The sequence below is a fragment of the Mirounga leonina genome, unplaced genomic scaffold (assembly GCF_011800145.1).
Source record: "Mirounga leonina isolate KUSES-001 unplaced genomic scaffold, KU_Mleo_1.0 Mir_176, whole genome shotgun sequence".
Lineage (NCBI taxonomy): Eukaryota > Metazoa > Chordata > Mammalia > Carnivora > Phocidae > Mirounga > Mirounga leonina.
Window position 1 is genome coordinate 40,201,955 of NW_023270454.1, and position 144,179 is coordinate 40,346,133.

General features: G+C 37.6%; 1 protein-coding gene and 1 long non-coding RNA gene across 4 annotated transcripts; one reads left to right on the top strand and one right to left on the bottom strand.

Moving 5' to 3' along the window:
• Nucleotides 1-3,655: 3,655 nt before the first annotated feature.
• Nucleotides 3,656-99,190, bottom strand: HHIP (hedgehog interacting protein). 2 transcript variants are annotated; one of them, XM_035022997.1, is made up of 14 exons: nucleotides 98,383-99,190; nucleotides 92,478-92,670; nucleotides 86,198-86,354; nucleotides 85,310-85,511; nucleotides 41,736-41,887; nucleotides 41,183-41,356; nucleotides 40,316-40,459; nucleotides 36,766-36,887; nucleotides 34,313-34,436; nucleotides 33,209-33,339; nucleotides 29,257-29,338; nucleotides 13,701-13,849; nucleotides 10,358-10,482; nucleotides 3,656-9,526 (listed from the first exon to the last, which is right to left on the bottom strand). In XM_035022997.1, exons 1-14 carry the CDS (start codon nucleotides 98,659-98,661, stop codon nucleotides 9,512-9,514), a joined length of 2,049 nt encoding a protein of 682 aa, XP_034878888.1. In that variant the 5' UTR covers nucleotides 98,662-99,190; the 3' UTR covers nucleotides 3,656-9,511. The 2 variants fall into 2 exon arrangements, with proteins under 2 accessions (XP_034878888.1, XP_034878887.1); XM_035022996.1 differs by lacking the exon at nucleotides 3,656-9,526 and having other exon boundaries at nucleotides 10,209-10,482.
• A 192-nt stretch (nucleotides 99,191-99,382) lies between these two features.
• Nucleotides 99,383-102,387, top strand: LOC118022284. 2 transcript variants are annotated; one of them, XR_004682449.1, is made up of 3 exons: nucleotides 99,383-99,635; nucleotides 101,208-101,304; nucleotides 101,595-102,387. It is a non-coding gene; the product is annotated as an uncharacterized LOC118022284 (long non-coding RNA). The 2 variants fall into 2 exon arrangements; XR_004682450.1 differs by lacking the exon at nucleotides 99,383-99,635 and adding an exon at nucleotides 99,697-99,846.
• The last annotated feature ends 41,792 nt before the right edge of the window (nucleotides 102,388-144,179 follow it).

The window sequence follows — 144,179 nt, forward strand, 5'->3', positions numbered from 1 at the left end:
GCTAATGGATCTTTCAATGACCAGACCTTAGCTGGATCCTCTGTGCTCCACCTGGCTTCATTTTTGTCTGTGGTGGATGGCATTTTCATGGGCATATGAATGTTTAGATAGCCGGTGAATTGGAGGTCAATGTTTATTAGGACATTTAACTGTCCCTGTTAATATCCATAACAACTCAGAACCCTCCCATTGGCCCTCCCATTGGTCCACCCCATTAAGCCTCCATGGCCGTCTTAAACAGGAACTTCCAGGAGTCACACATGACCCTGGGTTTGCCTCAGTTGGGACAGCCTTTCTTCCTTGGGTCAGAGTAAGTGCCAGTGAACATATATGATTAGAAATCTCTCGCCAACATTAAGAGAGCCAGTCGATTTCACGACCAAAGCAGTAGCAGTCCAACAACGATCGCTTTACTCACTGGCTAAGGTGGTTTTGGACAATCTCATAGCCCCTGGTTACCTACTTGCTAAAGAACGAGGCATTTGTGCAATAGCTAATGCCACCTATTGTATCTGAATAAATGCCAGTAGAGGTAGAAACTCAATTATACAAGATCAGGGAACAAGGGCACTGATCACAACAGATTTCACCCAGCTCTCCAGGATTCTTTGGTTTATTCAGCTGGCTACTTTCACGTCTTACAGTCATGGTTTAGAACTCTCACATAACTTTCGTTCAAAACAATCCCTCCCTACGCCCTTCTCCTATAAAAGCAAGCCCTTCTCCTCTGTTCTTTGGACTTGTCTATGGTTCACCATATTTTGCCTGTCCCAAATTGTAATTCCTCTGCTATTCTCAAATAAACTCATTTTTGCTGGTTAAGTAACTGGCTATTTTATTTTTAAGGCTGACCTTTCTGTATCATGAATTGTCCGCTTTTTAGATGATGTCTATTAGGCATCTACGCCCTGCATCTGCTTAGAATATGGTATCTATCTGGTAGGTAGGGAGCCTACAGCAGTCTTTTTGAGAATCCAGTTCACAGAAGAGAGAATAATATCTCTGACAGATTCTGACAGCAAAACTAGACATTAAGGACCCCAGAGGGAATGGTAGCCTCCCTATAACAGTGTATTTCTTGAGCACAAAGCAAATGATGGCCAGAGATTAGATAGTGTGTTTAGAAATTTAGAGTGAAAGCTGTAGGAAACATGAAAGGACTCAAAAATGAACCAAGAACATTGATTCCAAGAACACATCAGAGAAAACAACAAAGAACCACAGAAGGTAGGAGGAGAAGAGGCTGGGAGACTAGAGAAAAATGACTAGGAGCGTCTTTTCTAATTATTTAGCCACCACAAATTAATGAAATGGGGTAGTTAACAGACTTCTAAGATTTACCAATTTCAGATCTGCCATCCACATGAATCCTGGGATTAGTAGTATCTAGTAGCAATACCTGTTAAAGCCGGATGGAACTTAAGTCTCTCATTTTATATATAAAGAAACTGAGTCCCAGTGCAGCAAGAAACTTATGTGTCACCTGGCTAATTAGAGACACAAGCCCAGATCCACATCTCACAGCCCTAGCTCAGGGTTGCTGCCAATCCACCTGGCATGCATGGATTTTAGTAGCTGTAGATCATAGAACACAGCGTCTATGATAATATAAATTGCTTTACATCAAGCACATGGATTTTGCATCAAGTAGTTTTAATTATAACGCTATAAATATGTCAAAAGGATCTGACAACATCTTATTAAATTACAAGAGTGAGCTTGAGTAGTTTCTGACGTGGGCATGTTCCCAAGAAGAATGAGTTTCATAGTCAGCAGCTACCCAGGCTTCTAACTTCCCTCTTCCTGCCCCCTTTTCTCCTCTTTTAAATTCTGTTTGTTTTAAGCATCGAAAATATTGTATAGAAATCAAACATAAATCAAATGATGGAAATGCAGAAGAAATATTTTATCCAAGTTGTTTTTCTTCTTTTTATCTTCTCATTTCTTTGAATGATGGTAGGATTTAATCTCCAGAGGGACCTGTTTGGGACTCCAAATATGAAAAACTGAATTTTTTTCTAATGAGATACTTAAGTGTAGCTGCTATTTTAAGTTGCACTTCCTTTGGAACTAGTACATTAGTCTAAAAAAAAATCTGAAAAAAAAAAAAGTGCAAAGAAGCAAGTTCAAAGAACTATCTCTTACATTAGCTATCAGACTCCTAGACAAAACTCAAAGCTGATTAGTTTTTTGTTTTGTTTTGTCTTGCCTATTTTTTTTTTTTAAGAAGCTCATAGTACATATGGGAGGTATGAAAATTCTTAATGACAACTGTGAGAGTAATGGCATTTTCCATCTGTAGCTGCCTAAATAATTTAAGGGTTTGTATCAGGTTTGGAGGTAGGATGTCTCTGATTACATCTTCCTGTGATCACGTTGGGATTCAAGGCAATGATTTCCGAGTGTGTTCTCCTACAGGAGATCTCATCATGTCCCTGTGTAATTCCACTGTTATCTCTCCTCATCTGTGTCTGAAGCACTCTTGTGAATACATGTATCAGGTTCTAAAAAAGGAAAACAGAAACCATTTCAAGTGTCCACAACAAAGGGCATTTAATGCAGGGGAATTGATTACACTGATGATGGCAGAGTTCAGAAGCCAATCAAGGGAGAGGGAGGGAACCCAGAGAGATTGCAAGAAACACTCGAGTCTCTAGGCTGTTACCTACGTATGATTATTTTCCTTATGGCAATTATGCAGGAGCTGCTCTAGGGTTGTCAGGGATTATGAAAGTAGAAGATATCCTCAGGAGATTTATAATCTGGTGGGGAAGACCAGCCATGCACAGGAAACCCAGGGTGATTAGGAGCTAAGCTGTGGGGACACATCCTTCATAAAGCAGAAGGGCAGTGCCTGAGGAAGCCAGAACTCTGGGTTCTCCCAGGCCACTGTGGAATGAACTAAAGGATACTTTTCATGGGGTGATTTTTGCCTAACTTAAAACTTTGAGAAACTAATCTGATCTCAGGGACTGTTTATGAATAAGCACCTTATAACACTTTTTATTCTCTTAGAAATAATCATGTCTTAGGGAGAAGCAGCTTTTCCTCTCAGAGAGTCAAAGAGATGTATTTATTCAGGAAGAAAGGAGACCCAGATGAAATCATTTTGCTCTTCTAAAGAATATTGGCAGATTTAAAATTTATGTTCAAAATAGCATATTTGACCATATCTAAATCTTGCTGAGGTCCACTGAAAGCAACATGGCCAGGTCAACAAAGTTCTGGGGGTATCTGCAATCACCTTTTCTCATGTCTCGCCCCTTCTATGTGCTTCTTCGCTTCAATGTGGGCACTCAACACTCTCAACAGCTCTTGTACATGTTCCCTTAGTGATTCTAACTGGCTTAAAAGGATCAGATTTAAGTCATTTACAAAGTAGAATACATTTAAATCAGCATAACATTCTATGGCTATTCATATATATATATATATATATATATATATGCAATAACTGATCCTTAACATTGACATATACTTTGGGGAATAAAGTTTTAAAATTAGAACATGAAAAATGGCAAAAGGCAAGAATATTTTGAAGAAGTAGTTTGGGTATAGAATATTTAAAGATAAGCGCTTATATCATCAGTATGAATATTTAGGAAAAACTTTTAAATACTAAAATAAAAAAGAATTTTAGAATAGCACATGTATATCAGGTCATAAGATAAAGTTTAATACATTTGATCATGTTAAAGGACACAAAACACAGCCAATCTAACCAAATTTCAGGCATGCATTTACATAAATATATTAAATTAAGAAAAGAAATTGTACACTTAAACATCCTTTTCACCTAAAAATCATTAAATCCACAGATCAACAATAAAAACCAATTCTCTGCATTTACCACTTCAAGATACAATCGTTCTATTTTAAAGATAACACAAATACACTTGTTAGAATTTATATGCATTATACATATATTATATATTACATAGATAGTGTGTATACATATGTAGTGTTTGTACAGATAGATAAATATATATACATGGGTGTGTGCATACATACAGATACACACAGATGTACTTTAGGCCATCTGTACTATTATTGCTGGGTTCTAAAGTTGAGCTGAATTGGAGCTGGTTGGGTGTGATTATTGTCTTTTGCTTCAAACATGTTCATCATACCCACTGGGCTCACAGTCCCCCATAGTAAACGTCCTTGCCTTTTCTATAGCACATAATCATGCTAGGCACTTCAATAAATATTTGTGGAATTAATGGATGGAAGGATAGCTGAATAATAGAGGCTTGATCAAAGAGAACCGCATGTTATAACAACTGGGTTAAATAAATCAGATTAAGTCAAATTTAGAGGGATTATCTGAGCCAATGGCTTTGCATATTACTCTTCAGAAGCACGTTTATAGGAATCCCAACTAGTACCTGTATTAACTCTGCTCCCTCCAACATGTACCTGCTTTCGCTACTTGCTCCCACAGCTTTCCACCTCTTGACAGAAGTTCAAGCAAGGATTTGTTCTGGTATCTTTTGTGAATAAGGTTATGGACAAATTGTCCCATTTGTCCACAACTTAGAGGAAAATGAACAGCTAGGAAAACTAACACATGTTGAAAGAATGATAAAGTTAACTATTGTTTAAAAGTGGACAAAGTTAATCATAGATAAAATCAGGAAAGACACAGGGGTTTCTTTTCAGATATCTTTTATGCTTATCGATGATGATGATTTGATAATTCTTTCATTTGAATTAGATGGGTTTCTTTCAAATTAATAGTCTTCTTTAACATGGCCTAGGGAATCAAGCCCACCCCCCAAATTCCATAGTACCTTTGTGTCATTTACCTTGCTACTACGTGGTTCTTGGTCTAAAAATGTCCTGCGAATATGAGAGATGGAAAATACTTGACTTTCCATAAGGTTGTCAATTCAATTTCTCAATAGTATAATGAAAAGAATATATTGATGTATTAATAATATTAGATTCTACTATGCATGAAATCTTCATTTATTCTAGGAAAAGCATGTCTCAGATTTTAAGAATGAGGTAAATAAATATCCAACATATATTTTGGGCAGAGGCTACGCCAAACCTGACAACAAATTATTCATGTGAATGGAAAGTACTGGCTAGCTGTTTTTTAGTGCAAAAGGAAATGTACAGGAATTAGCTTCTGTGAAGACAAAGCTTATTTTAAATTTATCCTTTATGAATTTCCCATCACTGTTAATGTTCTGTTTTTTCTATCCTATGTGCTAAAATGTGTTTTTTAACTTAAAATGTTATAGTCAATTGAGATAACTCCCCAAACATTTGTTAATTTGCATGCATATTTGTACATGTATTTTGATTTTAAGTAATATATAATCAATGCAAAAAAATGTCCCGACTGAAACTTGATGTCTGACTTTGAGATATACAATGAGATATAACTTTAGAATTCATGTTGAATTGATACCTTTTTTTTTTTTGGTAAGTCAATATGTAGTCTGGCAAGAAAAAAAAAAGCGATAACAAGTTTTAGGCTTAAGGCTTTATGTTGATATGAGGAATCCATTATTTATTTTTTATTTTTTCAACCCACTTATATACGACCTTTACAAAAGAATGCAAGGTAAGTGATGGGTGTCTCTTGGGCTCATATGTAATTGGAGATTTTAAGAAAAGTGCTGATGCGATAGAGGAATGCACCTCTTCCTAGCAGCTAGGGAAAGTGCCGCTCTGATTGAGAAGAACATGGCAAGGCAACACTCAGGCTCTCTTGAATACAGCTTGCTCTCCTAAACAGCTTTCAAACAATTTCCAAAACTTAGGAGAAGACATTTAAGAGAAAGAAGTGTTGAAGTTCGCTAGGATTAGTGTTTGGCAGGTCTTATGGTCGTGTTTTTAGTGTTTTGAATATCGAAATGCTTCTGTTCTTAGGTTTCCACCTTCTTTGACATCATTAATTACTGGAGGCATGACTAATTTGGCTTAGTGTGATGAAGAGAAAGAATGTAAGATAGTAAACATGTTTCTTTAGGATATTCTAGAGGAACTTCCTAAAAGTTTTGCCAGCATTCACAATAATGGGCCCACTAACTTCCTATGGGAGACACAGAAATATGTACATTTTCTGGGCATGAAACTTTGGTCTAATTTCTCTGCAAGTTCAAGTCTCATCCCAGAGGTGGGCAAAGAAGAGATTTGGAATAATCCTCTGCAAAATAGACTCCATAGAGATGGTCATGCCTGAATAGGAAATGGCTACTAACTTTTCCTGCTGTTAGCTCAGGCCCTTGCCTGGGATATTCTTTATGTTTTCTTGTTTATGAATGATGGCACACAAGCCGAACTGGAGAATCCAGGCTCGTGGTCATTTATGCTTTTGGTTATTTCTTTCAGTAACTGTAATAGATCAATCTAGTATATTCATATTTGTCTACTGTTCTTCATGATATAGCGTCTGAGCAAATGTGACATTGGGAGAGGGTATCTTTTAGGAAAATAAAGAAAAGGTCGTAACGAGCAAAATCAATCACAACCTACCACAGGACATCTTCATGATGGGTGTACTGAGGACATATCTGTTTATTCAAAACCAACAGAAATGGAAGAGAAGGAAGAGGTTAAATGGAAGAAGGGTACATTGGGGGTAGGTGGGAGAAGAGAGAGAGATAGCGACGGGGGGGGTAGAGATAAATACTATAGGTAACATTCTATAGAGACATAAGAAACTTTAATTTATTGATCAGCCGACTACATCTGCCTATGGTATACCTTATTTTTCCACTTAAAAATTTGGGTTTGGTTTCTGTTTTCTGTTTCAAAGTTAAGAATGTTAGACTAATAATTAAGTTTAAGTTAATGTGTACTTTGAAAGACCCTAGATGCAGCATCTAACCACGTGTCTTACGCCTGGTAGGCTTGTTATACAGTTTATGATTCAGAGATAAAAGCAATATCAAAAGAAACATATTAAAGTTGTTAATAAATTGGTATGTAATCGTTTTCAAAGAAATCAGTAGAGAAGAGGTGCCTGCTCTGAAGTATATAAATGAAAAAGGGAATGGTTTTCTATTTAGGTTGTGTGTGTATTTGGTATGTGTAGGTTTCTCTGTTCCTTATGATACAGTCCATTAATCTGAGAAGACTTCTGAGTATTCTTTGTGATAAAATATTTTACAATAGTCACACTGAAAAAAAATTCCAAGAAGGAAAGGTATGGATGGAACTTCTTATCATCACACAGTTTTTTTTTTTTTAACTCTTTCCTTCTTTTCAGTTTAATGATGTGCCAATTCAGTTTTCTTCTCGCTACCTTAACTAGCTGGCAAGAAAAACAGGTTCTATTAACCAGGACAAGAGTTTGGCAAAAGCGGCGGTAGAAAGTTTTTCTCCAACCCTTTATAACTACCTTAACAGCCCTTCACATTAAATTGACACCCAAAGCTTAAGCTCCAGAATGGACAAAGGGATAACCGTACATATTTCTATCTCTTTATTTTATCTTTATCTCACAAATCTACATTCATGCCAAGGACATTTTTCTCTATTGGGATTGTGTGCGTTAAGAACCAAGTAGATGTTGCCATTCGCATGACAAAACAATCACTTCTTCCTGGCTCATACTTGAAACCAATTCCTACCCGCCTTTCATGGAGCATTTAAGATAATTCTCCAGTCACATAGTTTAAAAATCTGATTGAAAACAAAAAGGTCAAAAAATTGTTTTTGAAATGATCACAGAGTTTAAAATTTGTAACCATCAATTAGCCACTGCTCTTTACGTCTCTCCCAAGAAGAGAAAGAAATGACTCCAAAGACTTGACTTTCTTTGCTCGGATTTAATATCCATGGATCTTGCTATCTTCTCTTTCAGAAGGTTTTGCTCTTTTATTCTAATGACTCACAATAGAAAAGGCAGTGACACCTGGGGTACATATGTTTTTCTAAGACATTTGAAACTCTTTCACTTGGGAAAGGACTGTGTAAAAAGTCTGGGCCTGGTCAATTTAATATAGATATTTTTAAATAGGAGGACTAATGGCAATATAACACCTTTTCTTTTGGAGAGATTCTTTTGGAAGAGATGGAAAGATTGTGTAAGAAGAAACCTCGGATTTTTTCAGATTTTGCTGAATCTATAGCAGTGTCCTTATTGTTTTCAGTGAAACTATGAACAGGAGAATGTGTAATAAAACTGCACAATTTGACAGATTTAGACAGCTGGCTCCCTCACCAGAAGTTCACATTTTGTTAATGTCACCCACGTTGAATAAGGGACGATTAGATGGTAAGGTCCATTTACAAAAATGGTTGTCAGGACATTTTTTTTTTTTTAATTGTAAAACTTTCTGTGATGGAATTCAGTAAAAGGGCTATGAAGAGAAAGCAACGGAGACAAAAGACTGCTATTAACCTCCAGATGCAGGCTACTGCAGGTTCATGGCAAGATTTGTCACACTCTCGGGCCAATGAAGTGTTAGTGTGACTAGAAGGGACCACCCCTTTTCTGGGGTAAGAGGGCAATTTGGTCTCCATGCTCATTTAATCCTGAGACTTCTTTGAATAGACTGTCAATTGAATCTAAATTGTGCAAAATTATGCATGCACTTTTTAATGCAGGCTATTGTTCACTAAGCACTGAACCAAGGTTTCTCAACCCATTTCCATTTGGCATGAGGTCACTTGAAACTTAAGTAATCATATATGGAAGACAAGAGCAGTGTACTTAAACAACCTTTCTACATAAACGCTCACTGTGCTTGAATTGAAAATCTCTCGCCTTAAAACAATAGAGAAATACTAGTTACACGATTTTATTCTTTTTAATTGAGGTTCATATTCCTATAGGTAAGGAGCAGGTTTGGAAAGTCAGCCTATGTTGCATAATCTACACTAGTCCCCAGTTTAGATTCTGGAAGAACAGATGTTTATAGGACAACCTAGAGTGGGTGTGCACATCACGATAGATGTTTTCTCCGTAGTGCAAAGAGGCCTTATAATTTTGTTATGATCCAAATGTGGAGAGCTGGCCTCAAAAACCATTAAGAAAAATGTCCATCAGACTTTTTGCTGCTTTAAATTAAAACATGGCATTTCTTTAAAAACCTGAACAGAACATTTACAGAAATTTATTCATACATGAACCAAAGAGGATTTTCATTGAGTTCTAAAGGAACATATACATTAAAACCCATATTTGGCAAGGATTATTATTTAAAAAATTTGTACAAGTGACAGCTTACATAGCCAAGATTTGTTCAAAACGAGTGAGCGCTTCTCCAGTGAGGTTCGTTCAGTGTGAAATCTGCAACATTCTAATCACATATACACTGACAGTCTTGCTATGCACTTTACATATGTTTAATGCTGGAATTTTATAAGGATTGGCTGTTTTCTTGCTTTTTCATCCGTCGTTAATGATTACATGTTGGCACAAGGATACATTGCTAGATTAGATCCACAGCACATTAAAGACTGTTTGCTTTCTCACTCCCCTTCTTTCCAATTAAGTTGGTGAAAAATGTAACTTTAGTATTTTACAGGACAGGGCAAAGGTGTTTCATCTAGGTGATGTCTATATTATAAAAATAAAATAAAAAATATAAATAGGTAACACAAACCCAGTGCCTATTGTTAGATACAATATATAATAAAAGCAGACCTTTTAGGAAGATTGATTTTAGAATATGCTGTTATGATTTAATTATAAAACACTTGAAAACAATCTTGAGATTAAACTAGAGTAACCAGATTTCTCTGCCAATAAAAAGTAAGTGGGTAACATTCTGTAATTGGATACATTGATACAAATGAAGATTACAATTTTATATCAAGTTGCCCATTTAGAAATTCATCAGGGAGTTCTGAAACATTCTCACATTATAATCCTTTAATATAAAAATATTGCCTTTTTTTTTATTAGATCCATCAGATTGCACAGTAATGTTTCAAAACTCCATTAAAGTTGACTTTGGTTATTACAGACAGAAAATTCCTGGGAAGCCAAATAATCTCTTCTGGTGACATAAACATTCCGTTATCAATTTACAATGGAATTTCTGTGTAAATTACTCCACACAAGGAAATATATATTTTTAAAACCCATCTGTTATGCAACCACGCGTATAGGGGTTGTTAGTGTGTGTGTGTACGTGCCTTTGTGAACAAACGTGCCAACATACACACACAGAATCTGCACATTTCTGTAAATTATTTTTAAATTAATAAAAGAAAATGAAATCACAGGAAGTGTGTAGTAGGATAACAGTCTTTCTTTTTAATGACAGGATAAAAAATAAATGCCCATTGGAAAGGAATATTCAAACAGTCCCAGAAACTATACAATGTAACTTGTTAGATCCAGCAAATAAGATGTCATGTCAATGATCTGATCAAGAATACCTGCCCTGGTCACTCGGCGGATGTTTCTGTCCACTTGTTCACACTGAGGACCGAGATATCCTTTTTTACAGAGGCACTTGTTCGGTCTAACACAGACACCTCCATGACGACATGCCGGCTCACATTTTGCTGGGAGGGGAAAAAAAAAAAGCAATAAAACCACACTCTAATTCTGTGTGTCAGAAACAGTGCCGAGTACGAGGCCAACAAATATTTGATGAGTAAGGGAAGGGAGGGGGAGGAGGTAGCCAGTCACAAAATGATCCAAAAGATGATAAATACGAGAAGGAAAGAAGATTTCCAGAGCCACGGTTATGTGCGGGCTAGAGCTCAGTAGAGAATGGGAGACATTTCCAGGAAGCAGAGATCATGGGAGACAAGTTCAATCCCTTCCGGAACTGACTCGATTTCCATTGAGGATTCCAGCTCTTTCAAACCCATGTGCCACTAGGCTGTTTCCAACAGAGGGCCTTCCAAGTAACTCTAGGTTCCCATTCTTCCAGGGTAGGACCTTAAAATGTGGGAAGGGCCTGGCCTGAGAGGGAGGCCTAGCGGCTTCAGCCTCTCCAGTGCCGTATAAAGGCACGGTCAGTTCTCAAGTTAGGTTCGATGGGATATCTCCCATGGGGACTCCCTTGGATTCCTCTTTTCCTTTGCTCCTGGGGAGTGCATTATATTGCTTCATCTCTGATTACACTTTGTAGCCCTTCTTGGGGCAGTGCAGTTGGCCAGGGAAGGATATTCTTAGCAATCCTTTTCAGGGTTACTCTACACACAGGATCTCTTCATATAAGGATTTTTGCCACCACAATATAGGTGGGAAATGTAAAGATTTACTGCTGGGGCACCTGAGTGACTCAGTCAGTTAAGTGACTGGCTCTTGGTTTTGGCTCGGGTCATGATCTCAGGGTCATGGCTCCACGCTGGGTGTGGAGTCTGCTGGAGATTCTCCCTCTGCCCCTACCCCACTGCTGGCACACTCTCTCTAAAAAATTAATTAATTAATTAATTCTCTAAAAAAAAAAGATCTACTGCCAAAATGAGATACAGAGACAAAATTGGTTTGTATAAGTTAATTGCATTTTACTGATGGGATAAATCTGTAGACAGAATCAAATTCTGTCACTGTAGACAGAATCAAATTCCTTGAACACGTTTCTTTACACTTTTGGGGGACAGGGTTATTTTAACCTTTTCAAATGCATTAATCAAAACCCAGGGGTCTGTGGCTGACAAATGGAAAAGAAAAAACTAGAGAATAATTAGACGATTTTTTAAAATTTGTAGGCAATGAACTATGTTAGTATATGAATAAAGTTCTTGCTTGGGTCAAAAACATCATGAATAGATTACCTTTATAAAAGGGTTCTGGTTTATCTTATATATTCAAACTATTTAAACTGACTAGTAGAAAGATTAAAGTACTTTATTGAAATAAAACTTCATGTTATCTCAAAGAATGTCTATTTTCATTTACATCACTTATTATTATTATTATTATTATTAATATCTATAATGTAATGTATAATGCCACCTATATTCAAAATAATTTGGTTATGGGGTGCCTGGGTGGCTCAGTGGTTTAAGCGTCTGCCTTCGGCTCAGGTCATGATCCCAGGGTTCTGGGATCGAGTCCCATATCGGGCTCCCTGCTCAGTGGGGAGCCTGCTTCTCCCTCTCCCTCTGCCTCTCTCCTTGCTCATGCTCTCTCTCTCTCTGTATCTCTGTGTCTCGAATGAATAAATAAAAAAAAAATTAAAAAAAGCAAAACAAAATAATTTGGTTACCCTCAGTTCTAACATACTATTACCAGAAGGTACTCAGTAAATTTTTGTATTCTGATAACCTGAGGTGACTTAAGAGGTTAGGCAAAATACAAAGTAAGAAGTACAACAGAATGGACACTATTATAAAAGAAGCAGAGAGAATAGGTATTGTCAGTCATTAAAGGGAGCAGAAGAAAGATATATTATCAAGAATTAGAATATTTGTGCATTTGAAGACTGATTCTCATTTTTTTGTCAACTATGGAAAAAGAAGACAGAATGGGTCAATAAAAGGTAAGCATTTGTTTTAACTGATGTAATTACCTAATTTTGGTAGAGCTTTAATTATGATAGCTCTCTCCTAGATATATAACCCTAGTAATAATCAACCAGGTAGTGTTATCCCTGCTGAAGCAATTTAAGCTTAAAATGTATACTGTGTATGTGACTTTAAGTGTTGGCTACATTTTGTTAGACGATATATAGACAAGTTATGGTTATCATTTTTGGAACAAATAATATATGTTTAGAATAAAGGAAAGATAACATTTAGGCATTAAAGATAATATTAAATATGAATTTGGAACACATTCTCATTGGCAAGAGATACTTTAATATCTGAGATAGCAGAGCTCAAGTTCTTTTGTAAGAATATGCATACGCTGGTTGTTGAAAATGCATTAAAAATGCATTTATCCTTATGGAGATCTTTCCCAGTTTTACTGAGAAATAAATGGCATGCATCGCTGTGTAAGTTTCAGGTATAAGCATGGAAGTTCGGTTTGCGTATATTCTGAAATGATTCCCACAACAGATTTAGCAAACACCCATCACCTCATATATAAAAGAAAAGAAAATTTCTCCTGAAAATGCATTTTTCAACACATACTTTCTTAAACTTTATCCAATTTGAATTTATCCAATTTTCTTCACATCAAGCAGAATGTAAACATCGTTGCATGTAATTGAGGAAATCCCTGGTTAAAGGATAGAGTAACCCTGGAATAAATCTCTTCTGCTGTCTCTGAGTAGCTGCACACCTAGCTGATGGGTCACAAAGGAGTGGCAAAAAGAATTAAAAACCTCATACTGTGCCTCCAGATAATTGCGCTTTCCCCTTTTATTTAATAACACCCACTGAAAAACCCTGCTTTTCAGGCACTGCCGCAAGAAAGCAAGCAGTAAAGTTAGGGAGGGCATTTATGGGGTGTCTGGAAAATGCTGGCACTTGGAGAGGGGCTTTGCAAACACGAGGTCATTGGCTGGTGTGAAATCTCAAACCTGGGACTGAGAGGCTGTACAGATGATCGCGTTGTGCTGTGTTCATTCTGTACTTTTTGAAAGGCCTCGGTTATTTAAAAGTCTCTTATGTTTATGATTAACCTTTAGAAGTGCACTGTTTACAACAGGAACATGGGAAAGATTTCATTTACAAGTTTAGAAACAGATGGAGCGTTAATATGATAAATGGCTAAATTTTGAACCGTAGATCATTCTAGAAGAAAGAGCTGACATTAAGTTCTTGAGTTCCCAAGGACTGTCCCATGCCCAGTCTTTCCTGGGGACAACAGAAACACTCACCAATTCTGCAGAAGTCCCCTTCCCATCCCGGGGTGCAGCAGCACTTGCCCGTGGGGGTACAGTAGCCGTTCCGACAGAGCCGGGAACACTCCGAAGTCAACGTCTGAGCAGGTTGTACCGTGGCTCTGCATTCCTCAGGCATTAGAGGTCTGCATCAGAAGACAACGGTTCCAAGTATATGTTGGTTGAAAATCAGGATTAGGATGAAACCCAGTGATTTTTGTCGCTTGCAAAGCATTTCCTTTGCTTTCTAAGGACACCTTTTTTTTTTTTTTTTAAGATTTTTATTTATTTATTTGACAGAGAGAGACACAGCAAGAGAGGGAACACAAGCAGGGAGAGTGGGAGAGGGGGAAGCAGGCTTCCCGCCTAGCGGGGAGCCCAATGCAGGGCTCGATCCCAGGACCCTGGGATCATGACCTGAGCCGAAGGCAGACGCTTAACGACTGAGCCACCCAGGCACCCCAGGACACCTTTCTTTTAAGCGGCTCGGAAAGATTGACAACTTTCTGAGAGTGGAAAATCCACACCAGGGAGGCAAAAATCTAACTAACCAATTTTGAACCAGAGAACATACTAAACATTATAAGAAACTTTATCACAATCAAAATTCATTGATTAAAACTGTAATTATGTTGATATTTTCCATTCAGTAGCTAAACATTTCTAGCAATTACATTTCTTAAAATAAAGACGTACCAATATTTTAAAATGTTTTTTTCCCAGACCTACAAAAATTTTTAGGAATAGTATCTGAGATAGTTTTTGCTTGTTTTTGGCATATTTGGTAATATCACAGAGCTGAAGGCATTCATCTAAATAAACACTTGCAGCCTAAAAATGCTTGGGAATCAATTTTTGTTTCATTTCATATTTTTCTTGAAATACCTGTCTCAGACTGATTTTTCTTGAAGGGAGATCTCTGTACTGTGTGTGTGTGTGTGTGTGTGTGTATGTGTTTACTATTGACTCAAAATTTCAACCCTTTATGCAAAAAATAATCCATATATATACATTTTCAGATTTTTTATTTTGTAATGCTATGAAGAAAAAGAATGCTATTAGCAAACAGAAACAAACATCGTATCTGCTAAGTAAAAAGTCATAGACCTTAATTGCTCTACCACTGCCATCATTTAGAGATACCTTCAGAAGATTTTTATGGTTCTTACTGTTTTTGACATAAGAGGTTGTCTTTCAGGCTGGGTGAGGCTGGAAGCATGGTCACAACTGCTCATTAACTAATCTCGGAGAAACAACGCGCAGTGGTACTCCTCCATCAGTCACTTTTGCCTGTGCTACAGTGTGGTGAGAAGGTTCTTTTCAGTTCAGGAATGTAAACAAACGGTCATCACCACCATTAAGATGGCCAAGGCAGTAGGACTCCTTAAGCACCGTAACAAAGAAGGTGATAATTATAGGTCAAAGCCACTAAAAGAAGTAAATGATATAGCTTTCCGAGATAAGCAAATAATTTGGCCCTGTAGACTCCAGTTTTCTTGAGATAGGTTATCTTGTTATGTCCTTCTGGCAATAGGAAGTGGTAATACCCTGGGGCCTGACTTCAGGCTATTTCTACAATGACTCAAAACTGTATTCAAAATATATAGTGACTTCTTAAGCTCCTCTCTCCAATAAAAGTCTCACTTTGTGTTGAAAGTACTGTGTTTTGCAACTAACGTGACAATTCAGAAAACTCCCTTAAATCCATTCTACCTCTTTTTTAAAATCTAGAAGCGGTCAATTTATGTGAAAGGCCCTCAAGGCATTCTATGGACTGAGCATATTTTCACTCAGATAACATTAGTGAATAATTTCCATGTGTTCCCCAAGGGAGTCTTTCTGGGGGTATAAGCAGGGGGGTGGTTGAGGTGGAGAAAAAGTGAAATAGGTATGCCAAGGAAAGTGGGCGTATTAACTTCACCTTCCTGTTTTGTTGTTGAATAACCCAAGTTGGCTCTAGTTCTTCCTCAATAAAATTCTTACTTTGTGAAACCATGGTGGCATTTTTGATCACTAGAAGAGCTGTTTTTCAATAGCCATGAAGTTCCTCTGAGTCATAGGCCATGGCATTCAGTAAACAGGTATTTTACTGGTAACTGAAATTCTGTTTATCCAATTTCTACTGATTACTCCCTCATTCACTCTCTTTCTGACTCATTCAAGAAGAGATTCTAAAGTAGAGTGTGTCAAAAATATATTACATGTATATGACACATTGGGGCGCCTGGATGGCTCAGTTGGTTAAACCAACTCTTGGTTTCGGCTCAGGTCATGATCTTGGGGTCATGGGATCGAGCCCCGCATCGAGCCCCGCGTCAAGCCCCACGTCAGGGCTCCACGATCACTAGGGAATCTGCTGGAGATTCCCTCTCCCTCTACACACACCCACACGCTTGCTCTCTCCCTGTCTAAAATAAATAAGTGTTTAAAATATATATGTTTTATATATATATAAATACACATTTATATATGACATACGATATATATCATGCTATATATGATGCAAAATATGCAGGCACGTAGCTCATACACTCCTTGACAATATGGTTTATGCCTGAGCAGATGAATTTGAAGAGGTGAGAACACCATTTAGATGAAGAATGTAAATTACTGGTTAAACAACCACCACCAGAAGATGTCGCCCGCCTGGAGCAGAGTGTAGGGACACTGATTCATGAGCACTGGGAAAAGGAATGAGGATGTGACAAATAAGGACCTGATAGTGAAGTACAGTTCTTCAGGGGAGGCATCTGCCTCTTGTTTCCCTGCTGACCCTCCAGTTTGATGCTTTGACTCTTTTTCCCCAAACATTCAATTATGTGGAAACTCAGATGGGGGGGGATTCTAAGTTGTTTTTTGCCTAAGATTTAGTAAATGCTTATCTATCTGTGGATGTAACTATTTCATACTTGGGCTTGTTTACTTTAGTTTATAAACCTATGTGATTATCATATATGAACATGATTCCCTTAAGTTTTTATTTAAATACCCAGAAAAGAATCCTTTTTCTCTTTAGTGCAGTGGCCAACTAACATTCCTCACTTAGCATCTTAAATAAATCCTCTCCCTCTCTTTAAACTGTTATTCTATTGGGGATCCATTAATTGGAAATTTTCATGGAGGACAGCCCATTTTTTTTTTTTTAAGTAGGTTTTTATTTTTAACGTGGGGCTTGAACTCATGACCCTGAGATCAAGAGGCCCATGCTTTACCGACTGAGCCAGACAGGCGCCCCAGGGATAACCCATCTCTTATAGAACTTTACTTCTCTTAATGAATGGATTCCCCTATCTCCTTTCCCATCCCCTTTGAAATGAAAGCTTTCTGAAGGCAAAAGTGACATATTCAATCCTCCTCAAGACCAGTCAGTCACTCACTCAGGGAAATACTGTGCTCTTCAAGGGGTAAGACATAAATAAAATAGGGTTCCAATCCTCATGGAGTCACCATGGGGCAGACAGACATTTGAACACAAAATTATAACACAGTGTAACCTTTGTTATGATATAGGTGCATATGAAGTAACACAAGAATACTGACAAGGAAGCAATTAGTTTAGGATTGAAGGATGTTTTAGAAGATGACATTTAAACCACCAAAATATTTTATCTCTTTCAACTCCTTATATTCAGAGGAGCTAGGAAAACACTACAGAAGCATTCAATAAATGTTTATTGAACGCATATAGTAGAAACTTTCTCAAATGCTTTTTCTGGACTATGTTTCCCTTTCTTCTCTTGTGTCCCTCCAGGACCTAGGAAAATGTGCAACATATGGAAGATATTTAAAAGTCTGTTGAATGAATGAATAAATAAGAATATGGAATTTTAAGAGAGTGTTTTTTTTTTTCTGTGCTACTAAGTAAAGATATTAGGAATATACAGACTATTTAAGAGAGGGATATCATTAAAATCTAGTTGTTATACTTTTATATCCTAAGCTTAAAACTAAAAACACTTGTTATATTTCTGTTGCCTAAATTAACTCGAGGCTTACAAAATTCTTCTAAGGCATGGTTAAATTCATTTTCAATGAAACATTTTTACATTAATCATAGTGATAGTAAATAAACAACAGACTAAGAAGTAAGCATGACACAAAGATAGGATTGTTTTCTCCTCCAGCTGGGAATTAAGCCAATGTATTAAAATTCATTCTTCTGGTTAAATATTTGGTAAAAGTCTAACAAAGAGTTTTGGTTATCCCAACCATCCTCCTCCACTCACTCTCTGTTCTAGTGACATTTCTTCCTGCCATTGAAAAAAAACAGGGTTTCTTTACATGCAATGAGGAGAAGAGAAAAGGGGATAAAACAAGTAAACGTGAACTTTTATAGTGTCACCTTGAAATAGTCCATCATATGCGTACATAATTATTACATATACACAACTACATGGCATCAAAACAAAAATCTAGATTATGTGTGTATATTATATATTTATAGTGATAGGTTACCTCATTTTTCATTCTTATTTTTATTTTACTGGAAAATTGGGTGTTTTAATGTGGGTGTACTAAGAATTGCTTAAATAGTTTTGTTCTTCTTTTAAACAATTATTTTCTTAACTTTTGGGTTCTTATCTCTACTGAATGAAGTCCAAGATAGGTTTCAAAGTAGAAAACTTCCCCAAAGGATTTTAGGTTTGTAATAAGAAATATATCAAACCCATTTGTCGATAGTTATCCCTATAGTCCTCAAACTTAATTTAAATCAGAAAAACACTTTATAATCTTTACACTTGACAATGAAAAAATAAGGACTAGTACCAAAAAATTGTCCAACATTCTTTAATGCATAAAGCATTATTTCTGGAAATGTAAGATGTTTTCTTAGAAACCCACTTTTTCTGGTTTTGAGTAGTAGCATAAGGGTTGAGATATTTTCTTAAATAAAGAAAGAAGTTGAGAAGCATAAGTGATTTATAACATATCCTACATGATGACTTTTTGTGACTAGCTAAAGCCTACAGTGAATGTCTTCAGGTAGTGAGATTATAGATGGCTTTAATTTTAGGATATTTAATTTAATAAATGATTAAATAAATCAATAAATGAGAAGTCCTCTGTGTATCTGGATGGAAGCACAGGGATAAAGCCTGTCTGAGTAAGCCTGCTCTTCAGATTGAGTGTGTTAGAAATCTGTCTATTGTGTTTTTTACAAAAAGTAAAGGGACTCATTTTGAAATTTTTGTTAGGGGCTCAGATTTTAAATTCACGTTACTGTCAAACAAGGTACATAAACCATAAGTAATACTCATTTATAAATTCTTGACTTATAAGAGGTTTCAGAAGAAGTAATAATTCTATAGCTTCTCTTAGTCAACCATCTGTTTAAGGGGGAAAGGTGATGTAAGAACTATCTTATTCTTGGGACGCCTGGGTGGCTCAGTCAGTTAAGCATCTTCCTTCGGCTCAGGTCATGATCTCGGGGTCCTGGGATCGAGCCCCGTGTTAGGCACCCTGCTCAACCGGGAGTCTGCTTCTCCCTCTCCCTCTGAACCTCCCCCCCGGCTCGTGCTCTCTCTCTTTTTCTCCCTCCCAAATGAAAAAGTAAAAAATCTAGAAAGTGTTCCTTTGTTACTACAACCTTTGCAAAACTAGTTTTCTTCCATGCTTTTTCCTATTCTCATGAGAAAGGAAAAAGTGAGAAGTCTAAATCCTTACTACCCATAGCATGGTACCAGACCAGAAGAACCAGCATCACATAGGAGCTTGTTAGACATATAGAAACTCAGGCCCCTCTGCAGACTTAACTGAATTTACACTCTCGCCAGTTTGTCAGGTGATTCACATGCATATTAAAGGTTGAGAGGCACTGTTCTAAGTGAAGGCCACTTCCCAGCCAGTAGCAATTAATGTGGCCATGAATTGGTGTGGCCAGGGGCTTCCAGGTAGAGAATGCTTTGAAATTGTATGCTTGGATGAAGACTTCACCTCTGCGCAGGAAGGCAGGCTTTGGAAACCACCACAGATTCTCTGGTTTAATGGGTTTCCTCACTGTGAGCATTTTGATATGCAACGATAATCCGTAACCACTCGTCATTTCTAAAACCAGTCCTCAGCACTTTTACCTAGAAAAGGGTAAGGGATAGATTTTCCTGTTTCCCTGATGGGATAGATGTTCCTGTTTCCCACCTGTCTAGCTCGGGGCGTAGGCATAGCCCTACTTTAGTAGAACTTCATGGTCATCTCTCCCACACTCTTTTCAATGCCTTTCTCCAAGGTTAATACATAAATTGATTTTTTCTTCAGTCTGAACGTTCACTAGATTCTTCTTGTTCACATTGACATTTCTCTTTTCAGGGTTAGTTTACCCACCAGGAGTAGAAGTTGGGATTCCATTGGATTTCCAGCCTGTTTTGGGACCACACATAACCATTTTGTGGCAGCTAGTGAAATAATACATGATACAAATTCCATTTGGCTGGAAGGAATCTTACACACTCATACTACAATCATATTCCAGGTAAAAGAACAGAGAAAATGGCGTCTCTTTGTGCATAACCAAGCAATATTGCTCTCATTGGGACTTTGCAGCAGTATTGAGGGCAATACTCATTTCCTAACAGTATTTTTCAAGGACCATTTGAGGTATTTTTTTTTTTAATTATTTATTTATTTAAGTAATCTCTACACCCAGCGGGGGGCTTGAACTCACAAACCCGAGATCAAGAGTTGCATACTCTTCTGACTGTGCCAGCCAGGCACCCCCTATTTGAAGTATTCTTAAGGAATACTGTCCTTGACATTATATCACATGTAGGTTGCAGAAATATCTTTTTAAAAAAATATTTATTTATTTACTTGAGAGAGAGAGAGCACGCGAGCAAGTGGGGGGATGGGCAGAGGAAGAGAATTTTCAAGCAGACTCCCTGCTGTGCATGGAGCCCCATGAGGGGCTTGATCTCAAAATCCATGAGATCATGACCTGAGCTGAAACCAAGAGTCAGGTGCCCCAGAAATATCTTTTTATATATGTCCCAAGCAACCTTGATATTGGAGTAAAGGGAAACATAATTTAAATTCAAGAATAGCTCTGAACTTATATACATTATATATCATATTAAAATTTTTAATTTGTACTGTATATTTCTAGAATTCCAATTTAGGATGGATAAAGCCCATGTTTGGTCTTATTTCCAGACATCACTTTGAACTACTACATTTCTCTATTCTACAAAGTGCTGAGAAAAAGGGGCCTGGCCCCCAGCCATTTTTGACACCAATGTTCTCTTCATTCTGAGGTCTGCAATTTAAATGCTGAGCATATACTCATTTAGAAACAGTGTTGATTGGCTCTAATACCTGAGCAGTTTGGGATTGAGTGAGTACTAAACTCAAAGGGGGCAGGGGCACTGATGATTTGATGAAGGGAGCCACAGGTTTGGCTGCTTAGTGCTGATAAGATTATCAGAACTTTGGGACGCCTGGGTGGCTCAGTCGGTTAAGCGGCTGCCTTCGGCCCAGGTCATGATCCCAGGGTCCTGGGATCGAGTCCCACATCAGGCTCCTTGCTCAGCAGGGAACCTGCTTCTCCCTCTCTCTCCCTCTGCTTGTGCTCTCTCTGTCAAATAAATAAAATCTTAAAAAAAAAAAAAAGATTATCAGAACTTTCACAAATATCGCTAAATTTTGTTCTATGTCTAAAGATGAAACCATAATAAAAGCAAATAATGAAGCCACATATACTTTTTAATAATTTCATATTCAACTTATCCTCATGAGGCAGGGCTAGTCCTGTTATCCCCAAATTTAAAGGAGAAGAACATGTATGAAGAGATTAAATGGCTTTCACACAGCTAGTTACACATAGTCTGGAACTATCTCCTAGCCCAGTGTTCTTTGCACTCAACTGGCCCTCTTACTTTAGGAAAAAGGGAGCAAGGCACCCATATTTCAGGCCCTGCTAATCTCACTATCTAAACACCACCACCACAATACACAAGTATCTAAAAGGGTGTGTGGATCTCCATTCAACTTTTCAGGTTAACTCAATGTATATATATCTCCATGGGAAAATTAGGAAATGAAAAGTTATGTATTTCCTTAAAGGGCAAACCTAGGAGAAATAATTAATGAGACTAGATGATAACATCATCTGCTTTTACAAACCAAAAAAAGTCCAATTTTACTAAATTGCCTTCAGTGCCTGTTGCATTATGTTTTCAATGTCCTAAATTCAGAAACTGGTCTATCCCAATATTAGTGGTGAATATAGAAAAACAGGCCTTTCCGCTTTAATTCAATGTACACATCCCTGAAAAATCTTGTATGGTACAAAACTGTGTACTAAAAATAATAGGGGTTATGGGAAAAATAGGTTTGGAGCAGACCTCTGAAGATTGGTGCAACTTTGTAAAGTAAAGCAACGCAAAGTACTAAAACAGCAAAACTTGGTACCTAGGGGGAGAGTTTGGGCAACCCTGTGCATGTGGACAGGAGCTGGAGGCTGCCTCAGCCAAGTTCAGGAATACCCAAAACCAAAATGGCGGTGGAGGTGGGCCATGAACTCCTGGGGGACGTGCCACCTGCAAAGAGCCCAGGCTGAAGGAAAGCCTCATCAGGGAGGAGAACCCAGTACAGACACTCGTTTTTCATTTTACCTCTCAGCTGAGAAACCTCCTCTGCCTTTGCAACAGCCTGGCTGAGGGTTTGTTCTTTTTCTTATAATTCTGGCCATACTTGCTTGGAAAGTTATATGATTCCCATGTTATGTAGTCATCATTCTCTTTTATATGTGAGCTAATTAGTGTTAAAGAAAAGCACAGTGGAGCAGTATGGACTGGGCCAGGGAGCCAAATCATGGTGAATTTTACCTGTCTCAGTATCCATAGCTTTCTGGGCCATTAATTCGGCGATTTATAGGGTATAATGTTCTTGCATAATTTTTTTTGTCCCAAAGTGTTATTTATCTCAAATAATATTTACATTTTTGATAATGTGTGTGATCTCCCAATTTAAAGTAAAAATAAGTTCCTTAGAGAATGGGACTAAGTTCTCACTTATATTCTCCCTCTGTAGCACATAATACATGATCTTCAACACAGGGACAGGTACAAGATACTTGCAGACTAATTAAATCTCCTGTTTTAATCTTGGAGTATAACTACTTACTCTCATATGATAAAAATAAAAACTGAAAAATTAGGGCACAATAAAAAGTCAATGCCACTGCTTCCTAATATAAAGAAGGAAATATATTCTGTTCAGAATTTTATGTCCAAAAGCAAGTTTGAACTTAAAAACTTAATTCATAAACCATAATTGATAAAAAATGTTAGACACGAAATAAGAAATAAGTTTGTAATTGGGAAAATAAGCATTTAAAAAAACACATTGATTACATTATAATTCAAAAGACTTAAAAGCCCGGCACCTGGGTGGCACAGTTGGTTAAGTGACTGCCTTCAGCTCAGGTCATGATCCTGGAGTCCTGGGATCGAGTCTCGCATCAAGTCCTGCATCAAGTCCCCCATCGGGCTCTCCGCTCGGCAGGGAGTCTGCTTCTCTCTCTGACCCTCCCCCCTCTCATGCTCTCTCTGTCTCATTCTTTCTCTCTCAAATAAATAAATAAAATCTTTAAAAAAAAAAGGACTTAAAAGCCTAGAGTACTTTTTTTAGAAATCACCAAATAATAATGATAATGATAATAATAATAATATTAAATCTTTTCTCACTTAAAGCTGTAGAAGTACCAGTGTTTTAATTTTATATCAGAGGAAGGTAGAAATTTTAAATATCACTAAATGCTTTAAATGGGAAGTAAAAACTGGACACAAGTTTCTGTCCTTTAAAGGAACACAAGAATGTCGGTTTAAGTTCTCTTTCAAGACTATTAGGGTGACAAATGCCCAAATTTTGATGTTACACTTTTTGACTCATTTGGCAATGTTGACAAAAACAAGTCATGTTAGCTTTTAACTCGACTACAATGAATTAGTTAAAAAAAAAAAAAAAAGATGCTAAGAAGCAGTTTTTCTTTTAAAAAAATACACCTTGCTCAGGGTACCTTGTGACCCTTGATCTCAGGGTTGTTGGGTGTAGAGATTACTTAAAAATAAAATCTTAAAAAATAATAAAAAAAATAAAAAGTACACCTTCCTCTAGAAAACATCTTATTACAAATTTATGTGGCTGTTTTATTCAAGGTTAAATCTGCCTTTATCTCAAGTACTGCAATATCTGATGATATGTTGCCTTATAATGAAAGTACACAAAATTCAGATCTACTAAGATCTGACTTTCACCATTGTCCCAGGCAGGGGAGAAACATGGCAATTAAAAAGAAATGCTTTTACGAATTTTCGACTCTTAACACATGAGTTTCATTTTGAAGAATATATTCTTCATTATTTGTATTTTTCATTTTATATCTTTTTAACAAATGCCGCTTGAAAGTGGCAATTCATCCAAGTCTTCATTGCAATCTGCACAATTACTCTAGGAATTGATATTCCAACATTCAAAATTGATAGTTTAAGAGCGACTGTAATTAGCATAAAGCAGAACATTCCTTTGAGTGTTGTGGTCATATATCACATCTCCAGGAAATAGGAGATATATATATATATATATAGTTTTACACGAACATCTTAAATGACATGGTCACTTAGATAAAATTTTTTTCATAAATTGCTATATGATATTTTCTAATTATTTTGAAATGGGTGATGGCTCTCCGCAGCAGGGTGTGCCCGACCTGAGTATGTTTAAATGTGTGTGCATATACATACATATGCAAATCCTGGTAAAGTAGGACTAAAATTCCAGTTATACTTAGGTCATTACCATACATTATGTATGCATGCTCATTCATTCATTAGAAGTTTCTACTTTGATCTTATCCCATTCTTTGGTAATATATCTTCAAAATTTCGAATGCTATAGGGCAGCTTAGGAAGGATTTGTTAGCCACCAATGTATCATGCCTCACTACGTACAATACAGTGCATTAAGAGTAAAATATAAGCTGGCAGATAAGAATATCTCCATTTTCAGTTATCGGATATGCAAAAAAATAATAATAGCAAAAACGTAGAACATGCTTCCTTGTCTTTTAGACCTCAAATCCACCATGCTGAATGGATTTTTATAGGGCATATACTTGTTCATGACCTCTAGTGTTAAGAAATTCTGTCATGTTTGAAAACTAGTCCCTGGTGGAGTCTGTGTCTCTGTTAATAGCTGAAAGGTCAATGGAGTTGCTAAACAGTTTGTATTTCTGTCAGGGTGGCTGTGCAGCAAGAGGACTTGGCAGCTGGGTCAACAGGCACTGTGGGGATTTCTCAACCTAGGGGGCCCACTTGCATAAAACTTTGACTGATGAATTGGGACTAGACTGGCTTATTGGGCTAAAGCCTCTCTATTATGTGTGACTTTCTTTAGGATGGCAGAGCTGCCTGCTGGCTCCCTGAGACATATGTGAAGGATAAACAGAACCGATTTCCTCTTATGAAGTGAGGTTTTTTGGGGGGATAAAAAAACAACCCAAAAAACAAACGACTCTTTAGCATCTAGTATAATTAGGAGTAGGATGAAGATATTAAGAAAAAAATAAACAAAAGGGCCGTCGAGGGGAGACGTGGGGAGGAGGCGGGTGGGGAGGGGGGAGGAGCAGTTTTTGATACTGGTCACACAGGAGTTTGGGGATACAACATTTCTGTAAAATGACCTCCCAAGCCTGGAATTTGTTTTGTTAATTTATAGACCTCTTAAGGGAAGGGTCTGTGTGACTTGGCTGGATAACAGATCAGCAATATGTTAAAATATAGTAAGACTGGGTACATAGTAATTAAATCAAAATGATTAAGAATAATTTTGTTTTACAAATTCTTGGAGAATTTGGAAACATTTCAAAATAATAAAAAAATAATATTAAAAATAAAAATAAAAATAAAAAATAATAAAAAAGTCATTTGGTCTCATCTGACGCAAAAATTAAAGAATCTTTGGCAGAGGTGTGAAAAAAATTGTGTTCTACAAAAATAAAGCTTAGAAGGTACGTAACTGTTAGAATTCTTTAATTTCCACCCCACAGGCACATTTGTTTGATTCTGAAAAGACTGAATTAAGAGCAAGCATCCAGGGCATGATTTGGACATTTGGAAACTATGTATCAAGAGCTCTTGAAAGCTCCACAGACATCTTTACCCCAATGTTGGAAAGACAACCTTAAAAGTTGAGCGATCACCTGAAAATAATTCTTGAATGCACAGAATGAATACCAACAGTATTAAAGAATCTACTCTATTTTAAATGTATGATTTAATCATCTTCAAAAGCACTCCGCAGAAATGAGGAAGGGACAGAGTCATCATGTGCACTCCATTGATGGGCAAAGGGGCAGAGTAGGGTGAAGTAACTTGATGCAGGCTCCCTCAGTAAGGAAGATTCAGAGACAAGACCAGTTGCCTCCCTGTCCTGCCAGGATGGACTTGTTCCTAGTCTTGATTAGTCTTAGGTGGCACGACTAAGTGAAACTAAAATTATTGCCCCCCTCTCTTGTGCTCAGTGTATTCAGTCTGTTTTCTGGAACTACTGGCCAAAGGAGCTCCCCTGACCAGGGCCAGCAGGACCCTGTACTAGAGACTTTGGGGGACCCAGTGAGATGACTCAGCAAGCTGGGTGATTGGTATTGACTTGATCCTAACTCCACTCTCTGATGAGATGCAACTGTTTCACCTCTGAAAACATTCCTGAAGTGTGTTCAATGTTCTCACATGGAGGAAAATTCACTTCTTCTCTACTTTTTGTTTAAATGACTCCTGAGTTCTACTTAAGGAAAACCGGGTTGTAGTCTTATTGAATTTTCATTTTTTTTAAGTTATAAATAATGATATTTGATTTTTGTAACAGGTTATCTTGCCATCCTTTTTGAGATGGATGCCCACTGTAAAATGATTTTAAACTTATGTAAATGATTATGTAACATATAGCCTTAGACCAAACTGTCCTTACAGACTGAGGTGGTAATGCTGTAACCTCATCTGCTTTTGCCAAAATGACTTCAGAATATTGCAGATGGTTTTTAAACTCCCTTGTCTTCTTTATATGTGAGTGTGTGTGTGCGTGTGTGTAGGGAAAAACAGAAAACATAAATCCTATGGTGAGTAAGAATGTAACCTCTATGACAGGTAATAGAGAACATAATTTTTTTTTTTATTAAAAAATGCCCAACATGGAGCCCAACGCGGGGCTTGAACTCACAACTCTGAGATCAAGACCTGAGCTGAGACCAAGAGTTTGATACTTAACCAACTAAGCCACCCAGGCACCCCAAACATAAAAAATTTGTAATTCATTGTTACTCTCTTCCAGGACCGTGAGTCAAGTGCTGTTTGAAAGTAGTGATTCTGAAAACATTATTCTAACAAGTCTGGGGACTCCTCCACAAGAATACAATTAACCTAAGATTTTAATTTGAGTTAGATTTTTGATATAACAAGAAATGTCTGTAACAAGAAATGTTTTTTTCAGTTGATGAGGCCCTTTCTTCAAATTCTCCCTCCAAAATTTTGGAGAAACAATTTGGCTCTGAAGCAGACATTCTGAACACTGTTACACTAGTAATTAGCTTGTGTTTCTAAAATAATCCTGTTCACATACACTAAAGTGTCTGCTTATATAGAACTTCAACTCATCTAGGGAGAAATACTATAATAATAAACGTTGGCATCCAAATTGAAACAGCATGAGGCTCCCAACAAATGTTTATGAAAACATTTGTTTTCTTACAGTCAGCTTCATTTTGAAATTTATGTCTATGCCTGTATACAAGGACAGTGTGTTTGGGACTCGGTAACTGCCCCCACCTTCTGAAAACCAAACACACATCTTAACCCCGGCCCCACACGTGACAGGACTCACCAGAAACAGGCACCGTAATGAGAAGTCAGGCCTTTCAGGTATGTCACTCTGAGACCACCCTACTAGAGGAGGCCCCAAGATCACAAAGCCAAGGTCCCTTATGGAAACCCTGGTAATTAGACACTAATAATGGATGGAAAGTGTAAAATTCACCTCAACTCACCACCAGCAGACTAAACAATCCAGATGAAGAGAGAAAGATTTTGTGAGAAGGAGGAAGAATTCATGATAAGACTAACCGGAAGCTTGTGAAAGCATATCAACTTTGACAAGCATGATGGAATAATGACTATTAGGAAATGAAGGGCGTTAGATCTGAGTGAAATCCCTAGACATCATTAGGAATCAGGAGAATGCTGCTACTTTGCGTTTTGTTCTTAATATTGCCAACTTCAACCATCACCAGAGAGTCTGATATTTTTTCGTTCATTATTTTACTTTTCACAAAGAGGGCATTCGTTTCACACCCAAGGAGGGAAAAAATCTCCTACAATGCATAATGGGTGCTTCTCTTATTGTGGAAGAAAATGTATATTGTTACATAGAGGAGGAACACGACCAGGGCGTGACAGATGAATATATGTGATATGCCGACAGACCATTTAGAATTGATTACTCCTCTTTTTGTTCTCTAGTACCAACGTCAACGTACACTTTTCTCAAGAAAGACAGTGTTTTGTGGTATGGGAAAAGGATGAAAATCTCTATTTTGTTAGTCTGTGATTTTTCGGAAAAAACCTACATCATAACTTACAAATAATATGTTTGAAGTGTAACTAAATTCATGCCTTTAGCAAACTTTTTAGGTTATTAGAATGTATTCTTCTAAAAGAGACTTGAAATATGGGAATTTAAATATGCAAATGAGCTCATGAAGATAAGTTAGTACAGAGAGAATTTGAAATTCATAGCATGGTGTAGCGAGAGTCTGACAACCATGTGTTCAACAGGAGTGGTATCTGAGGACACCCTAGGTTCTGTTAACAGTTATTTCTAAGCTGATGACTAATACCTTTTTGATAATATATAATTTTAGCAGCTGCTGAGAGTTCTGACTTTATCCATGAAATTAACAACTGACTAACTATGATTCAAGATAATGCTGTTTTGATGGGTGGGTGGAAAGGAGCAGGGGGATAAATATATTTTTTAAAAGATTCAATTTTCAAGTGTTCCTCTTGCTGGGGTAAATGACATTTCTTCAGTTTCCATTTGTTTCGTCACAGAGGCCTGCATGAGAGCTGTGAGCTGCCAGATAGTTTTGAAATGAGGCTCAGATGTTGAACGGCCAAATAGCTTGTCTTGATTACCTGATGAAAAAAATCATACTGAACAGCTGTAATGTCTGCCAGTATGGTTCAGGTTTTCTAGAAAGAACCCGAGGGTTTATTGCTTCCAACATGAAAGCTAAAGCCACAGCCCTACATAGGGTCCTTCTCCAGCATGTAACTGAGGACGCTGATTCCACAAATAGAATGCTGCTCTCTGATGGCAGCAAGAATGACATGAATATGTGGACACAGTAAGGCTTTAAGGTCCAGCAGAGTCAAATCTAGACCTCATATGCACATGGCCAAAGTGTTCATCTTTGTTGACTGCTAATTGCAATTCGTCACCACCAATTTGAACACAATAAAACAACTTGGACAAACATTACTTGACTTAAAGGAATATGAAGAGATCTCACCTTTTGGGATCTACAATTTTGTAGAGTTTTCCATTGTGAGTCTGGGTCATACTTTTACTACTCGACAGAATATAAACTTCACCTGTGAAGAGAGAATTACAGTAAGTTAATTTACAGTATCACAAGGCCTTACTGCCTATTGCCTAGGCAGATATTTTATATAAATCGATAGGTGGATATTTTAGATTTATTTTTTATATCTATTTGTAGATCTATGTATATATGTATGTGTGGGTATATGAGTGTGTGTGTGTGTGTGTGTGTGTATTTATATCTATCTGTATTATCTCCGTATATCCTCAAGGAAGATCACTTGCCTAAAGATGATGAGTTTCACAAGTGTACTTTCACAGTGCATCCAGAATCCAATCACTTCTCTCTATATCCTACTACTATTCCAGAGCAAGCAGATACCAGTTTCTCCTGGATTAGGGCAGTAGCCTTCTAACTGATCTCCCTGCTTCTACTCTTGTTCTTCTATGTTTAATTTCAACATACCAACCCCAGAAATTCTTTTAAAGCAAGTCAGATCATTTAATTGGATCACGCTCCTTTGCTTCAATACCTCCAATAGCTTCTAATCTCTCTTACAGCAAAATTAAGTCCTGGCAGTGGCCTGTGATGTCCCCCTTTACTGCTCTGTCTGACTTTATCTGCAATATATCACCCTCTTGTTCCCTCCTCCCTAGTCTCGCTAGCCTCTTGACTTTGTACACAGGAGCACCTGTCGCAGGCTCCTATCTAAGGTCCCCGCTGTTTCAGGTTCTTCCTGTCCCAGGCTCCTGACTCAGTTCCTATCTCAGCTGCTGTTCCAGGCTCTACCTGTCCCAAGTTGTCCCAGGCTTCTGTCCTTCTCTAGATCTCCCTTAGGTTGACTTTTCCCCCTCCTTCAAGGCTGTACTTAATATCATAATATCATCTTTCCTGACTGCACTATCTAAAATTGCACTTCTCCCAACCCTAGAGGTAGCAATCTCTATCCCTCTTCACAATGGGATTTTTCTCCAAAGCACTTATTACTAATTGACACTATATGTATATATCTATCTCCATTTATTTATTATTGTCCTTCTCCTTTAAAATATAAAATTTATGTCTCTTTATCTGCTGCTGTATCCCTAAAAGCTTTGCACAGAATAGGTGCTCAATAAATATTTGTAGCATGAGTGTTGAGTGGCAAGTTTTATCTTCATTTATTCTGCCTAAGATCAAAAGGTTTGGTTACTATGTTGTTATTATTAATTGATAATTGGAGGCTAGATGGAATCCTTTTAAGTTTTTTAAAACAAATATATTAAAGTAAATATTTGGGAAAAGAGAGACCTGATGTTCATCCCAACTCTACCTCTTTAATTCTTGGTGTTGGGCTGTGTTATCAATGATGAAACACAACAGAGGAGAGAACCACTCTTGTTTAGTACAACTACTTCCATATAATGGATCACATGAATAGGGAATTATAAGCTGTATTTATGATGATATGCTTATAGGGCTTTAAAATTCATATTTGGTTCTCATTCATGAAATAGTCCTTGATTAATCTCTATTTCTCTATTCCACTCTATTGTGTTTTTTTTTTTTTTTTTTAGCACATTCTACTACTTTCTTACTTCTGGAAAGGATGTTATGGGTTTATACTAAAAATGCAGACACAACAGAAAAAATAAAAATGAAGTTAGGAAGCAAAGGAATGTAAACAAAGAACAATTAATATTTATTTTGTCAAGTACTTTATACTATTTATTTCACTTAATTCTTACAACTAACCTCCTGGTTTATAGCTAAAAAAACAAAAAAAAAAACAACAACAAAAAAACACACACATAGAAAAAACAGACTCTCAATACTTTTTGTTTCAAAAAATGCAAAAACCTACTCATTTTCTTATGGCTCTTTAGTTTTTTTAATCTTCTTTAAAAAATTTTAAGTTTTATCTATTTAAGCAATCTCTACACCCAACATGGGGCTTGAACCCACAACCCCAAGATCAAGAGTAGCACACTCCCCCCACTGAGCCAGCCAGGCACCCGCTTTTTTTAAAAAGTAATCCCTATACCCCACATAGGGCTCAAACTCACAACCCCGAGATCAAAAGTTGGATGCTCTACCAACCAAGCTAGCCAGGCACCCCCATGTGGCTCCTAATTAAAGCCAAAGAGTTTCACATTAAAGCATAATTCAGTGAAGGCATGTTTAATTTTTTTTTTAAGATTTTATTTTTTTATTTGACAGACACAGCGAGAGAGGGAACACAAGCAGGGGGAGTGGGAGAGGGAGAAGCAGGCTTCCTGCGGAGCAGGGACCCGGATGCGGGGCTCGATCCCAGGACCCTGGGATCATGACCTGAGCCTAAGGCAGAGGCCTAATGACTGAGCCACCCAGGTGCCCCAAGGCATGTTTAATCTTAATTATAAATATACACGATGTTATAGCTTTTGGACACTAAGGATTGTATATGCTTCATTTGTTAGTTCTGCTCCCAACATAGTATTAAGTGCAGATAGATGTTTGAGTATTTTAACCAGCGGTGGTGACACTAACAGGATGATTGATGGTGAGTCATTTGCAGTAAGGTCTGGGGAAATCAGAATGATTCAGTCACAACATCGAAATATTCATCTCTAACTCTGCCACAAACAATTTAATCCTCATTTATATTTTAAAACCAGAGTTTGCCAATGAAATTTAAATTACATAACAGAGGATTTCAGTGAGAAAGAGTTATCTCTTTGGTTCTTTTGAGTGAGCTAGGAGATATCGAGGGTAAATTAATTGTAAATGTTTTCAATTCTGTAATAAGAAAAGAAGGGATTGGAGGTCTCTTCTTTAAATCATTATATTCCTGTAGTTCTGAAATGCATGTCAAGTCCCTGTTAACCTAAGTGAATGGCATGGAACTATTCCTGGTGAGTTCTGCATCTGATGTAATAAAACCAAAGCTGGACTTCTAGGGAAAATATTTTGATTCAGGGACACCTAGGTGGCTCAGTCGGTTAAGTGTCTGCCTTCAGCTCAAGTCATGATCCCAGGGTCCTGGGATGGAGCCCTGTGTTGGCAGGGAGCTTGCTTCTCCTCTGCCGGCCGCTCCCCCTGCTTGTGCTCTCTCTGACAAATAAATAAATAAAATTAAAAAAAGAAAGAAAATATTCTGATTTAGATGGGTAACACAACTCTTCTTTCTTAAGACCTAAAATTTATTTCGGAGGCTAAAGAAGCATAACAGCCATGGTTTGTTTGGATGCTGTTCTTTAAATAGAGTCATTATGAACGCTACATTTATCTCTATAATTTAAAATTTGGAGCATTTTCACTCTTTCATGGCATTCTAATTTCAACTTCTTTTTGCTTGTAAGCTGTGCACATTTTGATAACATACCAACAAATATATTTTATGTTATCCCTTAGATCATCATCCAGAAGATAATTTTTATTCTGTTCGAAAGCAGATCTACAAATTCAGCTTATCATGTACAAACTGCATGCCCCAATGCACAAAATAAAATAAAATTAAAAATTCAGAAATAGAGGATAAGGTGAGACTGAGATTACAACAGATTTTTTCTTTATTTAAGGAGACACAGATAAGTGGAAAGGCTTTCAGATAGAGAATAGAAACAAATGACTCAGATTTATCTAAAGTATCAGTAGACATTTACGATTTTCTTCTCTTTAGGACTCAAAAATTCTCTTCTGTTCTTGCCTTCCATTTTCCTGCTTTGTTACTTTTATATTTTTGGAGTGGAAATAAGATGTGAAGACCCCCCAGAGGAAGGTCATTGGGAGAGAATACATAGCTGGGCCATCTCTAATCTCCACGGTAGGTCACCCTTGCTGCGGGTTACATTGCCAGCAAATGGAGGGCAAGACTGTTACACTTATTCTTCAGAGCAAAACAAAGCCTCTTGGGCTAGGGAGTGAGAATGGAACTTCATAGAAATAGTTTGTACAGTACCTAATTCATCTTCTCCAAATCCCAGTATGTGACCTGAAAAGTAACCTCTACAGGAACCACTGTTGCCGAGACAGAGTGGTTTTTCTTGCCATTGCTTGCTCACAGGACTTTGCTGGAGGGTTAAGAAATTCCTACAACAAAAATATACCGTAAACTTACAATGAAAATATGCTTTTGTTTAAAAAAAAAAAAAAACAACCACAATAAAATGCTTAGAATTAAGGTCACAATGAATAGTTGTGCCATAAACCTGGCTTCTAAAAGGAAAAATAATATAGCCCATAATGTGTGCGAATACTGTGAAATTCTCATGTGGGGAGAAAGTACTTAAAGATAGTATTTTGTTTGGAGGGGGGCACTAAAAGTACCTGAGTATGAGAAAAGCCCTCCCCTTCATCCAGAGACTGATACTTCCTCTCCAGGACTAGACTCCATGCTGTGCTATTAATCAGAGAGAGGGACAGGGGGAAGATCATGGGGTCAGTAAACTTTTCTAGTTCCTTTTAGCGACCAAGCATAGCAGTTCTGCCATATGCCTGAATGCCAGTGACTTGGGAAACAAGATTCATAATGTGGGTTTCATCACTAAGAGTTCCTGAGAATTATCCACACAGTGACCTCTAAAAAGGAGGCTAAAATTTAATTGTGTAGTATTCTTACTGATAGAGACTAATTAAATTCTGTTGCTAAAAGTTCTGAAAGTCTGGCAAAAACAAAAATCCTTAGCCTTCTAATTTCCAAATAATTTGGAAAATATTTACACAAGTCATGTATAACAATAGTTTTCAAATTACTCATTGTCATGATAAATTTATGTTAGGATGAAGGGAAAAGCCTACATAATATGAAAAGTCCATCTGAAGACTTCTCTGCTCTTAAAAATTACTTTATGAACTTAATCAAATTTGTTTAAAAAGCATCTCTTAGGAAGTTCTTTAATTAAACCACCATACATAATGAAACAAAAAGGAAATAATGATGTTTATGTGTGTCCCAGACCTAACCCCCAAAGAGAAACAATCATTTGAATATTTTATGACAGTTTGCCCACTAATCAATGGATATGTCATTTGATACATCAAATTGTGGTATCAGGAAACCTACCCATTGCGGTCTCCAAACACATAGCTTCCATACAGTCTTTCAGACTGGCAGCCTCGGTAAACAAATCCACCAACCAAAGGACCATTACTGAATGGCTTGAATTCTAAAAGTGATGGCTCACTTTCTGGAAAGAAATAAACATAACATTAGATCAAATGAAACATTTTTATGAAATAAAAGTAATGGAGATCAAGTAATATAATTATGGTAATTTAGGCTAAATTTGAAATGTGTCCCATGATACACAAGATGAATCCTGTTCTAGATATTTAGTAAAAATAATTAAGTTCCTTTGCTTAAATAGTATAAAATATAAAGAGCTTCCATGTGCAGCTTACTGAAATGGGAATGCTCTACAAATGTTTGCTGCTAGAATAGCCACCCATACCAAATTTTCGATGAAATTAGAATCTGGATATTTTGGAAATCATGGTTATTTACTTAAGAACCAAAAGACTTTAAAAAATAACAATTGTTTTAAAATTGAATTTTTTTTGTAGAAATGCTTCTGCATATACTCAGTAAATTAAGCCAGACCTCTGTCAAGTTATATAAAATGTTTGAAAATTCATATTTTAATGAAAATAAAAGTATAGTACATAAAAGATCTTTAAAACCACATTTGTATATTTAAAGACATTGTCACTCAAGTGATATCTTCATTTAAACTATTTTAATAGTTTTGTTTATAGAGTTGTATGGTTAACAATGTCTATTGCCGCCGTTCTTTTTAAGTACATGTGTATAGTTACATATCTCAGTCTTTGCATGCATGTCATTATATACTTGACTATGCATACGCTAATTGCAATGGAAAAGATCTAAAGCCAGTTGTAAATTAATCTGAAAATTACTTATTATGTGCTTAATGTCAAATAAGTCATTATCAACAGGCAATATTTTAGGCAAAAGCTTTTGTGGGAAGATGGTAATTTTAAAGTAATTCTCCCTTCCCATGTGGTTATGGTGACTATATTATAAAAAGTAGAAAAGATTAAGTTTTAACTAGTTCACTGAAAGGCAGCATAACTGAATGATTAAGGTCATGAACTCTGGAATCAGTCGACCTGGGTTCAAGTCCAGGCCTTGCCACTCTATGTTGTAGGTTAATTAACCTTTCTGTGTCTCAGTTTCCTTCCTCATTGGTACAATGTGGCCAATAATAGTGCCTATCACACAGAGTTCTTCCTCTAATGAAAGGAGTCAAGTTTATAAAGTTACTTCAGGGGTGGGCATGTAGTAAGTACTGTGGATGTGGTTATTTGGTTTTTATTTTTGTTTTCTTCTTTATTGAAGTAAAAATGACAAATAAAGTTGTAAAATATTTAAGGTGTACATCGTGGTGATTTGATATACGTATATGCTGTTAGAGGACTCTGTGGATGGGTTTTGAAAACATAAATGCAAGGCTACGGATATTGTAGCCAGTTTCAGCAGAACCCCAATTAATGTGATTGGAGAATTTAGTTTAATCTGCATAAATATAGCCAAATTCCATCAAACCAGTGTCTCATAAGATTTTTTTTTTCAAAACATATCATTCTTTGGTTTGGTTTTTATAAGATATGCGCGCGCACACGCACACACACACACACAACACAGGAATACCTGAAAAAAAAAATAAAGTAAAATAACTGAATACCACATGAACTAACACAGCTGCTTCATTCCTGGTGCTAAATAAATATCTGTATTGAATGAGTAAATAGAAGGAGCAATCAATTTAATAATCTTAATCTACTGTGTTCCCTGAATCGTAATAATTTTGATATATTGCTTCCTCCAAAAGGAGTAAATACTCAAACACTAAAAAATACTGAGTTTTTTGGCCTTCATTATTACCCAACTTTATTTTGTATATGCATCTCTAAAACACTCTTGTAATCATGTTATTAAAAATAATGTCTAAACATCCCGTTTTCATGACTTGGGTAAATAACATGTTTTTACAAGTCTATTACGTTGTTTTCTCTAAAATAGACACTTAAAAAAATTACATTCTTATTTGAAACACATTATTTTTCTAATTGCTGAGACTAGCATATTGGGTGTGCTAGTTTCAGCAATTTCTTACCTTTAACTTGTTTTTTCTGCTGTATATAAGATGTTAAGACAAGTTCTCCCTTATATATTAAATAAATAGAAGTTATTCATTTTGACTCTCAGATGAGCAAAATCTAAAGAGCTAATTTTTGAAGGTCCGTTAAATTTTGGGACCTACAGAGCACACTTCAATCCATGGAAAGGTAATTACCCAAATGGAATTCCTAGGGCTTGTGAGTGTCACTGGACCTTTAAAAACTCGTGCAAGTTACTCCCTTACCACTGTTAGGTCAATGTTTTTATGCTTTCCCAAATGCTCATTTTGTAGAAATCCTTTTCTCTTCAATTAATATATTAAAATAAAACAAGGCCCAAACTAAAGCCAAATCAACAAATTATGCTCTACTTACCATAATCTTTCCCCTTTATTATCTGTAGGATTCTGGCTGATGATCTGTTCTTTCCATTGGAGTCCGAACAAAGTATTGTTAAATTGATGTTTATATCGGTGGGATGTCGGTCCACAGCACATCTGCATAACAAAAGGAGGACATCCATGAATTCTTACCGTGTCTTTTCTAAACTCAGACTGGAGATTCCTGACATGGGAACCCTTTGTGGGCTGGCAAGGACCCTGTGGGCTATTTCGTTTGGATCCTCAACAAAAACATTCAGATTTGTTTGTTCACTCCGCTGAAGCTAAATGACCTCTGGAGAATATTCCTAATTTCTCTTGGTATCTCTCTCTAGTATGAATGTGCACAGTGACTTAAAACATTTGTTAGTGTGTTATTAAGGACTGCCACATATATAATACACTGATAAGGTATGAGAGCCAGCGCTCATCAACTCACATCTGCAACACACAAAATAGAATTAGTTTTGGTATTACTTTTGTGTTTTTTACATGGGATCGCTATATTCTAAAGCTCAAGCTGCTCTAACAAAGGAAAGAAAGTGTACGCTACAATATAGGGAATCAAATAAAGCTGGTCCCACAACACTGAAGTCTTTTATATTAACTGTGTCTTCGTGTCACCCTCAGTCTGGAACTAGAATATTTCCATGACTTAAGCCATTGACTGTAAATTCTATGAGCACAGGGACCACTTCCAGCGTCTTTATCACTGTATTCCTGTTACCTAATTCAAACCCAGGGATATAAAAGGGGCTCAATATTTGTTGAATGTTTAAGTCCATGAGGGATTGGGCATGTGGAGTTTGGGTTGGGGTAAGAATGAAGCTGTATAATATAATTTTTGAAGTTCTCACAAATGTGGAAAACAGTGTTGCATTGTTTTCAGGTTTCTCAGCTTTGGTAGTATTGACATTTTGAGCCAGATAATTCTTTGAGCAGGGGACTGGAAGATGGGGGAGAGGGAAGGTTCTGTACTGAGCATGTAGGATGTTTAGCAGCATCTCTGGCCTCCAGCCACTAGATGTCAGTAGCAGGAACCCCTCCAAAAATGTTCCTAGACATTGCCAAATGTTTGCTGGAGGCAAAATCATCCCACTGGCAATCACTGTTTTAGGTCAACAAAATACATTAATGACTTGACAACCGAACCAAACCATTGGGACTATTAAATAAACTAGAAAACAAAACAACCTGAGAGTAAGTTCTGGGTCTTAAGAGACGTTAAGAGTCATATGTAGCAATCATCTCAACAGTAACAGCAACTACAAAACAAAAATTGTTGCATCCAAATGATCCCATTCATAATAGGGAAACTTTAAGCCTGACCTGTCAAAGATGAGTTAGTTGTTCTGTGGCAACAGTCCCTTTACTGTCCTCTTTAATTCAATGATTCACAGAGTACAATGCCTGGCAGGGAACAGGACACAGACATGATGTGACTTAAAGTGGAACTAAATCCATACAGGAGGAGACATTTTTCCTGTATTGTCTTCCTTTTAAAGATGGAGAAACTATGACAAAAGAAGGTTTGATCTCTTTCTATTAAGAAAAGAACAAATCTGGAAGGAAAGCCCAGGTCTCCCAAAGGTGGAGATGGCCATCAGGCCTAGGTCTGGCTGAATACCGTGGCCACTGAGAACCACTTGACCCCTCTAACCTTTAGTTTCTTAGAAAAAAAGAGGTCGGACAGTGAAACTTCTCTGTATGATACCCTATGGTGGGTCCATGTTATTATATATCTGTCCAAATCCACAGAATGTACAACCCCCAGTGAACCCTAATGGAAACTCTGGACTTTGGCTGATAATGATGTGTCAGTGTTGGTTCATCCATTGTAACAATGTCCCACTCTGGTGGGGGATGTTGCTAATGGGGAGGCTATGCCTGTATGGGGGTCAGGGGGTTTATGGGAAATATCTATGCCTTCTGCTCAATGCCAGCTACCACTGAGTACTGCTGAGAGGCATAAATAAGATAATGTGCGTTAGATACTTAGCTCAGTACTCTGCACCAAGGTGCTTAATACAATCCAGCTTTACTTCTAGCCAATAATTGTTTTAGTTTCCTTTCTGCTTTATTAAATCTTTCTCTGCTTGAAATGTTCTTGGAGGGAGGCACGACTTCCCTTTAGCCCGCTGCTGCCAGAGGAGGTAAGACACCACGGCACAGACATCCTGCCATATGCAAGGTCTGAAAAGCGCCTCACCCTGTGTTTTTGCACTGAGGGTCCAGGACCCCTGGAAAGGTTGCACGAAAGCTCCAGTGAGACTGTGGTGACTCAGGCTGCTCGACTTCAAAGTGCTCTTTGCGGTGGTATCTGCGAATTCTGAGCTATAGGAATGGAATGTGACAGTTTCCTCCACATCCTGAACCCACCTTAAGTATTCCCTGTCGCACAGATTTTAAGATCTGCTGAGATGCCAAAAAGGAAATGAACTGTAGACTTGGACTTTGATGGAGCGGAGATGAAGGGCATGAGGGATTATAAAAATAAAAAGTTCGAGAAATACTCACCTTACACATAGTGAACACTCAATAAACATTAAATAGCAATAATAACTTAGCTAGTAAATGAATGAATGTGGCCAAATATCCCGTAGTATGAACAAGAGACCACAGATTGGATGAAGCTTTCATCATAGAATTGTTATATTATACTTCATAGCATTTTTTAAGTGTACCCCAAATTTCTCACTGTATGTACATCTTAGTACTACTTTCTTTATAGTTATTATAGTAAACCATCAGTATGAATTCCTTTAGTATTTATAATTTTTTTTCAAGTGAAAAAACGTTAACATTGAGCTCAACTCCTTACGAACTGATACTGCATCATCATATGTTAAGTAAAGTTATGATAAGAACTATAATTTATTTAAAACCCACCATGTATGTCAGGCACTCTACTTTGTACTTTAATCTAGATTTGTAGTAAATCATTATAGCCTCCTTGCAAGGTAGTTATTACCACCCCCATTTAATGTGTATGGAAATGGGGCACCTCTTGGTTCCGACTCAGGTCATGATCTCAGTGCGGTGGTCTCAGGGTCGTGAGATAGAGCCCTTTGTGGGGCTGGGTGCTCAGTGCAAAATCTGCTGAAGACTCTCCCTCACCCTCAGCCCCTCCTCTCCTCTCTCTCTCAAATAAATAAATCTTAAAAAAAATAAAAATAAAAAAATAAATGTGTATGGAAAATTTCATTTGGGGGGGGTTTAAGGAGAAAATCTAAAAGGTTAATTATCTCTCTAAATTTGAACTGAAGTCTTAATCATTACACCTGTCCAAAGGCGATTATCTAATAACATTCCAGAATCTTAAGGCAATTTTTCTCCATGAATTTGTCCTTTTCCATATGTCGAATCTGCCTTCTCAATCTGCTTCACACATTAATAGAAGAAAGAGTGCTCAGATAATGAGCTGGTGTGATTCTGGAGGCGCGACCTTGGAGCGACCTCTGTGCCTCGACCCCTCTTTCTTTTCCCAGTTCCCGAATCCCGGCCTGGCTTTACAGCAGAGGCAAGAGGACAGATCGTGTTCTCACCTGCCTGGATCATGCAGGCCGTGTGCAAACACTTCCGGGGGCTGGTTGGTGCTGTTGAAGTGCGGGTTGCTCCGTGGTATGGAATAAGGCACGTTGCACATATCCGTGTCCACATCCAGCCGGAGCACCGAACCTGTGAAATCACTGAGAAAGTTGAGGACAAGGTTCAGTGTTTCTGCTTTTGTTAAGTATTTCGCCTAAACCAAATGTAGGGCGCTTGCCCTACAGTCCAAAGAATCATCCCCTCATTTGAGACAAAATTATTTAAAGTTACAAATTCCGAATCGTGGGAAATGCAGCCAGGGGCAGGTTGGCTTCAGACAAGCGGCAGCACCGCGACGCAGCTCAAGGGTGGCCGAGGACGGCAGCATCAAGGGCGTGCCACATTTTGCAAGTGCTGTGTATGTTTTGCCAGTCCGGGCGCTTTATGCGCCCGCAGAAGCGCCGCGGACTCTGAGTCTAGCCTGAGTGTGCCGCGCTCGGACGCACGCACTCGAGCTGCCGCCCAGAGCCTGCGGAGGGAGCTGTGCCTCTCCCAGCCTGTGTATCCCGCGACCCACGCGGCACGAATGCACTTTAGAACATCTGGGTACTGCGACTTCCAAAAATACCATCAGCGTATGGCTGAATTCCTCTTCATCTTATAAAAGTTAAATATTTAACCAAGGCGACATAAGTCAAAGACAGTTCTTTTTTTTTCTCCCCAAAGACAATTCTTAACTCACTGGCTCTGACATCTCCCCCCCCCCTCCCCCCCCCCCCCCCCCGGGGCTGGCTGTCACTTAAAACATTTTAACATCAAGGGGAGCTTTTTTTCCCCTTTCTTTCTCTCTCTCTCTCTCTCTCTCTCTCTTTTTTTTTTTTTACCTTAAACCATCCATTTCTTCCATATCATCCAGTGTGATCATCCCGTCACCAAGAATGACGTATAAAAAGCCCTCGGGACCAAAGAGTAGTTGCCCTCCTAGATGCTTTCGGTGGAGTTCTGCGACTTCAAGAAATACTCTGGCTGTTCTCAAATCAACTTGATGGGGATTTTTTCTACATCGTGGGGAGGAAGCAATATCATAATTGTTAAAGATGTAAGGTGAACCCACCAGAAAGTAAACTGTACACAAACAGGGGAGAGACACTTAGTGTGTAAATAAGGAAACATATGCTTAAAATGGATCTAATAAAAATTCCCGATAGGTGACATTATTTTCTATGTTTCAGAAGAGGCATATAAGCTGAAAGAGAATTGAGGAAAAGTGCCAAAGCTACCATTTCTCTCAGTTCTCCTTAAGGACACATACGTGGTTTTTAGCAAGATGGAGATTGTGGTTTAATTGCTGTCACCTTAACCTCTAAAATAACTAGGAAGAGATAATGAGAAAATAAGACTGAAAAATATTTATGCCTCAGGGCATTTTAGTGATACCTGGATACTGTGTATTCCACAACTCGAAGAATGTGGTCATGAGGCCCGATAGCCCACCGTTCTTGGTTGGTGGTATAAGACACATAGAGCTTTCCATTTTTCTTGTAATTGGGATGGAATGCAAGGCTTAGCAGACCTCTTTCATCTCCTCCCTGCAGTCAAATGAAAAACACAAAGAATTGTGAAGTTAATTATGTTCTTTATTGTGTTTCAACTGGAACCCCAAAAGAGTCTCTCTCTTTCTTCTGGATAATCTTTGCCCAAACTCTTTTCTTTTCTTCCTTGCCTACTGCACAAAAAAGGATTATAAAACATTTCACTTTGCAGAACTCTTTAAGGGTTAGAACAAGACAATTGTCTTGTGTGGTTATCTATGCACAAGACCCTTACACCACTTTTGTCAAGTGATTTGTGTATGCAATCTCGGGAAGCTAGGAAGACAAGTTTAAGTGCTACAAAGAATTCTTTGCCGGGTTACTAGGTTGCTTGTAGTTCATAGAAGACAAATAAAAAGGTTCATAATCAGCAGTCACTTCTAATCCAAGTCTCCCAAACCTAAAACACAGTGTGGGCTGCCAACTCCCACTGTCTTGGCAATATGTTTAGAAAACAGTTAAATTGCTTGTGTAATATGTAAACCTTTGTTTTACCCTGGAGGCATCTACATCAGTTGTCACAACGATGGTGGTCTGTTCATCATAACTAGGTAATAAGCAGCCTTGGCCTATCTGCATAGGAATGAGGTATTTTTACATGTATCTTTCACAGCATAGAGCTTTTCTTTATAGACGGATGGAGAAATGGGAGGAGAGCTAAAAACCAGGGCTGGCATGGGGGTGGGAGAAATACTAGAGAGGAAAGGGAATACTAGGAAATAAAAGAAAGATCCTAAACAACTTTCTTTGTTATTATACGAATGTCAAGAACTGTATATGTTAGGCATGCCAAATGCTGTAACAATTAAAACATCATCATGTTCTTAAATAGAAAGGCATTTTATCTTTATTTTCTGCTAATTCAGCTTGATGAAACTCAATATGGTCTGAACATTTGTTTTATCCCACAAGTAGTCTAGGGATTTCTATAATGAAATTAAAGTATCTGAAATTATCTAGATCAGAGTTTTAAAGTTCAAAGTCTAGTAAGCTAGTGAGCGCTTTCTCTGTAGTCTGAGGAGTTATTCAAACTGGTGAAAAATGTGACATGGAAACTGTATGAAGCAACTCCTGCGAGTACATCACCTTTACCCACGTGACTGCATCACACACCACGTCTCCTGTGGCGAACAGCTGGAAGTGACCCCTTAGGAGTCTTACAGGAGGGAAACGATCTCCAACACTGCGACTTCTTCACGAGGTCATGCTCAGTAATGGAAGCACCCTCATGCTCTTCTCCCACAGAAGAGCTTGTGTTACTACCAAAGCAAAGAGCTGTGTGTGGTTTGGATTCTACATGGATTGAAGAGTTTAACGTTTTAGGCATAAAAGCTCACTTAAAGTCAACTTTGCTTGATTTAGCTCCTGGACTAGAGAAAAACTGCTTCAGATATATGCCATCCAAAGTGGAGACATCCAAACTTTAAGAGCGTGTAAATACTAAAGTGGATGCAAATATCCCAGCACTACCAAAACATTATTCAAGTGTCAAAAAAGTCAACCTCTTCATCTGCATGTCACACTATGCTTAGTACGAATTTCAATGAAAATGATCTCATTGAAGGGTATGGATCTAGGATCTAATGACTATGATTAATGAAAATGAGCCTCTATTTTTCAGCTTATCTTATAATGATTTTAATATTGATTGGATATTGCTGTTTTTTAGTGTTTTCATTAAACAAATATCTCTTCTCAGGAGACATTGAAAGCTGGGATGCATAACTAAGGACTGATTGTAGAAAAGCACATTTAAACCGCTTTGACAGATGGATAAAAAAAGCCGAGGGGTGGGATTTAGTTTGTGATTAATTCCTCTTCCGAGTGTATTTCACTTTAAAGCTGTGAGTGCAGGGTAAGCACTTTATGCCCACTTCACAAATATTTGTGTTCCACTATAAGAAGCTTTTGCTGAAAGTAGTTCTTTTGTAGTTTTTAATCAAATCATCTGAAATACAATTTGAGTTGGAGAGCAGCATGGCTTAAAACTGTGCTAACTGCTTTTCAGGAATTAGAAATGTAGAATTCATGCACCGTAGAAAGATGGGGAAAGAGATTTAAACAAATCCAAAAGTGACAGAAGACAATTGTTCACTTTAGAGATTCACCTATCGCATGAATGAATTTGGGGGCATCACTGCATTTGTTGAAGTGCCAGATATGGAAACAGGATGAGACATCTGAATGACAAGAAAATAAATCTAAAATGCAGTTTTAAAAAGTCCATAATTCTGAGTTTTTCAGGTTGTAGATTTCCATTTGTTTGATTATTACATATGATTTCGTATTTTTAAAGTCAACTTCTTGGTGCAAAGTAGTGATTTGGTTGGCTTAGAAACATGACTCATGACTCCTAAGTTATTTCAGAGAAATACTTTCATAACTACATTGATGAAAAATTTCATGTATTCTGTAAATATGCTAGAGTGTCTCTCAAAATTAGCTTTGTAAACTCTGTAGTGAACCATGACTCCTAAATGTTCAGAGATTGTGAAGGGGGGTTATTCCACCACTGTCAGGAGATTAGAGCATCTGTATAGGCTCACATTTAGCTTGAATTGGCCTTCAGAGTTACATGTCTATTTAAGGTATGTGACTGACAAGTCATGATTTACCTCTCAAATGCAAACCTATGTTTGAGGTATGGTCCATTCTTCAGGATCTATATGGAGAAATAGGTTGGTTTGGCATTAAAGGTTTAAATTTTGGAGCGGGGTCTGCTAGAGGCGACTACGCCAGAAACGCCATCAGACATTTGAGGCCTCCAGGGTTCTCTGGTTGCTCCAACCACAGTCTGCACCAGAAAACTGCCCAGCCTGAGACCCTGACATTGGTGCCAGGAGGCGGGGCAGGCGAGCAGATCAGCTCTCACGGCTCAGGGGAAAGTCCTTGTGCTAATGTTACTGGCTCTTCTTCTTCCTCCCCATCCTTTCACCTCAATTATGTGTAGCTTTTATGGAATGAAAATCACGCACTCCTTCCAGAAATGTCAAATTATCAAATTGTTTCTAGTGAGCATCTGGGGCGAATGAAGCTCTAGTGATCAGTTCAGTCAAGCTGGCTGAAAAGGGAGAAAGACGATAGAATGGCGAATGGAAGAGTCATGGTCCAGGGAGCCAGTCCTTTCAAAAAGACATTGACTTCTAACATTATACTTTTGGAAACATTAACCAATGTCCAAAATGCTTATCCTGACTCATGTGAAAAGCAGCGATTTATCAAAACATTCCCATGATACTCTGCACTTCATTATTTTTTTTAAACACTTGTTTTTTTATTATGTTATGTTAGTCACCATACATTACATCATTAGTTTTTGACGTAGTGTTCCATGATTGTTACTTCATTATTATTGATATATTGATATAATTGTATAATTATAATTGATTATATATTGATGTAATTGTACTTATTAATACTGAATGCTTGATGTGCACATTGTGCTTCTGGGAATGTACATCAATGCTAGAAATGGGCAAGTAATTTACAAATAATGCTTTGGGTTCTCTCAGTTTGGGGGTAGTGCTTTTTTTTTTTAAGTTCACTGACTGAAACCTCACCCAAGCATCATAGGCTACCTACCATAGGACCCTTCCTTCCCCTTTGCTCAGCTTTCTCAAACTGCATCAACTTCTGGGCAGTGCCACACCAAGCACAACTGATTTTTCAAAATCAGGCAGTTGAATGATTTGAAAATAATGTCCCTGTATACTTTAAATTGACCCATGTTTCAGAGTAAATCATAAAACCCTCCTAGAGACTTTAAATAAGTAATTAACTGCCATTCTAGTTATCATTCAGCTTTCAGGAGCAATTTCACAGGGTCAACAGAAAAGAGATAAATACCCCAAACAGAGAGTATTGATGACTTTAATGTGAGTACAAGATCAGATCTAGTCCTATAGTTTTGGGACAAACTCTTCCCTAATGAACATATCAAAGTTCTAACCAATTGACCAAGAATATTCCTCTTCTTTGAAGAAAATGGAAGTATCTATTAGAAAAAAGAGAAGTAGGGACACCTGGGTGGCTCAGTCGGTTGAGCATCTGCCTTCGGCCCGGGTCATGATCCCAGGGTCCTGGGATCGAGTCCCACATTGGGGTCCTTGCTCAGAGGGAAACCTGCTTCTCCCTCTGCCTGTTGTGTTCTCTCTCTCTCTCTGACAAATAAATAAATTAAAAAATCTTAAAAAAAAAAAAAGAAAAAGAGAGGTAATGATAAAATGATTATATAATATGTAATATATAAAATAAATATATATATAATGATTTTTTAAAGAGAAATTGTGGGCATGGTCTTTCATTATGATTTTTAAGGAAATCATTCCCTTCATACTTTCAATGTGGTTAAAGTCAATTTTTTCTGATTTCTATCTTTAAAATTTGCCTTACTCTTTTTCAGGGAATGCTGACTTATATATTTTAGGAAACAAGACTGGGCAGCACTGAACTAGAAGCACCATTTCTCATTTCTGCATAGTTTTTCTTAGTGACCCTTTGGCAAGTGACTAGCTTAAAATTTGGTACTCTACAGAATGGCCTTATGGTATCGAGAAAGCAATGAAATGTAAATTAAACTAAATAATGCAGTGCTAAGTTCAATATATACCTTGTTATATATAGTCTTTGTATAAAAAGTTTGCATTTGACATTCATTCAACAAATATTTATCAAATACCTACTATGTGTTAGGCATTGTACTTGGCACCAGGGATAAGACAAGACAATTAATAAGAACCAGTCTCTGTCCTTCAGAAGCTAATAGTATACATACAAAGTCAGATAACAAAGTAAGTTTTTAGTTGTTCCATTCTCACCATACTTCGTGATGCTGATTTTTGGGTGCGGGGGGAGAGGGAGAGTTAAACATTGCTACACTATTAGAAATGTGCATGGCCCAAAAAACAAGTATTAAAGGGAGTAAATACATATTCTGGGTAACTTTGGACACACAGGCCAATTAGTATATTAGCACCCAAGGTTTCTCCGCGCTAAAACTTGGTAAGGAAAAGAAAAAGCTTAGTTTTGTGAAATCTAAATTACGTGAAGAATATTAGGTAGAGTTTCTACAAACAATAAGACCATCTTCCAATTTATTTTATGCATATGACACAGGTATGAATGAAGACCTCTAGTAGAATTGGTGTTCTCTTAACAATTAAGGAGTTTCTGAGAATTAACATAAGAACAGAGTGGTGGTATTTTTAAAATTCTCTATAAAATAGATACTTTTATTAAGAGGCAGGTCTTCCTTATTAACTGTTACTCACATACCTACATTTTCTGTTCCTACACACCAGGAAAGGAACAGGAGAACTTGGAAGCCAACGTGGGCTCCTCCTCATGCAAAAACTTTTGTTTCTCTTAGACTGCAAACTTTTGCCATTCCAAAATGAGAAATAGGTTTGTTTGAGAATTGTTAGTTCAAATACAATACCAGATGTATTCATTTTCCATTGCTGCTGTAAAAAAAATTACCACTTAGTGGCTTGAAACAACACAAATCTATTATCTTAAAATCTGTAGGTTAGCATCCAACATGGGTCTCCCTGGGCTAACATAAATGTGCTGGTAGGGCTGTGTTTCTTTCTGGAGGCTCTAGGGGATAATCCATTTCCTATTCCTTTCCAGCTTCTAGAAGCCAGCTGGCATTTCTTGGTTTTGTCCTCTTCCCTCCATCTTCAAAGCCCGAAACAGGGATGAATCCTCCTCCTATGGCATCACTCAGGCCTCCTCTGCTCCCTCTTCCACTTTTAAGAATTTGTGATGCCACTGAGCCCACCCAGATAAACCAGAATAATCTCTCTATGTGCAATCTAGCAATTAAATTCCATTGCAATTTTAGTTCCCTTTGCCATGTAAAGTAACATATTCCACGGATTAGGATGAAGACATCTTTTGGAGAGGGGCATTATTCTGCCTACTACATGGATGTTTTAATCTGTTTTTTAAAAGGATCCAGAGTACTTATGACCTGAGCCATCTTGGCCATGCCCTACTGGGAGCATCCTGAAAGAGACAAGTTAAGTTCATCTATAAATTCACAGAGATACATAACGGAAGCTTTGTCACAGCAAGCACCCTCTCTTAGCTGTCAGTAATGAAAGAACAGCCACCACCCTCTAAAATGAAGTAAGAACACCTTTCAGAATTGAGGAGGAGAAGGAGAAGGAGAAGACCATCAGGTAGCATGTGGACACATATGAACTCAATCACAAGCAAAACTGCTGTGTTTATCACAGGATGCAAAGAACGTTAAAATTAAATGTAGACAAACCATTTCTACAAACTAGAGGATTTCAAGCTCAATAAAACTGTATGATTTTGTTTTGTTCATAAGTTTTGAAACATGCTGTAGAGTCTTAATTTCTTCGTAACTCCTGGAAAAGATGAGAAACGATGCTTTTCGGTAGTTCCAAAAGTGTAACTTGGACTCAGAAGGAGTCAGTTCCCTGAGGATCCTGAGTTAGCTTATAGGAGGGGCTGCATGATTTGGTTCTATGGGATAATGAAAAATATATTTGGTCTTGGTCCTGGGTTCCTGGCCCAGAGCTCCTAAAACCGTTGGAATTTCCTGAGTGACAGGGGTGTTTTTGTTATTCACAATAAACCCCTGTCAACCTTACCTGAGTCTATGCTAATGAAGTGACTCTTGGTGAGCCCCTGGATAGCTTCAGTATGAGGGTTGGTAGCCAGAGGAACCAAAAATGTGATTAGCAGATTGGAACTTTCAGTCCCCACCCCCGACAACCTCCAGGGAGGGAAGAGAGACTGAAAGTTGAGTTCAATCACCAGCACACATGATTTAACCAATCACATCTAATAATTTAATCAGTCATACATAATAAAGCCTCCATAAAAGCCCTAAGCAACAGGGTTTAGATAGCCTCCGGGTTGGTTAACATAATGAGGTGCTGGGAGGGTGGCAGCCCGATGCATCAATTCCATTGGGCTGTTCCTGAGTTGTAGACTTTATAAGAAACCAGTAACAGTAAGTAAAGCAATTTCCTGAGTTCTGTGAGTTAGTAAGCCTGAGGGGAGGCTTATGGAAACCCCTGAATTTATAGTCAGCTGGGCAGAAATGTGGACAGCCTAGGCACCCTATTTGCAACTGGTCCCAGAATTGAAGGCAGTCTTGTGGGACTGAGCCCTTAATCGGTGGTGTCTGGGCTAACTCTGGATAGTTAGCATCAGAACTGAAATTGTTGCACACCCAGTTGGATGAATAATTTATTGGTGTGGGGAAAAAAGCTCTCATTTGGTGTCAGAAAACACTCCAGAGAAAATCTGAGAGGTTCATTAGCCCATCCTCCTTGCCGGAGAGAAGGAGACCATAAACAACTCTGTTGAAGAAGTTGAAGTTAAAGAGTACTTGGGAGGGGTGCCTGAGTGGCTCAGTTGGTTAAGAGACTGCCTTTGGCTCAGGTCATGATCCCGGAGTCCCTGGATCGAGTCCCGCATTGGGCTCCCTACTCAGCGGGGAGCCTGCTTCTCCCTCTGACCCTCCCCCCTCTCATGCTCTCTCTATCTCATTCTCTCTCTCAAATAAATAAATAAAATCTTTAAAAAAAAAAGAGTACTTGGGAAAAATTTGGTAGTCTTCCTGTCATATAAATCCTACTTGAAGATTAACATTTTTATAAAATATCTTGTGTCATTTTATTATTCATTCTTTGGCTTTTTTTACCTTTATTCTCTGAGAATGAAACCAGCCACAATATACTCAGGACCTATTATAATAGCAATAGTTTTCTTCTTTTCTTTAAAATGTCTCCTACTGGGGAGCCTGGGTGGCTCAGTCCTTAAGCGTCTGCCTTCGGCTCAGGTCATGATCCCAGGGTCCTGGGATCGAGCCCCACATCGGGCTCCCTGCTCAGCAGGAAGCCTGCTTCTCCCTCTCCCACTCCCCCTGCTTGTGTTCCCTCTCTCGCTGTGTCTCTCTCTGTCAAATAAATAAATAAAATCTTAAAAAAAAAAGTCCCCTATTTTTCCAGATTTGGCTTTTCTTTTAGATATGTTTTTAACTTACTCCAATTATTGTCTTGGTTTCCTGATACCTGAATGCTCTTCAAGGTACTGTCTTGTCTCTTCAAGGCCCCAATCTGGCTTCATTGTATTCACCCACTGTTCTAGTTCTCCAAGAAGTAAATACAATTTTCAAATGCTTGCAGGACCCAAGCTCACCTCTGTCACACTCCCCTGACAAAGAAATCTGACCTGCTTCAAGTGAGGTTGGAGAGCTGCTGGAGGCCACCCAGCAATTCAGTTTTTAGGCAGTTTCTCATGAAGTATACGATTTTTGCTATGTAGCGATTGGTCCATGTCAAATCTGTGTTTAGGACTCTACATTTTATCTTCTGAAGTGAATGCGAAAACAGACTTAAAAAGTACAAACGGGAGCTATTCTGGATAAAAACTGCTAGACCACTAGTTTGTCTCAACAATTCTCTTCCCCACTCTTTTCAAACATAAACTAAATAAATCAGTCATGCTGCGTTTAAGTTACGACCTATATAGGAGAAAGATACTAGAAGTGGTTCTTTTCTAGAAATCCAGCTTCCCAGTTGCTTCTTATGCCAAATACTAATGTTCTTTTGATATCTCACACCTATGGGGGGGAAAACGTATAAACATACTCAATTATGTACTTAAAAAGTATTATGGCCAGAATATTTTATGTGTGTATCATATGATTTATTTTATATAAACTTTATATTTATTGGGTGGAATGAAATTTCATCTTTTTATTTTCCCCTAAGCTTTTTACCCATTTGAACTGTGATATTCAACACAGTATGGCATATTAGATAGTGGATTGACTTGGACCTTTTATCTTGTCCAAGCAGAGCTGCCATAGAACCTGTAACAGATGCTGCCCAAGGAATCCAGTATGATACCAGGGAATGGCTTGAACACTAGGGACTATTTGTCTCAATATGTGTCAAAGGATAATAATATCTGTGGTATTCCAAAGTTCAGTTCTCCAAAACATCTTCTCTAAAAGAAAAAAAAGCCTCAATAGAATTAAACTGTGTGAGACATCTATTTGAAATAACAAAATAATAAAACTACAAAAATATCAATTCTCAAAAGCAAAATCCTGGCCCTAAATACCTTTTTGAAGAAGGAAAATTTATAGAGATGTTGGAAGCATTTAGAGAAAGCAAAGCTTTGATGCTGCGTGTTTAGGCTACATGAAAATAAATTAACAAGAGTTTGACAGAAACTACAAGAATATTCATGGGAATTAAAAATGAATAAAAATGATAAGCAAAAAAGTTTTGTAGCTACACTAAACTTTGCTATTACAACCTAGCGGTTTAATACTTATTGGACCTTAGATTTGAAAAAGTACACATTTCTAGACTGAACTGTAAATGGATAAAATATTGGGCAGCTACCTTGTTAGACACAGCAAAATGTCAGATATGTAAAATAGGAACTAGACCAATTCTCCACTAGACTGCAAGCTTCTTGAAGGCAGGGATCTCTGGTCTTTTGGTGTCTTAGGAAAGACCTTAACCACATTGGAAGCCTTGTCATAAAAGGTAACATAATGAATTCTTCCTATGTGCCAGAGACCATGCTAAGTAATTTACAAGCATTATCTTGCTTAAATTTTATAACAACTCTAGAGTTTAATACTATTCTGTCATTGTCTTTATGTTCTGGATAAGGACACAGAGGCATAGAGGATTTGAGTAACTTGCCCAAAATGCACAACCAGAAGTGGCAAAACAGAGATTGTCTGTGATTGGAGGACAAATAATATAAACAATTATGTGACACTGTCTGTGATTAGAGGACAAGTAATGTAAACAATTATGTGACACTGCCCCACCAACTAGTTCCTAAATGAAGAAATGAACAAACAATGGATAGATTGTATTTCCTCATCAGTATCCATTGTTGATAGCTTGAGACATTACTGAAACAGTCTTACTTAAATTTCCAAAACTTTATGAGGGAATAAAATGAAGGTTATAACTCAAAGGTTATATTAGTTTAACACAAAGCTTAAATTAGTTTTAGGGCAATATGCTGATACACTATCTGGAAAAAAAAATCCTGAATTGTGTATATTTCCATGGTGTAAGTACTCTCACTGTAGCCAATTTCAAACCGGCAAGTTGATGTCACTGACTGGTATCTGAAGAGACAACACAATTAGCTCTTGCAAGCCCATGACCACCACTGTAGAATACTTCTATTCTCCTTCAAACCTCTTTTATTCTTTCCCTCCCTTATTATTGTGCTCCTTCCTTTCTTCTTCTGCTTTAAAATTTTGGTTTACCTGTCCCTTTCAATGTGAAACACCCAAATATTTTTGTGAGTTGAGCAGGGGTTTAAAATCATTAAATAAATCATTATTTAAACATGAGGGAGGATGTATTTCTTATAGGATTTGTATTTACTTTATTTATTATTATTTTTTTTTTCTTACTGGATTTTTAAGTGAAACATACATAAAAACTAATATGCCACCCAAGAATAGAGCAGAACACTCAAGAATCCTTTTGAGGGGTTTACTTGGTTATTTAATGGGGCAAGTGAAAACTTCTCAGTATCTTTCCTCCCTCTCATAAGCTTGTTTAGATAATCAAAGAATGTAAAATCCCTTTGTAAATTGCAACATGCTATTTGAATAAAAGATAACTCTTATAATGGATAGGTAAGAGCCATCCTCAAATTCAACTGGCCTGTCAAATAGTAAGATTTTGGAAGGGAATGTTATTCTGAAATACAGAATGTGTAGTCCTACATTTTAATCAGATGAGGAATACATTTAAATGATGTACAGGAAGTATTATCTCGCTGCCTATCATTCAAAGAACTTTTAGACTTCACAAAATTACAGGCATGGAAAGGCATATTTATACTTATATTTAGCACGAGGCTCACCACATAGCTTTGATAAAGATTATTCCACATCTCTTCAGAAGATTTAGATGGTATCTATTACCAATGGCTTACTAATAAATGATTTGAAAGACTGGAGGTAATGAGATTTTATCTTTGAATCAAAACATACATTCTTCGCCACTGCAGGAATATTATTTTTTTCTTAGTTATTTTTTCTTAGTATACTGTTCATATACTCTAAGGTTAAACATAAAATATTTTTTTTAGAAATCAACCCCAACGTTTGAGTGTTCTCTAATGATACTGATGCAGATCACAATGATCTTTCCCCCCCTACCAAAAACAAACTCTATTGGAAAAAACACACTTCCAAGATTTATGATAAAAACATATGCATTATTGATATTGACAAACAGCTGTGACAATGACCTCAGAGCAACATCGCATAGTACAACACATTTATACGAATAAAAGATACTGAATTTAGATTCAAATTTGGATATCCAATTATAAACTAAGGAAGAATTTAAGATTATTCAAAAAGTGTATGAGACAATGCACATCCATTAAAAAATATACATATACCCAAAGAATAAAGAAAATATTTATGTTTGGGGAGTTCCATTTTTTCCATCTTATACTCTCTCAAGGATTTCCTTCATAGGATCATTCTTAAAGTATATTGTTTTTAAAAAATTGTTAAAATGATGAATGTTGGGCAAAACTTGTTAGTAATTTCTACAAAGCCCCTCAATTAATTTTACTTAATGAGTAGGAAAAAGAAGATATCCTTCTATTGTCTTGCAGCTTGGAAATATGTCTCTTAGAATGACTTGGTCTATAATAAAGAAAAATATTTTTTCATAGTTTATTAATAAAGGTCTTAAGAAAGTTAATGGTTCTTATGTTTATAAGAATTATTTTTATTCTTATGGAATAAGTAAATTTTTATGGAATTATTAGGAATATTAAATCTTTAATTGGAAAACAAATGAAATAAAATGGACTAATATAATTTCATTTACCATCTTTAAAGCTAACACCTTTGAGGCACAAAGTCTGACCATTTTGTTTTAAACATTAAACCTAGGGGCGCCTGTGTGGCTCAGTCATTAAGCATCTGCCTTCAGCTCAGGTCGTGATCCCAGGGTCCAGGGATTGAGCCCTGGGTCGGGCTCCCTGCTCTGTGGGAAGTCTGCTTCTCCCTCTCCCACTCCCCCTTGCTGTGTTCTCTCTCTTGCTGTGTCTCTCTCTGTCAAATAAATAAATAAAATTAAAAAAAAATAAATAATAAATAAACATTAAACCTAGAACTATAAAGCATGTTCCCTTGATAGTTTCATCTGGTCTATACCTCTATGGCTTGAGAAGTCTTTTTTGTCCTCAGAAAATGGAAGATTCAGGGTCCTTTTAATGAAGGAAAATCACAATATTAAAAATAAATGCTTAACTACAGCAAAGGGTACAAAATTGTTTTTAATGAATTTGACCTCGTCCTTTTATCAAATTTGTTGTTTATGATGTGTGGCTAATATGGTTGTCATGCAGCTAAAAGCATTATCTTCACATCATTATATCGAAATATAACACTAGGATACTTGAGTTTCTTAGCCATGTTTCATTGCTTTTGCCATTAAATATTTCCTATTGTTACTCTAAGAACTCAAATTGGCTTATATGAGAACAAACATTAAACAATTAAGATTATTGCTTTGAAAAGAAACCTTGAAAAAACCCCCCAAAAATTTGGACCACCAAGGAGCACTAATAAATTTAAGAAAATATGAGGTTTCCTCTATGTGACTTCTCTTAAAAAGTTATGCAATAGATTACTGCAACTTCAAGGTCATATAAAAATTATGGTACTTTAAAAATTATTTTCTGAGTAAGGTTTGTAATTACGTGGTTTACATGTCATTTAAACTTGCAATTTATCAAAATAGTAAAATCAAATTTTTGAATCTTTGATACTTTCATTAATCACTATCTTGCAAAATGATAAAACGCAGGATTTTGGCAACACTACAAGACTAAAAAATGATCAATTAAAACATTTTTACATTGAAAAACCACTCCTATTCCAAAATATCAATAGCTACAAATCAACATTGAGAAAACAAACTTTTGCTATGTGTCAGATATCCAAATTCAGCAACTCTTTTTGGTATTTGACATATCACATATTTATACTAATTCTGAATAAAAACAATTGATACATATTTCTGAAAAATGTATCCTTGATGTTAAATTAGGTAACATTTTAAAACATACATTTTTGCAGTTTTGTGTAATCAGGAAAGTATGATACTATTCCATAGTACCTATTCCAGAATAAGTGTGGGAACCATATATTATATGGTTTTTCAGGTATCTGAAAAATCTGAAGTCCACATTAAAGACAGGAAACTAATTATAAAATCACGAAGGAAGACTAAAGGGAAGGCTTGGATTTCTTAAGTTCAAAAAAGAAAAAAAATCTGAGAACACATACCTTGCCTCAAATACATGAGGATTAATTTTAAAGAGGACAATGTCTGGCTGTTCACCTTTTCCATGGAAGTGTCACAGTAGGACAATTTTCAATGCGCAGGAAGCCCTATTCCCTACAATTCTTAGTGACACATTTTCTTTAAATATCTAGGGATAATATAATTTGGGGCCAAAAGCCAGAATTTGGGGAAACTTCTGATACTCAAATTCATGAGACTGTGTTCTTAGTTGACTGAGGGAAGAGCCGAAGAGAAAGACAGACTAGAGTTTTCTAAGGTCTATAATTCAACATATGCAGCCATTTGGACAAAACTGATGACATGTGAATGCTTCCCATTTTAATGCACAGAATCACCATGCAGAGAAGAGTTCCTGGTTCTAAATCAAATGAAGTGTTTATAAAGGTTCCACTTTCCTGACGGGCAGCACCCACTCTCTGTAACACTTGTAATGTCATTAGCATTTATCCTCGCTGACGCTGACGGCCCAGCCCTTGCTCTCAGATTCCCAGCACTCTGCTCAGTCATCAGGGGTAAAGAGGGTAAGTCACTTGCTTCTGTGGCATGGTTGCACCGAACTCCTATTCATTCGTGTTGAAGAGCATGGGCTCAGGGGTTCAGATTGCCTGGGTTTGGAACTTGGCTCCTTCACTTGTTAGCTTCTTGACTTAGCCCCTCTGTGTCTCAGTTTAATCACCTTCATAACAGGCACATTTCCTGTCTCCTGGGTTGTCCGGAGGTCATTAAGGGAGAGAGGATAGATTGGGCCCCCCACGCTGTTGGTACTCAGTAAAAGTGAACCACTGTTACTATATGCCATGGACATGGCTATTGTATTCTAGTTGGCGAAAGAGACTTTCAACAAGTAAGCCCTCAAATAAACACATAATTAAATTTTGAAAAGGACTCTAAAAGAATAGGGTGTCAGGGGAGAGTGTATCGGGGGAAGCTAATTTAGATGAGGGGGTCAGGGAAGGCCTCTGAGAAGATGTACATTCAAGCCTAGACTTCAGGGGGACAGAGGAGGAGACGAGAGAAAAGTCCGAGGAGAGAAAAATAGCATCTCCCAGAGAGAAACTTTATTGAGTATAATTCTTTGGGAAAAGAGAAATGTGAGGGAAGAGCACAAGAGTGGAGAGACTCTCCCATATTTGCTCCTGATGGCGAGAGTGTTAGGTATCTGAGGGCACACATGAATGGAGCGGGACAAATGTGGGTTCCTCACTATGAGAGCTGGGCTTGAGTCCTTGCCTTGTCACTTACAGGCTGTTTGACTCTGGGAAAGTAATAGAACACCCTTGAGCTTCAGGGATTTTTCTACTGTAAATGAATTATAGCTTCTCCTCCACAAGACTTCTTTTTTAATGACAAATACACAAAATAAAAGTTCACCGTTACTAGAACTCAGCTGGTGCGTATTAGATGCGCACTAATAGCTCCTTTCTTCCTTGCGCTAGATGGCAGAGAGGTGGGCTTGTAGTTCATGTACCTGACAGAAGGCAACAGGAATACTATCCTTAAATGGAAGGGAGGATTGAGAGTTTGAGATTATTACCAGGGACGAATCATCATTCATTCATTCATTGATTATTCTGCCAGAGCTACAAACCCAAACTAAGATGCCACTCTTGAAAAGTAAAAGGTCAGCTTCAAAAGAAAGGACAGGGCGCTTGGATGGCTCAGTCAGTTAAGCATCCGACTCTTGGTTTCAGCCCAGGTCAGGATCTCAGGGTCCTGGAATCGAGCCCCACGTCAGGCTGGGTGCTCAGCGTGGAGTCTGCTTGTCCCTCTCCCTCTGCTCCTCCCACTGCTCTCTCTCTCTCTCATACATAAATAAAACCTTTAAAAACTAAAAAGGATAATTCAATTATTCCTCCTAAGCACTTACAATTTTTTTTCATTTCAATAGGGAAAACTGGGCGCCTGGGTGGCTCAGATGGTTAAGCATCTGCCTTCGGCTCAGGTCATGATCCCAGGGTCCTGGGATCGAGCCCCGCATCGGGCTCCCTGCTCAGCGGGAAGCCTGCTTCTCCCTCTCCCTCTGCCTCTCCCCCTGCTCATGCGCTCTCTCTCTCTCTCTCTGTATCTCCCTGTCTCAAATGAATAAATAAAAAATCTTTAAAAAAAATAGGGAAAACTATTTTTTTCCATTTCGATGGAAAGCTGCAGTGAGATAAAATGTTTAACTTTTTTTCCCTCATTGGATGGTGTGTGTGACAAGTGACTTTAGGGGTGAGGGCCTCTAAAGGGCACTGATGATAACACTTGGTTTTTCTCATGTGTGGCATTTGCAGTAAAGCTGCTTGTTTTACTGTATATTTGTAATCATTTGAAATCAAATAAGGGAACCAATTTATAAAGGCCTTCTTGTATACAAAATCTAAACTTACACAGGCTCATTCAGTTATGTCAATAAAGATACTTATGTTTGTATTAATACATGATGTTTGAATATTTAAAAAGAAAATATAAACATAAACACATTAACAAAAACTATATAGATACTTCAAGAATCATCATACAGTTAAAAAAAGTAAAATTCTAGAAACAGCAGTCCATCAGCCAAATTATGGACACAAATAGCGGCAATATTAACAAACTATTTTGTTCTTCTCTTTTTAAAATATTTCCAGACACAAAATATATTGCCTTTATGCTCCACCTATAAGCCTGGATTGTAGGAATCAGCGACTTGAAATGTGAAATTACTTATCAAAATTAATATGCATGATATAAAACTTTTTAAGGATTTTTTTCTTATAACCAAAACGTAAGGCCATGTTGATGTGAATATTAGAAATCCAGGTATCTGGAAGCCCACATTTTTATCACTATAATGATAAGGTAAGTTGTTTCTTTTATTGGAAAACTGGCAATCTTTCCATCGTGTGATAAACAGCAGACTGTTTATCTCTAGACAATGTGAGATTGTCTAGAGAACTCTCAAATGTCAGTGAATATTATTTTTTATAACACCACACGTCATTCCAGAACAGTCTAGAAGCAGGAAATGGTCCGAGACAGAACTGCCCTTATCAATGCTGGAGTAGCTTTGGCATCTGTCCATTGCACTGGTTAAAGCACAAATAAAGCTAAGTTTCCTTTGAACCAAGTTATTTTCTGATAAAAATCAAAATGGAGTTAAGAAAAGCATGGACAGGTAAAGGACGACTCATTTTTCGTCTTTGGCTATGTAAGTTTTTTGTTTCTATTGTCTGTGTCAGATGATTAGAACAACCTTTCCCCACTTCTTCCACACAGGTTTGTGAAAAATAAATCCAATCATTTCACTTTGCCTCCTTAAAACAATAACAAAGCTTTCTGACTCTTACCACCTAAAGAATTAGTCCAAAGTATTTAACAGGGAACACAAGACCCATAACAAGACAGCACTAATCTTCTTTTCTAGAAAAAGTAGGACTTCCACTTGGTACCAGTAGAACAAAGGAGCATATTGCTAACATATACAATAGTTGTGAAAAACCTTTCTCTGATAGCAACAAGTAATAGGCTATAAAATACTGGTCTAAAATTGTTTTTCGAGTTGTAGACGAAGTGAAGCAGTGGTTCAGACAAAAATAAAAGTAATTATTTCCCATTACAAGTTTTAACAAATTTGTGCTTTACTACCATGTTGTTCTTTGGGATAAATGGGTAAAAGACAACTAATGATAATATAGCAGTCCTAGAATCACTTCCTAGGATTACTGTCACTAGAAAACATAAGGCAAAGAAAGTATTAGGGAGTCACACTAGACAATTTGTTTTTCCTTATAACTACTTGTCTAGAGCTTCAGAGCACAAACACTAATAAAAGTCAGTCATCATTATGATGTCATTCTCATAATTTCCTTAGAAATAAACTAGCAAGTACAAAAAATATTTATAATGTACGACATCATCTATGTGCCTTTCCATTGCTTAAACTTCGGGTTATATTTAGGGAGGTTTCCTGTTCGTTATAAAGAACACCTTCTGGGTGAAATAAAATACATTAATAAGAGTGTTCTGAAGTCAAACTATCTTTTCAAATTGCATATGTGCTGGTGTAGCTTAAACACTACGGCCCAAGACAACTGTGTGACCTAATCTGGCATATTAGGACAAGATTTTTTCATTTTTGCAACCTAAACTCTTTGGAAGGTGTTTATCTGTCACTGAAATGATTTCAGTATCTAAAACCAGCTCCTAAATGTTATCCGCCCACTGGTATGGCATGGGCCCTAGATGACATTAATAACACACCAAACTGTTTGGAGAAACGAGTGCTCCAATGACATTTTCAGTTAGAGTTTTCGATGCTCCCCCACTTTAAACCCATAAAACGTCTATGCCCTTTACCCACATTCAATTTCCGAGTAATTACATCTTGCACAGAATGGGAGACACAGGAGAGTTGAGAAGTTTTGTTTGTCTGAGAATGAATTCTCAACCCTTCCATTCTTGCATATAACTTCTTGGATGATGCATTTCCCCACTTCCCGTTCTACAGGTGTTTCATCAGGCAGAGTTAATGAGTTTCTACCACTTTACATAGTCTCTTTGACATTTAACACCCTCCCCGTGACATGTGCCTTTTGGAGTATAAAATGGACTAGAAAAACAAAAGAACAAAAGAATCTCAAGTTTTTTCAAATACATTAGAAGGGCATAGCCCTTCCCTGTAAGTTCTAATATTTAGACTCTCAATTTATTTTGGCAGAAAAATCAAACTTCCCACTCACCCAGGATAGGGGAAGGCTTATCTCGCCACAGGTGAAACTTTTCCCTAAGACCTGCATGAACGTTTTCACCTGTTGGCTGCTTACGACTTCAAAAAAAGAATCTATCATTAATTCTACAGAAGGGCCCTCTGTCAACCAGCATCAAACTGGGGCTCTTCTAGCAAGCCACACTTAGCTTCCTTGACCATTTATATTGCTCAAGGCCAAATCAAACGTAGCTACCTTTTCTGCTTCAACAAGTTAGTCCAAGATTGACTCCTACTTAAAAACAGGCTGCCTGGACCAGGAACTTGATGAGTGTAACTTTCTACTAGTTTATTATGTAACCCTCATAGAAGACAGCCCCACTGGCCTTCAGTGCTGATTCTGGAAACAAAATTTTTTTCAAATGTTCACAGACTGGATCTTAGATAGTTATTGGATAAATTTTGCACAAGTACTTGAGTCAGACAGCATGAATTTGAATCCTAGTTCTGCCAGTTACCAGATATATATCTTTCAGAAGATTACTTAACTTTTCTAAAAATGAGTTTTCTTATCTAGAAAATAGGATAATAATGCCCAGATCATAGGACTATTGCAAGGATTAAATGGAAGCATATTTTGCAACATCTCTGAAACGTAGTGGACTTCACAAAGGTGCATCCCCTTCTCTAAACCAAAGGCATGTAGAGGACTGGCTGTATAAAAGATGAATTTGCCAGAGACTATCTTTAGCCCCTTTCTGTTTGGCCAGCGTCATCTGAAGGGTCATCCTTTACACTGAGTAGCTGTCCTTCTTCTCTACCCCAAAGCACTCTACCTTTATGAAAGCAATGTTTATTGCAATGTCACAAGGCAGGACACATGAAGAGGATATTAGGATACTGAAGGAGACATAAGTAGAATGACCTGCTATAGTATTCGGTTGTAACCAATGAATGATAAGAGGACTGGCTAAGTATCACAATCACACAGAATGACAAAGCCGCAGTATATTACCGAAGAATAAATCACCCTTGCCCTGAAGAGTTGATCGTTTAAGCCAAGCTGTCATGAAGTCTGAGAAATAAAGAGTAATGCCTTGAAAGACAATGATTTGGAAAGAAATCCAGGCTAAGCATCTTTCTTTTCAGTGTTTATGCTTTCATACATATTGTGAGAAAGTTTTTGTCCCTGTGACTGTTGAGACCAGAATAAAGTCTATCGGGAGCTGCTTTGCCGAGAACGCTGTGGCCCTATGACAAGCCAGTAAACAGCTCTACAGTCTCACTCCTTTATCCCCTTCTTTCCACTCAGAGTCGTTTACATCTTTAATAACTTTTTAATAGTCTATATGAAGTCTATAACTTACTGGTCTAAGTTGTTATCAGAAATTTTATTTTATTATATTTTAAGAGTTTTATTTATTTGTCAGAGACAGCACAAGCGGGGGGGGGGGGCAGCAGGCAGAGGGAGAAGCAGACTCCCCGCTGAGCAAGGAGCCCGATGTGGGACTCGATCCCAGGACCCCAGGATCATGACCTGAGCTGAAGGCAGACGCTTAACCGACTGAGCCACCCAGGTGTCCCCAGAAATTTTATTTTTAAGTACAATTTAATTTGGATATGCAGAGAGCAAATGTCTTCCCAATAATTTAAGAACATTTCCTATTTTTACTTTGTTTTCAATATTTGAGAACATCTTTAATCCCCCATTTCCACCCCCCCCCCCAATCTAACTCTAGTAGCATCTTTAATCCCAAGACATCCTACTCTGGAAAAAATACACTTAATGCACTCAGAATCATAGATAACAAAATATTGCATTTTAACCAGTTTTTTTCCTTGAACAACTTTTATGCCGTTTTCTACTGATTTTTTTTAAACCTTGCAACATTCCCCCAAAGACTGCTTCTCACTAATTTCCTGGCTCTTAAAAAAATTCCTTTTCTTTAAGTTTGGTGTCATAATAATACTTCTCAGAGCCTCCAGGGAGGATACTGAACTTAATTATATTATGGCTACTGTAATTTGGTGGGTCAGCCACACTTACTTCCTTAACCAATTCATATGCTACTCAAGGCTAAACCAAGAGTAACCTCTCTTTATGCTTCAGCAACAAGCTGTTCCAAGAAAGCCGTTGTTTATAGTATTGAGAAACTGTTCCTCCAAGCCACATCCCAGTGTAATGTTCAGTTGGCAAAAAGAAGGTTGTATGTTGTTCAACACTGAAATCTGCCTCATTCGACCACCCAAGAGGGCAGCAAAAATAAGTCACCTAGTAAAGGTGGTCTTTTATACAAAGGTCAAACAGAACTTTACTGGAAACTTTGGGTGGACTGGGAAGTCCTGGCTGAATATAGTGAACTGCATAATTTAACATGTGCTCAGCTTTTACTGTATAAGTGAAGCTTATTGCAAGACTGATGCATGCTTGTTGATGTTTTTTCTTTAAGAAACAGTGATTAAAAAAAAAAAAAATGAAGCAAGATGGCTTGTGCAAGATATTCCTTCCTAATCCTGACACAAGTCTAGATCAGCCCCTTTCTCACTCTGCTTTTTTTTTTTCTTTTCTTTTTTTAATTGGCAATTGTCTGTAGTGACAGCCACCTGCTTTTCCTGCTTTTCTTGATGACTGAAAGGAGGAGAAGATACTAGGGAAGTAGGAGAGCAAAAGCAGGAGGCTCGGTCATTGTGTTGCTTCTATCAGGCACAAAATATACTAAGTTAAAGTTAACTGACATTCTCTCAATTTTTAAAACATTTTTGTTTTTAGTCATTTTGTTGCCATCATCAAGGTCATTTTTATGCCTATTTTATGATAAAGAGTTAGTGATCAGTTGTGGTATAGTTAAGGACATTTTGTAACTTTAAAATTATAAAATTGTAGGGTGGCCATTTGTCCTAGTTTGCTTGGATAAGTTCTGGTCTATGTTCTAATGAAATCAGGAGACCCTCTGTTCATTCTCAAAAATATACCAGTTTGGATGACAAATTAAATTGTCACCCTTATTGTAATACATATTTCACCTGCTAAGCATGGGCAAAGGAGGAAAATTCTAAAAGTACGCTTTTAGACAAAAATGTCAGTTTTGTTTAGTAAATGATTCTAAAGGTTGGTATATAGGAAGATGACATCAGTATGGTCCCTGTCTTCTCAGAGTTTAGGTTTACATGGAGAGATAACGGCAGTGTAAGGTGGTTCGTCTTACAATAAAGGACGTAATTCATAAAGAGTGTTCTTAGGCTATTTTGTAAAGAGCAGAAGGGTGGAGTTATATATAGACAGTGTTGCACTGTTAATGGTAGAAAGCAGCAGTATACCCAGGGGGTCAAAACAATGCAGTTGGGATTTGAGATATGGATAAAAGCCCCAGGTGTGCCAATGACTGATGTAAATCCAATATAATTTAGAGTAGGAAGTTGCAGAACGCAATCAAAAGCACCTATATTTTCTTGTTACTAGTCCCATACATAGAAGTCTCAGAAACAGTTCTTGGTAATGTTGTCCTAAAAAATGCAAAACTCTAAGAATAAAAACCATAAAAAAAATTAGGTTTTTAAATAGGACTAAACTGTGCATTTAGACAAATACATTAACTTTTTAAAGATACCCCTAATTTTGTTAAAATATTGTACAAATGACATTCTAGTGGTCTTCAAAGACTTAAAGCAACATAATTTCTCAGAGAGGAGTGTACTGAGAATAACTAATTGATCATCTAAATTTGGGGTCAGCCAACTTTTTCTTAGGGCCAAATAGCAAATATTTAAGGTTCTGTGGGTCATATAGGCGCTCTCTGACCACTACTCAATTCCACTGTTGTAGCACAAAAGGAGCCACAGATAATATGTAATCAAATGGTATGGCTGTGTTCCAATAAAACTTTATTTATAAAAACAGGCAGCAGGCCAGATTTGGTCTGTAGTTTGCCAACCCCTAATCTAAGTGATTACCACATAATGTGTCTTAAGTATACTTTACTCTGGCCTACAAGCCAAATAATGTCCACATATGTTGAAGTAGTTGGTATAATTTATTATATGCTTTAAATTCAATTATTTAACTATAATCTTAAATTTATTTTCCAAGAACCAACCATTGTAACCACAGTGATCTTTTGTTAATATTTTAACATTACTAAAACAAAAAGAAATGATGTAATTAGCTCCAGTTTTTTAATAATTGGTCACCTTTTATATTCAGAAACTCATAAATATATCATACTTATTCTTTATTTCTTCTATAAAAATGAAGAATAAAGAAAAAGTATTTGCTTTGGACATTTATCCTAAGTAAGGATCGAGATCGAAAAATATTTTGTTTCTGTTCAATCTGATCCAAGGTTCTTTATTTTAAAAAGAAATTGAGGAACATCATATTGCATATGAATAGTCTAAGCAAATTAATAAGATTTCAAAATTCTTGGACAAGAATGTAAAATCTCCCACCCCCCCACCAAAAGGGTCTATCTAAAGACACATTCAGGGGATGTCTGGGTGGCTCAGTCAGTTAAGCGGCTGCCTTCAGCTCAGATCATGAACTCAGAATCCTGGGATCAAGCCCCATGTGGGGCTCCCTGCTCAGTGGGGAGTCTGCTTCTCCCTCTCCTTCTGCCACTCCCCCCCGCCCCCATGCTCTCTCTCTTTCTCTCAAATAAATAAATGAAAATGAAATCTAAAAAAAAAAAAGAAAGAAAAGAACAACAACAAAACAAGAACATAAAATCCTGAGATCTGAACAATGGAGCTTAATTCTGGAAGTTACTACTTTAATGTGGGCTAGATTACAAAACTAGAGATTTATTTCCAGTGCCCAAACCTTCTCAGGCTTCACATTTCTATTTCTTCCTCTTTGAACCTAAAGATTCTTGAGCTTTCTTACCATCAAAATCTGCATTTGAGAAAAGAGCTGAAATCTCACTAAACTAAAAAGACTGGTAAGGTTAAGAGTCAGTTTTCTTGGGGACATTTGCATTCTAAGACATCAGACTAATAAAAATTTTTCCATTGAACTTTAAAAAATATATTTCATACATCCTTGCTTTTGTAAATACAATTTTAATGTCTTAGTGGCATCCTTTAAAAGAACAATCTCATCTGTATTTTTTTCACACATGGAGATTGTTTTCTTGAAAATAACTCTAATCATCAATAGCATTAATAGTGCTGTTTCATGTCTCTATTCCCTTAAGAAATTCCATTTAATTGAAATATCGTTGAAAAGTGAATGCAATTCTCTTTTTCTATTTTGGCATTTGAGGGTGTTTTTTTTCTTTTTTTAGAGATTTTTATTTATTTATTTGTCAGAGAGAGAGAGTACAAGCAGGGGGAGTGGCAGAGTGAGTGGGAGAAGCAGGCTCCCCGCTGAGCAGGGAGCCCAATGCAGGACTCGATCCCAGGACCCTGAGATCATGACCTGAGCTGAAGGCAGACACTTAACGGATTGAGCCACCCAGGCGTCCCAACATTTGAGGATGTTTTGAAAGAAAGAAATCTAACCCACGGTGAATAGGTTGGCAAGTAGTGCCATGTAGCCCTTCACTTTGTGTTCATGGAGAAACACCATTTTCATTTATGAAGAGCACCTGAACAACCAACAGGTATTGTCATCCTGACATGAATCTGTCAGTCGTGCTGTCTTGACTTCAGGGTATGTTATGGTATGTTCTTTCTACTCTGCAAATCTGCTGTTTCCTACCCTGCTATGTTTCCACTTCTTGGGAAGTCAACCCCTTGAGTGCCGTGTACGTTCTCCATTATTTCACTGTCATTCAGAAACATGAACATCCTGGGAAAACTAACAGCAAAACATCAGACTGTTAAATAATGAAGATTAATTTTACATATAATTCAATGTCAGTATGACTCTGTGTGGCTAACCAACCTCAAACAAATTACTTCGTTTCTCCAGGCTCCGGTTTCCTCAACTGCAGGATGAAAGAGCTAGGTTAAATGATTCCAAAGGTCCCTTTGACTTCTAAAAGTTTTATGATTTTATGACTAAAGCACATGCTGCTTAGTGACAGCTATTTTTCTTTGAAGTTCAGAAGCCATTTTTGCTTTCCCGGCTCTGTCCCTAAAAGTCGATATTGAACTGACTGCCAGACAAATGAGATGCTACAGTACAGTACCATGATCTGAGAGGTCCACAATCTCTTCTAGGCATTTTGGCAATCCAAAAAGTTTGAAAAGCAAGAGCTTTCTTATAAGTTTAGTGTAAATTTATTTTCCAGCAAAACTAGACCTGAACTGCTGTGAAGCATTTTATAGTCTTTATTGATTCCACTCAGTATGCATATTCAGATGTTTTTCTGTACATTTATGACAAGGTGCTACCCTGGACCCCACCACGGTTGTCAGGTAATATGTAATAAGTGAACCATATTGATTTCGTAGAAATCGGAACATCCTACAATTCTGAAAACTTATCTTGTCTCAAGGGTGTCACGTAAAGGATGGTGAGGGACGGCAAACCCGGTATGTTTCTAAGGATGACCTTAATACTACAATGTTTCGGGTGCCTGGGTGGCTCAGTTGGTTAAGCGACTGCCTTCGGCTCAGGTCATGATCCTGGAGTCCCGGGATCGAGTCCCGCATCAGGCCCCCTGCTCAGCAGGGAGTCTGCTTCTCCCTCTGACCTTCCCCCCTCTCATGTGCTCTTTCTCTCTCTCATTCAGTCTCTCAAATAAATAAATAAAATCTTTAAAAAAAAAAAATTTTTTAAATACTACAATGTTTCATTCTTGCAACTAAGAATAAATGATGCTTGGTATAATTTTCATGTTTTTCATGACACTTTCATGTATATCCTTCGATAATTCTCACCATGCATCTTTTAAATTATTAGCTAATCAAAATAATCAGCTAATAAGAAGTCCCCATTCCTTGTTATGGGTAAATGGAAATGTTACGCATTTTAATATTTTGCAGGTCAATGTTGGGAACAATCAGACAGCCTCATACTAAATAAATGAACAAATAAATGGGGAGATATTTGAACCTGCTTAGAAAGTAACCCGGGCACACAAATCCAAAAGCCTTCATTCCCTCCATCTTTCTCTCTTTCTAATACTACCAATCTCTATCTGAATGTTTACAATTAATTCATCATAATCCCTCAACATACAAAAAGAGCACTTCTGGACTTTTCCCAGTTCCTCTGGCTCAATCCAAAGAGGTGCAATAAACATTAGCTTGATGAATGAATCCATCAATGAATGAATGACACACCTAAAGCCATCTCCCCCATGTGGAGCTGAGCCATATTACTTTTGCAGATCTACAAAGCACAGGGGAGACATTCAGTAAGTTCCTACACAGAAACCCTTCGGAAAACAGGTTATTCCTCTGAGCTGAATTCCACAGCCCCGCTTTTCGAACAAACCAAAAGTAGCTTTATTACCATCTATCTTCTGGTTAATAATCCTCTGGCTGGATCTCATCTGGACCTTCTAAGAGTGAAAGGCCAGTTCCAGAGAAAAATGTTTTCCCATCATATGACATAACCAAGTGGCAGAATGAAGAGTCTGACAAGGGGTCAGGGTAGTGAAATAAAGCAGAAGGGGCAAGTCATTTCAATGTTCTACATGAGCGAATTAAAGACGCTTTTAGAAGGAACAAATATGACTGAGAATGGTAAAAATACGTGTTACGGAAAACAAGTAAACTTTTTAAGTGAAGGCTAGTGAGTCCTTAGGCATGATTTTAGGCAGAAAGAACAGAAGGGAAAGTCTGTCATACACTTACGTAATACTACTCCTATTTAAAACTCAGACATATAAGATAGAAACTAGTTTTTTTCCATTAAAAAGAAATTAACTTTTTATTTTTGTATGCTTATTGCATGTAGTTAGCATTAATGTGAAGAACATGCTTAAATGTGACAAAGGCTTTCAATGAGAAAACAAAAGACTAAAGATTTTCCTGTTAGTGATAAAAGTATACACATCCTTGGGTAGAGTCAGGATCTGCACTTTTCGAACTTTCTCTTGCTTTCATTTAAGTGAATAAACAAGAACAGATTTTAATATGTATATTAAATACCTAGCAAAGGCACCCTAACAGACTCATGTAAATATTCAAAGTATAAAAAAGGTGACAATATTACTCTTTAAGTAGTCTACAGCACATTAATCATACTATTATGACTAAAGACAAATTAAAACATGTCATACTTGTTTACCAAAGTTAATTAAATTGCACACAATGGAGCTCAACGTCAGTGGAAAGAAAATGTGAATTTTACAGCCACAGGGTGCAAAATATTCCAAAACTATATGTTATAAAAATGCAAAACCTTATCATTAAATATTTCATATTCTCTGAGCATGTTGGAGGCAGTTCCCTACATACATCTGGTATCCTTGTAGATTTGGATGCAAACTCTATAGTGACTCACTAATAAATATGATTAATGGAGGAAATTGAAATAGAAATTTTACAGAAGCCTTTCAAAACAAGGAGAGGACTGTGGGTTGTGTAGCTGTGTTTCCTACAGGGCCTCAGTGACCCTTTTGTGGAGTAGAGTCATATTTTGCAGCTTAGAAGTTATTAAGTCAGTCTCTTGGATGTCATTATTTCTGGTGATTCAGCAATGTTTCCTGATGCATATTTTACTGGTCCATCAAATCTAGGGTATCTTGGTCTATATGTCTTAAAAATGGAAGTGGACATAAGAAACTAGTATTGAGTGAACATTGACAAAGCACCACCTAATTAGGTATATTGTACCTACAGAAAGCTTTAGTTGGGTTGCTTTGCAACTCATGAATGTCGCTACTATCGATGTGACACAGATGAAAGCTCAGTAATAAACAGCATGGGAAGGAGGGCAGACAGAATTAAATATTAAGAGCCTGGACTCTGATTCAGAGCAGGCTTAGTTGCCCCATGAGCAGTGAATATCTGCTGTCTGCATGGATAGCCCAGCATCCACGCCCTCTTCGTCTAGGAAGAACACTTCAACTTTCCTCCGGGGCACTACCCCTTCCATGCTTGGGGTTCAGTGCTTTGGACTAAGCTGATCTCTGCCCCTAGCTCCAGAGAAGGGCATGTGACCCATGCCTGGCCAATCATAGCACCACATGTTCTGAAATTCATGTGTGGCCTCAGTTACAAGACTTATGTTGGAACTCTTAGGAAAAAGCAGCTCCTACTCCTCCGGATTTGCTAAGCTGGTGAGCCTGGGGCTGCTACGGTCTGTGCCACAGAAGAAAGTCTACCCAAGAATGAAGCTAGTACACGGGAAAGCCCCAAGTCAAAACAGGGGAAAGCAAAGCCAACAGTTGTTTTGTTTTGTTTTGGGATTAAGCCCATTTGAACGGAGTTTCTGTTTTTCCTGGGATCTTCTCCCCTTGCATGCATTTTTCAATTATTTCTAGATTCAATTCTTGAATTGCCTTGCCCTCTGGACGAGGAGAAGCTCCCAAATCCCCTACAAGGGGAAATAGAGCAGTCACAGCACCTGAAGAAGCCAACTGGTTCCAGAGAAGCCTACCACATCGCTGGGGGCTGGCCATAATTGTCCTTGTCGCCTACCATAGAAAGAAACTCCGAATCTTTCGATGAGTACATAAGACCCTTTATGAGTACTGTCCCTTGCCCCAGTTTACATGTCTAGCTTCATCTCAATCCCCATGATCTTTCCTGCATAAAAGGCTCTTGCCTCTTTTCTGCCAATACCCTTTAAGAGTTGTTCCCTGTATACCAGGTAATTTATTGTTTCCTCTCCCTCATTAGATTTTTCTCATATCCCTATTGCTTTTCCTGCCCACCATCCATTCCCTGTGGTCAGAGCACTCTGATTTTCCTGTGGGGAACTACCTTCCACACTCCAGGTCCCGTGTTTTGGGTTGGGTTCCAGAGATGGATCCTGTTCAGTACCTAACACATATTATGAATTGTCTCCCGGTCCATGTTTAATGGTAACTGAATAGTAAGTTCCCAGACAGTGACAGAGTGGAGCAGGCTGTACTGGTGAAAATCATCAAGATCCTTCAACATAAAATTTCTGATGAAGCAAAACAAAAACAAACACACAAACAAATAAAGACCACCTAGCCATATCTCAGCAGGTGCAGACATGATGACAAACAAATGCTTTTGGTAGGATTAACGTAAGCAAACAACCTAAGACAGTCTGAATATTAGTGTCTTCACACATATCTATTTTGTTCTAACTCTTGTTTCCAAATGTGGTTCAAAATTGTGAGTTTGCCATTTTCTCAAGTTAAAATCTTAGTGTTATCAGCAAGTTACATCGACATTCTAATTTACTATTAGTATGTTTCCCAGATCCAAAGATAAACAATTGGGGGTGGGGTGCAGGGAAGAGGACATTCTGTGCTGAAATTTTTGGAAGGACATGCTCGTGTAGTCCTAACATTATAGTCACCAATTTAATATTGTCTCCATCATTTAAAGATTCCTTTCCGTCTGTTGACAACTCTTTTACCATTGAGTTTCTCTCCTGGGTGGCATTTAAGCTATATTTAAAACTTACATCTTGTTTATATATGCTCCTGAGCCAGAACCTTTGATTTACAGGAAGGAATTTGCTGATCTCTTTCCTTCCCCACAAAAAAATTACTGACGTTACAGTAACTGCATCTGCGACTGTTATTGTTGATCTCCTCAAAGGGTTGATAACAAATGCAAAGCTTAGGTATCTTGGCTTTGCTTGTGCTATAGTCCGAAATAAAAGTCAAGAAGATTATAGAAATATTATACATTTAGCCTATGCATTTACAGTTGCATGCCTAAATACTATCTGATTAAAAATTAGGTGTGTCATTTGGGGGAAAAGCTTATCTTTAGCAATATTTCATTCAGCCACACAGGGTTCTGTTATACATATGCATACATATAAGTATGTATATATAAAATATGTAAGTATTACATATTTTTAAACCATGTAGTACACTTACAGACAATAAAACTGAGCAGTGAAATACTTTTCTTGAGGGAAGAATTAAAAATGCCAGCCCATTATATGTCATCCAAAACTAATGGGAAACGAAGAGAAATTAGACATTCATGCAACTAAAGCATGAACATCTGGGTCAACCAAGTTATGCCCTGATCATTAATGAGAAATTAATGATCGCTTTGTATTTTGTATCTTGTAAAAAGGCATTATTTCCCAATGTCCTCAGTCTAATATAGCCAAATAAGGGTATATTTCTTCATCCAAAACTGAGTCTAAATTCCTCTGTTTGATAATGTCAATGTTATCCCAAAAAGCACAATAAAAACTTTCTCATGATGGAGACAAAAAAATTGACAAGACTTGTTTTCAATTACTAAATATTTTGTGAAAAATTAAATATATTCTGATGCAATATCATCATTCATCTTTAATAACATAAATTTTCAAGTACCACAATAAATTCAAATTAACAAAATTATGGGATTAAATTTTCTACAGTGTTTTCCAAATGTCACCCAAGGCAGTCATAATTTAACTATGAATCTGTTTTGAACTCATTTATATTTCAACCCATTAAATGTTTGGTATTAAAATTAACTTGTAATGAATTACAGAAAGGGAAAAAATTAAATTGTAGAAATAAAAAGCTTACTGGCATGCTTCATCTGGAAGTTTAACAACAAATGTGTGGCTAAGACTAACTCTCGGGTACAGGAAAGGTCTCACTTTTCATATGATATCCAACAATGTGACTAAATGCCTCCCAGAAATTTAGAATTAGAAATGCAAAGGTTAGATAAAGTTAAAGGTCATCCCCCTACAGGCAAGAGGGGGCCAGCTCCCTACCAAGTTTCTAGCAGACCTGCTTCCCTAGGGCACATCATAAAAGTAATTTACTGACAACTCACCTTACCAGGGGTCATTGGGGGCCTCAAGTCTTCTGGAATTCACTTTTAAGAAGCATGATTAAGTGGGGACAACTATTGGCCCTAAAGTATTTATGCTGAGAACAAATGTCTGTCAGAATTAAATTCTTTGTGTGTGGTGGTTTCAGACTTAAAAAAAGATGTGTGGCCTGATGAAAAGCACATATATTCTATTCACCAAATTAAATCTTAGAATGAATACTGGTTAATTGCTTTATTAGGTTTTAAAAAAATACTCCAGAAATCCAAATAGACAACATAGCCTAATAAAGTGGAAAATGGATTTACCAAGTTAGTTAAATCCTTTTCAGTCTTTTCTAGTCCAGTTTTGTCTTATGCTGGAGGAAAAAAAGCATTCACATTATTTCAAAGAAAAATGAAAATGTCATTTAAACCGAGCCAAGAAAAGTTGACTTACTTTAAAATTTTTGCAAGAAAATAGATTTCCTGATTAAAACAAATCTCCAGCCTCTTGTGTTTTTGATAGTGTTGACATGAAATATTTGGTTTAATATTAGGTTGAGATGGCTTTTCCACATTCAAAAAAATTACTGAAGGTTAGCACTGGACAAAATTAAAGCAGATTATCCAACACTGTGTGTGGGATACAGCTCTAATCTCTACAGTGCGTGGAAGCGAAGCTGGTCCTTTCAACTGCACAGCACACATCTCAGTAATAACAGGGGATGAGGCATACAATTTCAAGGAACACCCACAATGAAAATTATTCTTTCCAAACAAAGAATTGTTTTGGAATAAGTTAGGTTAATTGGCACCATGGGATTTCTCTCAAAGAAACACAGAGCACTGAAATCCTTACAAGTGCAAGTAAAATGATCAAGCATTACTCTCTTTCCCTTTTCAATTGTTCACATCTAGTTTATTCTATCCACAACGAAATTAACTTTTGTAGTTTCATGGGCAGGTAGAATAGGAGATCGTTTTTTGCCCGCTGAATTTATAGCTTGAAGGACTGGTTAGTTAAATGAAGTTCAGTTGCCAACAACAAAGAAGAAACTCACTGAGTCTATCTGGGAATACTCTACTTTTGAGAGTAAATTATGGGTACTTTGTAAGCAAGGTCATTATTTTTTAATTTAAATAGTTAAAAATTCCCTGCAACAACATTTGCATATCCTTCTTATTAGAGGTCCATAGTTTTGTATTCTGTCATCACTTTACTCCTCTCGACTTCAAGATACCTGGATTTGGCCTCTTGTATGCTAAATCCGAGTATAATTATACTTTAAAAAATAATCCTCTGACCCCTTTTCTCCACTTAAATTTGCATTTCCCAAGGAGGTATGTGTGTGTGTGTATGTGTGCACACATACAGTATTTGGTTGTGGTTACTATTTTTAGGAATTACTATTTACAACTGGTGTAGAGTGATTCCTCTTCTTTATTTTACCACTATTGATATTTTCCTGTCATTTACAACCTTTCACTGGAACCCATTAAATGTCCTATGTTGTTAATGTACCAAGTTTGAAAATTTGCACTTTACACCTATGGGAAAGGAGGTATAAATTCAGTAAACAGTATATGTAAAAATGTTTACACTTAAGTTATTTTTTTTTAAAGATTATTTATTTATTTATTTTTCTTAGAGAGAGAGAGAGCATGAGTGGTGGGTGGGGGGAGAGGGAGAGAGAGAATCTTAAACAGGTTCCACAGCCAGTGTGGAGCTTGACAATAGGGCTTGATCTAACGACCTTGAGGTCATGATCTGAGCTGAAATCAAGAGTCAGAGGGTTAACAAACTGAGCCATCCAGGTGCCCTAATAGGGTAAATTTCTAAATATTCCTCCAAGTATTGACCACCAAAAGTTGGAACTGAAAGGAACCTCACCTATCACTGATTCTCTCATTTACAGGTGAAAAATTGAAGCTTGAGTGGTCAATGACTGGCCCATGAGCACAAAGCACATTCGCAGCAGAGCTGGTGCTCGAAGTCAGTATTCTATATCCCTGCGTCCTCTCTCGTCCCTCCGAGTCTACTCTCAACAAGGCTGCTATTGATCTTGCTTCAATAGTTTGTCAGATCACATCACTCTTCCGTTCAAAATCCTCCAGTGATTCCCCATTTCACTTGAAGTAAAAGCCAAAGACCTTAGAACATGTTAAGGCCCTACATTAAACAAAGCATGCTTCCCATCCCCACCAACACACAGATGCACAACTCTGTGACCTCACCTCCAAGGACTACTTTTCTCTTCCTTTACTCAGCTCCAGACTGGTCTCCTCCTCAGCCCACTTTAAGGTCATAATCTATCTTCACCTTCAGACTTGTAGATTTGAAAACTTACCACCCTGTTATCCCTACAAACTAAAGATATTACCCTGCCATTATTAACTGAAACCTGAAGTCTCACTTCATGCTGAGTTACATAGCTTTTAAAAGTTTAACTGGAGTAATGATGACCACACATATGTATTTTACTTGACTCAATGAATGATAGAATTTTTTCAAATAAAAGATTCCACCACCAAAAAAAAAAAAAAAAAAAAAAAAGTTTGAGTAATGATGACCGCACAGAAAGGTGAGGGCACTTATTGGCCATTGTGGTAGGATGCCCGGTAAGCTTTGTACTAGCAGACGCTGATGGGGTTTCTGCATCAGGACAAGGGAGAAAAAAAAATCAGAATAAAGCAAAGTAAGCCCCACACTCTCTGAGCCTGGGCAAGCATGAAGCCTCTAGTGCCTGAGTCACACTGGTTGCTTCTCTTTCCCATAACTCCCCTGGAAACAGTTGGCGACTAGCACTGCTTTCCATGTCACAGAATTTGGAGCTAGGAAGGACCAAAGGTATCATTTAGCCTAGTCCTCTGACTTCAAAGATGAGGACGCAGAGATCCCAGGTTAGGCAGACTGCTCCAAGGCTCATAACCACTGGCAAAATGGGTACCCTCATCTTGGCAGTGGATGAGTGCTCTGGCCACGCAGTGAGGTGGGATATGACAGGAATGCAACGGATCAGGGATCAAAGGTGTTGAGAACTGATGCTGTCATCACTGGTTTTCCTTAGTAGTGCCGGTAATAATTATTTACAAAGGAAGAAGCTCACCTAGTCGCTCATGTCCAAAAGTTGTGTTTTGCTTTTGTTTCGACGCAGAAGTTCTATACGTATTGACATTTAATCAAAGCCAAAATCTTAAAACAGACACCCACCCACCCACGTACACACACACACTCATACACAAGCTTCCTTGGACAAGGAGACACTGTCTTTAGGTTGCAATTAAGGAGCTATGCCAACTATTGGGTAAATCTTTTTGGAGCTTAGCCACATTACTGCGAGTCACAAAATCCTAAGATCAGCCCCAGGTGACACGCACAGAGACCCTGAGTGTAAATACATTATTAATGTCATGGGGTTAATCTGATCTTCCAAACCCCTGGAGATTTGAACAGAAATTTTAATGGTGGTTGAAAGGGGGAAAAAACCACAGCAGATTGGATAAGAGAGAACAAGCTACGTGGCTTTTTCAACTTCAGGTCACAGGCTTGAGTCCAGTCTAAGGTTAGGAATTGATATCTTATGACAGATGTTTGGTGACCTGTGTGTGGAGGGAAGTCAGTTCAAGTTTCGTTTCACCTTTTCTGAATAGGTGTGCTCACCTCCATCCAACAAAGATGTTTGAACTGTGAGAGCCTTAGCACCAATTCTTTCATAGAAAGCCCAAAATGTTAATGGGAATTAAATAGAGTTATCTTTTTATCCTTTTTAGAGTAATGCTTTCCTAATTTTTTCTAATCTCAAGAGTCTTCCATTGTCATTGTGTACACTGTTTTTTTCTTTCTTCTAGGAATCTTTTTGAACAGTTTCAAATTGTTGGCTAAGGGTTGTCAGAACAGATGTGCTTTCCCTATCTAGAAATAGCCTGAGGTCAGATGTAATTTTATTTAAGTTTGTGATCCATTTGGATCAAAGGTGCTTTAGGATAGGAGGCTGGTTTAGAAATAGCTTATTAAAATTTTTTTAAAAAGTAAAGAATTTAGCTACTCTTGAAGAGAGAGCCAGAATATTTGATATTTGGATATTTGAAAGGAATATTATTTTCTCAAGAATTTTTTAACAATATGTGAATTTTTAAGATCCTTTTGTCATAATGTTTTATTTTTATATTAGCTTCAGTTTATTAGGTTCAGTTCATAATCAGACTAAATAATTTTAATTGCTAGCAATGATGGAATTAAATTCACTGATGTTCTCATCTTCTGTTCTTGTCCTACTACAATGTGTGTGATAGAGTAATCAGCACATATTTTATCTTAAATAACTATTTTTTACAGATTTTCTGTGATTTGAAATTTAGGTGTGTGGAATTACATATTATTTTAAAATGAGTGAATAGATGAACTTAAAATTAAATTGTACATGCCATGTGCAGGTAGAGTAAAATGGAAATTCATTGACTAAAGGATTCCAATTTTACTTCCCTTTTGATGGTAATTCCTGAGAGCCATTGTGACCACATGTGTGGTCACCTGGTATCACAAAGTCATGCTGAGAGAGGTAATTAGATGGTTTAGAAAAAGCTTTCTCAAGCTTTTCTCATTATAATACATTATAGAATGGCCTCAATAAACAGCACTTTATTTTTCAAAACATCTTTTTTTTTTTTAAAGATTTTATTTATTTATTTGTCAGAAAGAGACAGAGCACAAGCAGAGGGAGTGGCAGAGGGATAGGAGAAGCAGGCTCCCTGTTCAGCAGGGGGCCCGATGTGGGCTCCATCCCAGGACCCCGGGATCATGACCTGAGCCGAAGGCAGACGCTTAACCGACTGAGCCACCCAGGCGCCCCTCAAAACATATCTTGACTGCAAAGTCCAGAGCTGATTTAATAATCTAGGCAGTGATCCAATTTTTAAAAACACTTTATAGGGGCACCTGGGTGGCTCAGTTGGTTGTGCTTCCAACTCTTGATTACGGCCCAGGTCATGATGTTAGTGTCGTGGGACTGAGCCCCGCACTGGGCTCTGCACTGCGCATAGAGACTACTTAAGATTCTCTCTCTCCCTCTCCCTCTGTCCCTCCATCCCGCCCCCCTCTATAAATAAATAAATAAATAAACAAACAAATAAATAAATAATAATAAAACACTTTATATATGTCCTCAGTTCTCGTCTCATTGGCATTATGATAGTTCAACATAATCACAGACTTTACAGACTTAAAAATAACTAACAGTCAGTTGATGAATAGAAATAAACTAAAATGTATTGTAGTAATTGATAATGTATTTATTGTATATGATTATTATATATTATACAAATAAATCTATCTATATATTTATTATATAAATGTAAAAATTAAAGAAATCTGTTAAAAACAAAATGCTACATAAACAAGAGGGAGATAGTTGAGGTCATTCCATTTACATTTTCTTGCATTTGATCTCCAACACATTTCAATGATATTTGTGGTTGCTCTTGTTTAACTTTGAAGTTTTCCTTTAAAGTTCTCTCTTCCCTGACTTCATGGTACATTTTACTGACCTGCTTTAAAAAAAAAAATATTCTGTGGAGTAATACGCTCTCTAAGTCATGACATTACATGTTAACTTCGAAGCAACTCTGCCCGACTGCCTCCCTCCCAAATCCCGAGATTCTACGTCTGTGCTTTGAGCAATAGTTGCTAGTGGGCAAAAATATGTGCCTTCTTAGTTTTCAGTCCCAGTATATTTCCTTTGCAAATCCTACAATTTATTAAGTCTATGGCAGATTGACACAAACCATGTTCCAAAATAAACACACAAAAAGACCTTCATTACTATAATATCCAGGTTGAGAAAAACTACTATGGAAGCATGGAAATTCTAGTGAAAGCCTGCTGCCGTGCTCAGGGGTCGCCACTCTGTGCTTAATCATCCTTGGGCATGTGCTCTGAGAAACCCCAGGACTGGGGATTTTTGCATCACGAGGCAGGTAACAATGCCATCCACCTACTGTCAAGAGGTGATGCTGTAAAAGTGAAGGTTTTGTCTTTCTCTAGTTACACACTAAAATAAAAATATGTTCTAGGTTTTTCTTTTTGAATTAAAGAAAACACACACATACATCAATATAACTTTGTTTCCATGGGTCTGCCATATAATTTTGGTGCAAATGCTAACACTATCACAGAATTTCCTTAAGTTATCATTCAATCCCATATTAAGGGGGCTGTCACATACCAGGGCATATAGTTAACGGTGGCCCCTGGAGCTTGTGGGTCGTTCTGGGCGCTGGTCTTGTTTTCCCTCCTTCCCCTCTTTTCATGTTAGTATGATAGATGATAAGAGCTAATACTTACAAAGCATTTCAGATTCATGTGAGATTGTACATATAAAGTGTCAGGTGTAACCTTTTATTACCTGTTCTGCAGATGAAGAAACTAAGACTAGAGAGATTAAATCACTTGCCTAAGGCCAAACAACTGGCACACGGTGTGGATACAGTGACTGGAACTCAAGTTTGTATGCTTGACCCTAGATCCAGGCCGTCAGGGTTCCTCACTGTCCTGCCAGCCAGGTCTAGCGCTACAGAGAGTACTAACATGGCCCGTCACCAATCTCTGCTTCTTTTTTTTTTTTTTTTTCTGCTGCTTGAACATACTTCTCCGTCTTTCCTCCTGAACAGTCAGCTGACTAAAGGCAGAGAGTAGGAGAGCACTGGGGTTCAGAGCGTGACATCAGGTAACTGCCTTGGAAATATGGCTCTGGTGCTTGCTAGCTGTGTTAGCCTGGGCAGTTTGCCTAACTTCTGGGCCTCAGTCTCTTCATCTGTGAAATGGGATAGTAATACGTGCCTCACAGGGTTACTGTCAGAATTACAGGGGTCATCTCTGTCATGGCTTAACAAAAGTAAGTGCTTAAAAATAAATGGTGGCTATGATTGGTAAGAATGAAGACTGAAGGATACTTGCTAACAACACAGCTTGCTTGAGGACTAGTTTTGAGAAAGAAAAGTTTTTGAATGTCTCTAAAAGGGAGCGTTATGCTACTTTCTCCCATTTATAGGTAGTTTTGTGATGCCTGATACTTTCTTTTCGTTAGATAATACAGCTCCTGGAAAGCAACGACAGGTGGTATCAACAATAGCTCTTCTTTCTCCTCCTTCCAGTCAGATACTGTGAGGTGGTGGCAGCCACGTTCAGACAGATGCTTTTTACAAGTGGCAGAGTCTTTCTCTAGGGCCCAGATTTCTTAGTTTTTCACTTGTTTTAATGATTACCACAGACTACTGAGATTTATAGGCTCTATTTCCTCTGCCCTTCAAGTCTTAGATAAATATAAAGACATTAACGTAAAAACTTTCCTCACCTCAGCTGTGACTTATGGGACCTAAAATGTAGGAGAAGGCAGGCCATTCTCTACTCAACCGGAGGGACATTACATCGGCCGCTTCAGTTTCTGCTTCAGTAAAAAACATGATGCATGATGGAAAAATAATTTATAGATTGAACTGATGTATACTGGCATGCACCATATATATGCACATTTATATTTATTAAAACGTTTTATCAATAGGATTGCAAAGGCCAAAATAAAGAAATAAGAACACGAGAAATGAAAACTAACTTAACTAAACCGAACAAAAAATGACACTGACGTTATTTCACATCACCAAGGGACTTTTTGCTTTACATAAAATAATTGCCCCGTGAACATTCCTAGTAGATTTGAAACGAGATTCAACTTATTTAAAAATTGAAAACAGCATTTTTCACAGAGTATAGGGCATTCTGACGTAAAGTGTCAGGGACACTCCATAAAAAAAAAAATAGTTGGGTTTAATACCATGTCATTACTACCTCGATATAAAAAAATAACTGTGGTCCCAAATTTTACTTGTTAATCTACATTTTGCTTACATTTTAACTTAATGGTTTGGAGCCAGGATGTTAAACTACAAAGAAAGGGAAGGCATTAAAAAGTTTTTATATGGGGGCAGACTATTTCATTAACTTTCCAACCACTTTTAGAATGAAGTTATCTAATGGTTATTTCCACCTCTATAGCAAGTCTCTCCTAATGCAGTAATCTGATTGGCCAAAAACCTCAAAAATGCCATATATACAAAAACATTTTAGGATGGTGATTCTTCTTTTGCAATATTTACCAAATATATTTTGCAAGCTTTCTTTCAAGGAAACACATGCTTTCTTCCAACCTAAAGTATGCTTAAAAGCAGGCTTCTAATGATTTTCTGAGAAGGTATTTGACCCACAGTCCAGTCATCGACATATGCATTTATGTGCGTGATATATATCCACTACTACTTTTGATAAGCAAGTTGCTTTTTCTTCTGCTCTGACTTATTTCACTTGAGCAAAAATATACTAACATTTCATGGGCTACCATAAGATAGCAAATTGAAGGCAGAGGAAAACATGAAAGGTTAGGTCTCTGACAAACCTCAGAGAAGCAGGACATCAGCCCCAACGGGTTGATGAGCACTTGGATTTCATTAAACTTTCGATGCTCATGATTATGCGTGTGATTTACAAGCATGTGAAATCAGAGGCTGCCCCACTGGGGCTTGCCCCGGCACACCCTGCGTCCTCCTCCACATGCTCCCGTGGCTCGGGCGCCTGGGCCACTGTCTCTCAAGAGTCCCACCTCAATGGACTCAGTCACCCGGACAATCAGCAGCTTTCAGCCTTATGTCCTCTCCTCCCCTGGTAAAAGGATTGTTTCGAAAAGCATCTTTTGAAATGAGGATCCAAGTAGATAGAGAGGGACAGGAGTGCAGTCACACTTGTTCCAATGATAGACAAGTCTTTCGGCTTTGTCTGCTGCACGCTGCTAGCCAAAAGGGCTGCTGTGGGTGTGAGCCTCTCCGTCTTCTGGCCGCTCATGAGAACTAAGTGGCAGAGGAAGCTGCGTGTTGGTTTCCTTGAGAGGCCACCCTGTAGGTAACAGGTGCAGGCTTGTCCTTCCTGCACACACACAAAGCTAAGGCTGACTTTCAGATCCTTGGTAGTCAGAAGTTTGGTAAAATTACACTAGAATAACGTTTGGTGTCCTTGTCATTTTTACAAGGGTTTACAGATATAAACGCAAACTACACATTTTAGGAACAGGAACGCTCTTTTGCCAACTAGCTGAATACCAGGTTCCAGAAGGAACAAAAACAGGAAAAATTTATAGGCAAAGCAATAGTCCAGTTAGAATTGTTGAGATTTTACAATACTATTTTTCAAAACTTCATATCAAGAATCTTATATGGTGCAAGAATGAACTCATCTCCTCCCTCAAAGTGGACAAGTAATATGTATAGGCCAAGTAAGTGACAAAAGGTACAGGGCAAATGACAACTAGTACTCAACCATTTGCTCCCCATGGACACTTCAGTAATAGCACTTGGGCATCGTCTGGGCAGAGAAAGTGTGCCTCATTCAATGTGTAACTGACCCAGGGGTTTGGTTCAGTCTAGATCGGTGCCTCTCAAATTGGCTACACATTGAAATTGCTTGGGAAAGCTTTAAAATCATACCAATGCCCAGGTTCCAATCGCAGACAGTGCGATTTAATTTGGGCAGCAGAATTTTTGAAAGCTTTCAATTATAGTGTGCAGCCATTCCTGAGAACCACTGGCTTGTCATTCCCAAGGACTTCAGACAGATGAAGCTGGTTCTAGCACTTGCCAGAAGGGCTGATTCAGAATTCAGATATAAGCTCAATTTAAAAATTTCAAACTACCAGCATCTTAAAGAAGTTTTTACCCAGGGAGATAGATAGTATGATTTTTAAAATTTCTCCCTTTGGGATAAGACAACCACAAACAACAATGCACATACACACACATACACACCCACAAATGAAGATTTTAAAGACTGCTCACCAGTTGAACACTTGGATCATTCTTCAGTGTATTAGTGGTTAGCTTATACAGGGCACTGTAATCAAAAATCTACCAAATCACTACATACTTTTAAAACATTTTTCTGACTCACTCTTCACTTGGCAATTTCACAAAGCACAGTCTTCTAGGATTTGAGCTATTGTGAATGGGATCATCTCTTCCCAAATGAATGGCAGTTTAAATTCATATGGCATAAGAATTTATTCCATTAATCCAACTCGACAATTTGTTTCCTATAGCAAAGAAAAGTCAATTCTCTAGCTTGTGTTTTGCATTTTTGCATATGACTTTGGTTTGGTGAGACACAGACAATTATGTGTACTGAAATCTCCTATAATATAGGCAGCACACTATGGGTGTTTAAAAATAAGACATCATATTTTTAGCTTCAGACAGGACCACGTAGGGAAGAGTTGTCTAACTTCCCTGGATGATTGGCTATATTGATGACACTTCTCTGAAGTAGCTTTAAGAATTAGGGCTGGTAAAGGTTTGAGGATACCAACCAAGTCCAGCTTCTTGCCACAAAAAGGTCAATCCTTTACCAGGTGACAGAAATTCCTGTTGATTCTTAATTAACAATTAGCAGAAATGGAATTCCAGATTCCCTTATAGCAAGCACTAGCTTTTAGAAACTCTTGTAATCAGGAATTCCTCTTTATATTTGATTTAATATATTCAAACTGATCAGTAGTGAATATCATGGGGGGATCTTCAGGGTGGTTTGTCTTGTTTTCATTTCAAACAAAGGAAGGTTAGGTTTAGTATACCTTATTAATTTCTGTAATCTGAGTATTGCCATCAATACTTTAGGCAGTTAAAAAAGCTTTATGCCCCCTCTTAGAATTTTAAAACTGAAAACACAGAGAAGTGATATACATAATAATTATGAAAATGCTATTGGTATTATTTATGTAAAATGATTATTGACAAACACAGAATACTGCCATGAACACACTAACTATTCATATATCAAGAAGCCTGAAAAAATTACTGTGAAATAGGTGTGAAATTTTTTTTTTACTTCAGGAGTCTCTGAAGGGCATATCACAAAAATCAATGGTATGATCAGCTCATGAATGTGTTGGCATCTGCCCCATCATACCAACAGTAGCCTCTTCTAATAGTTCCAATTCGTGACTTGTGAGGGAAGCTTCATGGAGCCTAAGATAAAGGACGGTTGTAGCGTCACCCACCTGAGAACAAGGCTGTGGTCTCATTACTCACTATACACTCAACTATGCCATGGTAGGTTCCTATCTTATTGACATCATTAATCCCAAATTCAAAGAGAATTCAAATATCGCACTTTAAAAAAATACGTTATATTATGTATTCTACAAATGTAGAATCATGGATTTTGAAGTTTATGTTAAGCCCTAAAAGGCCTAGAACTGTCCTAGGAAACAAGGCACAAAGGGGTTTCTACAGAATTTCCAGAGGCCTGCAGAACATACCTACTGCAGAATCATGGCACTGTCATAATCTTCTTGTTCAATTTTATTGCCTGATGAAATGTCTCATGGTCGGAGAAGCAACCCAATGAATGGGCGTAAGTTGAAACAGAGGCACTCTGAAGGAACCCTAATTAAAAGGCTGTCATTCCTTAGGCAGGTAAATTGAAGTAGAAACGAGAACATCAGTTCTTTACTTCTTACAACAAAATTGAGCCCATTTCTTACACCTACACTTTATCATGCATTATCTTGTTAATACCAATATTTTTATTCAAATAATATTTAAAAGCTATATGTTATTCTTTCAAATACTTGAAAATATATTCTAAAGCCACTGGCAATGTGTATCATGGTTTATGTCCTTCCTCTCCTTAATGCTCTATGAAGGGACATTAAGGAAGTCATTCATGAGCAGGTTAAATAACACACAAGAGAATGATAAATCACATTATTTACACTGATAAAAAGAAAATACTGGAGTTACTCTAAATGTCTCATAATTAGGAAATGGAATACCCAGAAGAGATAAAAACTAAGTTTTTGAGAGAAGTTTTCAAATCTGGTAACATACTCATGACATATGGTTATGTCCAAAAAAAGAAGGCTAAAAAGATGTATATATGGTTTGATTTCAATTTTATTTTAAAGCTGCTTAGGAGAAAAGCAAGAAGAAAACATGTTCTTGTATGTTTCCACATTTATTAATATGGACCTGTATTACCTTTGCAGTCAGGATAAATTCATCTAATTTTAATATAAAAGCTGGAAGTATATAAAAATGTTAGTAGTGGTATTCTTTAACCGATGAGATTATAGGTGATGATTTTTAAAATACATTCCCCAATTTTTTCTTTCATAGACAGTACGTTTAACTTTCATAGTAAGAAAAATACACTGCTAGTGAGTAATGTACTTAATGCTGTATCTTAATTCTTTGCTCTTTAGGTACCACTGGCAGTGAATTCTCGGAACACATTTCCAAATGTACTTATTAAAGTCTTAAGTGCAAAACACTAATGCTTCATCTTAAGAGACTTTTGGTGATTTGCTGGGAATTCTAATGAAAACTTTTATCGGGAGAAAGTTGAAACTACTGAGTTAAACAGATTTGCCAAATGATCTATGTGTTGGTGCTGAAGTCCTTTTCCATAAAGGACCATACGTACCATAAAGGACTTATCTTATGCAGGAAGTCTTGGTGACACAGTCACAACACACAACTGAATTTGGGTGGTACCAGCAATACGGAATATGGAATCCCTGTATTCTAACGGAATCATTCTAATTATTTTGCATGGTAGGTAATGAATCGACATCAGGACTATACCTGTATTTTTTCCTGACTTGTTTCTTCTGGTTTTGATGTTCTTACCTTTGAATAGAGCTCAACAAAGCAAGGAGGAGTTCATTTCTATATGAGCAGAAGAGTATAAATCCTCCTTTGACTTTTTTTCCCCATGTCAGAATATAAAAGACAACCAGTTCTTCTCAAATCACACTATTACTTTGTTTCATTCTAAATCAGTCATGAGCTGTTGAATGTGCCTCAACTTTAAAACGTCACAGTTCGCTCTGTAGCTTCATCCTGCTAATAGTATCGCGTGTTATGCTCTCGCCAAAATTGACAGTAATTTTATTTACATACTATAGATTATTTAACGTGAGAATTCAAATTGGAGAAGTGAGGAAGAAGGCAATATATGCATATGTACTATAAAAATGGTCGATTATAGATGAGCACATTTGACTTACCTGTAAAAACATTGTACAAGGAAGGACCAGTAAAAGTAGCATTTTTCATGACAGACTCAAAAATGGATGCGGTAAAAGAATGCTTTGCTATTGCCAAAATAAGCAAAAGACCTCTTTGTTTCTACTAGCAAGTGCTGACACACAATTCTAAGTATGATGCCTGTTAAACAACATTTAAACAGGTACTTTATAAAACCAAGAATCATTTTAAATATATAAATTACATAAGGAAAGCATGTCAAGGTATCAACCTGAATGCACTGCTTCAGAGTCACCAAATAACATTAAAAATGTAATGTCACTGTCCCAGTTCAGTTGCCATAATTATTGTCCCCTTAGGTTGTCTCCTTATGTTCTCCTTAAACATTCTTTCTTTTATTACAAATACTTTCAGTGAGAGTGATAACCCTAAAATAAAATTAACATAGCCAGAGCAAAGATAAATAAAATTTAAAAAGCCAACCTTTATTCCACTTTGAACAAGTTTGTGAATGTCCAAATAAGGCTCCTTGAAAATTTCTCCTTCAGGGGTAAGTATCTTCACGTAACCTTCTTTTTCCAGAATGAAGAGACGGTGCGAGCCATCCCCACTATGCAGGGCGCCGACAGGCTGGCGCAGCCCACTCACAACCTCCTGAATACAGAAGCAGTTGTGTTTGTGCTTTCTAAACAAATTAAAGAAAACCAGTAAGCTTTTCTTGAGGTGAAGGAGGTAAAGGATGCACTTAGCATCCTTTTCAAAATATATTTCCTCTAGGAATCAATGGTTTTGAGAACCATGATGTGCCGTTAACCCCAAAGTCACAATATGATTCTTTTAAATTCTTTTCAGTGGAACAAATAGCCTTCTACCAAAAAGTCAAAGAGAGAATCAAAATAAGAGTTTCACATATTTTAAAATTTCATAAGTTCATCATCTTATCTTTCAGTGACTATAATTAAAATTAGCTCTACTCACAATAATTAAGCCTTACAGAAAGGCCCTCAGAGAGAAAGTTCTAAGATCTATTTATAAAACTCTGATTTGCTAATAATAATTGTGCTGAATATTTCCATATGCTAACAACACTCATAAAGGTCAAGTTTAAAACTATAATCATGAAATTCACATGAATCACAGAGAAGCCAAACTCATAATAAAAGATTAGTAGTCTAAGCATTAAAAGCATTTAAGCAAAAAGGATATTAGAGAAGCAAACTACCAAAAAGAAAAAAAAAAAAAATCTGGAGGATATAGCTGCTGGAATCCAGCACAGACAGTTGATTCACTATCAAAACCACAAGATTTGTCAGTTGGCTTTTTGTTTTTGTTTTTGTTTTTTAAGATTAAAGAGCATTTATCTTTATGAACCTGCTGATCTCTTCCACTTTGTCATATTCTTCCATCTGGTCCAAGTAGTTAGATGCTGGTCCTCTGATTTGTTTTCTTGGAAAATCTGGAAAGCACAACCCACCATCTTTTCTTGCATAGTAAAAACAAAACTCTTCAGCAGTAGTTTGAAGGAAACCTTTAAAGAAATGCAAAAAGACTCATTAGAAATATTTAGCATCACAGTAAAAACACCCTATTTGGAAGATAAAATATAGGAAAAAATTTTTTTAGAAAGTATATGAATATAAGGGGCGCCTGGGTGGCTCAGTTGGTTAAGCGACTGCCTTCGGCTCAGGTCATGATCCTGGAGTCCCGGGATCGAGTCCCGCATGGGGCTCCCTGCTCAGCGGGGGGTCTGCTTCTCCCTCTGACCCTCCCCCATCTCATGCTCTCTCTCTCTCTCTCTCATTCTCTCTATCAAATAAATAAATAAAATCTTTAAAAAAAAAAAAAGAAAGTATATGAATATTCTAGGAAAATAATAAAAGGAAAGAAGGCCACTTTTTTTGGCTTGGGATTTCCATTTCTTTAACCAAAATTTAAGAATTTCAGTTCAAGTGAAATAATATTGCATTGGATATTTTAAAAGACTCATAAGAAATACACATAATACACTTCCAGAATTAATCTTGCTATTGCCCTGACTCTGTTTGCAAGCTTCCTCATTTACCATATGTTGTACTTGTAGTTTATCCCATCACTAATTCAGCACTTTTCCCCCCTACCGTAATAAATAACTTCCTAAGAAGAACACACTAGAATCAAAAAAGAGATAGGCCATCAGGTACTTATTTGGGTCATTTTACAATTCTTTTTCTATTGCCACTCACATGTGATTAAATAATAAATCTAATGAATATCACAAGGTCCTTATATGCTGTAATAAATGACTGACTGGCTGCAATGGTGCTAAGAACAGAGCCTCCATTTTCAAATAAGTATGAACCTTTTTCCTGCACCTCACTTATAGAAAATAATGATTATTTTGTCATACAAGAACTATATTTAAAATATCCCTTCAGTCTGCTCAATCAGAAAGCTGGTATGCCACCCTCACTGAAAAAAAAAAAAAGTCAAAACAAAAATGCAAAACAGATTTACTTAAAGAGATCTGGAAGAGGTTTTCTCTTTTTTTACCTACTGAGAATTTTTATCAAATAAAAACAGCTATATTTACTAAAAGAGAGGAGGACCTTATGACAAAAAAGAATTTTGACATTATTTTCACAATTTGAGTTAATAAGGTATTTTTTTGAGGGGGGGAAGGCATATTCCTAAGACTGCTTCCATATTCTGATTATTTCTGCTCTCAAAATCTGATACTGCTACCAGAGTCAACCTTACATGATGTCCTGACTTCCTGCTGCAGGTCTCATATCTTTGACTATGCACACTGTTTTGAATTTTACCTAACAAATTAGATTAGTGTACACATAACAGCTTTGTGATAAAGACACCTCGTAACTTGTTTGATGTTTAGAAGTTGTATAATGGATTCAGGTTTGCAAGGATTTCTAAGAACAAGAATTGGGGACGACCCAGTGAGACTTATCAGTGGAATATGAAAGACTAAGTCTGTTTTCTATGAGCTTGACTTAGGTCCCCTCAAACCTAAAACCAATCTTAGAATTCTGAGGGTCTTGATGTACAATTTGACCTAACTTTTGGATAAAATGTATCACCCCTAAATTTCTGAGACAGACTCTTCAAGGCCAGTATGTGTCTAGGCTATTGGGAAACATCTTCTCCTTGGAAATCAGGCAAGTGAGAGCAAATGTCCTTGGGAGTGTGTGTGTGTAGGGGTGGGGGTAGGGGTGAGACTGAAAGGAGGCATGGCAGCTGGGAAGGGTGCTCCATGGGAGGGACAAGGCAGCTGGAAGGAGGTTATCTTTCTTTGAAAAAATTCAGGGATTAGAAATTGGGGAGAGGAATGAAGGCTGCAGTAGCATTTACTCTTCTTCAGCGATTCACTGTCTACAAAAGATAACTTTTCTCCTCCATTCTTTCCTGGCTAAGCATATAGATGAAAACTGCCCAGTATTGTCGAACAAGTCTGTTTGATGTAAAAAGAAGAAAAGGAAAACTGCATTGCTAAATCAAACTTTTTGCAGTTTTGGGTTAGACCTTTTTTGGGGGACACACACACACACACACACACACATACACACAGCTCCCAGCAGGCAGCAAGATCTCCATGCCAATATTATGCATGCAGGAATACTGTCATACTACAGATATATTTATAACTGAATGTGTAAATGAGAAACTTTGTTTTAACATGATTTTTGCCTGCAGGATCACAAAAAATTTTCAAAGTGCAACTGAGAAGAAATTTCAAGTTTGCTTTTTAAAAAATATCTGCATTCCAGGATTACAGTCTATAAAACTAATACCATCTTAAGAGAAAATTAACAAACAATGCTGATGGCTGATTCCATTTTACAAAGAGTTATTGGCTGGGGACAAATGTGGAAGTGACAAATCATTTTCAAATGGAACATCTGAAGATTAAAGAGTACAGATTTATAAGCTCTATGGCTCCAGAGGTGTTCTCTTAGCCAAATTAAAACAAAAACAAAAATGGAATTAACAATGAATTACTCCTAGCTTTTTACAGAATCTAAGCAAACTGAGTAAGTGTGAAGGAGGGAGCCAACTCAGAAGACTTTTACATAAAAATATGGGCATTTTTCTCATAATTACAATATTTGTCACATGTTACAATCACATATTACAACATTTGAATTGCAACATCTAATACTTTCATTAATACTTTACCTTAAATGATCTGATTTTGTGGACAGTGATGAATAAGATAGATTTTGCTGTGAAGAGCTAAAAGGGACCTGGTTTCAGGACACTGGTCTTACATTTATTGCCATGGAAGACATAATTTACCAGATGGTACCCTTCTACTATTTGGAACAATACCCTGAAGAGCATTTTACTGAAGGTGGGTGTTTAGTTCACCCTGGATCATCACAGTATGATCAAGTCTACTGATGATGGGAATACATGGATTATTCCAGCAGCTGCTTTTTAAAAATTCCTTATAATTTATTAAATATCCTGGACCTGTAACTATTCTCCTGGATCCTGGTGAATCCAGTCCTACTATACCACAAAGCACCCCCTAACATACTGATGTAAATAAATATCCTCTGTGGAATATTCTAAGCTCTAGCTTTTCTCTTGGCATGTATGCTAGAGAAGTTACTTTTCCTCATTATACATGCTGTTTATCATGATAAGGAAAAAACAAAACAAAACAAAACTCACTCAGTAGGGCCTGCACTTGACAGCATTTTCTAATAGAGGTAGTGGATTTTGATGTATCCATCTATTCCGTCTGGTTTGCTCTCCTGGGGACTAATAAGCCCCATGGGTAAGATATCTGACTGGGGTCAGGAGTGGCTGTGGACTAGAGAGCCTCAGTGGAATCAAACCCTTGACCTTGGCCTCATTAGCAACAGGATTAAACCAATTGAACTAATTGTATACAGACATTTTGCACTAAATAACCCATAGCTGAAAGAGAGGACGGTCTAAGAGTGAGAAAAAGTATATCATGATACTCGTGGTAACAAGTGTAAAGGAAGAAGCAAGGCCAATACATGTCCGTTTCTACCCTTTCCACAGAGTGTACTATATGCCATCATTGAGTGAACGGCAAAACTTCTACTCTGCTCATTGTACTGCAGGCAGAAAAAAGGGCCGCTGGTGGGAGCAAGGAGCTCCTGTGTGCATGCGTGGGTTTTGTTTTTTTTTTCCAAATGTAATTTTGCTATTCTTAGAAGTTTTAAGAATTTACTTCCTTAAGTCAATTCACACTGGGGAATATTATGATTAATAAAACACTAGTGTACCCTCACTACTGATTTTTAACTTTTCTTAAGTTTTGAAAAGAGGCAGACCATGAATATTTCTGAATACAAGATTCTAAAATGCAGTTATCGTCCAGATGTGCATGGATTCCCAAGTAACTGGTGCTTTCTTAAAGTCATGAAGGTGAAGCAAAGGGATAGAGCATTTATATGTTTATTTCTTGACCTACTGGGCAATGGGGGGAAAATGAAGATGCCTCTGAGATCTTTTTTTTCCTCTCTCAACCCCTTTCAGCATTTGCCCTAGCAGTGGATTTTCAAGTTTTTGACGTGCAGAAAGATGAGGCTATTAATATTAGAGGATCGTCAAATACATTGACTTCTTACAAGAAAGAATCACAAAGTATCTGTTTTCCACAGTTCTGAACTCTAGAGGAAAGTAAGCCATGTCATGCCATAGATTTAAGAAGGTGAAAATATTAAAAATTTGCTTTGAGGGCGATTTCTGAAAAAGAAGTGTTCCAGAATTGTGAAGAGCCTTCTGTGTTGGGCAGGGGCTGAGGGGCGGGATTACCATCTTATCTATCATACTTTAGAAAATGGTCAACTGTGTGCCAACGATCAGTCTGGAAACAAACCGATTAACATAAATTAACACAAAGAGTGTGTTATTACAACTCACTTTTGGGACAAGTCTTTAGAATGATTATTAGCATTTGACGGATGCAGGGGAAGTCCCCTCTGCTTGTTGCTAGAGCCTATAGCCTGTCCCCGGAAAGCACCCTTGCTGCTCTATCCACCATTGGAGTGGAGCTTTCATCTGGTTATCTTTCAAGGCAGCCTGGGTGGTCACCAAAAGCACTTGACATCTTGATGCTCTTCAGCAGTTTTACATATATACAAACTTTGTAGAAAAATAAATTTGTCATTCGTCACCACATATGTTGATCTGGGGAGCGAGGTGCTTGCAGTTCTGGCTCCTGAGCTATTTGCTGCACTCTCTCTCTTTTGCTGGATACTGCTTTCTGTTGTTTGTTTTGGAAGCTAAAATAACTTCACATCTATGGAGACCTTAGGGGTGAGTCCTTAAATCCAGCACAGTTGTGTTTCTCTCAGGTAGGTAAAGGTGGACGAAAATGGTAAGTGCCCATATTACTTTCAATTTATATTGGTAAAGGCAACCCTTCAAGACTTGAAATTTGCAGCAAACCTTTATGGTACCTAATCTGTTATTGCTTCTCAGGAGGACATCTGGGCACCCGTGACCTATTCTGCTCTGCTTTGGGGAATGTGATAAAGAGGAACAAACAGCTGGTTCAAGAAAAGCCTTACAAACATGGTGGTAGTTTATAAAGACAATAATAATATTTTTGCTCAAATGGGTTTAGATACATGTTCTGGCACACCAAAGGAAGCAAGCAATCCTAGTCAAAATGTTTTCTTAGGTTATTAAGAGAGCTCTATAAAAAAATAAGAAATGTACACTTTTCTGGGTCAGAGAAAAATGTAAAATATGTATGGCAGTTAAAAAAATCCTCCAAGCACATCCTACAGTTCTTAAAACTTGTCTTTTCCTTCAATGCCATTTAGCTTTATAAACTGTTAGCTTCAGTAGATTTGCTTGTGTGTGACTCTGCCTAATTGAACAATCTGTCTCGTTAAATTCTTTTGTATCTCTATGTTGATTCTTCCAACTAAAGCAACAACAACCAAAGTTTACAAATTTTTGATGGTAAAAGTAATCAAGGTCCAAGAATCTATGTGTTTATTAGGGTCCAAAATATGGTAGTGAGCAGGTATTATTTGTGACACTGTCAGCCTCTGAACTTCTACATCTGTCCTATCACTTCCTGGCCACACAACTTTGGTTGAGGCATTTAACTTCTCTGGAGGCTCAGTTATCCTCATTGGTCAAATGGGGATGATTCCACTTTTCCTTCCTGCAGCACAGAGTTTTTGAGGAGCAAATTAGTCATTATATGTAAAGATACTCTGTAAGGTGTTACTTTTTTGGATTTCTAAGGATAAGGAAATAAGACCTTAAGAGTCCGTGGGCAATCAGCACTTTGGTATCAGCTAGGTAGAAAAGGAGGCTGTCTTGGTATCGATGCTGATGGATGAAGAAGACACCAACAAGAAACCTGTACTGATAATCCAATGTGTGTAAAGACTACCAACTGTATTATCGATTTAGCAAATGTAAAACATCTCAACAAAACCAACATACTGTTTGTAGACTGAAATGACAGTAAGCCTTTTAGCAGCAATTTTGAAAGGTTACAAATTTGTAAAGGTTAACTGTGAGGTAAAAATAGGTATTTGGGAAGGTGACATTAAACTTGACCCTCTCAGAAGCGAACATTTAAGAACAGGTATCTTGTAAGGATATTCTGCAGTAGTTTATTTAATTTATCCATTTTTTTTTTTTTTTTTACCTGGAATATGGCCTCGGCAAGTATAAAAGAATTCTTTGCAATAGTCTTTGCAGAGCAGGGGAAGTACAAGGTCTCTTTCCAAGGCTTCTCTTTCAGGTGAGTGGAACAGGCTCTGGGAATGTGGAGAGCATAGCGCACATTTGATTTCCTCCAGTAACTTCCCACATTCTGTGTTGTTGGTAACAGAAAATATCTGAAAGCCATAAATCAGACACAAACTTCTTTTTAGTCATGTGAAGTTAGGTTTAGTTATGTTTTTTGTACTCCTATACATAGAATTGTGTAATTTAGCCAATGCGGTTGTCTGAAAAGAATTACCATGTTACAAATACAGAATGCTTTTAATTAGGAGTAAGTAGAGTCTCTTGGGCTGGGCTGGGGGACCAGAGGGTAAGGATGCACAAAAGTGCTTCTTAGTCTTGCAAACCAAAGTCTGTTTATCTTTTGGGTATGAAAAATTAAATGATGATTGTATTGAGACCCTTTAACTCTTTATCATTTTACTCTGTATCAAAGTGTATAGTGACTGATATTTACCTTTAAAACTCCAAATACCTTTATCCAACTGTATGTAAAGCAGAATTTTTTAAGATATGGTTATTTGTGTCTTAGGTAAAAATGTAGTTCACTCCTGATATTCCTTAATACGATATTCTCAGGGATATTCCTGGAATTACATTTCTCTAATTTCAGTTAATTTTCAATCTACGGATTGCATAGGGAAAGTTTCCTAAAGTGGGGGAAATACCTCCTTTTTATGTTGTACAAAAATAATATCTGAAGCTGAACTGGTTTAAGATCAATTTTTATTATTCATTTTATCTTAGCCAGGAAAAACTTTCTAACTAGCTCTTCAGGTATGTTATATGCATGAATAAACACAGGAGTTTAATAAAAGTGCTTTTGTATAGGATTTAGTGAGTTTTAGTAAAAAAAAGGAATACTTTTTTCTTTATTTATACAGTATTATGCCTTTTATTTCAGTAAGACCAATTCGGGAGTTACTGATTCACTGAGGTTAGTAATTTGTTGATAAAAGAGGTCTTGGTGTCTAGTACTAACTTTAAAAAAACTGACTTCAGGAGCTCCTCTAATAAATATGGAAGACAATACCAGCACAATATTTGAGACATGAAATGTAGTGCTGTCTAAATTAAGCATTGATTTTTCATAATAAAAAACACCATAATGGGAATGAATTTCATACCTTTTCTGTTTATATAACTACATTTATACCTAGTTATTTCTTTAGAACTATGAACTGAAATTAACATCTGAAACTTCAGATCATTGTTTTAAAGCAAATACTTCATTCACAAGGAGGTTCATATTTGAGTAAATGGTCTGGCTTCTATTTTTTAGGATAAGGATATTCTAGGTAATCACAAAATTTGGATCTGAAAGAACAAAGCAACTAAAAAGTATCATTGAATACAAGCATGCTAAAATTTTGGCATGCAGTAATTAAAAGTTCCATAGAAGTTACCCTATTTCAAAATAAATAAATATATATATATGCGTGATGTGTTGTAACTATCTACAACATTCAGAAGAGTTATTATTAATCACAATTATATTTACATTTTGATTTTTATCAATTTATTTAAATGACAATTGCTTAAATGGTTAAAGTTTTCTAAAAGGAAACATATGCCAGACACTTAGAATTTGCATTCCAAGAATGTTTTAAATGTCTTTTATTGTCCATACTCTGGCAGACCTCGCCGGATCTATTCAATATTAATACTGTTCAACTTTGTTCTGTTTGCTTATCGTATAGCAGTCCTCTAAGAACAAAACAACTGCAGGATGCTGAAGCCACGTTTTTTTGCTGGCTGAGAAACTGGAATGTAATTACCTTTAGTTTTATGGAGAATATACATGCTTCCATTTTTTATAGCTAAAACAAAATGATCCCCATATACTCTCCCAGCTGCTGTCCAGGAAGAGCTTGATTTTAGTGCCTAAAGAATTTTGTCTTTTACAATTTTTGGAATGTGTCCTGGCCACAAGATCTCTCATCAAAAGTTTCAGAAATAGGATTCAATAAATTATCTGAAATCGAGTACAATATTATTCTTTGTAAAGTTTCATGCTGTTCCGGCCCAGCAGGATGGTAACATTTTGCTCTGTGTGAGGTCTGCAGTGTAAATACCTATTTGAAGATAGATAGAGCCATCATTCTGGCTTTGGTTTCAATGAACCAATAGTCTTACTGAAGTCAATTAAACTGACTCAGCCCAAGCTGCAACACTGTTTTAGACAGATGAGTCCTGGTGTGTGTAGTGTAGTTTTTCTTCTTTTTTTGCCTATGTGCTTGCGTCGATAAAGGTCCTTAACTTTATGTCTGACAATGTCATCAATCTTAAGAAGAAATTTAAGCTAATTTCCTGTTTCGATTTTTAAAAGCCATATATGAAACCATCAAATTATAGTGGTTTAAACTAAATATACTCTGAAAGTCATGTAAAACTTCGAAACATTATTACAGCATGCCTAGTAATGATTGTGGCTGTTGCTGACTAATTTATAACATCTGGCAGGTCATCCTTTAATCTTAAGCCACAAGAAAGTAAAATCCATAGAAGAAAGGTAAGATAAATACTGGAATACACAGTGAAGTGTGGCCTACAACTATAGCTTATCAACAAATAGTAAAATGGGTGACAGAGACCTTCTGTATTTCTCTTTATTTATCAAGTAACTGAACAAAGAGGATAAAAAGGCACCCACATGGGTTCAATGAGCAGACAAAAGGAGAAAATACGTGACAGTATATTAAGATGTCGCCTTAAGATCACTTGGTCCACAAAAAGTTATTTCTAAAAATCATATGCCTACAAGGTTGTTCAGCTGTTGGCTAGAACACATGCGTCTCTGGACTATAGTGCTGGATTATGTCATTAAAGAGTTCAGTTTCAATTTTAGGCTAATATGTAAATAGATCATTGTACTAAGGCAGCTGTTAAAGGGACCCCAGGATGAGTTATTTGTTTAGTTGGATGTGTTCAACAATAGCCTTTGTCCCTGAAAGAGCCAGAGCAAACAAATGATTGTAAAAGGGCACACTTGAAAACAATTACTTTTCACCCATTCCTTGACAGCTTTGGCTGTGAAACCACCCAAGGTAGAGAGAGCTTCTATGCCTCTCTGGCTACAAGTTAAGTTTTAGAAATGGGGGTATTTCAGTTGGCTGCGGATTCAATTTGGCTAATGGGAATTAGATCCTTTTAGCATGTTGTATTTAGGAGCTGCAAAAATATTGCCAAGACAATATAACTTCCTAAATTTTGGCAGCATTTATTTATAATGGTAGTTAATAATCTCGTTACAATACATAAAATTACTAAAATATACCAAAAAATTAAAATATAAAAGCATGATACCATAGCTGAAGGATTGAACTCAATGCTAGCTCATTATATTAAAGAAAATGTGTTCGCTTGGAAACTGGATTTAATTGCACAGTTGAGCATGCTCAATATTCCTACCCAGTGTGCTACTATCTATGAAGTTTCTTCCTATAGGAGAAAGCTATGCCTGTAGTTTCTTGAAAAGTTGCAGAAATGCTTCTTGGGATTTTTTTTTTTTTCATAAACAAAAACGGGTCCTTTCAAATAGCCATTATCTCTCCTGTACACACATTATGAAATAAGACCCTAACATATATTATAAGCCAGAAAGGCTTAGGGGAAAACAGGGAAACACTGAAGTTTATTATAAAATAACATGTTTTAAAAACTATTAAAACGTGAGAACTAACATAGGTCAAGCATGCACATGCACAGCTATATCACTACTCTGTTTTGAACAATTTGAGTATTGTTGGTTTTTTATAAAGCACTTGTAATGGAACCAGCAAAGTCTAGTGTACCAAATTTAATTCAGACACATTTTCCAAATGAGTAGGGGTTTGTTGGAGATTGGAAGCACGTAAAACGGAAAGGAATGTGGATAGCTAACGTGGCAGATTTCTTCCTAAAGAATGATTTCTTAAAAAAAAATTTATATAACTCCTCTTAGGGGTTATAACTCCCCTCAGTTCCTCCCCCAACCCCTCCAACTCCCCACTATATTTAGTTAACAAAGTTTTCATTCCTCATGTTCCTGGAAGAGTTCAGTATTGCAGGGGTCTGCAGATCATTGGTATATTCATAGTGCACACTGCACACAGGGATACTTAATGGCAAATATTTCTAAACACTTCTATGAATTTCCTGGTTCTTTTGGGCTCCTGGTAAAACCCTGCTGATGATGTGAATGTAGCTTTTTTTTTTTTTTTTTTTTGTAATTTAATTCAATTACCATACAGGAGCTTAATGACATTGTTTTGAATAAAATGCTGGAATATCTGTTCCCTGAATCTCAGACTACTGCTGCATATGGTAAGAATAAAGAGAGAGTTGCAGCTGAAAACCTGCAGCAAGACAGTTCTCACTCATCTGGGAATAGAGGGAGTTGGACAAATGCTCCCTCAAAAGGCATGAACATTTGGACAGAGCTGGGGACTGAAAGAGAATGATGTTCTCTAGTTTCACCCATTAGTGAACCAACTAACAAACACAATGGTGTTGTTGTTATTCTTTTGCCATAAGCAACAGGACTCTGTGTGTGGGCAGCAGTTTAGTGGGGAGGAGGATAAGTCGACCCCTTTTTGTCCTATTGATTTTTTCCTATTTGCATGACTTGAGCAAATTAAATGATGCAATATGGCTTTTTGTTACAAAACAAAGTGAGAGATACCACCCAGACACATATGTTGATTCGTAGGAGCTGTTTACATGAGAATAGAGTGAAATCTACCGTGAACTGAGCATAAAAATTAGATTCAGCCTGGGTTTTTTTTTTTTTTTTTTTTTTTTAATGCCTGGGCCAGCAAGACTGAAGCACAAGTTTTCCAAGAGTCTCTCAGACCTTGACAACTGCACTGTTGTAACAGAGGAATTCTTAATTAAACCTAAAATGGGGAAAGCGAGGGGGGAGCAAAGACACCTGATTGTTTATTTCACGTGCAGGGATTGTTAATGACGTGCTCCCCGGGCTTCCTTGCAGTACAGTAGAGAGCACACGTTGCTGCATCCCATGACAAGAAAGATGTTGCAAACTCAAAAATAAGCTTGCCTTTACACTCCACCAACACTATTTCATATTTGTTTAGATTTAAGAACACAAGGAAAGTGTAAATGCCATTACTCCTCAAACCAATTTCCAGAGAGGATCTTCCTAGACGGCTGCCTTTGAAAGCCCGAATTTATAATGTTTCAAAACATTACAAACTGAGGCGGAGAGAAGAGTCTCAGTTTTATGTGACAAATATGCCCCAGCAAAATCTTCCGCCCGTCCTTCGGGTTCTCAATCGGAGTACCAGGAGTTCCTTGTCGCAGCTTAACTATTGTAATGCGAGACAACCCCCTCTGACGGGGCTGGGGCTCCTAAACCAACCATGCTTCAACATCCTTTACGATTCAATCCTCTCCCTAACCGAGCACGTGGAGAAAACTGCACAAATCTTGTTACCCTAGAAAAATAAACCGGAAACCACAGCCACCTTAATTTACAGTTTCACCGCAGCCAATGCCCGATTCGATCCAAAACACACTGTTAATCGCGATTCTTTTAAAATATTTACCCAGCCCAGAATGCGGGTACCACAGAAGCTTCTCTTTTCTGAGACAGGCAGTTTTGCACAGCATCCCGACCGCGGACTCTTGGGGGCGGGAGAGCTATCTGCGCACCCCAGAGAAACACCACAACCGAATCACACTAGCACTTCAGGAAAGTTATCAGAAAGAACTCTCCAAACAAGTTTCGCCCTTTTCACAGCCACCAGCATTTCTGGAGCCACGAGGAACCCCCACCTCGCCAGTACGTCAATCAGGCATCCGTGAGGCGGGTGCGTGCTTACCTTGTTATCCAGGCGCCCCAACCCTGGGCTGTCACTCCGCAGGCAGCAGGACAGCCGAGGGTAGAAGCCACCGCACAGCATCTCTCCCCCACTCAGCAGCTCCAGCTGGGACATCATCCGCCTATCTCTCCTTTTCAGGCGCTTCGGGGGGTTCCCATTTAGGCACCTTCTCCTCCTCGCTCCGCTCCCTTCGCTTCTTTCCCCAAACTTAGCATCTCCTTCAAAGAAGCCCAGAGCCACGGCCAGCAGCAGCAGCTTAAAGGAGAGCATCTTCAGCATCGTCTGCCCCGAGCGGCAGGGGCTCGGCGCGGGAGGATGGGGGGGAACGCCACTGCCCAGCAGGGGCACTAGGGCGCAGCTCCAGGAGGAGGCTGCGGGGGACACTCGAGAGGCAGAGAGTGGTGGCGGGGGCGAAACTATGTAGAGCGATGCAACTTTGCAAAAAATAAAAGACAAGGCGATGGGTCCAATGCCTTAGGGGAGTCCGAGGAGCAAGATAAAGTTGTGCGGATGACACCGTTTGCAGTTGTGCCAGTGTCAGTTGGGTTAGGGGCTTCCTGCTGCGGCTGGGAAGTGGGAGGAGGAGAAGGAGTTGGAAAAGGAGGAGGAAGAAGAGGAGGAGAAGACGGCCACAGAGGTTCACTTGTCCGTGTAACGGGAGTTGTTTAGGTGAGACAGTAGCAGGAACAGAAACGGCGGCGGCGGCGGCGGCGGGGCAGGCGCAGGCAGGGCCAGCGCTGGGCTCTAGATGATGCTGAGGTCTCCTCTGCCGGCGGCTGCAGCTTCTCACACAGCCTCTCATGTTTCGCTCCCTCTTTTCTTCTTCTTTTTAACTAGCGCGCGGGGAGGTGCTGCCACCGCGCGCCCCTTGACGTCACCGCTCCTCGCGCGCCCCCGCCCGGACCCGGCCGGGCCGGGGCGGGGGCGGGGCGGGGAGGGGGCGGCCCCGGCGCGAGCCCGTCCCCCGGGCCCGACGGCCTCGCGGCTGCGGCGGGGAGGAGCCGCGGGCCGCGGCGGCGGGCGGAGGGGGAGGGCCCGGTGGAGCCCTTGGAGCCGGCGTCGAGGGCGCGGGACCGAGCGCGCTTGCCTCCCCGAGGCGCGCGGCTGGGGGGCGTCCAAGGCCCTGGTCCTCCGGCCCGCTGGCCCGGGGCGAGGGCGCGGCACGGAGATTGCTCGCGGGCTCCTCTCTCCTCCCCTCAGCCCCTCCGCACTACCCCTGGGTAAAGGCGGCCAAGCCGAGGCTCGGAGAGCAAGTGAGTAAAAGTGGGCCGCTGGAGGTGAGAAAGGGAGGGGCCCCTTCCAGGGCCTCCCCCCCACCCCCGGCCCGCCCCTCGCCCCGGGCGGGGGCAGGATGCACCGAGTGGGCTGGAGCTGGCGGGAGGGAGGTTTTCGGTCCCTTTCCCGTCTCCTGGCCGCACGGACTCCCCCTGTTCCCCGGTGATTTTCAACGTGAAGCTCGAGTCGGTAAAGCTCTTCCTTGGGGTCTGATTTAGAGGCGGGGGGACAACCCAAATGCTGCGAGCCGCTGAGTAGGTTAAGACGGTTTGAAGACTGAGAAGTACCCATCCTTGCTTAAGGTGCTCCGCGCTCCTGAAGTGGCACAGTCGCGTGTGCATGCGTGGGCTGGGGTGTCGGGGCCCCCAGCCTGGAGGGCTGGCCCGGGACGCCCCTTCCTAGGGACCCACCTGTGCCCTGGAACTCATCTGGGCCCGGCCCGCAGCTCCCCAGAACGCAGGAGCGCAGGTTCCTCCCCGTCAGATGGAGGAGAGAAGAAACTGGCCGCGAAATCAGCGTTCATTTTAAAGGGGGGGGGGGGGGGGGGGGGAGGATCCTGGGGCGATTTCCCCGGGGGGTGTAAATACAGAGGCTACGGAGGCGTTGGTTCTGGAGGGAGAATTAGTAGCAGGTTTGCGAGCCCAACGCATCTCGTGTACCTAGATATTAACCTTTCCCCCAGCTAGACAAAGTCTGTGTAAAAGTGTCTCTAAAAAGATCTGTACGTTATCAAGAGTGGTGACTTGACGTTTACGGGATCCCCGCAAGTTGGCATGAGGATGAGCCTACACGGGATTGCACACAAAATGTGCTTTCTTCCCATTTGAGTATTTTTACCAGGGGAGCAGATTTTCTGGTAGATAGGATTTTGAAGAGGAGATAAGGCAGATTTCCCATTTTGGCAATGGAAGAATGTTCCCCATATTTGGATTTGCTTCACTTCTCGGACATAAACTTCGCCAAGCTAACGTGAAAGTTGGTGATGGTGGAGGTGGACAGCGGATTAAACGAATTACTGTTAAAGTGGCCGCAGTGGCTAGATAAGACTTCTGCCCCTTTCGATTTCTGGACCCTGATTTACTAGTGGAGCGAGGATTTTCCCCGAAGAGGTGACTGATTAGAATAACTGAAAAATCTGCTGCGATATTTGGTCCAGTACTGAGCTCAGTGTAGGTCCAAGATGGCATATTTACCATTTCTCTCAGGGGCTGTTGTATACTCATGACTTCTTTATGTGTGTGATCACAAATGCTACTTCTGATCCCACAGACTGCTTATCTGACATTCTTCCTGCATTGAGAACTTTTAATATAAAATAAATCTTAGAGCTATAAGGACTTAAGACTTTAAACTCTCATTTAATAAACAGGAGAAGACAGACATTCCATCAAGATTAAGTCACTTGCACAATCTCATGTAATTAGGTAGCCTAAAAACCAGGACTCAGGGATCCAATCTAGGTTGTTTTCCACTATCCAATCCTTTATTCCCAAATAACCAGTATTATGTTCAATTTCCAAAATAAAAATCCTTTTAAAATTATATTTCAGTGGTTTGAGCTCTCACTCCAAGTGATGAATTCATCTTAGTAGTTTTGGAACAGACCTTCCTTATGGTTTGTACTTCAAGACTAAGGACATTGAAAAGGTAAATTAATTTTGGTTTTAAAAAATTATGTGGCTCTTAAAACCTGTGACCCTACGTTTTAAGAATTAGAATTTATAAAAGATTACTGAAATGAGACAAACATGTTCTTTCTTGATACACAGGAGCTAGAATTGATCCCATATGTTGTCAGTCATGACAGTCAGTAGTAATCAGATCACTGATGAGATAGCTGAGCTTCTTCTCAGTGCCACTGATATAATTTCCAAAAAGTCACTAAGCAGTGCTATGGAAGTGAACTAACTTCTGATTCTTTCTTTCTTTTTTTGCAGGGGGAAATTGCATAGCTCACCTAGAGCCAGCTTGACAGCGTCATTTTTAGGAATCAAGAAATCAAGAATCAATATTGGGTTATTTCTTAAGATTAAGCCTTGAAAGTCCACTTCGACATGGCAACCATGAGCACACTTAAACATGAAAATGATCTTCCCTCAAGGAGATCACTCTCTTCAACTACATCATCGGAAGTGGTTCCAAGAAGAAGAGACCCCCTATCTGACCAAACTCAGCCAGACAAATTAAATCAGTCTTTTTGAGCAAGGAGTAAAGCTATACAAGAGTGGCCTGATCACCCCTTTCTGCTTGCATCACCACCGAGCAGCCCCCTCTAGGATGGCCACCTATTGTGCCTTGTACAAGGGCACCTGGCTGGGACAGCCAGTGAGAGCTGGAATCCTGCTAGGCTCCACTCACCAAGCCGGGTTTATGGGTGTGTGATTGTGTCTACTCAGACTATGTGGCTTTTCTAAGTTGTACCAAGGCACCCTGTATGGGCGAGGGGCAGTTCTGACCATCCCAGTACCATATCCCAGTTCTACCCAGGATTCCTGACCTCAGATGGAATGACGATTCTCATGAGCAGATTAGGTTTGTTGTAAAAGATGAAATATTTGACCCAAATTGAAATTAATTTCATAGATAAAGCTCAAAATTTTACTATGGATATGAATTATGTTTGTATGTATTTATATATGTATATATAGTTACATGGCTACACATTTCTATGTATCAAATTAGCACAACTTAAACTTAGTAAATGGTGAAAATAAAACTATTTTGGGTATCAGAATCACTTTTATATATGAATTTCTGGTCTTGACAGAAATACATACTATTACCTTTCAACAAAGAATGTATTAAGTGCCAGGCACTGTGCCGAGCAATGTGTATACAGTAATGAAAAATAATACACTCTGCTTCCAGTAGTTTATTATCTAGCAAGGAGGACAAATGATAAGGTCACAGAATAATTTATGATTTTATCAATTGTGCTAAGGCCTGTGAGAGACATGCCAAGATGGAGAATAACAAGGCACACTTATTTCAGATGAAGTGACTGGAAAAAGTCTGTGAAAATGACATTTCAATTTGAGACCTGAGGTGAGTTGGAACGAGTTTATGGTGTAACTCCACCCTATTACAGTATAGGAGCATTTGAATTCAGAATAGAATATGAGACATTTAAGGGAAAGCACAGAATAAAGAGGTAAATAAGGAGAGAGGTTAAATTCATAGTGGAGTTTATAAACTCTAGGTAACTAATGAAGTCATATTCATGTATTTGTCATTTCCTTTTGCAAGTACCTAATCCTCATTGATCTTTGTCTCTTTCTTTAAATCCTGGGTTTTTACTCAACTTCTAGGGATTATTGTAGTTTGAATGGACATGGTAATGGCCATTGTTGTCTTACCTAACCAGCACTTAGGTGTTATGTTTTTGTTTTCACTTGTGCATTGTTGGTAACTGTCGAGACTTTTTCATTCATGGGAGTTAAATACTCATGAGATTTTAAACTCTATGAGGGTAGGAATTACATTTCCTTCTTGTTTGGCTCCCCCAGCAAGGAGTCTTAATCATACAGTGTCATACATTTCATACACCTCATCCCACTCATACAGTGTCATACACCAGCCTCATCATGCAATGACCAGTCTCTTCATAAATTCTGCTGACTGACCAGTCTTGCTCAACTAATAACTTTAAAGGTTTAAAATGGAGGAAATACTTGCCTTATAAAAAAAACCTAAATTGTTTTTTTTTTTTTTAAGATTTTATTTATTTATTTGACACACAGAGAGATAGAGAATACTAGCAGGGGGAGCAGCAGTAGAGGGAGAAACAGGCTCCCCGCAGAGCAGGGAGCCCAATGCGGGACTCGATCCCAAGACCCTGGGATCATGACCTGAGCTGAAGGCAGATGCTTAACCAACTGAGCCACCCAGGCGTCCCCAAAAAATCTAAACTGTTAAACAGAAGGGAACACACAACTTAAAGTGCACCGTCATGAAGGAATTTCAGGACATGCTGCTACAAAGTGTGGCCCCATGGAGGAAAGGCAGCCAATAAAGCCAAAGAATAATCACACATCTTTTTAAAAATTAAAGATTCATTATAGTTCAAGCACACTGACGCAGTGGTAGGGCTGCTGGTAAGGGTTTTTCTACAGTTACTCAGTCTTCCTTTCAAAAGTTGGCACAGCAGTGCACAATGATTCTCTCACGGAGCTTGCATGCTACTGGAGAAGGCAGTAGATAACAAATGGATATAAAATATGCCAGGAGGGCATGCGTGCTGTAGAGGAAAGGGATTATGCGGAACGAGAAGGCAGGAATTATGAGAAATAATACTTTTGTATACATTGTCAGGAAAGATGTCTCCAGAGGTATGGGCAGAGACCTGAAGTAGTGAGCCACATGCATGCAGACGTCTACAGGCATAAGGAACAGCAAGTCAAAGGCCACGAAGCCAGCATGCTTGGTATGTCTAAGGATTAGCAAAGAGACCAGCGTGGCTGGAACAGAGTGGGTGACAGAGGAAATGACAAGAAATGTAGCCAGAGAAGTAGCCAGGGGCAGGGCACAGATTGCCTAGGATTTTGTAAACTAGGTTTCAGATTGGCTTCCACGTGATAATGAATATCGCCTGGGGTTCTTACCAGAAGTAGAGAAACTACTCATTATTTCCTATATCCACAGAGTGAATTAGATATAAGGCATTGGTTAAATGGGTGTCAGGAAACTGAAAAAAGCAAAAAGGGAACACTGAAGAAAAACTGGAGCAGCTCCCATCCGTAGGGACTGAGGAACAAAAGAGGAATTAGGATTACCAGAACCTAGAAGCTGACTGAGAGCCCCGAGGACACTCGGAGATAGGGCCGTGGCCCAGCCCAGGTGGGGATTCTCCAAGATGGTGAAGTGTAGTTGATTATGGGAGTGCTAGAAGAAAGCTGGAGACTGGAACCACGTGCCACTGGCAGGATGTATTTGTTTTCTAAGGTTGCCATTACAAACTACCACAAACGAGGTGGTTTAAAACAACAGAGATGGGGGCGCCTGGGTGGCTCAGTCCGTTAAGCAGCTGTCTTCGGCTTGGGTCATGATCCCAGGGTCCTGGGATCAAGCCCTGCATTGGGCTCCCTGCTCAGCGGGAAGCCTGCTTCTCCCTCTGCTTGTCCTCTCTCCCTCTCTTTCTCTCTCGCTCTCTGATAAATAAATAAAATCTTAAAAATAAATAAACAAATAAATAAAAAATAAAACAACAGAAATGTATTCCCTCACAGCTCTGGAGGCTGTGAGTCTGAAATCAAAGTGTCAGCAGGGTTGATTCCTTCTGAGAGATATGAGGGAGGATCTGTTCTGTGCGTCTCCCAGTCCTGGTAGGCTCAGGGGTTCTTTTGGTTTGTAGATGGACTTCCCTTTATGTCTTCATATCATATCCCTATGTCCTTAATCTGTCTATGTGTCCATATTTCGCCTTTATATAAAGACACCAATCCTTGGATTAAGGTCCATCTCATCTTGATCATCTGCAAAGACTTTATTTTCAAATAAGGTCACATTCATAGGTACTGGGGATTAGGACTTTAATAATCTTTTGGGGGGCACAATTTAATGCATAACATAAGATAAGGAGTCATTGCCGGGGTTATGCAGACAGGAACAGCAAGATAAAAAGGAGGAACAATTCTCTTCTGTCATCCTTTAGCCTTCCATCCTCACATGCATTTGAATAGCAGTGTGTAACTTCTGACTCCCAAACTTTACTAATATAGCCTACTGTTGACTGGAAGCCTTACCTATAACATAAACATTCAGTTAGCACATATTTTGTGTTGTATGTATTATATGCGGTATTCTTATGGTAAATTAAGCTAGGGAAAAGAAAATGTTATTAAGAAAATCATAAGCAAGAGAAAATACAATACTGTACTATTTTTATTGAAGAAAATCTGCATGTAAGTGGACCTGCACAGTTTCAACCCATGTTGTTCAAGGCTTGACTGCATTGCCTTGTTATCCTTTTATTCTACAGAATCTGTAGTAATGTCACCTCTCTCATTTCTGATACTGATAATTTGTGTCTTCTGTCTTGCTTCTTGATCAATGTCTTTGTTTCATGTATTTTCAACTTATGTTAATTGGCTGTGTAAACATTTAGGATTGTTATGTCTTCCTGATAAATTGTGTCTTTTGTCATTATGAAATGTCCTTCTTGGGGCGCCTGGGTGGCTCAGTCGTTAAGTGTCTGCCTTCAGCTCAGGTCATGATCTCATGATCCCAGCGTTCTGGGATCAAGCCCCACATTGGGCTCCCTACTCAGTGGGAAGCTTGCTTCTCCTTCTCCCACTCCCCCTGCTTGTGTTCCCTCTCTCATTGTCTCTCTCTCTCTGTCAAATAAATAAATAAAATCTTTTAAAAAAATGAAATGTCCTTCTTTATCCTTGGGAATGATCTCTGCTCTAAAATCTACTTTGTTACTAATACAACTACTCTTTTTTCCTTTTGATTAGTGTTAATAGATTTTTTCCGTGCTATTTTTATTTCTGTCTTTATATTTAAAGTGCATTTATTGTAGGCAGCATATAGTTAGTTAGGTTTTGTTTATTTTTGCCACTATGACAAGCTATTACTTTTAACTGAAGTATTTAGACCCTTTACATTTGGTGTAAGTACTGATCCAGTTTGGTTTAAAATCCTTTACCTTACTATTTGCTTTTTATTTGTTCTGTCTATTCTTTATTTGCTTGTTATTCTTTTTCTCCTTTTTTTAGATTGAATATTTTTATTCAATTTTATCTGTTAATGGCTGATTAGCTATAACTTCCTTTTTTGTGTGTGTTTACTATAATGTTTGGAATATCTTTAGTTTATGATAGTGTGTCTTCAGTTAATATTATACTACTTTAGGGGCGCCTGGGTGGCTCAGTCGTTAAGTGTCTGCCTTTGGCTCAGGTCATGATCCTGGAGTCCCGGGATCGAGTCCCGCATCGGGCTCCCTGCTCGGCAGGGAGTCTGCTTCTCCCTCTGACCCTCCTCCCTCTCATGCTCTCTGTCTCTCATTCTCTCTGTCTCAAATAAATAAATAAAATCTTTAATAAAAAAATAAATAAATAAAATAAAATCTTTCAAGTTTGTATTTTACCTGTTCAGTCCTTCCTGTACATTCTTGAACATATGGGATATAGTTGCAGTAACTGTTTTGATGTCCTTGTTTGACAGTTCTATTATCTGTGCCAGTTCTGGGACTATGTTTATTTACTGATTTTTGTCTTTATTATGGTTTATATTACCCAACTTCTTTGCATGCCTGATGATATTTTATTTAATTCCAAACATTGTGATTTTTACCTTATTAGATGCTTAATATTCCCATAAATATTCTTGAGCCTTGTTCTGAAGTGCAGTTAAATGACTTGGTAATCGTCTGATCTTTTTTTTGCTTTTAAACATTGTTAGGTAAAACCAGTATTACCTTTAATCTAAGGCTAATTTTCTCCACTACTGAAGTGATATCATTGTAAATGCTCTTCCTGATTTTCTTTTCATTATGAGGTTTACCTCTGTGTGTATTTGGAACATGAACTATTCTTGGACCTGAGTTCTATGTATCTGCTCCTTTCAAGGGTTCTTTCCCTTTTCTCAGGCAAGTTCTCCATAGTCATATGCTACTAAAAACTCAACTGAAAACTTGAGGGTTATCCTCTGTGGATCTCCACAGCTCTCTTTCTGTGCAGCTGTCTCCTCTCTGGGACTTGGCTTTTTGAACTCCTCCTCTCAGCCTCTCTAGACTTCATGTGTCTCTTCTGTCAACTCAAGGTTGCTGCCTGGTTCTGTTTGGATTCCCCTCCCTGCACCACAGCCTGGAAAATCTGTCTGGGCAGTATGCTGGGATAGTCATAGGCTTACCTTGCTTGTTTTCCCTCTCTCGGGATCAACATTCTCTGCTTACTTAGCTGATATACAATGCCTGAATATCTTGTCCAGTGTTTTAGTTTTCATGGTTATAACATTATAATATTAACTGTTCAGTTGTTTCAGGTGATGTGGTGACTCTGGTCCCTGTAACTCCATCTTGGCTAGAAGCAGGCATCCCAGAGTATCTTTTTTTTTTTTTTTTTTGGTGAGAAAGTTTTCAATAGCGAAGTCAATTTCTTTAAGGATTTAGGAAATAATGGGAACCAAGTCAATGGGGGATTCATTTCAGTTTCTTATTGCCAGCCTATGTTCATGTCTTCCTGCCTCCTTAGACCTATAGCTTCATATAATCTGTACCCTCATGAAGTAGTTGGCAAGAGTTTATTTCAGTCTTTTTGCATTTTGGCTCATTATAGGTAATGATTCTAACTACATTTCCCCTTCTTCTATCATGTCCTTTTATCTCTGTCTACCACCTTTTGTTTTCAGACCCATGTCAGACCTTCTTCCTGGCTCTGCTATTACCCTGGGGAAACCTGACTCTCAGAATGTTTTTCCCTCCTGCTCCAACAATAACAGTTACTTATTTTGTTTATGCTAAACAGTGTGTTAAATTTATTTAGAAAACACATAAAAAAACCTTCTTCTACTTTTTTTTTTCTTCTTTGCCTAGAGGGTAACACCTGGCTGCTGTGTACTCTGAATATAAGGATGGGGAACTAGCAGCAGACTTTCTATACATGCTTCTGTTTTCAGCCCTCTGTTGTACTCTGCTGCCCATCACACCTGGTGTCCTTGAGTCAATAACCCCTCCTAAGTTCTGAAAGCAGAATGCCTCAGTCCTTGGCTGCAGCCTCGTCATATTTATTCTGGGCTGTGTCTTTTCTTAGCCTGCTTCACCTCACAGAACCTATTGAAATAGTTCATCCATTGATAAACTCCCTCATGTCCTTCTCCCTGCTCTGTTTACCCCTTCCCTTTTAAACCGATATATTCTTATTTTAATGGGATCTGAGGAATGAGGGGAAATTAATTCATATGCTCAGTTTGTAATCTTGAGCTGGCATGGATTGCTATTTAGTTACTAAAGCTAAGAATTAATTTCTGTAACTTACATTTAATTCTTTAATTCACACTACTGACCAATTCCTTTCCCTGAAGCTGTGTCTTTCCTTATTTTAGTAACTCCAATCTGAACTGATTTTCCTCTTATTTATCTGGATACTACTACTTAGTCTTCACTTCCTTTCTACATCTCTCTACATGTTTTTATACCCTAGACTTATATTCTTGACTTTCTTGTCTGCAGTATACCTATTGAACCCTTGCATTTTGATACCTGCCTGGTATTTCAAACTCAGCACACCCCAAACCAGACTTGTCAATTTCACATCTAAATCTGCTCCTCACCTATACCTCCTGCCTTGATGAACAGTACTTCCATACCTCTAATCACCACGCCAGAAATTTAGAAGCCATCTGTCCTCCCCCTTTCAGATATAATTGGCTGTCATGTCCTGCCTCTGAAGTATTCGCTTCATGTAACATCTCAAGTATTCACTTCTGTCTATCCTCTCAGCTTCTTTTGTTTCTATTATTCTTAATTTTTTATTATAGGAAAATTTAAACATAGTAAAATGTACCTATCACTCATTTTCAACAATTGCCAATATTTGGCTAATCTTGTTTCATCTCTATTCCCTTCTTATTTTGTCCTTTCACTGGATTATGTTAAAACAAGTTCCAGGTGTCATATCATTCATCAGTAAAAACTTCCATGTTCATTTCTAAAAGGAAAAGACTTTTTAAGACATGGGCACCTTTAACATGATGATAACAACTTTATCATCATAAAATAATAACAATACCTTAATAACATATTTATATATCCAGTAAATGTTTATATTTCCTTGGTTGTCTCATAATTTCTTGCTTTTACAGTAGATTGGTTCAAATCTGGAACTAAGCAAGAACCACACATTGTATTTGGTTCATATTTCTTTATTGAGTCTCATTTAGTTTAGAGGTTCTTCCTCCTTTTTGTTTTTATTTTCCATTTGTTTGCTGAATGAATCAGGTCATTTATCCTATAGAATTTCCCACATTGTGGATTTTTCTGATTTTATCTTCATGGTATCTTTAAAACTTTTTCTCTATCTCTGTGTTTTCTATAAACTCATATTTAGATCTAGAAGCTTGATTAGAATTTTTATAAGAATGCTCTATAGATGGTTCCTATTTCATCATTTCAGGGGGCACATAATATAGAAATTTTCAGTGGCTTAGTATGTTATCATACTAACCCATCCATTAAAAAAATCCCTATAACCTTTCATCTAGTGGTTTTAATAGCTACTGAGTATTGCCTAGGTCCATTTTTATTAGAAGCCTATCATTTCTTACCAGATTTACTGCAACAATTTCTTAAGGTTTCCACACCTATAATTTCTTTCCCTAACTTGACCTCATTATATCCACTGCCACTAAATGGATTTTTGTATACTACAAATAATTTCATATGATTCCCCTGGATAAAATTCTTTGGTAGATTTTTAGCCAATTCAGAATAGAATCTAAAATTTGTAGTAAGATATGCAAAAGCCTTTACCTCTGGTCCCTGCTCCATTTATATTCCATTTATATTTAATTTATTCATAATTCATTATAGTTATTTTGTTATATATAATTTATTATAAAACAACTTTTAAAAACCACATATTAATTAGGTCTTATTCCTTACACATTACATATTATATTTACTTATTCAATTCAACTGAATAAAATTTTATTGCTATATATAAATTCCCTAAGAGCAGAAACACCAATTAGCAGATGGCATTTACGAGAGTTTCTTTACAGATAGTTGACCTTTACTAAATATGTACAATTGGTCCTTAATCATGTCTGAATTACTGATGGAATGATGGAATCATGTCTGAATCAGATGGATTCTATCTGCAGCATTCACTGCATTTGGCCACAGCTGCAGGGACTGTGACCTGCCATTATCACCTAGTCTCTTTTATGTAGCCAGCTCCACATCTAATATGTGCTTTTGAGTCTCCAAAGACTTTGCTGATGTGCCTTTGAAAATCCTTGATTCACTGATTTGCTCTCTGCTCATTGACTGGAGTAGGTCTCAGTGAGAGGGACTAAATTAGAGTGGAGATCCCAGGGTGCCTGCAACAGGAGTTTCTTGTGTGGATTTGTCATGATGGCTAGCAGTTGTGTCTCTTGGAATTGAGTGTTATTGATTCAAACTTATTTTTAAAAAGTAGCTTAATTTAATGGTAGTGACTTAAACTGTTATTTTTATAGTATATGCTAGGGTTTTGTTTTTTTTTTCTTTTAGTAAATGTCAATTTCTTATAATACCTTAATCAGCTGCAGTGGTATAATTTGCTAATACATTTTACTTCAATGGAATTGGAAGGATGAGCTAATGGGACCAGACGATGTTCAGAAATGGTACTTAATTATAAAATATTTGGAAAATAGTCTACATCATGAAATTACCTCATAAACAGAATGATTACAACTGAGATGATTCAGTAATTAATGGTTACATCAAGTAAATTAACTCATTTGTATCTCAGCCCTATGTAAATGATGTGAGAAAGTATAATACCTTAACTATGTAGACAATTAATAAAATATGGAAGACATTATAAATTCACAGACTTGAAAGCCCACACAGCTATGGAATTAATTATTTTTGTGTGTACTAGGTGTTTTGGAAACTGAGCATTAATTTTCTGGCTTTGACTCATATCAAGACCACCCTGTAGCATAATTTAATTCCTCAATGAGTATCTATTTATCATTTAGCTAAATGTTTGGCAACTAAGCCACCAAAACAACATATGCAAATGAACATTTACTAATGATTGAATGAAAACATGCTCTATTTCTAGATGTGTTTAATTCAAGAGTAATATAAAAATACTAAGACTTATTTATTCAAAACAGGCTACCTCAATCTTCAAAGATACCAAGCTGTGTACAATTTTGTCAATTTGACAATCTGGCAAAACATTTCTTTGGAAATATGAAAGATAGGTCCAATATGAATCTAAATCAAACATAAATATATGATCATTTAAACATTTTCAAAGAAACATTTAAAACATTATTTATCTTATAAATAATTGTCCTGGAGAAAATTTATGTTCTAGAAACCTTTATCGTGTAGTTTAAAATGTGGATTTGCAGTAATGTTGTGGTTATTGGTCTGGATGGGGACAGATACATCTGTAAAAGAATGTTCTGACTAAAAAAAAACTTAGCATTTAAATTTTAGGGCCAAAGAAATCATTGCATCTAAGGCAACAATATATCAAAATTTGATAGAATGTGATATAGTTAAAAAATTATTTGTGTGAGGTGGTTTGAGACCAAAAATTTGGCCTTATTCTAAAATTCACGAATTGCACATATCCTTTTATTTTCAAAATGAGTGGTTTACTCATCAAAGAAATTCTTCAGTTTTTTGTTGGAAATGTGTCTAAATTTTATGTTCTGGCCAAGGGCATGAAGTTCTGCAAACATTTTCATTTATTAATAATTATAAACACCTGGGCATTTTGTAGACATTACAGATATTTTTACATGCACAAATTTAGAATAAATGTTGGATAAGAAAGAAAGTTTTCTAACTTTAAAATCTATTTGTATTTCATAAGACCATAGGTTCCGCAAGATTCAATCTTTTGGTGTTTTGGTTTGTTTACCTTACATAAAATGTGATTTTTCTATTTAAAATATCTGAAATATATATTCTCAAATATCAACTAGTTTTTGAAACATGTTTGGATAGTTTAAGTGTAAATTAACCCAAATGTCAGGATTTCATATCATTTAAAACAGATGATTTTTTTTTTTTTCCTTTTTTGGTAAAGGAATGGAGAATTGTGGGTTTATTCTTGGGAGCATGAGTTTAAAACATACTGAGCTAGCCCTTATTTTCCTTTGAAAAATAATTCTATTTTAATTACCAAATGTACATTGTTTATTGCTTTTATTTTTATTTATTTATTTATTTTAAAGATTTTATTTATTTATTTGAGAGAGAGAATGAGATAGAGAGAGAGAGCACAAGAAGGGGGAGGTTCAGAGGGAGAAGCAGACTCCCCGCTGAGCAGGGAGCCCGATGCGGGACTTGATCCCGGGACTCCAGGATCATGACCTGAGCTGAAGGCAGTGGCTTAACCAACTGAGCTACCCAGGCGCCCTGTTTATTGCTTTTAAAGAATAGCTTAACATAATTGATATGCACCTGAGGAAGAGTAATTTTATTTTCATCCTGAAAAAGTGAGAGTCTCTGCATGTGAAACCAACCCAAAGGCCAGCACTATACATGGAGATAGTCCTAAAATGAAGTCTTCACTCACAGGAAAAGAAAAAAAATTTTTTTTTTTAAAGACTTTAGCTCTATTTTTTTTTTTTTAAGATTTTATTTATTTATTTGAGACAGAGAGAATGAGAGACAGAGAGCATGAGAGGGAGGAGGGTCAGAGGGAGAAGCAGACTCCCTGCTGAGCAGGGAGCCCGATGCGGGACTCCATCCAGGGACTCCAGGATCATGACCTGAGCCGAAGGCAGTCGCTCAACCAACTGAGCCACCCAGGCGCCCAGGAAAAGAAAATTTTAAAGGTGTGTTGATCTTGTGAAGTACGGATATTGATTTAGTGTCTCCTTAGGAAAAACTTAGATCATATTTCTGAAGTTCAGTGTTGCATTCTGTACATTTTTAATCCAAGCTTATCTCATTTCTTTAAAAACTAGGATTTTCTCTTTTTTCATCTCTGGTGGGACTTAATGAATTTCTCCATTCTTTTTGTGCTATTCTATTTATACAGACGAGTGGCTATTTTTTTCATATTGGTTCTTCTAAGAGCTTTCTCTCTTTAACCACCCATGTGACATTGCTGTCTAGTCTTTGAATCCATTTGATCAATTACTCTTGTGAAACGAATATTTCTTGAATGGAAGAGCTGTTGTTGAGCGGTATTTATGCCAGGCTCAGCAGTAAGTGTTTGGCATCTATCACCTCATTTAATCATTGTAGCAACTCTACACTGAAATATATTTTGCATAAAAGAAACAAAACTCAGTGAGCTGAGGAAAAGACCATATTCAATCAGTTCACTATGGTGCTTCCAAAAGAGCTGGCCCCTGTGGTTATCATTTTATACTAAACACAGATGTCCCAGTATGGTGCTTATCTTCTCATTATTAACGTGAGATCACATCTTTCTGTATATGTACTGTTAAGAGTTCTTGGTACTTGCTTTCATCATGTGTTTTTAACGTCTGAAGGTCATTGCATATGTAAGTTCTTAGTCATTGTGAAACAAATAACACAACCTCTTTCTCTAATTCTCCTTATTTCCACTGACCCTTTCCTTTACTTCATCTCCTCTGCCTCCTCTGGAGATAACACTCTGTGCTTTGTCATCACCTCTGGTTTGGTATTTCTCCATTTGACTACATTCTCTCTATTAATTATATATGCTTTGTAACAATATCATTATAAACTTGGCAGCTTAAAACAAAAGATGCTTATTATCTCATAGTTTCTATGTGTTAGGAGTACAGGATCAGCTTTAGGGCCTCTCAGTGCTGCTATAAAGGTGTTGACTGGGGCTCCAGACTCAACTGAGGCAAGACTGGGGAAGGATCTGTTTTCAAGTTCATGTGGTTGTTGGCAGATTTCAGTTTCTTACAGGCTGTTGGACTGAAAGCCTTAGTTTCCTGTTGACTGCTGGCCAGAGGACATTTTCAGTTATCACATGGCCCTTGATGTGGTTATGTGGTTCAGCTCACAACATGGCAGCTTGCTTCTTCAAAGCTAGCAAAGAAGAGAGGGTGTCCTCTTAAGATGGCCATTAAAATCTTGTGTAATGTAATCATGTACATCTTGTCACGTTTGCTGTATTCTATTGGTTAGAAGCAAGGCACAGGTCCTGCTCACTCTCAAGGGAAGAGAATTACACAAAAGTGTGAGCACTGGGAGGTGGACATCCTGGAGGTCACCTAATGTCTGCCTGTCCTCCTGTCTTCAAGGCTTCCCGCTTAACTATTTCTGCCCTCTTTGTTCTACCTCATTTGGTGCTCTAGGCCATTGATCTCTCTTCTTTCTCTTGATGAAGAGAAAGAGTTTCCTCCTATTTTTACCTCTCTCATTATCCTCCTTAGATTAGATTCCTTGCTCCTGTAATAGTTCAACTACTGTTTCTTGCTAATGACTCCCTTGACCGTTTGCCTGTTGGCCACATTCACCTGAAAAGCCTTTAACTCTAGGTGATCCCTCTGAGTCTAAACTCAGATGGCACTACTATAAATTCATGCTCACAAATTCAACTCAGTTCACAACTGTCCTCAGCAATTTTACCAGGTCTCCCAACTCAGTTTGCTTTCCCACTTGCCACAACTATTCCAAACTTTCTTCACACTCCTCAAATCTCCAAGCCCCACTCCCTCCACCTCTTTATTATCAGCATGACAAGTTACCTCCTGTATTATGCACATAAAAAGAGAAACCATCATATGGGATTTCCCTTGACTTCCTGCCACCAAATTTACAAATCTTCCTGCATCTGCTGCTATCTCTTCCTTTATCCCCACTTTCACTGGACAGACTGCTCTGTCTCCTGTAAAAAGTCATATCCTCCACCTGAGTCTCATTCCTACTTTAACATATAGCTTCAACCTCTTCATCTTTATTGGCTTCTTCTCATAAATATTTAAATATGTAAATATTTAAGCCATTCCTTGAAACCCATGTTTCCCTATGCAGCCACATTCTCATCTTTCTTCTCTTCACAGCCTGACATCTTTTTGTTTTTTTAAGATTTTATTTATTTAGAGAGAAAGAGTGTGAGCAAAGGGAGGGGCAGAGGGAGAGAGAGAGAGAGAATCCGAAGCAGATTCCATGCTGAGTGTAGAGCCAGTTGTAGGACTCGATCCCATGACCCTGAGATCATGACCTGAGCTGAAATCAAGAGTCGGAAGTTTAACCAACTGAGCCACCCAGACACCCCTTCACAGCCTGACTTCTTGACAGTGTTGTGTACACTGTCTCTTTTACCTTATTTTCCACTCCATTCCATGCCAGTTTCCAACATCGGTCCTTCTCTGTAGTGATTTCTGCTAATTTCATCCATGGCCTCCCAGTTACTGTATCCAAATAAGATATTTCAGTCCTCAGTTAATTTAGCCACTCAATAACACTCAATAGAGTTGACCATTTTTTTCTTAAAATATTCTTTTCCCTTTATTTTTCCCCACATGAAGACACAGCCCAGGTTCCCATTCTGGATATTTCTTCTCAATTTTTTTAGCTAGATTCTCCTTCTCTGTTAAATCATTAAATGTTGTCATTCCTCCAGATTTTGTCCAAAGTCTTCCATTCTCCTCTTTTTCACTGTCCACTCTCTTGAGCAATCTCATCTACTCCCGTGGGTTAATTTCCATTACTATGCCAAATAATTCCAAATTTATATATGTAGATCAGGTATCCCATGTAGCTCCAGGATTACATATCTGCCTTCTTGATATTCTACTTTAATATTTCATAAGCATTTCGAATCCAAATTCACAATCTTTATTACATAGACCTTCCCTAGTTTTCATGTTCTTTCTTTTTTTTTTTTTAAAGATTTATTTATTCATTTGAGAGAGCGAGAATGAGAGAGAGTACATGAGAGGGGGGAGGGTCAGAGGGAGAAGCAGACTCCCTGCCGAGCAGGGAGCCCGATGCAGGACTCGATCCCGGGACTCCAGGATCATGACCTGAGCTGAAGGCAGTTGCTTAACCAACTGAGCCACCCAGGTGCCCTTCATGTTCTTTACTCCAGTGAATGGCACTATTATTTACTGATGACTTGCTCAAGCTAGAAACCTGTGAGTTATCCTAGATCATCCTTTTTCCTCACTCCATAGTTTTAATCAGTTACCAAATCCAGTCCTTTCTATATCTTAACTAACTAACCTATCTTCTTTATGTCTACTGATATCATCTTAGTCTAAGTCACAATTATCCCTCACCTGGACTATTGTGTCAGCCTCCTAACTCATCTTTCAGTGTATATACTTACTCTTTCCAGTCCATTCTCCACATTGTAACTAGAACAATCTTTTAAAAATGCAAATTGAATTAATTAGCCCTTGCTTTAAAGATGTTTAATAGTTTTTTTTTTAATTTTCCTTTTGACAAATCAGATTCCTTGGTATGGCCAATAAGAACATAAGCTCCATGAGGGCGGAGACCTTGTGTCTTGTACACTGGTGCATCCCCAGTGCCTACTTAACACACTGCCTTATACATAGTTAGTGCTTAATAAATATGGGATAAATGAATAATAACCATAAGAGCCCATATATTCTGTGCTCTACTTATATCAGTTAGCTTTTGCTGTGTAACAAACCATCCCCAAACATAGCAGCTTAAAACAATTTTTTTGCTTATAATTCTGTAGGTCAGCTAGGCATTTCTCATCTGAGCTATTTTGGCAGATCCCTGAGGTCATTTTGCAGCTTTGCTGGAGGTTGGATACAGCCTCACTTATATGTCTCACCCGTATAGGTTGGTTCATTTAAGGGGGCTCAGCTGGGCTGTACATTTCTGCTCCACATGGCCTCTCATCTTCTAACAGGTTAGCCCAGGCTTGTTCACAGGTGGTGGTCTCAGGGTTCAAAAGAACAATGTGAGAGAGAAAACTTCATGCATAAGCACTTTTCAAGGCTTTGTTAACATTCTTTGGTTCTGTCCAGTTATCCAAGGCAAATCACATGGTCAGGCGTAGATGAATACCTGGAGGCATGAATAAATTGGTGGTTATTTCGATAACAATCTGCTGTAGCACTTGTGCAGCTTCATCTTGATAAGTCTACCCCTTTCTATTTCTATATCAGACATATTGAACGTAAATTTAGTTTCTTGAATGGGTTCTGCATAATTATCCATTTGTCTAGAATGCTGTCTTCTTCTGGTTTACTTGGCCTGTTCCTTCAAGACAGTATTAACATATTATGTCCAACTGTGTATAACAGAGAACAAAAATAACATTGGTTTAAATAAAACTGAAGTTTATTTCTAAGTTGGTATGGCTGCTATACTCTGAATATCATTAGAGGCCCATACTCTTTTCTTATTATTTTACTAACCCCACAGAATTACCCTTACTCACATTCTCCAGAATGCCTTGTTCCCATTATCATATTCCAGACAGTAGAAAGTGAGGAAAAGAGAAGTAAGATCATATACTTTCCCTCTGAGGGTAGAAAACAAAAGTTCCATACATTGTTTCTATTCATATTTCCTTTGCCAGAAATTAGTCATTTGACTCATTTAGCTGCAAAGAAAGTAAGGAGTCTTTATTCTGAATCTCTATGTATCCAGGTAAAGCCCTATTACAGTGGGATAAGGAAAAAACAAATATTGGGAGACAACTACCATTAGGTCTCAGCTTAAATATAATTTCCTCCAGAGAAACTTTTCTAAAACCCTAGTCAATATTAATTCTCCTTTATGGGATTCCATAGTATTTTGCACTTCTTCATAGAATCTGCTTTGTTTGCTTGTTTGTGGTTTTGTTGTTGTTGTTGCTGTTTTTGTTGGTGGTGGTGGTGGTTATTATTGGTTGAGTAGCAGTTATTCCTGTTAGATCATAGGCAGATTAGAGATAATATTCTTCTTACTCATACCATTATTTACTTAGTACCAAGCATAGTGTTTGGCACATTGTAGGCAATTGATGGATATTGGTTGTAGAATAATTGTGGCCAGGGCCAAACCAATTACAAACAGTTCAAGGAGAAAGGAAAGCTGGTTGCTTTTATAATTTTATTGTCCACATTAATTTTCTAAAATTTAAATGAACCAAAAATAACATTAAAACATGAACTGAAAATCAAGATTTGGTTAACAGCAAGTAAGAAGTTGTTGCAAGTAATTGGTACACCACCCTAATTAGGTATAATTAAAAGCAATTCTTGGAGGGTGCACCTGAGTGGCTCAGTCAGTTAAGCATACAACTCTGACTCTTGATTTTGACTCAGGTCATGATCTCAGGGTTGTGAGATGAGGCCCTGTATCGGGCTCAATGTTGGGCATGGAGCCTGCTTAAGATTCTCTCTCTCCCTCTCCCTCTGTCCCTCCCCCCCACCTTCCACCCCCCACTGGCAAGCACACACTATCCCCCCAAAAAACAACCCATTTTCAAACAATTTTCATAAAATGTATGAAGTAGAGATAACCTCTAAACTGCAGAGTAAGTCTGTACAAATCCAATTCCTACATCTTTTGGAAGCAATTTCATAATGTAATAGATATTTTTATCCATGAAATTAAAAGCAAATTCTTAACATTGTAGATATGCTCAATAAAATGATTATTATACCACTCATTCAATTGTAAATTTCTACAATATTTTAAAATGCTGAAATGGGGCACCTGGGTGGCTCAGTTGGTTAAGCATTGGACTCTTGATTTCAGATTAAGTCATGATCTCAGAGTTGTGAGATTGAGCTCTACATTGGGCTCTGCACTGGGCATGGAGCCTGCTTAAGTTTCTCTCTCTCCCTTTCCCTCTGCCCACTCTCCCTGTCTCTCCCTCTCAAAAAAATAATGCTGAAACATATAAACTACCAAAACTGAAGCAGGAAGAAATAGAAAATTTGAACAGACCAATTACCAGCAATGAAAAAGAAGCAGTAATCAAAAAACTCCCAACAAACAAAAGTCTAGGACCAGATGGCTTCACAGGGGAATTCTATCAAACATTTAAAGAAAAGTTAATAACTGTTCCTCTCAAACTTTTCCAAAAAATAGAAGAGGAAGGAAAACTTCCAAATTCATTTTATGAGGCCAGCATTACCCTAATACCAAAACCAGATGAAGACACCAGAAAAAAAGAGAATGACAGGCCAATACCTCTGATGAATATAGATGCAAAAATCCTCAACAAAATATTAACAAACTGAATCCAACAATACGTTAAAATAATCATTCACTATGATCAAGTGGGGTTTATTCCTGGGATGAAAGGATGGTTCAATATTCACAAATCAATCAATGTGATACATCACATCAATAAGAGAAAGGATAAAAACCATATGATCATTTCAATAGATGCAGAAAAAGCATTTAACAAAGTACAACATCCATTCATGATAAAAACCCCAACGAAGTAGGTTTAGAAGGAACATACCCCAACATAGTAAAAGCCTTATATGAAAAACCCACAGCGAACATCATACTCAATGGGGGAAAACTGAAAGCTTTTCTTGTAAGGTCAGGAAGACAAGGATGTCCACTCTCATCACTTTTATTCAACATGGTACTGGAAGTCCTAGCCATAGCAATCAGACAACAAAAATAAATAAAATGCATCCAAATTGGTAAGGAAGAAATAAAACTTTCACTATTTGCAGATGACATTATATTCTATATAGAAAACCCTAAAGACTTCACCAAAAATCTACTAGAACTGATAAATGAATTCAGTAAAGTCGCAGGATACAAAATCAATGTACAGAAATCCATTGCATTTCTATACACTAATAATGAAGCAGCAGAAAGAGAAATTAAGAAAACAATCCCATTTACAATTGCACCAAAAATAATAAAATACCTGAGCATAAACTTAACCAAAGAAGTGAAAGACCTGCACTCTGAAAACTGTAAAACATTGATGAAAATCAAAGATGACACAGAAATGGAAAGACATTGCATGCTCTTGGATTGGAAGAACAAATATTGTTAAAATGTCTGTATTACCCAAAGCAATCTACAGATGCTTTCCCTATCAAAATACCAACAGTAATTTCACAGAACTAGAACAAATAATCCCAAAATTTGTATGGAACCACTAAAGACCTCGGATAGACAAAGCTATCTTGAAGAACAAAACTAAAACTGGAGGTATCACAATTACAGACCTCACGTTATATTACAAAGCTGTTGTAATCAAAATAGAATGCTATTGGCACAAAAAATAGACACCTAGGTTAATAAACTAGGATAGAGAGCCCAGAAATAAACCCACACTTATAGTCAATTAATCTATGACAAAGGAGGCAAGAATATACAATGGGGCAAAGACAGTGTCTTTAACAAATGGTGTTGGGAAAACTGGAAAAATACATGCAAAAGAATAAAACTGGACCACTTTTTGCATCATATGCAAAAATAAACTCAAAATGGATTAAAGACCTAAATGTGAGATCTGAAACCACAAAACTCCTGAAAGATAACATAGTCAATAATCTCTTGGATATTGGCCTTAGCAACATTTTTCTGGATATATCTCCTCAGGCAAGAGAAACAAAAGCAAAAATAAACTGTTGGGGCTACACCAAAATAAAAAGTGTTTGTATAGCAACAACACTTTTGTTAACAAAACAAAAAGGCAACCTACTGAATGGGAGAAGATATTTGCAAATGGTATATCTGATGGGGGTTAATATACAAAATATATAGAGAACTTATACACATCAACATGAAAAAAAACAAGTAATCCAGTTAAAACGTGGATAGAAGACATGAACAGACATGTCTCCAAAGAAGACATACAGATCGCCAATAGACACATGAGAAGATATTCAACATCACTCATCATCAGGGAAATGCACATCAAAACCACAATGAACTCAAGAAACAGTAAGTGCTGGTGAGGATATGGAGAAAAAGGAACTCTTGTGCATTGTTGGTGGGAATGCAAACTGGTGCAGCCACTATGGAAGACAATATGGAGGTTCCTCAAAAAATTTAAAACTACCCTATGATCCAGTAATTGTATTATTGGGTATTTACCCCCAAAATACAAAAACACTAATTCAAAGGGATATATGCACCCTTATGTTTATTGCAGCAGCATTATTTACAATAGCCATGCTATGCAAGCAGCCCAAGTGTTCACTGATAGATGAATGGATAAAGAAGAGGTTATATGTGTGTGTGTGTATATATATATATATATATATATATATACACACACACACACATACACAAATATATACACATAATGGGATATTATTCAGCCATAAAAAAGAATGAAATCTTGCCATTTGGAACAACATGGATGGATCTAGAGAGTATAATGCTAAGTGAAATAAGACAGAGAAAGACAAATACCGTATGATTTCACTCATATGTGGAATTTAAGAAACTAAAGAAATGAACAGAGGAAAAAAAGAGAGACAGAGCAAAAAACAGACTCTTAACTATAGGGCACAAACTGATGGTTACCAGAGGGGAGGTAGGTGGGGGATGGGTGAAATAGGTGATGGGGATTAAGGAGTCCACTTGTGATGAGCACTGGGTGTTGTATGGAAGTGGTGAATCACTATACTGTACACCTGAAACTAATGTAACAGTGTATGTTAACTACACTGGAATTTAAATTAAAATGCTTTGGAAGTTCTCTTTCCTTTTTAAAAAAATGTACTTTTATTTGAGGAACTAAGAGACTTGTGACTCTATGTACATTCCTTCCTTTCTGTTATTCCTTCAAAGTAGTACTATAATAATGGTAAATTATTTTTAAAATATATGAAGTGAAAGAAAGAAATATTTGGGATCCCCTGATAAAGATCCAGAGAAAAGTGAACATAAAAATACTGTTTTTAATATATGTTGTGAAATGGCAACAGTTTCATATTCCCTGATAACTTGCTGTTAAATTAGCTCCAATATGTTTATGGGTAATGTCATCTGCCTGTAAGAAGTCCCCTATCACTCCAGGGACAAGACTTCCTGTAAGGCAGAGAGGTAGATTGGGGTGTGGGAGGTCGGTTACAAGCCCTTAGAATATTAACATGCTTTCTGATAATCCCTTTATAAACAGATTGGCCTGAACTTATTAGGAACTGGACAGCCTCTTCAGGGCCAAGTGGAGCATTTTCTATGTTTCTGTGTTGGCCTGGAGGACAAGACAAGACCCTTCTCATAGACTCCTACCACAAGGCGGTCTGCTGTCTTAGTGTGTGTAGCTCACCCAGAGAAGCATGAGGTTTCTAATGGCTTACGTAAGTCGTTTGGATCCTTTTTCTCTTGGTGACTAGGGACTTGTTTCTAAAATCAGTCATGCTATGAATTAACAACAACAAAAAACCCATCAGAACCTTGAGCACTCCAACTAAACCAAAGGAATGATTTCTAGGAATTGTGTCTTCCTAACTTGCATTAACTCTTTCATAAAGAAATGGTACCCCAGTGGCTATACTTTACCTTATCTTCGTATTTTGCATAGGGATATTTACACCGAGATAACAATATCGATGTATAGAAATCTAGGGAAGTAAGATGAGGTTAAATTATTTTTGCATAATAAAAGATGCCCCTGGCTGCTAATGTGTTCTTAACTGATACCATTTCACACTTGCTGTTTAAATGGAGGTTGATGTCCATGTACATAAAGAAAAGAAAATGGACTTGAGTTGCCTTAAAACATACAGTCAAGTAAAGCTGAGTACATATTGTCTCACCCAAAACCACAGGGAAAATATTGTTTTACTTTTGCTTCATTACTGAATTAGTATCCACTGGCAAAGTCAGATTATCATATCTAGTCTAGTGTCATGATGAGAATAACAATATATATCAGAGGGCAAAATATAAGTTCTATCTTTAGAGAAATGGGGCTCATTGATTCCCTAATAACAGTTCCTTATGGAACTGGGAGAAAGCTATAGAAACCAGAAGAATCTAACTTTTAACTTTCATTCATTAATATATGACAGTTAAATCAGGTTTTATATTATTACCCGAACCAGCTGAGTCAATGTCAATAGAAATAAAGAGGAAAGTCCTTAAGGCAGTTAAAAAGTTGGGATTTTAATTACACCACAGAATAATTTTTAATTTAAAAAGAACCTTACAAAAAAAGAAGAGGCTTAACCATGTCCAAGTTGGGCAAGTAACATTACTCTAAATGAAAAGAGTGAATGAATGGGTAAAACCTTTCTATTTTCTCAAATGCTTTGTGTTAATAAAACCCCCTGCATACTGTTTCTCTAAATGAAGTCCTCCTTAATTTAAACCTACTGCCATTTTAAGGAAAATTTAATAAACAAATGCTTTCCTGGTCCAAAAGAATTCTGTGCTATGCAAACAATGAAGAGAACCATGACAGAAGATGCTGAGTGCATGCTGAGCCAGGTTTCAGTTCCATTCCCCAGATAGCTTGTTCACACACAGAACTCCTTGGAAGTCAATGAGAGGAAATTAATGTGCCACCCAGAGCAGAGAACATTGAAATGTGCTGAATTAATATTTTGGGTCATAAAACCCACTCAAAGAAAATTCTTTCAATAGGGTGCCAGCCAGAGTTGGTTATATAATTCTTATATAAACCTTATTTTTTTCTTATGAAAGGGAATTTTGGTTTTCCTCAGAAAGAATAATGGTACTGTGAATGTTTACTTTATAAATAATTCTTAATTTTTTTCTGATTATAAAAGAAATATATTCTCAATGTAGAAAATGTGGAAAATACAGAAAACCACAAAGGAAACAAAAATCATAATAATCCCACTCTATCCCCTAGCCTGAGATAAAAACTGATATATTTTGGTATATTTTTTAAAAATTGTATTGCTTTAAAGCTAATAAAGTTAGCATCTATTATTATTGAAAAATGTGAATATATTTTATCTGAATGATGGATATATATATATAACCGTTAATAGCAAGATCAACTTTTTTCAACAGATGCCTCAAAAAGAGAAAGCAACGTAAAGAGAAGGCAGCATTGTACCCTTGAATACTGTCACCTTGGAAATCTAGATACTTAAATCTACTGATGGTTCCTTAGCTCCAGCATTTTAACATCACGTTCTCAGAGTGGCGCTCAGAACCAATTTATGAACCATAAGACAAAATCATCTTGTAATTTTATAAGCTAAGTGCCTCTTTAAAAACTGTTCTTTTTCTTTTTTTGTTTGTTTTATTTTTCAGGTCATCTTTATGTGGAGAAGCAAAGCAGAGTTACCTGTAGATCATTTGGGGGAAACAAATGTCTTTGAGTAAATTATTATAGTTTTTATGTGTATTTAAGGTAGGTTCAGCCTCAAAAGTTTTGGCTAATGTGAAGTGACATCTTACATAAATACTCCAAGATTTCATATTAGTCACTAGTTTCAAACTGTGCGACGTATCTATTCCTGTTACATTTGCTAAAAAGCAGTTCAGCAGTCACAACACTGACAAATTTAAAATTTGGTTTTCAGTGATATACCAATGGAGGCAAACTCAAACTCCTTTAAAGCTTAGTCATTTCAAATATAGAGGTTGCAAGACTTCCGGAAAAGACTGAGGACACAGGAGACTGCATTAGCATGTCTTAATTAACAACCATGATGGCATATAGCTGTGGCTATGAGGTAAAAAGGCTTGATATGTATGGATGAATTGTAGAAGCTGTCTATAATCACACTATGTACTAACTGACCGATGGATATGGTGGTTGGGTAGTGGGGAGTTTTAAACTCCAAAGTTACCTTTTAATGGAAGAGAAAGAGCTGGGAGATACAAAAGAGGCTTAAGAGCACTTTGAAATGGGGCATTTGGGTGCCTCAGTTGGTTAAGCGGCTGCCTTCGGCTCAGGTCATGATCCCAGGGTGCTGGATAGAGCCCCACGTCAGGCTCTCTGCTTGGCGGGGAGCCTGCTACTCCCTCTCCCCCTACTCGTGCTCTCTCTCTCTCTCAAATAAATAAATAAAGTCTTTAAAAAAAAAAAAAGAGCACTTTGAAAAAAGAAGCCTTGAGTAAATTCAGCATTTCAAACTTCTGATGACTGCCATCTGAAAGTCACCTTCTTGGGTGTTTGTAGGATCATTACATTCAAATTCTTTTCTTATTTCTCTAACTACACACAAATAGATTTTATTCCATGGATCAAGAATCCTCTACCAGTTTTCCTGAAGAGTGTTAACTAATTAGTCATTTCACCTCATGAAAAGCACTGTTCCATGTTGTTCCTCTTCTGTGTCAGGTGGGCGTGGCAATAGGAAGAGCAGTGATGTTAAGGACAGAGGACTGAAGATCAATACTCCCACTTGACTTGCTAACCTGTCTGACAAACAGGAAGCTGCTGCCTTCCCTACTGGTAAAATTACCTCAACCACTCCATAGTTATTAATAGAAAAATTCTCACTTTGAGAATAGTAGGTAGACCTGACTAAGACTCACTTTCACTTAAAGGACCACCACCTTTACTGCCACAAATGTCTCAGGAGCACAGAGGTTTACACATGATTCCTTTTTGCTCTTTGCAACTCAGCACTGAGGAAGAACAACATATTTAGCTAAGATGTTGAAGGTTGGGGTTGAGTGAGGACAAAAGGGAAAATTAAACAAACACACCCAGGGAATACCATGAATTGAAATAGTAAGGGTTACAAAATGTTTTTTGTCCTCCAGGGCTGGTCAGTCCTGTCCTCTCTGAGATCCTGACCAGCCACTTTGTGGTGGGCATGTTCTACACCAATTATCAGGAGTCTCCACCTTCTTTGAAGAATAGGATCAAGACAGTGAGGCCCAAAGAAATAAAAGTTCCATCTTTTGCAGGCTGAAAGTCAAAATTTTGGGTTCTTGTTTGGGGGCCTGCTTCTTTCCCAGTTGTTCAACTCTAGCAATGCCCATGCCCATCAAGGGAGATCACAACAGTCCATGGTCTTCTCTGGTCTTCAGTATCTTAGCTCTATCTAAACACTGCATAACCCAACGAAATATCAGGAAAAGTGCCTCATTACTGGGACTGTGAGAAAGTGACATCTGAAATTGCTGAGCCATTGGATCCTCATCTGTAAAAGAGAGACAACACCAATTTCTCAGATTGATAATGAGGATTAAATGAGACTATGCCAGTGCAAATCCTGTATGCTGATGTATTGTGCTTATATAAATCTCTATTATCTTGTAAATAAATGCTTTCCTTACTACCGCTGGAAAACTGAACCAAGGTTTTGTTTTGCAAATTTTTATATGTCTAATGGCTTGTCTTTGGAACTGGTTTGCGGGTTTGTCGAAGACAGATATTTTGTGACCCTGCACTTTGTGCCACACACAATAAATATTTGGCACATAGTTGTCCAATTGCTTTCTCTGATTAACTTTGCCATTGCTGTTAGGAAAGGACCTGCACTTATAATTTATAACCACTGCTACTTGAACTGTGCTGGGGCATCTGGAGAAATGATAATCTGCTGTAGCAGCTTTTCTTTCCTTCTTGACTATATGACTCAATCCTGTGCTGTCATCATTCCCATTAGCAGCCACTCCACATGACTCAAAGGGAGAGATGGAAATGAGTTTCACTCAAGGCAACATAAAAGCAAAGATAATAGAATAAACTAAGACTTCTGCTAAAACTACCAAGGAGAAGTGGTGATTCTGAGAAACATAGATGTTCACTTTTTCACAATTGATTCCAAGTACTCCCTCAGCCCGGTCACTCATATTGTTTTCCTTACAGAAGCTGTTTTCTGAATGAAAAGGTGGAGGTACCAGGATAGTTTGGGTGAGTGATGGCCATGGAGCCTGCTCTGTGTGTGTCTTCTGGAATATCCGTTGGAAATTATGATGCTATTAGCCAAGAATCTCCTCCTAATGCAAGAATGTCATGTTTGGGGTAGGTCATCTTGTTTAAATTAGCAACACCCTGACAAAACTAAATTACTTTATGAACGAAATTATTGCCAAGTGTGAGTATTTCTGGTTAATTTACACATAACTCATTCAAAAGACGTGTCATTAATTTTTTAACTAAATGTACCAAAAATCATATATTAATTTAAACTTGGAAGGAATATTAACACTCATGTGCTTTACCAAGGCTAAATCTTAATTGTTTTCTTTTCCATAGGGTTCTTTATTATACAAAGAGAAAATTCAGTCTTGCAGTCACAAGTAATATTCTAGAGAAGCCATATTATTTAATTGTTTAATTTTGCTTGCTTGAACTTGTTAATATTTATCCACAAAATACTAACAACTGCTACTTTCCCTTTGCTGTTTTCTAAGGATAATGGCTTTTTTTTAAAAAGGGGGTATTAACACGAGTTGGTTATTTTCTCCTCTGTGCTGTCACTTTTCCTATATGATTGTGTTTCTAACAGTGTTTTGCAATTTTTCATTTTTTTGTCATTCCTCTACTAATGAAGGGGAGTGATCATATTTTATTCTTCTTATATAAGCAGTGGCTGGTAGCGTTTCTGTCACTTTTCATCTGAACCCTCGGTAACAAGCTAGAGGGAAGGAAAATACCAGCTCCCTTCAATGCCTGAACTTGAGGCAGGAGGTTCAGGGTTTGATCAAGATCCTGCTATAACATGGGCAGACTATAGGAAAGAATTTGGAAGAAGGAGCTGTGGAAATCCTAACTCAGGACTTGAAAGCTATCATCCTTCCACCCCATGGTTAGGCACTCAGAGAGTTCATAGGGAAAGAGTTCAAAGGTCCACAGAGTTTCACAGGGATGGGGTGAGGATGGAGGAGTAAAAAGTTCTTGAATACTTGCACAGATTACAATAACCCTATTCTCTTAGAATTCAGCATGATCACACACCCACAGAAGTACACTGTCATGCTCCTTCAAGTCAGCCATGCTTGATTGGGCTACAGTTAATTGGAGGAGGCAGGTGAGGGGAAGGAAAGGAACAGGAATATATCTAACCCAAGCTGGACCAATTCATTTCTCTATCACAGGAGTCTGGCATTTGGATTCAGAGGCAGCAGTGTTAGTCTCCGCAGTGGCTGGAAGTGGGGTGATGTAAACTAGGGAGCTCTGGGACAACCATCTTCTGCATACTGAGAAGCAGAGACAGCATGTAGGCATGGAGGGAAAAATTAATGAGTTTGTGAAGAGAGTTGAGAGCCTGAGAGAACAAATACTTTCTTGGATTCTGAACATTTTCCATTTCCTGGTTTCAGCCCTTTAAGAAGCCCAGTTACCCTTGGGTTCCATAAGATAGGTCTCTCATTTCAGTAAATTGTCTCTTTTGGCTTATGCTATTTTAAGCTGGTGTTTTGACTAAGAAAAGAAGCATTCAGATCCCTACGGAACCTCTCAGAACTGAACAACTGCAACTTGATCCTTCCTTATAGTTTTTGTTTCCTTTTCCTTTTTAAGATTTATTTGTTCATTTAAGAGAGAGAGAGAGCGTGTGTGTGCGAACACATGCATGTGCACGCGCGCGCGCACACACACACACACACAAGTGGGGGGGAGGTGCAGAGGGAGAGAATCTCCAAGAAGACTCCCTGGTGGGCAGAGCCAGACACAGAGCTTGATCCCACAACCCAGGAGATCATGACCCAAGTGAAACCAAGAGTTGCATGCTCAAGTGATTGAGCCACCCTAGTTTTTATTTTCTTTCAATTCTTTATTCTACATTAATTTGGCATTCATATAGTCAATTCATAGACTGCCATTTTGCGTTTATTGTTTCCATAACTTTTCAAACCACTTTTGGTTACCCTGGTATTTTCTAGAGCGTTGTGTGTCTAGTACACTATTCAAGTTCTTAAAGTTCATTACAAGCTCATTAACTACCCCAGGGGGCTGGAGTCTACTGCTGCTACTACTCTGAGGTCTCCTGTTATCTGTTAGAAGCTCAGGCTTATGAGAATCCTGAAGCAGAGATGAGTTTAGAATCTTGTCCCAAACCTGCTCTTTTCCCAAGAAAGTCCATAGTCAGGGTCAATCCTTGGCAGGTTTGAATCCTGTTTGTCTATCCATGAACTGAACTAGAAGAAGTGTTAAATGATTATGTTTTTGTAAGGATAAGTGCCAATAATCAGATCCCATGAATTAGTGTTGGGATTATTTAATTTTTTTTCTTTTAATGATGTGGAATAAAATTAAATGAGGAGACCTCCAAGTTTTTAGATGAAATAAAATTCTTCTAGACAAGAAGTAGCAAGTTGGAACATTGCAAACTTCAGGTCTGTAAGTCAGCATGGTAATACATGTGAGAAAAAACATCTTTTTCCATTCTGAGGCTCTGAGCTCTCAGTTACAACTCAGGAAAGAGACCTAGAAATATTTGGTCCTCAATGGAATTTGGCACTCTCCTAAATTGGGGTTCAAATTTGCTTTTTTTTAATGTTAGAAGCTAATAGTTCATTCTAATTCTGTGCCATGCTGTGTGCTAAATGCCTTCAATACATAGTCTCACTTAATTCATGGAACTATCCAGTGAATCAGATGCAACTATCTCTATTTTATTCAGAAAGGTTAATCAACTTGTGCGAGTTTCCATGGTTTGTATGTGTTAAGAGACACAAACTGTTAAAGCTAAGTGAATGATACTGTATTCATCTTTTCATCATTCAGCAAATTTGAGTGCCCACGATGTAGTAGACATAGTTTATAGTTGATACTTGAATACATTAATGAACAAAACAAAAAAGATCTCTGTCCTTATGTAGCTTATATTTTAATGAGAGTAGACAGAAAACAAACAATAGATATATTATAAATTATAAGGCATATTAGAAGGTGAGAAGTGCTATGGAAAAAGAAAAAAAAACCAAACAAACCATAGTAAGTAAAGAGGATCGAGAGAGTGAAGGTGGTAGGAATGTGAGCAGCCATTCTTTTTTTTTTTTTTTAAGATTTTATTTATTTATTTGACAGAGAGCACAAGCAGGGGGAGTGGCAGGCAAGGGACAGGGAGAAGCAGTTTCCCCACCGACCAGGGATCCCGATGCAGGACTCAATCCCAGGACCCTGGGATCATGACTCGAGCCGAAGGCAGACGCTTAACTGACTGAGCCACCCAGACACCCCTGTGAGTAGCCATTCTTAAATTGGGTGGTCAGAGTATGTTTCAACAAGAAAGTAACATTTGCTCAAAGATTTAGAGAAGTGGGAGTTGCCCATGTAGATGTCTGTGGGAATAGCAATTTAGGCACAAGTAAAAACAGTGCCAAGTCTTCAAGGCAAGAATGTGCCTTGTGTGTTCAAGGAAAAACAAAGATGTAGGGGGCGCTGAACTGGAATGAAGTCAGAGAGCTAGGAGTTGAGTAGGTGCGGATCATGAAGCTCTCTGAAGGCCATTGTAAGGCTTTTTGGTTATACTTTGACTAAAATGTAGAAGTCGTTGCAAAGCCTGACAACTCTGCTTTTTCTGCTTTAAACATTTTTTATTTCTAATATTCTGGTGATGCAAACAGAGAGAAGGCCAGATTGAAAGGAAGATTGTGACACAGAACAATGGAAATCCTCCTTCCCATCTTTACCCACCCTATGCCTCTACCTTAGAAAAAATTTTCCCCCAGTTTCAACAATTAGAAGCTTATTTGGGCTTATAAATCATCTTGGCACTATCAGTTTTGATGTCTTTTTGTGAATCCCTTACATAATAAGATTGGTCTCTTTTCAATATCTAGCTGAGATGGACTCTTCTTTTTTTTTCTAAATTCCATCGTTTATTACCAGTATATCTGTTACAGGAGTGACATGTCCTTGAAGGATAATATCCTATTTGTTCTCTGGAAATAAAAGTGGTCACAGTCATATGAACTGTATTCGTAAATAATCAATCTTAAAAATGTTATATCAACAATCCCCTGCTTTACAATAGCTCTAAATATTGAATCTATACAAGTTTAAAAGGGAAATATAAAATTCTTCATAGCAGACAAAAGGTACCTGCCCAATAAATATCTAATGCTTCTTACTCTACTGATTATTGAGCCACAGCTCTCCATGGGTCTCTTGTATTACTGTAGGTTTTGAGAGCAGAGATACTGAGTACCTTTATTTCAGAGTATCTTGTCAAGGATGTTTGTAGTGAACAGCCTTGGAAGATATATTATCTCTCTCTGGAGCAAAGGGTGAATTTATTTACTATCTGTAAAATAAAGATGATATCTCTTTTGGGGGCAAAGTTCAGGCAGGCTTACTGTCCATTATAAAAGATTTCTGTTCCTTTGTCTTCTGTAACACATCCAGTGTATGTGTCAGTGTCAGTTTACTCTGTGGGAACTGGGGCTTGGGGAATCTGAAAAAAAAAAAAAAAAAAAAAAAAGCTGATATTGCAGCTACTGGTATTGATGTGAGTAACAAACTCTCCTTTGTTTCTGACCCAGGAGTGTCATGTCTCTGCTAACAACCATGGCAGGATAACTTGTTAGCTTGCAAGTAGGGCAAAATCTCAGCCTTCAAACTTCTTGACATTGATTTTCCATGAAAATTACAATATAAACCTTAATTCATTTCAGAAGCATCAGACATGTGCTTCATTTGTCGTGTTTTTGAAAGAAAGTAAAAATATCTACCTAATGAAGGTAGGCACTTTCTTTTTTAGACCAACTACTTCCTCATACCAGATGTATTAGTTGTAACTCTTGGTTGTAGGTGTCAGAAACTAACTTAATGAAGGAAAAAATTATTTATTTATATATCAAAGAAAGATATGTCTAGGGGTGCCTGGGTGGCTCAGTAGGTTAAGTGTCTGCCTTCAGCTCAGGTCACGATCCCAGGATCCTGGGATCGAGCCCTGAGTCAGGCTCCCTGCTTAGTGGGGAGTCTGCTTCTCCCTCTCCCTCTGCTCCTCCCCCACACTCGTGTGCATGCTCTCGCTCTCGCTCACACACTCTCTCAAATAAATAAATGTCATACATAGCATTAATAGAGCAATTTACTATGCAAGACTTTTTCATTTTAGCTTTCAAAGTGTAGTGTCTAGTTATTTGACAACTTCCTAAGGGCAGCAGATAAATATTATTATGCCTATTTTATTTTATGGATGAATTATCTGAATTATAAAGAATTTAGTAACCCATAAAAAAACCAAGCAACAAATCAGAGAAGAAAAGGGGATGAGTATCCATAATTTCTAGTTTCTGATCCTGTACTTATTCAATTAGGCCAGAAACCTTTGGCTTTAGAATGCTGAAGCTTAAGAACAGAGTCTCAGAAAACCATGCAGTGCCTCTCCTTTCCTGGGATAGTAATTTATATTATTATTATTATCATTTATAGCATTAGTAGTATATGGTGAACCAAGATAAAATAAAACAAGAATCCAATTATTTCATATAGCATTTTAATGCAAGGTAGTTTAACCATGTGAGAATGAAGATAAGGTTTTGAATTTTCTACCTGTTTTTATAGAATTTTTGTCATTATCATCCCATAATACATTTGCATTAATGCATGCTAGTGGTGGCTGAAGTGCTGTAAATTAATCTTCCCATGTTTTATTTATTTATTTATTTATTTATTTAAATTTTAGTTAGTTAACATATAGTGTGGTATTCGTTTCTGGAGTAGAATTCGGTGATTTATCACTTACATACAACACCCAATGGTCATCACAACAAGTGCCTTCTCCAATACCCATCCCCATCTAGCTCATCTCCCACCACCTCCCTTCACCAACCCTCAGTTTGTTCTCTATGGTTAAGAATCTCTTATTGTTTGTTTCCTTCTCTCTTCCCCCCACCTTCCCATTTGTTCATTTGTTTTCTTTCTTAAATTGTACATATGAGTGAGATCATATGGTATTTGTCTTCCTCTGACTAACTTATTTCACTTACCATAAAACACTCCAGCTCCACCCACATTGTTGCAAATGGCAAGATTTCATTCTTTTTTGATGGCTGAGTAATATTCCATTATATATATATATGGGAATAGAGTGTGTATATATATATATATAACCTCTTCTTTATCCAGTCATCAGCTGATGGACATTTGAGCTCTGTTCATGGTTGGCTATTGCTGATAATGCTGCTATAAACACCATGTTACTTTTAACATTAGTGTGAAGATTGACATATAAGACAATTCTGATTGTTATAGCATGGTTTTGATTTGCAGCTATACATTTGACTTGGCTTTTTTTTTTTTGCCATCTGGCTTTGTGCAAATATTTAGATCTCAATGGTTGTGTATTTCATCACTGAGATAACAAGAGAAAACTGGTCAAGTGACTTTGTGATGTGTCTTGAAAATATGGGAACACTGAGAGGAATTCAGTGGTGTGCTGGAGCCAGTGCTTACTGACTCATGAGAACCAATTATTAGTTTCTCCTTCCGTGGTAGGCAGAATAATGAATCTCCAAAGACGTTCACGTCCTAATCAGTCCTAATCCCTGGTTTATTACCTTATGTGGTAATAAACGAAAAGGACTTCGCAGATGCAATTAAGGTAAAGGACCTTGATTTGGGGAAATTATCCTGGGTTACCCAAGTAGGTCCAATATAATCACATGAATCTTTAAAAGTGGAGAACCTTTCCTGGTTGAGTATCAGAGAGGGATATAATGATGGAAGAAAGGTCAGAGGGATGCAATGTGGAAAAGACGTGACCCTCCATTGTTGGTTTTGAAGATGAAGGAAGCGGGGCATGAGCCAAGGAATGTGGCTGGCCTCTAAAAGCTGGAAAAGGCAAAAGAATGGATTCTGTCCTAGAGATTGCAGAAAATAGCAGCCTTGGTGACACTATGATTTTAATCTAGTAAGACCTGGGTCAGAATCTCAAGCTACAGAACTGTAAGATAATAAACTTGTGTTGTTTTAAGCTCCTATGTTTGTGCTGATGTTTTAATGGCTGCAGTAGAAAACCAATGCACTTCCTAACTCTACATTCAGTGACATCATGCTGGTATCTTGAAATTAGCCATGGTGGGAGTAGTTACATCACTAAAATAGGCTAATGCTACAAAATGAGGATTTATGTCTTCAGAGATCCAGTTGTTCAACATTTTACAGCACAACCCTGGACATAATTCCTTTTCATTAAGGTTACCCAAGCAAAGTGGAATGAGTTGAACAAATACCCAATGAACTCAATCACTTTAGGAAATCAATCTGTACTTTGAGGATAAAATCACTGTTCACTAATACAGCAATACATGGCAGTGGTGAAGGAGGCACCTTGCAGATTGGGGTAGAAGGTGGGTAGAAGGAGAGTAGTGATAGGTCAGAAAAGGACCTTCATTTTACTAAATCCCACTTCATTTTATTCCTGTTAGCATGGCTTAAAAGATGTAAACTCATTCTCATGAATTCTTTAATAACTTGTACAAAACTGGGAACAGAATACTTTTGGAAAAGCCAAGATGATGTGGAACTGACCAGTAAATTTTCAAGGGAGATGCTCTGGTCATGTTACACATTTGATATTTGGATTTCTTACCAAATATCTTGCTATATAGTTTACTTAACACCTTAAATGACTAGAAATCAAGTTTTGTTTGTTTTTTACAGCCATCCACATCTTTGAACAGCTGTTAATTCTAGTTTTTAGACTGAGCTATAATCTGATTTGCTTTAGCTAAACAATTCCAAACCATGTGTGCACTCTGGGAAGTTTTTGGCTTACAATTCTCCAGTAATTTGTTCTTTACCTAGAACTTGTTTTTGCCTGGCTTTGTGGAGTTTTAGCCTCCATATGCACATATTTAACTAAAGACTCCAGGTATCCCTGTATAGATTTGTGGAGCTTTTTCTCTGTGGACTCTCTTCTTTGGTACTCTGTTTTTCCAGTTATTTTATTTATTTATTTATTTATTTATTTATTTATTTATTTATTTATTTATTTGACAGAGAGACACAGCGAGAGAGGGAACACAAGCAAGGGGAGTGGGAGAGGGAGAAGCAGGCTTCCCGCCGAGCAGGGAGCCGGATGTGGGGCTTGATCCCAGGACCCTGGGATCATAACCTGAGCCGAAGGCACACGCTCAACAACTGAGCCACCCAGGCGCTCCTGTTTTTCCAGTTCTTATGGACTCCTATGGCTGCTCTCTCAATGCAGCCATTCTGCTGGTTTGTTTGGCTTACCCTCCTTGTGCCACGGTCCAACAATTGTCTTCAGTTGGAAAGTTGGTATAATCATAGGGGTCACTTCGTTTTTTTCTCTCCTCTTTGTGATCAGAGTCCTATGTTGCCTATATTCCAATGCCTATATTCCAATATCTAAAATAATTGTTTTATATATGTTTTTCAGTTTTCTAGTTGTTTATGGTGGAAGAATAAATTTGGGCTGTGTAATCATCTCATGGCTAGAAGGAGAATCTTCTAGAGAAGTAATTTTTTAAAGAATTAAATATGATTTAGAAATCTGACTATATTCCTGTTAATTGTTATGTATTGGGAACTTCAGGTGAGATCTTAAAAATACCAACAAAAGGGCAGGTACCCAAGCATTATTTTTCTTAGTAGAAACTTTTATTTCAGGCTTTTATAATTATAGAAATATACATTTTCTAAAGATGATTCTTGGCTCTTTAGCATATTTTCATTCTATTCTGCATCCATAATTCAGTAAGCAACATATTTCCAAAAGTAAGAAATCACAGGAACAAGTGGTTAAAATTCTGAATTTTATTTAAAAATTTAAACTTATAACCTAGAATAGATTTTGGAAAGGTTTCACATCCTCTTGAAATTATTATAAATTTTACATTATGAATATAGAATTATAGGAAGTAAGTCTTGGTTTTTATAAAAGTTGTCAAGTTTCCTTAGACATTGATTATAAGATATCTTTGTGTGTAAAGACCTTGGAAAAATTCATCAACAGTCTGAAATTTTATGTGTAAATCAAAAATAAAAATGACTTTTTTGCTTCATACATATTTTCTTTCCTTTGCATGCTGGCTCTTATTTTTCCGTGGCAGTTTTTGTCGTTATCATTCAGAAGAACTAACTGTAGTTTTATTTTATTTTATTTTTTCAAGATTTATTTATTTATTTTGAGAGAGAGAGCGTGCGTGCACGCAAGTGCATGAGTGGGGGGAGGGGCAGGGGGAGAGGGAGAAAGAGAATCTCAAGCAGACTCTCCACTGAGCTTAGAGCCTGATGCAGGGGCTCAATCCCACAACCCTGAGATCAGGACCTGAACCAAAATCAAGAGTCAGGCGCTCAACCGACTGAGCCATACAGGCACCCCCTAACTATAGTTTAGAAATCTTAAAAATATATTTTTAAATAGATTCTGTTAATCTTTGAGACTTTTCTTTTATAACGATATCTCTAGCAATAAGATCAGCCTACTTGTATATGATACAAATCTCAGTTTACAAACAAATGTAACAAATGTATGCAAAAATGTAACCTTTATTTTCCATAACTTCTATTTATTTTGGACTCCCATTCTGTAGGAATGAATATATTCTCAGCAAATTTAGGGTTGCTAAGGTGTCAGAGCCATGAGTACATCCAGTTCATGGTGGCATTTTCAGTTGATCCATCTGTCTATGCAGACTGTTGTGTCACATTCATACATCAGTGTCTATCTTGGGTGCAGTGAAAACATTCTGCTACTCCAGTGTTTTGTTGAGCCATGGGGACTCTCTGTGTCACCTCTGTGCTCTTCTCAGGTGTATAGGATCAGAACACTGTGAGGCTCTCCTAGGCCCTTGTCAACACATCACTCAACAACCACAATTTTGGGGCAAGGCACAGACCTCTGTCTTATTGATTTCCCCACACTAGCTGGGGTCTCTGACATTTCCTTGCCTTCCTACTCCACTCTCTTGTCCAATAATTAATTTAGGTTGGAAAATAGAGTATAGTGCAATGAAATTCTTTCAGTCTAGGAAATAGTATCTAGATTTGGGGGATGGGAAGGTTTGCTCTTCTTTATCACATATTTTCCCAAATCTCTTTCTATATACTGGCAGCTAACATTTGCTGTGATGAATACCATCCCAGAACTCAATGGCTTAAAGCAATAACTGTTTCTTAAAAAAAAAAAAAAAAGATTTTATTTATTTATTTGACAGAGAGAGACACAGAGAGAGCAGGAACACAAGCAGGGGGAGTGGGAGAGGGAGAAGCAGGCTTCCCGCCGAGCAGGGCGCCTGATGCAGGGGCTCGATCCCAGGACCCTGGGACCATGACCTGAGCCAAAGGCAGACGCTTAATGACTGAGCCACCCAGGTGCCCTACAATAACTGTTCCTTATCACTCTTGTGTCTGAGGATTGGCTGACATAAGCTGGGCTCAGGTGGGATTGCTCAGCAAGATGGCGTTGGTCCACATTTCTCTAACCCTCTTCCTTAGATCTGTGGGATGGCCAGGTGTGTACTTCTTATGGTGATAGCAGGAGCATGAGAGGTCAAGCAGGAACACACAAAGCCTCTTAAGGCTTTAGACTTGTAAACCACATACTAGCACTTCTGCCTCATTCTATTGGTCAAAGAAAGTGACTTGTTTGGGCCCAAAGTCAAGTGATGGGGAAATAGGCTGTGTCTTTGTGGAGGTATTTCAAACTCATGACAAATGGCATGGATATAGAGTGGGGAGAATTAGGGTCAATAATGCCACTCGCTCTACTATAATCTTTTCTGTTCTCTAGGCTTTGGAAGTAAAAAGACAGAAGTAGCTCCATTTTCTTGTCTCTGCTGCCGCATCCCTTCCTTTAGTTAGTATAGTTAAAACCACTTTGGTTGAATGGAGGAAGAGCCAATGTGTAGAAATGCTGAAAATTAATTAATGCTTCAGAATGCTTTCCCATTGTATTCACTGTCTCTCTGCAGAGTTCTAAGATAGGCAATGGGAGAATCCATGGTAAACAAGTTAATGTAATTCATCTGACAAGGCAAATCTAACTGCAGTGTGATACCGTGGATGAGCCTAGCCCTAGAATCAGAAGATCTAGGATGGACTCCAACTATGCCTTGGGTGTCACTTAGCCTTGGAAAAGTCACTTAACTTCTAGTTAGAATAAATTAAAGTCTCTGCATCAGTTTTCTCAACTGTAAAATAAAGATAAATAAGTACTTTCCTCATATTGTTGTTGGGAGTTAATGTTTGTAAAATATTTAGAATAGTGCTTGTTCATAATATGTCCCCCATAGGTATTATGTACCATTATTTGGGCTCTTACTCATTTATCAAATGAAAAGCCTCCCTTGCCTATCCCACATTAAATATATTCTTATTTATTAAATCTTATGCACATGCACACACACAGCTCTTGGAAAATATAATTCTAAATATATATGTATGTATATAAAATTTGACAAAGATGAAAATTAAAATAAATGAGAACTGTTTCACCTATAGAAAAGAAAAAAATGGATGTTAGTCAGAGTGCTTATTATAGAAGTTGGTGATTAGGTGTTCTCTGTCTACTAAGAATAGAAAATGGAATTTAATTGTAGCATGAAAAAATTAGATAGAATTAAGGAATTTCTTATAGTGAATCATTAGTACGCATTGCACAGGTTGCTGTTAAATTTACATGAGAATGTCAAGAAACAGGCTGAAGATTTTTTTTTCTGGGGTGTTTTAATTTTGTTTAATTGTGGGAGAGGAATCGAAATAACTTTTAAAGGTTATTTCTGTCTTTATGGTTTTGAGTATTTGCTTCACTATTTTTGTCATCACTTAAGTTATGAATATACTTACTTCTGCTAGCTGGTATAGATAAGTCAGTTCCTCTAGTTCAGCTTTTTAATGTTTTAATATATTTTTACTTCTCTTTTTCAACAAATTTCCTCCAATTTTCTTTTTCCGTAAAATGCTGTATTATTATATACATTGCAATCTGTTTGTATTACACAGTCTCTGAATAGGATTCAAACCAACTTAACTAAAGATTTTTTTCCATTTAAATGACTTATCATTTACATAAAAACATTGTGGTGAAGATTTTCTTAATAAAAAAAAGCCACATCTCTGCTGACATTAAAATAAAATAAAATTCTGTGCATATATTAAACATTTTATATATTTCTACTATTAATATTTGAAATTATTTTGAAAGAGTTATTTACTTCATTTTCAGTTAAGAGGGCTCAATGAAGATAGGAGGAAAAGAACCAAGATATTTATTTAAACTTATGTTTTTGGATAAATTCTGCATTTATTTTCTAAAAAGTTATTTGATGGAGTCAAACATCTGCTGGTTTCTTTTAGTTATTCAGTTAAGTGATTTTTCAGTTGTTTTTCTTTGCTAGATATCTGAAGGATGTATGTGCTAGGAGGTTATGCTATAATTTATTAGAGATATTGTTTCTTCTTTAGACTTTGCTATGAATGAACAATGTAAAATATTTATTCATTAGCTCAGCAAATGGGATCATTTTGATCTGCATCTTTAATGTATTTAAAAATTATTTGGCCATCTATATTACATATATTTTTAAATGGATCTTAAAAGTAATAACTTAAACTTAGGACTTTGGAAAACTACTACCCATATTTTTGTTGATTTTTTTAAAAGATTTATTTTATTTTAGAGAGAGAGCATGGGGGGGAGGGACAGAGGGAAATGGAAAGAGTGAATCTCGAGCAGACTCCCTACTGAGCACGGAGCCAGATGTGAAGCTCAAGCCCAGTACCCTGAGACCATGACCCAAGCTGAAATCAAGAGTTGGACATTCAACTGACTGAGCCACCCAGGTGCCCCCATTTTTCCTGATTTTTCATTGTAAGAGGGACAATTTCATTAAACAAGGCATGAAGCTGGCCATCAAATAGACCATGTTTATTTTGGCAATAGCATACTTCAGAGATAATCCCTTAAAATCTCTCCTTTTAGGAATTTTGATTTTAAATTCTTCCTATTTCACAGGCAAGTCAACTGCACAAATTTCAGAGATCCTCTAGTGAGTTTCATATTTCACATTGATCCTACAACACTAGAAAGCAAATTGCATTTGCTGGGGCCTGTCTGCCTTACTATATATGTGTGTGGGGTAGTGTGCATCTTTTGGATTTGTCCAGAGCAGGATGAGATCTGGGAGCTTATGTGTGGCATAGTCATGTCCTGCCATCATCAAAAGCTCTGCTGGATGGCATGTCATGCCATGAATTTGCCAGAAACAACATAGCATATGACAGTTTTCCTAAAAATAAAGTCTCATAAGGGTTACAGGCACATTATTCCAAAGGAAGGGATGATCATCATCAGGACTTAGCTGCTACCATGCCATTCAAATTTTTGACAAGGAATCTAGGGCCTATATTTTTTCAGGAATTATTCTGAGAAGAAAATTTTTGACTTAATTCCATCATTCTTAACCTCTATAAGCTGTCTAATTAATCTTAATTTTTCAGAATTTATTATTGTGTTTTTGCAAAACTTCTGTGCATTGTGAGCCTTAGACCGAGAACTTGAGTTTACTAAAGTAGACCAGCTATCATGTTCCTCTGGATTGAGGAACTCTGCATTTTTCTCCTTCTCTGTCTGAGAGTAATTGCACCACCAACTTATTTTTGATGTAATATGAAGTACCTGGCTTAAAAAAGAAAATCTTGGTTTTGTGTCATGTCGAAAGCACATGCCACGATTTCCTTTATACATTATGTACGTGTTGCCATAAGAAAATAATGTAAATCTCTTCCCACTAAAGGTAGTTAAATAATGATATATATTTAAACAAACTTTTTATTGAAGAATAACATAAAGAAGTCTCAAGGATATGGCAGCATACAAAAATCCTTCTTGTTCCATCTCTTATTAATTAATCCTCTAACTAACCACTATCCTAGTTTTTGAATCTTCTATGAAAGATTTCATATAGTAATTATTTTTTGGCATTAGGCATTTTACTCATCATTAAGTTTGTCAGATTCATCCAGGTTATTTCTTATAATAGTAGTTTGCTCACCTCCATTGTTACATAGCATTCCAATCTATGAACTTACCATTAATTATGGATTGATTCTACTGTTGGTAGAGATTTAGATTCTTTCCAGTTTTAGCTACTCTAAATGATGCTGCTATAGATATTCTCGTACATGTCTTTTTGCATCCATATATATGCACTTCTATTTGGTATATATCTAAAATTGAACTCCTGGGTTATAGGGTATAAATATGTTCAACTTTAGTAAATATTGCTAAACAGTTTTCTAAGGTGATTATACCAATTCATACTATTCAGTGTATGACAGTTGAAGTTGCTCTTCATCCTTACCAATTTTTGTATGAGGCTTTAGTTTGCTCACAATGACAAATGAGGTTGAATACCTTTTCATGCTTATTGATCATTTAGATATTTTTGTGTGAATTTACTGTTCAAAACTATTTTTTATTTTTCTGTTGAATTACCTATCTCTTTCAAACTGATTTGGAGTTCTTTATATATTCTAGATGTAAGCTATTTGTCAATTACTCCTCCCAATGGGTTATCTTTTCCCTGTTTTAATGATGTCTTTTTTTTTTTAAAGATTTTATTTATTTATTTGAGACAGAGAGAATGAGAGAGAGAGAGCACATGAGAGGGGGGAGGGTCAGAGGCAGAAGCAGGCTCCCCGCCGAGCAGGGAGCCCGATGCGGGACTCGATCCCGGGACTCCAGGATCATGACCTGAGCCGAAGGCAGTCGCCTAACCAACTGAGCCACCCAGGCGCCCTGTTTTAATGATGTCTTTTGATGAGGAGGAGTTCTTAATTTTAATGAGATCCAGTGTCTCAGTATTTTCCTTTATGATTAGGATGGTAGGTGTAAAGTGGTATCTCATTGTCAATTTCATTTGAATTTCTGTAATTTTTTATTATATTCTGACCATTTCTTCATATGATTGTCTTTTGAGTTTACTTCTACTGTGAATTTTCTTTGGACCACTTTGGATCTTTTTTTGTTGTTATTTGTTGATTTGTAAGACTTCCTGACATAAATTAGATTAACCACTTGAAAATTTTAAAAATTTCAAGTAATTTCTTTAAAATTCTTGTTTGTTTGTTAACTTTTTCCATGATGTTATTCATTTAACTGAAATCCTTAATAATGATGTAATTAGCTATCCATTTTTGGCCTACTGTTTCATACTTTGGGGTTTTATTTAAGAAGTACTTTTCTGCCATTAGTTCAAAATATATATTTCGACATGGTACTTTATTCACTCCATTGATGGCAATTCCATCCTTCCAGCTGCTAAGACCAAAAACTCAAGTCATATTAGACTCATTCTTCTTCTCTCACACTGATCACTCCATCTATCAGGAATTTGGGTGACTTTAGCTTCAAAATGTATTTAGCACCTGACTTCCCTGTTCCATCTATATGGTTACCATCCAACTACCTCTGCCTCCTCACTCTATTTTGCATCACAGTAGCCAAAGGATTCCTTTATAATGTAAGTCAGATGATGTCACTTTCCTGCTCAAAACCCGTCAGTGACTTCCCATTTGAATCCCCAAACTTACTCTGTCCCAGCCATGCTGACATTTCTCTTGTTCCTGGTACATGATGAGCACATCTGCCTTTAGGGTATTTGCACTGACTGCTACCTCTTCCTGTAATACTCTTCCCCCAGATACTTGCATGGCTAACTCCCTCACCTCCTTCAAGCCTCTGTTCTTTTTTGTTTGTTTGTTTTTTAAAGATTTTATTTTTAAGTCATTTCTACACCTGCCATGGGGCTTGAACTTTCAACCCCAACGTCAAGGATTGCATGCTCCACTGACTGAGTCAGCCAGGCACCCCAAGCCTCTGTTCTAATATCACTTTCTCATTGAATCCTACCCTGAGCACTCCTTTTAAAAATTGTGACTCCATACACTTGCACTTCCTACCCACCCTTATTTCTTTTTCCCCCATTTTCACTTATTTGATTACTATTATTTATTTTGTTGATTCTTTATTGTCTATCTCCTTTTCTAGAATGTGATCTCCTCAAAGCAAGGGATCTTGGTCTGTTTTGCAAAATGAGATGTATGCTTAGTGCCTAGAAGAGTATTTGGCACAGAGTAGGTACTCAATAAATACATGTTGAATCAATGTTAAATAAATTTATCTTACAACATAATGTTTCACATTTAAGTCTATAATTCAAGCAGGAGTTTAGCTTTATTTCCCCTCCTAAGCTGTGCCAGTCTTTCCAACACCATTTACCAGTTTATACTTTCTCCAAAGGTTTGTGGGTGTGAACTTCATTGCATATCAGGCTCCCTTTTATTAATTGTTTCCAGCTTTATAGATATATTATTGACATATAACTATTGAAGTTAAAAGTATACAACATGATGATTTGATACACATATATTAAATGATTACCACCATAAGTTTAGGTAACACCTCTATTCCCTCACGTAATTACCACTTTGTGTGTGTGTGTGTGTGTGTGTGTGTGGTGGTAATATTTAAGATTTATTGTCTTAAAAACTTTCAAGTATATAACACAGTATGGTTAATTATAGTTACATGCTGTACATTAGACCCCCAAAGCTTATTTATCTTTAGTTGAAAGCTTGTACCATTTGACCAACATCTCCTCATTCCCTCACCCCCAGCCTCTAGCAACCACCACTCTACTCTCTGTTTCTGAGTTTTGCTTTTTTAGATACCACATATAAATGATATCATAAAGTATTTGTCTTTTTCCCTCTTGCTTATTTCACTTAGTATACTATCTACCCATGTCACAAAAGACAGGATTCCCTTCTTTTCTGTGGCTGAATGATATTCCAGTGTGTGTGTGTATGTGTGTGTGTAATTTTCTTTATCCATTCATCCATCAATGGACACCTAGGTTGTTTCTATGTCTTGGCTATTGTTTATAACTCTGCAACAAGGATGCAGATAAATCTTCAAGATAGTGTTTTCTTTTTCTCCTTCAGATATATACCTAGAAGTGGGATTACTGGTTTATATGGTAGTTCTATTTTTAATTGTTTGAGGAATCTACATACAGTTTTCCATAGAGACCGTACCAATTCACCAACAGTGCAGCAGGGTTTCCTTTG

Bases quoted from the DNA above. Each gene is read 5' to 3' on its own strand.
- HHIP (XM_035022996.1), bottom strand. From the start codon at position 98,661: ATGCTGAAGATGCTCTCCTTTAAGCTGCTGCTGCTGGCCGTGGCTCTG. The intron at 86,355-92,477 runs GTAAAAAAAAAA...ATTTCTTTAAAG, and splicing joins TTGCCGAGGCCATATTCCAG to GTTTCCTTCAAACTACTGCT. The intron at 36,888-40,315 runs GTGAGAACACGA...TTTGTTATGCAG, and splicing joins GGCCTGCATGATCCAGGCAG to ATGTGCTGTGGACCGACATC.